The following is a 138,258-nucleotide window of genomic DNA, read 5'->3' as shown; positions in this document are numbered from 1 at the left end:
ATTGCTGGATGATATAGTAGTTTTATGTTTAGAATTTTGAGGGACCGTTAGACTGTTTTCCAGAGTGCTTGTGCCATTTACTTTCCCACTGATAACGTACAAGAGTTTTGATTCTCCACATCTTCACAACACCGTCCAGGTAGGTGTGAGGTAGTATCTGGTTGTGGTTTTGTGTAAATAAAGTTTTAAACTTAAAACAATTGCTGAAAATTTTGACTACAATGAATGTAAACCATTTAAGTTGTTTTTCCATAACGTTAAGGTTAGATCCTTTCTATCCTTCAACTTCCCTCAGTTTTGTACACATTAAATCATTTTTAAGTATTTACTACTGCTCCCCAAGGTACCCTCAGATCACGTGTGTTCTAGTCTTGCCCTTTCTTAGAAAGAGCCAGGTCATCTAGGAGGAGACTGAGGAACAGAGAATAAACTACAGATGGAGGAATTCTGTGCACTAGGGAAATGAGTATGGTGTATAAAACAGGGTGAGAAAGGAATGTACATAAGGAGGTATATACTTTATAAAGCCTATAAAGTATATAAAATTAGGGAGGAGAAAGAAAACATGGGTGTGCTCATGGGAAGTTGATGAAGCAAATGATAAGAGCCAAGCAGTTGTACTGTGGTGTAAGCCATGGACGAGCCATGGTTCCAAGTTGTCATGTCTATGACCTGAGGCTTTACTGTAGAGAAAGGATGGATTTGGATTCTTTAAGAACATTTGAGGAAGGATGATTGTGCCTCCCTTTTTCTTCCTAGGACATGGAGGTAGCTTCTGAAATCCTGTTAAAGATGGGGAACCCGTTTCCTCAAGCCACCTTCAACCACCACAGATGATCAGACATAGTACACAGTGCATTGGCCCAATGGATGTGCTGTAGGCACTAAGGCTAGTCTATGAGATCTCGGGGAGCGAAAGCTTCCCTCAAACGAATGCAAAAACCTTGTGTTATTTTTTTCTTAGGAAGATTCTCTTTATCAAAATATGAGAGCTCATATTTGGTTGAGTGTCCCTGATCAATGGCCCATGTGAGCCCTTATGGAAGAGCACCCCTCGCTGTCGTTATGATCCAGGTCTGCCTTTCAGAGAAAACTACACACCAAAGGCTTGAAAATATATATGCCCTTTCATCTTTTGTATATTTATACCCAGAAAAAATCGAGGTGGTGTGCACGTATTTGTGAACATCTTGTATAAGATGATCACCACAAAGTTGCCCATCAACAAAAATATTGACAACTCAAATGTCTGACCGTAAGGGATTTGTTAAATAAATTATGGCTTACCCACTTACTAGAATACTGTTTTGTCGTTAAAGGTTATACCTTGTAGAAATGTATTAATTGACATGCAAGAATATTCGTAAATTACTGACAAATGAAACAAGCAAATCATAAAAGAATCAAGTCTCAATTTGTTGTATCTATCTATCTATCTATCTATCATCTGTTTATCTATCTATTATCTATATCTATCTTTATCTCTCTCTCTCTCAATCTCTATGCCCAGGTTTATATATCTGGATGATTACGTACCAAAATCTTAATAGTGGTCTTTGGATAGTAGGATTATAGGTAAGTTTTATTTATTCATTAGGTTATTTGTATTTTATAATTTTTGTGCAATGGCCCTGTATTCCAACCTCACATCCTCCACCTACACATCCTGGAAAATGCCACATGGGGGCAACTTCACAATTCTGCTCATGAAGGGGGCTGCTTCTCCTGCACATCTAGAGCATCATACCTCCAGGTCTCCACATATTCTCTTTGAAAGGGTAGTCTTTGACAAAAACAAAAAAAGAGTTCTAAATTCTTCCTAGGGAGGACCAGCAAGATACTTAATTTCACGAGGCAGCAAGTGCTGATGGGGAGAGTAGAAGTAAAGATGGTTCGGCAATGACGAATCTTCCTGGTTTGGTCACAGAAAAAGAGAGTGTTGCCAGTTCCCCCGTCGGGATGCCTTTGTGTTCTGCATCTTTTTTTTAGCTCAGGGATTATCAGGGCAAGGTTTCCATGCGAGGGCATTCAATGTGGCATGCCCACCCAAATTCAGAGTTCAGTGTGATTACTACCAGCTTTTAAAAACTTTGCTGGATGAGAATTTCGCTCTTGCCAACAGAATCTGTTCTTATGAATGACTGATTTGTTCAGGAAGTAAACAAACAATGCTGTGGTGACTTTAACGCACTACAGAGGGATTTGCTCTGAGTTAATTTCAGCAGAGTGTAAGCTTTCAGTTGCTTTGTTAATAAAATGTCCAAATCGTCGTTTTCCACACTGACACTTTCCATACTTGGCTTTCATGGTCTACGGGCGTTGTGGGGACTCGCGGGGCCAGGTGATCTAATTACCATTTATGCTGTCCGTAACGAGCAGTGGGAAGGACTGAGCTCAGTCTTCCTCAGTTCATCTCTGTATTCATTTCTCAGAGCTCAATAAAATATTAAAACTGAATTTTCAAAGTGGTACACCACGGAGTGAAATGTGGAAATTTTTGAAGTTACTTCTGAAATGTCCCTTGAGAGAGGTTGGGTTGAGCAGGTGTGTGAGCTCTAAGTCTGATTTTCCAGAGGATTCCACTAACAAGGTCCTGAACAGAATTATAACAGATCTAAAACCACCACAGATAGAGAAAGATGGTTAAAAATGGAAATTATGCACAGACTAGAGTTAGGTCCTTTACTGAATCAGGTTAAGAGTGTTCATGAAGAGGAGATTATCGTTATCCCGGTAAACTGGAAAATCATTGAAGAACTTATTCAGATAGAGTGATTTGGGGAGTTCCTTAGTGAGATCTTTTAAATGGGCTCTTAAAGTTTTCAATACCTTAGTTATCATCCAAACTTGAGACAATTTTCTCTTTTTCTCCTAGAAATATTTCTTCTGAAAGACAATATTTCTACTCAATACATTCAACAAACTTTTATTGAATGTAAACTCTGCATCTGGTACCTTAAAATCTGATACCTTAAAATATTCTTCGAAAATCATTGTTGTCTCTGTACAGTCTCAAAAAATTGTCACCAGTTTGCACAGGAAAGAAAGAGGTGCAGAGGCCTGCTTTAGTCGGTCAGAAGACCAGTTTTCCCTGCTCCTGTCTTGACTAACTCTAATCATCCTCTTTCTTGCTGGTCATGGTATTTGAGGTGGATCGTTCCATATATGAAGTTTAGGAAATGGAAGATTTTGGAAGTTAATGAAAACAACCGGTGTGTTGTCTGTGTAAGCCTTGCTCCTCTTGTACCAGAACACTGGCAGGCATTTTCAGTATGTTTCCACAAATCTGCTGTATTTTCCTCCTCCAAGAAAAACAAAATTTCACTCAGAATAAAAACAAAAGGAATCTACCTTATTGATAAATGAATTGTCTGTGTCAATGAACAAATATTTATTGAGTACCCACTGTTTGTCTGGCTGTTGGAATATGGCAGTGAAATGAGGAGGAACGTCCCTGACTTCATGGGAATCCCAGACATTTAATCAGTAATTAGAAATGGAATGGGTGCTGGGACGAAGGGCAATATGAAAGCATCGATTACTTTCTCTCTTTCTCTCCTTTTAATAACTGCTCTTCAAGATTAATGTTGTTACTTATGCTCCTGTGGTTCAGGATCTACGCTGACTGTGTGTCGCAAATGAATTCCTAAAGAATATATAGTGACTATGTAGACAGTACAAAGTGTGCTCAGAGAACACAGCAGCAAGAGCCCGAGGCAGGAAGAATATGCTGCATTTCAAGAACTGTGCTCTTGGGGAGCTCTCTTTCCCTTTGATGTATCCGTCTTTCAGTCCTGGCAGCCCTCTCTATTTTTCTGTTGGCAAATTATCACTCTATGGATTTAGGACAAATTGACGGCATTTCTAGTGTGACATCACCGTCTTGACCAAATCTATTTATGTGCACTCTTCTTGCTTCAACACGGCTAGTGGCCGGTGGTCTTCCTTTATGCATGATTCCTCCTTGGCCGTTGGCTCTATTCCTGTGTATGTTTTTCTGACTCCACTATCTAGTTCAGCCTGCCAAGTGAACACAGAATTACGCAACCTCCCCAGGTTCATAAACTTAAGTCTCTTCCATTTCTGACCATGTTAGCAGGTACATTTTGTGAAAACTGTGCCTGCCAATTTTATCTTCCTACTAGATTATAATATCCTTGAAGGTGGAGAATGTCTCATAAAAAGTTTATCAACTTGATAGCAGAAAACTCAGGGGCAACACCCTCAAATCCTATGAGGTCACTTAGTAACATATTTGTGGTGCTAGGATAATTCTAATTTGTTCTGAGAAGAAGCATTAAAGGCATTGTCTCAGCTTCCAGAACGACCTGACAGAAGTAATTTTATTTCATTTTTTTCACCAGGAAAGTATCCATAATTCTCATGCACTTCCTGCACCATAGAAAGAATATAACAATGCTCATAGAATACTTCAATATCTGAGGTCATTTACGAGCACGTTGTACTTCTAAAGGCTAATCACTTACATGTTTTTAGGCTCATTTCTTTTATTTTAAAGATTTCATTTTTCCTTCTTCTCCCCAAACCCCCCCCAGTACATAGTTGTATGTTTTCAGTTGTGGGTCCTTCTAGTTGTGGCATGTGGGATGCCGCCTCAGCATGGCCTGATGAGCGGTGCCATGTCCACGCCCAGGATCCGAACCAGCAAAAACCTGGGCCGCCGAAGTGGAGCTCTCGAACTAACCACTTGCCCACAGGGCCAACCCCTAGGCTCATTCTTTTATTCACATTTAGGAATAAAATATATTCTCTTTTTTGATATATTGCATACTCAACTTCTATTATTTTGTTGTTTAGATTCAAAACACTTTTTCCCTTGAAATTTGTTTAGAATACTATGACAATGTAAGAAAAATTAAATACAATGTAGCATGGAGAAAGAGTACTGTGTTTATATGCTTCGTCTATATATGTATATGTATATGTTTTTTAAGGTAATTGTATCTGGAAAGAAAGCTCATTTGGTAGTTAAGGGTTCAGGCTCTGTCTCCACAAACCTGGATCCCAAGCCTGGCTTTGCTGCTCTCCAGCTATGTGGTTTCTGACAAGCTCCTAAAGCCCTTTGGGCCTCAGTTTTCTCATCCATAAAATGAGGGTAAAATTGTACATAATTCATAGGGTTGCTGTGATGACCAAAGGAGATATGATTCCTAGAGACACTGACCACGTGGTACCTGATTGCATTAGGGATTTATTTAGCAAACACTGCCTAATGTGCAGCCGCACTTCTAAGTCTTTCAAATATTAACTCATTTATTTATTTACTGCTTCAGTCCTAACAACAATCTTACGAGGTAGGCATTCTTATTCTCTCTATTTTACAGACGAGAAAACCGAGGGGCTGAGAGGTTAAGATAACTACTCTGGTTAAGAGACCCTATCAGAGGCAGGACTGCCACCTGGACAACTGGACTTGGGAATCTTAAATGAAGCTGCCTGGTTTTATCTATGTATTAATTCAACCAATTTACTTAAGTCCTACTATGTGTTAGGGATTGTCCTACGCACTTGGGTTACAAAGATGAAGTCTCTGCCCTTGAGAAGTTCAGAGCTTAGTGGTGAAGAAAGATTTATGAGCAAATAATTATAATACAGTGTGGTACATCTGGAGAAGACATATGTGCAGTGGCCGTGGAAACATAGTGGACAGAAAGCTCAGCCAGAGGCCCACTCTTGACATCTGAGGGGCTGAGGAAGTGGTAGAAATGGAGACCCATATTCCATACATCCGAGGATTTAAACGTTATAAGTCACGTTTCTCAAAGCTGGTTTTATAATGACGAAATCAAAAGTATGTGTAAATCTATGAATCTTTTATTACTAAAAGTTGCCACAGGGCCAGCCCCAGTGGCCTAGTGGTCAAGTTTGTTGTGCTCCAGAGGCCTGGGTTCAATTCCCGGGCACAGACCTACACTGCTCGTCTGTCAAAGCTGGCAAAATACTAAAAACAACTGAATTTAAATATTAGTGTGTCTGTGTATTCTGTTGAAGGGCTGGCAATGTTTGGGTGACTAATAAAAGAAAAATAAACATAGAAAGTTCATTTATCCCACAAATATATTTTTCTGACCTTAATTTTATCCAAATAAATAATTATGCTTTTATAATCAAGAGTTTTTGCACAATTTGTATGCTATTAGCAGTAATAACCTGTGTCTAAATATATACTTGTGTTCAAAGTATATAGAATTTGAATACCTTTTCATCAAATTGTAAATTAAAAAAAGTGTAAAAGATTTAAAATTTAAATTTTTAAAATATATTTCAAAAATTTATTTTTCATATAAAGTAGTCAGTTATCTGTTAAAAATAAAATACAAAATAAGGCTTTAATTAAAAATTTTTTAAATAGCTACAACTGCAATTTCTAATTCAATTTTTTGAAAATTTAATTAAACTGTATTAAGTATTTTTATAAAAATAAAATAATTCCCAATTTTAGCAACTAATGTCCGTGTAGTTGCTAACGAGATTGATGAGTCACGCATGTCACATCTATTTATAAACAAATTTAAGAGTAATGTGAATTGTTTAAAGTTGCAAAATGTCCCTCGGCTGCCATGTGCAACTGTTATGAATACTGGTAACAACAGTTTCAAGAGCAGCTCTGGAACCACAACTGTGAGCACACAGACAAACAAGAAATGGGTCCTTGGCTGTACCTGGAATAAGACTTTGTCTTGCAAGAATCGATTGCACATATGCTGTCTGAAAAGAACGATCCCCAGGGCCTTTCTTTTGCCTCAGCACTATTACTGTCTAAATTCCCCCTGCTCTGCAGCAGTGTCTGCCTCCAGCATCAGCAGGAGGCGCAAAGCCACAACCTTTGTGACAGTCACAGTTGCCTTTTGTTCCAAGAACAGGGGGCTGGAGATAAGGAGAGGCATTTCCTTGGGGTCTGAATCATGTTAGTTATGAGAGCAGATGTTTAGGGTCATGGGTCTTGCTGAACCAGGGCTGAGCACCAGATCCTGAGAGACAGAGGTGCCCAAATGCTCTTTCATAAATGTGTTTTTGTTTGTTTATGATGAATGAGGCCATTCAAATTGCAGGGCCCAGCCCAGGGTCCTTCTTGCCTTGGTCTAAGAGTGATACTATGTAACTACTATCTATGGCACCAAGGAAGTTTGTAGATGTGGCAGATATTTGCTTGAGGCTTGAAGGAGCTAGAGCACCACGGGTATGTTGCTGACAGCATATGCAAAGGCCCTGAGGTATTTAGTAGCGTAGCCTGTTCAGGGAACTGCAGACATGTCTGAACGGCTAGAGCACAGGAGGCTTGGGGGTGTGGAGGGAAGTGAAGCAGGAGAAGTAAGTTGGGACACATCACAGAGGTCTTAACAACCATTTGGAGTTTATCCTGAAACAAAGAGGAAACTTAAAGGGTTTTTTACAGGGAGGAATTTGTTTAGATTGAACCCTGATGTGGGGCATAGTTGGAGAAGGGCAAGAACAAGGCAGAGGCACCAATTACGGTGGCACTTATCCTAGGGAGAAATAAGGATGACCTTAACAAAAGTGTGGTAGTGGACATGGAAATGATGAGAGGTGAGAGGGATCTGGGATGTGGTGAGAGGCTGGATGCACAGGTGGGCCTGGCAGATTGTAGTTGTTTGATCAATGTTTGTTGAGGGGAACTGAGCTCCTGTTTCTAGTGCCTCCGGCACTTTAGCTGCACTGTCCAATGCCTTTGTTTAACTGTGAATTAATTTAAATAAATTGTTTTAATGGTTTGAATTGCAAAGTGGATGCATTCCTAGCAAGGAAAGATTGAGTCTGAGGAGACTCAGTCAAGAAGTTGTCAGCGAAACTGGTCTGATACTGTTACACAGCTCAATATGAGCAGTTTCTTGACTGCTGTCTCCTTGAGTCACAGTAGTTCATGTCACAGGTCCACCAGGTCACAGGTAATTGGCTTACAACGTATACTGCTCATCAACAAGTTTTCCGCACTTAAGACGCTGCCCTCCAGTTACCTTTGGTAAGAGGCGCTGTCAGCTCTGCTCAGTGGGAAACATTTGGAATCCTTCTTGAGTTTTCTGAATAGACTGTAGCTTTACAGAATGCTTTCTTTGTTCTTTGAAGTGCTGAATCATTTATTTCCAAAGCAAGTTTCACCTAAAATGACTTTTCTGTTTGCTGTTATGCTTTGACTTCATGTAACCTTTCAAAACTGATTGGGGCCAGATTGATAACAAATGTAGCTTGAACTTGGCTTAGAAATTTGACAGTCTCGGGCATAATGGGGATGATGCTGTCTTTATATCCCTCTCTAAAACTTCCTTCTTATTCACGCTTGTTATAGCTATTTTCTCATCATCAGCTGGGTCAACCAGACCACTTGATGCAAATTCAGTTCTGCTGGTCTCTAAAAGTTATCGTGACCTTAAATAGAGGGATATGAGAAGCGCAGCCTTAACGTGGGACTCCACACCTGCCAGCCCTGCTACCTCTCTTGACCATGTGCTCCCGTTCCAGCGACTGCTGCTTCTGCCCAGTCTCTGTCTGAGCCCAGACAATGATAACCCAACCTCCCCAAGATATGGACAATAACTTGCCTTTATCCCTTATTCATTTTACCCAGGAACTGGAGCCTAGCTCCTCAACCTCAGCTTTGGGACTGGGGCTATTGATTTTGTACCCATATTCCAGATTATCCAGCTCATCCTGAATTTCCCCAGGGTGCACCACCAGCCTATGTTTGATCTCTCAGTGCAGGTCTGCTACGTTTTGTCCATTGCCTTACCTTTTATGTATTTACTTTACATGCCAAGAAGGCCTTTCTTCAATTCACTGAGTTGGGTCCATTCTCCTAATATATTCCTCATCCCAGGAGACAAGGCTGACAGTTCCATACCCTTCTATTGTGTTCCAACTTGTTGAAGCAGGCCAGTTGTGTCCTGAAAGATGGCAAATTTGTAGTCATATATGGTAGAAAGATCTTGCTGGATAAATAGCAATAGGAAGTTAAATGTCAATCATTCTTCCTCTGCTTTCCCATAGCACTTAGTTGTATGCATATTGTACTGTATGTTTAATTCTAATTTGACTGACTTATTTACATGGATGTCTCCCCCAATAGACTGCAAATAGACCCGTGTGACAGGGTCTATTTTTATTTATATCTGTATACCCTGCAGCATTAGTGACGTGCTCTCCAAGTTGGAAACACACAGTAAATGGTTGAAAAAATAAAGAAATGTAAAATTAGAGTTTGTAAGACACTTATTAATAGGATCAGTGTCTCATTCATTTTTTTATTTCCTATAATATTAGTGTAATGCTTTCCACATAGTAAAAGTACTTCTTAAATGTTTGACAGAATAAAGAAGAATAAAATTAGAGTATTAACTTTCAAATGTCTGAGTTAATAATTTACTGTTTGAGATTTTTCCCGCATAGAAATCAGAAACTGCTGTCAGATTAGTGTTCGTGCTTAATTTTTCGTAGACAATGTATTATTCTCTTGTTGTTTTTTACAGTCAGAATAACCTCATCTCTGTTCAAGTCAAATACATGCAGTACTCAATGCGTGCTTCTTGAGTTCTCCAGTAGATACAAAGATGAGTGATGAGATGAATCACTGACTCCTTGCTTTTTCTCTCTCACCTGCCCTTTTTGCATTGTTTATAGTCTACAAGAAGAGATAAATGAAGGATACAAGATTTATGAAATGAGATAAAAAGAGACGAGCTCTGGGAGATGCTCACATAATGTTCTGTGGGAAATTCTATGCTAGGGAAGATGTGTATCCAGTTGTGGGAACTCAGGAGGCTTTCCAGAAGGGTGACGTCTGAAATCAACCTGGAAGTATGGGTAGGATTTTAATAGTAGAAGAAGTAATAAATCACCAGAAAAGGGAAGAGTGTAAGCAGAGGCAGGGAAGCAAGATGTATTAGAGAATGTCAAACGGGCTTATCAGGCTGGAGCATTATGTGCAAACAGGAAACAAGTAGGAGGTAGGCCTTGCCAATTAAAGGTGGACCGGGTACATATGATGAACTTTAGGGAACTTGAACTTACTTTGGAAGACAATGGGGAGATATATCTATTCCCAACCATGGCAGGTCATCATAATCTCTTGGGAGATCCTTGAGAAAGATATTGAATCACCCCAGATCTGTAGAATGAAAACATCCGAGTGACTTGGAAAACCATACTTAAAAAACAAAACGAACTCTCCAGATGATTAATATTCTCCAGGTTTGGGACTCACCTGTGGATTCTGGATTACTTGCCAGGAAATTCTATTCAGTCATTTATCAAAATCTGTTGAGTGCTTAGTATTTATCAGACATTGTGCGAATTACTGGAAATATAGAAAGAAAGCCAACAGATGTTGTCACAGATCTCACAGTTTACAGTCTGGAAGGTTAACCAACACTAAATGAATAATTATACAAATTATAACTCTGCTAAGTACTGTCAGGAAGGACAGGGTGCCATGAGAGTATATAATGGGAGGGCTGACAACCCTGGCTAGCAAAGACAACCTTGAGCAGGTGAAATTTTAGCCAAGACTTCAGGATTCAGAGTGGGGAGGGAAGGTTTGAAAGTCACTTTAGTAATTTAGGGTAACATAATAAAGACCTGGAATAGGGACTAGAGTGAGGGAGGAGATGAATGTGCTTCTGTTTCTGTTTGGTTGGCCCGGTGAAATCAAGGGGAAAAAGACAAGAAAAGCGTCAAGAGGGAAAGTAAAAAACGTGTGCATGAGCAAGAAGAAAAGCGAGCCATCCTATTGGTAGAACCATGGCTTTGCCAGGTTTTTAATGAGAATTGTTGCCATAGTCCAAGTACTTAAGGGTTGGCTGAGGACTGCGGTCTCTGGAATTGAGTCCTTGTTAATCTCTCCTTTAGTGTGACGGAAAACTATGCTCCTGCTGGAATAAGGAATTTAAAGTTTGCAGACTGTTCTTGTATATTGAAGACTACAGAAATTTAAAAAAAAAAAACAATATATTACTGCTATAGACTGAATGTTTGTGTTCCCCCGAAACTCACCTGTTTAAATTCTAACCCCCACTGTGATGGTCTTTGGAGGGGGAGCCTTTGGGAGGTGACTAGGTCATGAAGATGGAGCCCTCAGGAATGGGATTAATGTCCTTAGAAAAGAGACCCCAGAGAGATCCCTTGCCACCTTCCACGACACGAGGACAGGATGAGAAGATGATTTTCTATGAACCAGGAGCAGGTCCTCACCAGATACCATCTCTGCCTGCACCATGATCTTGGACTTACCAGCCACCAGACTGTGAGAAATAAATTTCTGTTGTTCATGCCCACCCAGTGTACAGTATTCTGTTATACCAGACCAAATGGACTAGGACAGTTATTGTTTCCAATTTTAGCAACTAAGAAGTTGCCTGAGAGATCTCTAGGTTCTGAAACATCTCTCCAGATGTCTATTCTTCCTTCAGATTTCATTGAGTCTCAGCCATCTAAGAAAGCAATAAATGTCACCAGAGTTCGATTCCTTTTCCTTTACTTATTATGAAAGCTTATTATAAAGAACTTTCTGGGCTCCTAATTTCTATGGAACTAATAAATGCCCCTGTTTAATCTATGTTCCACCTGAGAGCGTAGATTTCCCTTTGTTTTCTGAAGAACAGAGCATAGCAACTTATTTTTCCTGGACCTTGCTTAATGCTTAGCTCTAGTATTTACAGAATAAAAATCATTTCCTGATGTGCTATTCAATTCATATGGTAAGTGAAAGGAAATGCCTACTTTTGATACCCAATTGACATGCTGGGGTTCTGCCATTACAAATTTTAGGGAAAATTCAGGTTTCAGAATTGGAGATGTCTTTCTCAAACGAGGCCAGTTCTAAACTTTACCTCGATTCCCCTGACTTTACTCCTCATCCAAACTTTCCTTTGCTCCTTTCGCCTTCAAGGAAGGGGCAACCCATTTTGTGGTTTCCATTTAGCTCGTAATGATGCCTGAACTGCCACTGCTTCCAGAACCTGTAGCCTGTGTTTCTGGAAGCCAGTGAATTCAACGCATTTCCCACCCAGTGCCAGGCTTCAATGATAGCACCAGGGCTGGGCCCCATCCAAGCTGGGTTAATAGGAGTCTTTTTCCTAGGAATCTGGAATTGAGACTAGGAAAGGGCCTGTTTCTTTATGTGGTGGGTATCACCATTTCTGCAAAAGGAAAATGTAGGAAGTAGGTTATTGCACAGGAAGGTTAGTCTGAGAGGACTTTGCTTTTAATAACAAAGAGGGTGACAGTGATAAGGGAAAGGTCACGTTTGAAAAGCTAGAAGCAAAGCATCGCTTCAAGCTCAGTGGTGGCATCAGTTAGTCAGGGCTGTGTTTGATCAGTTTCCACCCTGCCCGGTGGCCTCTGGGCTACAAGTGGCCCCTCCTGCCTCATGATCTCTGTGCACGCTCGGGTTGGTGCGACTCAGGTTTGGGGGGGCATCAACATTTGTGTTTTTAAAGCAATTGAGATGTTTTTGTGACATGTAAGTGGAGATATCAAACAGGCAACTAGATGAGAGCATTTGAAGATGGATTTTGGATGAAAATATGAATTTGGGGGTCATAACATGAATCAATACAGTTTACATAGCTTTTGGAGTCCCATTTGCTTATTTTTTCTTTTGTTTCCCGTGCCTGGTGGGATATGATATTCAAAAAGATGCTGCTAAGATTCATGTCAAAGAGTGTACTATCTACATTTTCTTCTACAAGTTTTATGGTTTCAGGTCTTACATTCAAGTCCTTGATCTATTTTGAGTTAATTTTTGTGTATGATGTTAGATAATGGTGTACTTTCATTCTTTTGCATGTGGCTGTCCAGTTTCCCCAACATTTATTGAAAAGACTTTCCTTTCTCCATTGTATGTTCTTGGCTTCTTTGTCGAAAATTAGCTGACTGTAGATGTGTTGTTTTATTTCTGGGCTCTCGATTCTGTTCCCTTGAACTGTGTGTCTGTTTTTGTGCCAGTACCACACTGTTTTGATTACTATTGATTTGTAGTATATTTTGAAATCAGGGAACGTGATCACTCTAGCTTTCTTCTTTTTTCTCAGAATTCCTTTGGCTATTCGGGGTCTTTTGTTGTTCCATATAAATTTTAGGATTCTTTGTTCTATTTCTGTGAAAAATGTCACTGGAACTTTGGTAGGAATTGCATTGAATCTGTAGGATGCTTAGGAAGTCTGGACATTTTAACTATGTTAATTCTTCAATCCGTGAGCACGGAATTCCATTTCTTTATGGAACACAACTTTTGATTACTAACAAACCGACTGTACTACCTGATGCTCTTCTCAGCAATGTATGACAGTTCTTATTTCTTTGTATCACTGACAGCACTGTGCATTATTTTTTACATCCTTACTAATTTTATATTTAAAGAATCAGAGAACATTGTTTTGATCTCTACTGTTTTGGTTGTTGAGATGGAGCATTTTTCATATATTTATTGATCATATATGATCAATATCCTCTTTACCTAATTGCCAATTCATTTCTTCTTGCTATTTTCTCTCGGGATTCAATTTTTATGTTAATAATTTGTGAAAGCTTTTTCTATAGCAAGGACATTGTTCCTATGTATTTCATTTATACTGAAAAAGTTTCACCAATTGTCATTTTCCTTTTCATTAAAAATATTCATTATGGTTTCTTAACCTACATGTTTAAGTTTTTCATAGTTCAATTAATTATTCTGTTATTTCTTGGTTTGTGCTATTGGTATTTTGAGAGAAAGTTCTTCTCCAACCAGATATTATCTAAATATTTACCCATTTTTCATTACCTATTTTACCAATGATTTCACTGAAAAACTTAACCCATCTTGGATTTATTTTGGTGTATGGGTGAGATAGGGTCTAATTTTTTTCTAAGTAGCTAAACATTCCAACATTGTGTGGTGCTGTTATACATGTTTGCTTTTCCTGGCAATTTAGGTCATCTAATAATGTGATAGGAAGTGACATATCCAAATGGCTTAAATTATTTGCCTCTAAAGGGTATTAAGATATTTACTGATGATTTAGAAAAGGCATATTCTCTGGTCTTTGAGGGGAAAATATAAGGCCACTTAAACTCTATTCCTCTCTGACATCATTTCTATTTCTACCTTCTCACAGTGAGGGATCAGCCTCCTAGATGCCATTGTGAAAACCTCTGGTACGTGCACTTGTGCTCTGAGCATTCTAACGCCTCAGACAAGACCCTGTGCCCATCAGTTCACTTTTAGTACAAAGCTACTTGTAAAGATACAAGATGAGAACATGCACATATCTTTAAGACTCTAAGTTACTCCTATGAGTTATTTCTCTATTGAAAGCAAGACTTATAAGCAAGAATACTTGAGGCCATTTCTCTTAATTTGTTTCAAGCATGTCATATTTCTATTAAAATCTTTTTTATTTTATGCATTTTCCCTTAGCTTTATAAATGTGTCCATATAAGCCTAGGAACATAAAATTAACTATCTTCTTGCAATAGCTTAAATATCCATATCCATGGTTCCATTTTGTCAAAGTAGAGTAGTCCTGGAATAAATGCAATTATTTACTCATTTATATCCGTGCCTGTCTGTCTGCCTGTCTGTCTGTCTCTTTGTCTATCTGGTGAGATTGGAAATAACCAAATCTAATAAAAATAATACGGAAATCCTAGCAGAATGTCTCTAGGAACATTGGGTAAATAAGCATTTGATATTTATGGATAATCATTAGTTGTAATGATAGTGCTCATAAAAATAAGTATTTCCTTATGCTTTCATGATCTTAGATACAAAGAATGTTGACAACTTCCAAAGTGATTTTGGCCTATTTTTAATCTGATGATATCTTCCTCAACCAAATTTTTTCTTGTGTACCTTTTTGACTCTCCTTTGTGAGCCTGTTTTAGTTTACTCACTGATGGATGAGACAATTCACTAAGGGTTAGATTCTCTTCCTTCGTTTTACCTTCTTCTACAATGTGACGTTATAACAACTCAACAATATCTGGAAAGGAAAGAAGCAACAAAAAGGTAATTCATGAACTATCCTAGAAATATACTGTCAGTCCATCTCTAGGGTTCTGCTGTAAAGAATGAGGTAGAAAATAAAAAATAAATGTTAAATTAGGAAGCAAGATCAAGAGAGACCCGGAGTCTGCTGCAGCCCAAATTTTTACAGTTTAGAGCCAGGATCGTCTCCTGGGGTCCAGCACTGACTTTGTGATGGAGAAGGAAGGAAAGAGTGAGTTCCTACGCACTCTAAAACTCAATGCAAAATTTTGGTTATATCTAATTATTTACCTTTTCGGGGAGGTAGAGCGAAGTTTCATAGCTTTAGTCACATATTCATAGGAATTTATGACCACAAAATGGTGAAGAACTACCCATATAAACAGAGTTATAATAAATAGAAATTTTCTCTTTTGAGCCATGTAAGGAAATTGAATTAAAAGAAGCTATTTCTCTTCCTTCCTTCTCTTTGCCTTAATTCTCTCTTTGGTGAATTTAATGCTTTTAGAGTTATTTTGCTAAAACTTGCAGAAATGAAGAGTTCAGAAAATATCTTGAGCTACCTGGACTCACAAATCAACGAAAGGGTGCATAAGTGTTCAGCATGGTATTTCTGCTGGACAAGGAGGGGTAGACAAGACAGAACAGCAGGGGGTAGAAGCACACTTCTACTCTTGAGCCTGTGCTGGGCGCCATCAGCTGGCATTGTCATTCTGGATGATTAGAAGCCCACTGGGTTTGACATAAGGAAGTTCAGCTGCCAAACATCAGGGAAAAACCAAAGAATCTTTGCAGGATGTTCAAACCCTCTACCAAGCTGGTGAAGGGAGCAGGAGAGTGAGTCAAAGAAACATATGAGTTGCATTCTCGATGATCCCATGCCTTGTCCACATATCTTCTCTCAACAGCTGCTTTTATCGGCTACTTCAGAGAAATGTGGAAAGCTCCCATAATGCACCTCGTGAGTTCTGCCAAATATGTGAAATTCTGGCAGAAGCGGTGAGGGGAAACTTGCTTCCCAGCTGGCACTCAGCACAGGGATAAAGTTTGATGACCATCATATATCTTCTGTCACTTCTTTGCCCTTTCCATAATAAGATTGCAGACTTATATTTAAATCCTGGAATCCATTTTAACTTTCTTAAAAATGTATGGGTCATGAAGTCAAATTTTTTCAGGTCCCTGCTGTGAAATTTGTTTCAATTGCTCAATTTCTTTTCAGAAAATATTTTCAAACATTGTAGGTCCTGAGCATCTTTTGCAGATACATTTCTCGGATTAAACTCATACCCCTCTCTCTTTGGCTCTCTTCATGACCTCTGATAACTTTAGAATTAAAATCCTATCAATGCGACTCATGTGAAATAAGAGGATCACAGGACAGGTGTAACTCTTTCAGGCTTTCTCAATATCTGGCAAATATATAGTAATATACACAGTCAGATTCCTTTGGCAAAGAAAGTACTTATATTTATAGAATGCTTATGGGGGCAGAGCTAAAGTGTTATTTGGGTCCATTACATTTTAATAAAGAGGATTCACTTAAATTCTGGGCCCCAAATCAAAAATTTTGAATGAAGTCTCTAGGGTGGTTTTTATGTACAATATGAACGCAACCTTTGCACAAAGGTTCTCTTAGAGCAATGAAGAGTTTTCTTTGTCTGTCTTTTTAACTATGATTATAGTTATTTAGAGGTTTTGACTAATTGTGTGATAATTAGACAAGACTAGAACATTGCAGTGGGCATGGGCTTTGCTCTCTAATATGATTTCTCAGCGAGGAGAAAGTAAGTACATCATCAGGCTAAATACCAGACACGAGATTTGTAGAATTCTCAACATAGATACGGCTTCAGAAAGAACTGGTTTCAGAGTAAATGCGTATCTGACTAAAAGATTATTTCTTGTTTCTACGTGATTCTAAATCCAAATGACTCTTTCATCATTTTTATAAACCATTCACTGGTGACTTTTCTTCCAATTTTGAAAAACAGATTCTCTGTGCAAGCTAACTAGTTATAATAATGGGGGGAAAACCCATTGGCTTTGCTAATGGGGGGAGGAAAAATGGAAGCAATCACCAGAAGCATCATCTTCTGATATAAAGGATGTCATTTTTATCACAGAGAACACAAATGGCAGGAATGTTGGGCCAGTATAATAATATGAAATCCAATTGTTCTCTTTGCTCTGTATTTGTCTTCGAGTCAGCAAATGAATTTCATAATATTTCATCTCAAGCTGCTCTTAGTAATAAGCTACATTTGAGGCAAAATAATATTGTAAATAAGGCATTTAAGATATTGGAATGTAAAAGGGTAGAAACTTAATGTTTTTAGAAATAGAGTACAGAATAAACAACAAGAAAGGGATAAAATTATTTTATTGGTTCAACTAAAATGAATAAAATGGCAAGAGACACAAATCTCTAAGAAATTATTCAGCACACCTTAATTGCAATTATAAAGAACTCCACAAAATAAATTTGAAGTAAGCACAAGTTTTGCAAGCTTATAGATTGCTATTTGAGTTAAGCATTAAGAAAAAAATTAAAGTATTTTAGTTCTACAGATTAATTTGCAGGAATGCTGTCTTGCTAGTATTGAAATAGATTTGTTTATGGATTGTGTGGGAAGCAAGGCTGTGTTCTTCGAGGGAGGATGAGCTCCCTCCCGGGCCCCTCAGAAGAAAGCTCTCACAGTTCTGCCCTTCAGAGGCTGGGGCGGTCGGTTATTGTGCTGGATGGGGACAGCTTTACCCCCCTCAACATTCGACAGAAGACTGCGGAACTGCGCCAGCTGGGAGGAAGGATGAAATATTGAAAGAATCAAAAGTTATCAAAGTTACACAAAGCACTTTATTCCCAGTATAATTAATGCACTGGTCTTTGGAAAACTAAGTCGAGGGTTGCAATGCTTTCACCAATGGGAAGAGAGAAAGCCAAAATTCCTTCACATTTATTTCAACTAGGCATTTGGCTTAAATTATCAATGATCGACTGGACTAGAATACCAACTTTCTCACTTGCCAACTGGGAGAGCTTGCGTGAGTGACTTATCTGCTATGTGCCTGTTTCCATATAGCACCTACTTCATTATGTTGTTGTGAAGACTAGATAGGTTAATTCCTGCAAAGTTTTTAGAATAGTGCTTGGCATATAGCATGCACTAAGAGGTGTCAGTTAATCAGTAGGCTGCATGGCATGTCCTATAGCTTCGTTATGAGAACTGGCTGACAAATCATTTGCTAGCCTCCTAATAAAAGTAGTTGCTCAATGGTATTTGTTATTATCATTAATATAAACAATAATAAATGATATATTTTGTTGGCTATTTAAGAGCTTAAGCTTCAAAAAGGGAGCGAAAAACCTTTGTTGACTATGAAAGTACGCCAGTTGAGAACCACAATTTCTCAACGTCTTAGTAGACCTTTCAATGAAGGATTTTTCTTTGTTTCTGAAACTTTTAGGAAGACGTTGAACAAGGCTGAATTCTTCCTTATTTAGGTGAAAAGAATAGAGAGAGTTCTGAATCTCAGATATTTTTTTCTACAAAAAGTCAAAAAATGGTATTATAATACACTTTTCTTTTTGATTTTTCAATAGACCTATGCCAGAAATGAATCTCTTTTAGTTGGAAGGGAAAATGAACTCCTCAAATTCTAATTGAAATAATAATCCCCTCATTAATATTATGAATTGAAACGGCATTCCTGCTTTGCACTCCCAATTCCCACTCATTCATCTTTGATACTCTACCTGTTCTGAGCTGATACTGATGTTTTCCTTACAGACTATCCAGGTTACACTCTCATAAAGAGGAGGATGAGTCAAAGAGCCGGAGTAGGTCCAGTAATCCGGGGATGAAGGAAGGAGACTAGAAGGGTCAAAATTTTTGAATGGGGCTTTTTTGCCCTGAAAGAAAATGCAAAGTAATATATTATTATACCATGATATCAAATACTTATATCATATACATGTATGACATATATGCTACATAATCTTGGTGTGTGTGAATTTATATAATTTTTTTGGTATATATTAAGATTTTAGCTGAGAATTTAATCAATTTTCCTACTATATAGCATTTCATGACTGGTGTGTATGTGGATATAAACGATACAAGTAATACAACACTGAAAATGTGCTACACTGAAATTTTGACCAAGGAATCTTCCTTCTTCTTTGCTTGAAGATAAACAAAGTTTCAAAAATTTTTTTACAATCTATATTCTTTAAAAGATGTTTAATTTCCAGTATAAAGCATTTATTATTTCTCTAGAAATGATGCCAGATACTGTTCCAGTGGCAAAGATATTTATTGACAAGTGTATTGGTTATGTTTTAACCGTATTCTATTTATTTCTATTTTATTTTCTGATTTGTCATTACTGGTGTATAAGAAATAAACTGGTGTTTATGTGTTAATATTTTATATAGTCAAATTTACTAGACTTGAATACTGATTCTGTTTTTTCAGCTGATTTTTTTACTTTCCAGGTGGATGTCAATGATTACATCATCTGCATTTGATGACAGATTTTTGTCTTTGTTTTTCTAATATTTATCCTGATATGTGCTCTTATTTCTTTCTTTATTTTATTGCATTGAATAGGACATTCATTGCAATGTTCAATTATAGTGGTCACAGTTGTATGCTGTCTTGTTCTTGATCAAAATGGAAATGCTTCAAATATTTCACTGCTAAGTTTGAGGTTTGATCCAAGTTTCAAGGTGATATTCTTTATAAAGTTCAATAAGTTTTCAGATAATTTTCTTTCTTTCTTTCTTTCTTTTTTATTAATAGTTCTATCAAGATCTTTTTTTTTTTTTTTTTTTTTTTGCTGGGAAAGATTTGCCGGAGCTAACATCGGTTACCAATCTTCCTATCATTTTTTTTTCCTCCCCAAATCCCCAGTGCAAAGTTGTAGGTCCTTCTAGTTCTCCTGTGTGAGCCACCATCACAGCATGGCAACTGACAGACGAGTGGTGAGGTTCCATGCTCAGGAACCAAACCTAGGTTGCCAAAGTGGAGCACACTGAACTTTAACCACTAGGCCATCATGGCTGGCTCTCTTTCTTTTTTTTTTTTTATCCTCAGGAATTTGTGTTTAATTTTATCAAATGCTTTTTAAACATCTAACAAGTTGATGACATGGTTTTTAATCTTTAATTTGTTAATGAAATGAATTATATTAGGAGGTAGTCTAATATCAAACCATCCTTGCATTCCTGGGGTAAACTCTACTAATTCAGAAGCATTATTCTTTAAAAAGAAGCATTATGAGAAGCATTACTCATAAAAATATGATGTATGATTTAACTATTTACTATTAAAACAGTAATGCTAAGTTTAGATATATCAGAAAATACATCTTTTTTTAGCTGACAGGTGGGAATTCTGGTTATCAAGCATTGCGTGTTAATGCTATCTCAAAAGAATATACTTAACTCCAGCATTTTGGAATTCTAAAGAAGTAAAGATATGTTTCTTCATGAAAAGAAAAAAAATTTACATTTTAGTTGGATATAGTTTTTTAAAGAAAGTTTGAATGGCTGTGTAACCTGTTTTTCTATAGGCTTCGTCCTGGTGAAATAAACAATAACGATGAAAAACAAAACAAAACAAAGCAAACCCCTGAGTCAGAGACCTTCCCAGAAGCAAGCACTAAGTAGCACCTCAATTTTCCAATTGGTAGCTTTTGCTCCAGCCCTCCTACTCCCCGCTTCAAATATTAATGATAATAATTAAATGATTTCCATAGTTCTGTGGATTCGTGTTCTCTGGTTTTGACTCACTTATTTAGTCTACTTACCTTAGTTTTAACTTCGTTCAGGGCATCAAGTACTTTCTGCAGTTTTGGGTTGGCCTCACCAACCTGGAAATTGAAAAGAAATAAAGTGTGAGATAAAAATTGTTATCAAACCAAACTCTAGCTAAAAAATTCTTTTCAATTAAAAACAGCAACTGAAGACAGGTAAAGTATTTTATCTCTGCTTTAGGAGAGCAAATTTGGCTAGGTGTATGTCTTCGTGGGGCTCTGTACTCTACAAATGGTTTTTGATGCGTAACCACAGATAAAGTGGCCAAATGTTCAAAGACGTACAATTCAAAATCCAGGAACTGAGTAAAACTGTGAAACAAAAACAAACTCTTCCTTTTGGTCTGCTCTATTAGTTACAATCAGTACAGCGTATGGCAGATTATAAGTGCTAAATAAGGATGCACCACAACTACTATAATTCTGAACGTTAGTCACACAAGTATACCCAATTTAATAATAATTTCCCTATGGAACTTTTCAGGGACTTTCCAATAGAAGATTGGAGCAACATCTACCATGTTAAAGATCCTCTGAACTTTCTTTATGGGACAAACTCCTTCTAATAATTCTTTCCTGATGAAACATTAAATTGATAAATTCCTGAACCTATTAGGTAGGAAGTTTAGAAGAAAGGGGACTTGGAAGCCCTTGGAAAATAGAAATCCCTCCCCACCTCCAATGCCTTCCCATTCAATTCCTCCCTGAAACTGAATTCTCTCTTCAAGAAGGAAAAGCGGAAATAAAACAAAGCCACAAATTATGGACAAGCTGTTTGTCTACCTGTAGGCATTAGGAGAAAGGGAACTTTTCAAAAAGAAAGACTCAAATATCTCTTTGCCTCCTTTCATCCTATTCTGAGGTCTGATTGGGAAGAGAGAGTGTTAGCCGAGCTCTGCAACTCACCTTCATCAAAACACCGAGAATGGCCAAGCCATCGGCCTGTGAGCTGGCTTCATCAAAGCTGGAGTACTTTGAAGAATTCCAGTGAACTAGGTGAAGCTAAAAGTGATAATGTGGCTAGTTAGTTCTGTATACCAGTGTGGGGACAAAAAGTAAGTTATGAGTTATCTTGTTGATATAGGAAGTTGTAGCTTGGCTTAGCTAGATGCAACTTATCCAGTGGATAGGAAGGGCTGTGTTCTCACTCATAAGAAGGATTGCAGATCCTGGAACCAGTAAGTAAAGTTTCTTTTCCCACAATATTGTCACATTACAATACTATTGTAATTGCATTACAATAAAATTGAATACAATATTATTCCTCTTTTAAAAAATCTCTCTTTGGTGTGAAAAGATCAAGAATTCTGACTAACTAGTTTTAGGACAAAAATTAAAAAAAATTTTCTCTCACATCAGGTGCGTCTTAGTAACTTTATGAGAAGGGGATCCTGGAGTATCTGGGAGTCTTAGCTAAGGGTTGATTCTCTTGAGCACATCCAGGCACCTCTCAGACCAACATCTCCAGCCTAACTCTCTGTGGAACTCAGATATATCAAGGCACGTACTCATGTTTTCTTGATTCCTTTGGATGGCACTACGTGGATGTCTAAGGGGTATCTCAAACTTAACATGGCCAAAATAGAACTCTTGATTTCCTCCTTGCCAAACCGGTTTCATTTTCCCTTCTTAGAAAAAGGTACCACCATCCACCTAATTGCTCAATCAAAAAGTACAACAGTTATCATTAATTCTTACTTCTCCCCACTTATCAACATCGTCTTTCAGCACGTCGCCTAGATTATACCTCTTCGCTTGGTTCACAACTTTGAATCTTTTCATTATCTGCGGATTTTCTCTGGAGTATCCTTCCTTTCAGAGGCAAACTTTTGTCTTGAATTAGAGCTGAACTGAAATGCTGCTCTTCCAAGAATCCTTTTCTGACCACTCAGTGTCGGGTGATCATCTTGTCACTCCTAGCACTTCTCTCTATTCCTCTTACCTGATGTGTGTGTGTGTGTGTCTGTCCCACCCCTCCCTTCCACCCTCCTACCCCTCACCCATGTTCAACTTTATGGCTAAGCATTTCTCATCTCTAGCATGGATTATTTTTATTTTTCTTAAATTAGATAAGAAGATCACTCATTTAGATTTTTTAGATACCACCAAATATCCCTCCCAAAAGAGAATATGAATTTAGTTTCCCAACTCATTGATTTTAGTCAACTTCAATTTTATGAGGGAGAAATGGAAAAAACACTTAATAGTTTCTGCAGCATTGAAAGTTATTAGCCAAGCTTTATAATGTAATGTAATGCAAGTTATATTTGTATATATTTCCCAATCCTCTATCAAAATTAAAAATTTATGTGCCCTGCAACCCAGCAATCCCTCTTGCAAAAATCTGCCCTACATAATTGTTTTCACTAGTGCATAAGATGTAAGTACAGACATATTTGTTGCATCACTTTTTGGTAAAATAAAAAAAACACCAAATGGAACAAAAAGCAGAAGGCGTTGTCATTGTCCATCAGGGGGGGCCAGTTAAATAAATTCTGATATATTCATATGATTGAAATGCTATACAGCCATTAAAAGAATGAAGTGGAATTAAATCTACTGACTTGGAAAAACGACCATGATAAATTGATAAGTGGGGAAAAAAAAAGCAAGTGGCAAAACTAAATGTATTACAAATTCATTTTATAAAAGTAAGATAAATAAATCAACTTGTATATATGGGTACATATGTATTATATATTCAAACATATAAAGAGCAAAAATCTCTCCCTTTGAATTTCCCTGTCCGTTTGTTGACAGTTTGATGAAAATATTCCCAACTTTTCTATGGATTTACAGACAAAATGTCTTGAAGTGGATCACAAACCTCCATATGAGGGCAAGTCAAAAGGCCGGAGGTTGGTGCCTGCAGCCAGGGAACCTCAGACCTCATCTAGGTTTACACTACTCTCGGTGACCGTTCCTGCGGTGAAACTTGCACTCTTAGTAGAGTCTTATTGAAATGTTCCAGCCTGGCCACACCTACACTACTGGTGTGTCCAAACTTGGACATTTAAATAAGAAGAGAGGGCTGGTGTGTTCCATGTGGGGTCAGAGGTTTAAAGGAGAGCAGCACCTCTCCTTGAGGCCAGCCTGACGTCAAGGTAACAGTTTTGAGGCGTTCTGAAGGGGAAGATGATTCTTGGGCTCAGGAGCTCAGCTCCAAGTTCAGCTGCCCCTGTCACTTGAAAAATCTCCCTCTGTTGCCAAACATGGTGCCTCTGTGTCTGTGTCTGATTTTAATGGAGCCTGGGAGCTCCTTATGGAAACCAGAATGTTCATTCCTTGGAGCCATTGTAATGGTGTCTTCTGTGGTAAGGGAGCTGCTTCTGGGAGCGCTCTCAGGGTAATTCTCTCCCACTTACTAGCTTACGTTACCTCTGCAGAATATTTGACTCCATCCACGGTGTGCTCAGAACCATAGTCATCTGTGCTGCCCCAGTGAAAATGGAACTGGGAGAGCCTGTAGCTTCCAGGGAGAGGACCGTCTTTCAGCACTAGAAGAAAAAGGGAGCTGCTGTTAGCCTTAAGATCAGAAGCTCCAGTTTATCTTTGCATTTAGTATAAACCAACACTACATTGAGTTATTGTTGTTAGTGCCATCGAGTCGATTCTGAAACCTAGTGGTGCATGTCTGGCAGAGCAGAACCCTGCCTGGTCCTTTTGTGCCATCCTCTCACCCTCCAGGGCTCTATCAGACAATGCCCTGCTGCTATTCTTAGGGTTTGCATGGCCAATTTTTTTCGGAAGTGTGTGGCCAGATCCTTCTTCCTAGCCTGTCTTAGTTTGGAATCTCTGCTGAAACCTATCCAACGTGGGTGACCCTGCTGGTGTTTGAAATAGGGGTGGCATAGCTTTCAGAATCACAGCAACACACAGCCACCACAGTATGACAATCGACAGACAGGTAGTATGGTTAGACCCCTGACTGGGAAACAAAATAGGACCTCAGTGGTGAGAGCACAGAATCTTAACCACTAGAGCAAATTGGGTTGGGTAGAAATGAAAACAAACACTATTGCCAATGTTTTCATCTTGTTGGATTTTTTTCCACATCCACGATGATGATATTGATGGCATTCATGTGTATGGTGCACCTCCGACTGTGGCATTGAGTTATATACCATTCTCAGCATATGATCTGTAATTTTACCTTTTTCTGCTGCCAACAAAGCACATTGGAAGTTGAGTGAATTATATGATTACAGGGTTTTCCTTGAATCTGCTTTAGTTTGCAAGTTTGTTCATTCATTCTTTCAACAAAGACTATAGGCAGTAGGGATCAAGATCTTTAGTAATTTATTCTGAGTAACAAATTGCTCATCACATACTTTGTAACTGATTAAGACACAGCAGTGTATCTTGACAACTTGGTTGAGAATCCCTGGCCAGGGACCAAGAGAAAGTACCACTGGGACAGTGGAATCACTTTTTAAATTTTAACATTGAATGACCATGTCGTTTCAGAGAGTCTACCCAATCATATGATTAATTAAACATACATAATACCAGACCTAATCTAATATTATCCATGGATGGAGCCCCAAGGTGCCTAAAATTTCGGCTCAGAACCTTGTAGGAGAGTGCTAAAACAAGTTTGGCCCGTTAAATCAGTAGAGCTGTCTTAAGGAATTGTCATTTAGCAAATTATTTGATAAACATTTATGAAAATCTTACTATGTAGCACGACGTGTGCTAGACTCTAGGGTACCAAGACAAGCCAGTCACTATGATCTAGTAGCGGAGAGGAAGATAGACACGTATATTTATGCACAGAATTTTTCCATGCAAGACTCACTTCCTTACTGGTACCCAAGCACTTCAAAATTATAAACCCATTTTTCTGGTCACAAAAAATAAACATATTCTTTCACCCGTTTCTCTTCCCCGTTGCGCTCCTACCCCTCATCCCAATTAGAAAAGTTTTGCCTTTTCAGTTTTTATATTCATTACAATGGTTCAGTAGACCTTTTTGGAAAAATACTGTTTATTCAGAGTGTGAAGTGAGCGTGAAGATACTGGAAACCATGAGACATGGGATGGTGTCACTGAGAAAAAGGACAGAAAAAAAGACAAAGCTGGGAGTTCCAAAAATCATCTTTACCACTTGGGAGTTTTCTAAAAGTCCAAGATTACAGATTACAGCAATGTGACACATGTGCACAAAGGACTGAGGATAAGTGTTTGTGCTTCTTTTGTGTGTGTATGTGTGTGTGAGGAAGACTGGCCCTGAGCTAACATCTGCTGCCCATCTTCCTCTTTTTTTTCCTCCTCAAAGCCCCAGTACATAGTTATAAGTCCTTCTGCTTCTTCTGTGTGGGATGCCACCATAGCATGTCTTGAGTGGTGTGTTGGTCCGTGCCCAGGATCCGAACCAGTGAACCTGGGCCACAGAAGTGGAGCAGGCGAACCCAACCCCTATGCCACCAGGCAACCCCAAGTGTTTGTGTTTCTTAAAGCCCCATTGTTTTAATTTCCCCAGTGGAGTCAAAGAAAAAACTCAGAAGGGTCTTTTGGCTTACCTGATCGGTTATCGCTGTCCTCGAATTTTACCTGGAAGGAGTGTCCCACGTTGACAATTTCTTTAGCTGTGGCTGGATCGTAGGAGACACTGAAAGGTTTTAGGGAAGTGTCATGTTTGGTTTCACTGGTTTTAATATCAATAGGAGACTGGTTATTTCCATTCGCGATGGGGTACAGCTTGACCCATTCTTCAGGACCTACCAGGACAAACATATGCACACAATCAAAACTTTATCAAATGCTTGATTCCAAGTTTTAGGAGCATAACTAACTGTTTGCTTATTAGATTAGGGTTTATTCAGGTATCTTGAGCGATATTCTGTTTACCTTAATGAAAATTCGATGTTTGAGAATGTCCCTTTTCCATGAGTCAAATACTCATAGTCTATGGGATCACACTATAAACATTTTATGATTAGCACTAGGTTTCTAATATATGTATATTAGATAGAGAAAGAGATCGAGAGGGAGAGAGAGAGGATACATTTTATAGACAACCATGCCCCCAAGAGCAAGTGCGAGAATTCATGCAAAGCTATTATAATTATTCCAGGCAGGCAACTCAAACCATTAACTATGACTGACGGTTACTTGCCATGCTCAATGCTTCTTTCATTGGAAAAGGAAAGAGGCTATCATTTTGATCTCCTTGAACAGAAGAACTCTTACCATTTGGGCTGTCGTATCCCCAGTCGTGACTTGCCATGATCTTCTACTTGGTTTCCTTTTTCTGAAAACAAAGATAAAGCCTGGAATAACTGCCTGCAAGTGAGCACGCAGTAGACAGCAGAAAGCACGACTTGGGGATTTTTATGGAAACTTCCCTGCCTTAAAAGGCCAATGTTTCATCATCTCTATCAGGAAGTATATATACATATGTATAAAAAAAGGTGCGGAAAAAAAAGCACACAAAGGTCAGGTCAATTCCAATTGTTTTATTTTCTTATATAGCAGAAGAGAAATATCATAATCTTAGGTCTTATAAAACCAAGCCCTGTTTCTCTCATGTTGATAGCGGATAGGGCAGAATATTACCAGATATGGTTCTGTGGATTTCCTGAATTAAAAATGACTGTGCACTTGAGATTTCCAGTCTGACCCGTGCTGGAGACTTAAGCAACAGTAGAAATGGTAATTTAGTAAGGAGAATAATTTGCGTGTTTTCAGGCTGATTGGAATTAGTTTCATGATACTAATTTAAAATTTGATAAAAGTACTAATCATTCGTAATTTAGGTTATTCATAATGGTACATTTCATAGACACCAAAGATGGGAATAAATTCCTTCATTTTAGAGCAATATTGGAATTTATAAATAGAGGTTTTATTAATATTAAAGTTAAATATGGTTCAATATTTATTTTACACATCAAATACAGGTCCATTGGAATAGAGGACTTTCTTTTGGACAGTTCTATACAATTTGTAAAATACTTTCACGTTGTTTTATTTCACCACCACCACACATAAAATCCTATAAAGTAAGAATTATCGTTTTGTGGTCGAGAGACGTTGAGACTTCACCGAAACTAGCAAGAAGCCGAGAAGCTGAGACCTCAGGCTCCAAGTCCAGTCGCGGCCTTCCCTGTACCTCCGCCGAATGCCACGCTGTGAAGTGAGTGATATCTTAATTCTCCTTCGATGCCCACAATTCTCTTAAGCCCAATTTAAGCCTGGATCAACGTACGAATAGCCACCGGGTGAGTGATGAGAAGATCCTCAGGACTTTTCAAGGAGGCAAAGAAAACTGATCAGGATATGTCAGACCCTGGCTAGGTCCACCTTTTCAAGGCTCTAAATGCGCTCAAAAGAAGTACAACCAGAAAAATAAGCTTCCTTGGTAATGCTTTTTCACGTAGTCATACCTCCTTTCACACTCTAGAATCATCTGAGCTGCCTGGGCTCCCAGAAGGAAGCGGGGATCAGGCACAATTCTTAGCATTGCTGACTGGAGACACATCGTTTGTCCCTTTTTGGTTAAAAATGGCCAACTGCCTCAGAGGCAGAGGGAACTACGGCCCCTGAGCAGAGTGGGAGGAGGCCCAAGCTTCCATTCCACGCTCTACAAGGCAGAGGGGACTATTACTCAAAAGGGAAGTTTTTTTTTTAAGGTACTATTATTGAGGGCCCAGTACATCTCAAACACTATGCTAAAGACTTTACAAGCATTAATTCATTTAATTCTCACAATAACCAAATTAGGCGTTAAAATCTATATTCTGCTTGAGAAGAAATTGAGGCTTTGCAGAGGTGAAGGCTCCTCCTCAGGGTTCTGAAGCTTGTACGCGGCTGCTTGCCTCCCACAGCCCAGGGTTTAAACCTAGACCTGTCTAACTCCAAGGCTGGTACTCTTTCTTAACCTCCGCTGTCCACAAATGCCCACTGCCCTCCTCTCAGATTCTGCTTTCTGGAGGATGGGATTAATTGATCCACTCTGGTCTGGCTCAAGATGACCGACATCCAGACTTGATGCTTGGGTTCCCTGCATTCCAGACTTACGGGCTCAGGTTGGCCAGAAGCTCCTGAAGGGAGAGGAGCAGGCTACTCTTTGCCGGATAATTTGCCTCCTAATACTTGATGCTTTGTTAAAAGTAACTTTAAATTGAACTTCTATGTTAATCAACATATTAAAAAAAAAAGACAACTCCCCTTTTCATCACGTGATTACGGCATGATTCATCACAGGACTGTGGTAACATCCATATAGCTGGTAATTCATTTCAAGTTTTAGGCATATAATTACCTTGAACTCTAAGCATTCTGACTCTCCATTCTGTTAAGTACCTAGGATGTGTCTGAGTACTACCACAAGCAGAAAGCTATATAGAGAAAAGATGTTGAATTTAATGAGCATCTAGAGTTGGGGTCCTAACTCCCCTCCCATTTACGTTTATCCCTCTTTTTCTGCTTACAAACATTGCCTCTTTCAGCTTCTGATCCACATAAAATCCAAGATGTCTCATTTTGCACTCACTTCTCTTTTACCCATAGTCTCCTCGCAGGACACTTCTCCAGGGCTGTCATCTTTGGACTGCTTTCACTTACCCAGGAGTTCAACCTACACAGCCTCTGCTCTTCTAAACTAACAGTTTATTCCCTAAGGCCATCAAATATGTAAGCACATGCTGAAGAAGCCTTTTTGTTTTTCCTGGAATATTCCATATAAATCCATATGTACTTGAAACTCAATCAGGGACAACCAGATCGATGGAAAAAAATCTATATTTTTTAAAAAGTAGTGCAAAAATACGTAAATTTTGATAGAGAATTGTTAATTGGTAACATTTGGAAATATCAAGTTATATGTCAATTACATCTCAATAAAACTGGGGGAAATAAAAAAATTTTAGCACTTTAAATAGAGATTTTTAAGTGTTGAAAAAAGTGATGTGCAGATTTAATTTTACTAATTACAGTGGCTTAATTTGCAAATTTAATGAAAATGGGCTGAGGGGAAAAAAGAAAGATTTCATTTACCTTATGAAATGGAATTTCAGAAGCCAAATATCCCTGAAAAAATTTTAAAGATAAAATGTTGATATTATCCTAAGGGGATCTACCCTTAAACCATATGCCACAATTTTATCTCTTGATCTTCCTTCACAATAAATAAATTTTCGTGGAACAAACAACAACAAAAAGAAGTATGAAGAGTCCTGGAAGATTTACTATTATTATTAAGGAGAACTACCTCAAAGTACACTCATGCTAAGAGCGTTGGGGTAGGCTCGAAAAGACTGTTTATTGAGTTCCATCTGTTGGGTCCTTTAAGATAATGACCTAATTCAATTTTCACACGAGTCCTAGGGGTTAGGTTATTCTCACTCTACTTTTAAAGAAGAATAACTAAGGCTCAGAGATTTCAAGAAGAACCAGGGTTTGAATCCATTTCTGGATACCTCCAAGCCCGTGAGTGCATTCTCTTCTCTGCTGCATCCCACCGCCATCTCTGACAGGTTGTCTATAAAACACTTGCTTTCAAGTTAGTTAACAGTGTGTTATACTTATTTATTCAGTAACATCAATTAACTTTGTTGAAGATGTTTTTAATGCCCTAAAATGGTTTTTCCAGAAAGCAGCGACATTTCCTCAATGTTTTACAAAATTTGAAAGGCGTGTCTACCCAGTTTTAAATTATATTTAAAAGGCTTAGCATTTCTTATTTGTACTTTTTCCTTCTAGTTTCTTAAATGGACATTTTCCTCTGATTCTTACCTTAACATTTTAAAATTAAAAACATGAACTTTTATGGAGGCAAATAAATTACGGTGAGGTTCAAATTTAAATTTGTAATTAAAAAATAGTTCTTTGGTATAGAAGGAACTAAAAGTGTGAAAGAGTGCTGTGCCCAGTTATTGTAGAGATCTGCTAAATGCCAATGGAAAGAAATTCCAAACTGCAAAAGCTGTTTTGCAATGCTTACACTTCTGCAAAGACAACTGGTTTTCCTGGGATCTGTATTTTCCCTAAGATAAGGAAATACACATGGTGAAAATCAAGTATCATTTTTAACTATTAAAATTGGCATGACTCGCCTTGCTCCCTAACTTCCCCTCCTCTGCAGAAGTGATATTCTTTACGGTGGCAAGATCAACCTTATTTCTAGCAGAGAAATGAGTCATGGAAAACGATGACATTAGCCTGGACATTCGTGCAGTCAGACAACTGGAAATTCTAATGAATCAATTTAAATGGCAGGATGGTTTATCTGGATTTCACACCTATCATTTCCTGCAAATTGATTTTTCTCGTCACCTGTAGCAAGACGGCTTCCCAGCTTCATTCTTTCCAGTGGCTGTCTTTGTCTCCGTCCATACCAAGCTTGTTCCCATTTTGGGACCTTTGCACTTGCTGTGCCCTCTGTCTGGATTGCTCTGTACCCAGATCTTTGCACAGGCTCAAATATCACCTCCTCACAGATGACTTTCCTGATTCCTAAATCTAATATACATCCCCTCTTCCTGGTCATTCTATTTTATCATTCTGTCTTGTTTCTTTCCTAGTATTTGTTGCAACCTGAAATTATTTTGTTGGCATTCTGAAACTAATTTGCTTTCTTGCTTAAGGTCTATAACCGTCTCTATAACGACACTACCATAATGATAGGACCATTTTATTTTTTTAAACCACTATGTTCCACATGCCTGGAAAACAGTAGTGCTCAATAAATGCCTTAGAGAGAACAATTAAATGGTTATTTTTAGCCTTAACTATTGCATTTTTATGAAGACGCAGAAGGGCAGAACGCTCAGTATGGACTGCGCCTACCCAAATGCGCTGATCTGAGCCCAGGGGTGTGTGACACATTGATGTTCGGTCGTGTGAATGAGCTTTGCTGGAGATGAACTCATGTTTGTATTTGGAACGAAGGAAAAAGAGCCTTTCCCCTCTCCGATCTATTATTGGGAGGAATGAAGTGACCCGTCTGTGTCTGTCAGTCATTGCTGGGAGAGTGAGAACACTGGTCTTTGTAAGTGTCAAATTTTTTGACACTTCATAAGTGTCAAAACTTAACTCTTGAAATGTAATTTGAACTTTTGACACACAAATTTTAAAAAATCCATAACTCTTATGGCTTTTATTACTATAATGAAAGACTTTCTACCTTTTACTTCCTGCCTTTGAACATTTTATTTTTATTTTTGAAGGCAATCTTAAAATCTACTAATGAATATTTTTTATTAACAACCCAGTCATCTCCGCCTAGGTGAGTATTTTAATCCACAGCACAGAGGCATTCACAGTTTCTTACAATTTCATGCTTTTGAAAACGTTAAATTTTAAACATATCCAGTTGATTTTCATGCTTATTGAAATTACTGGTTGGAAAGATGTACTGAAAACACAGAAGATAGGTTTGTGAGCTTTTAAGCTAACGGTTAGGAATCTCTTCTACCAGATGGATGGGTAATCCGAGCCGTTAATTGTACCATCCATATATTTATTTTTAAAGTAACAAAAATACTATTTGTCTCTTATCTCCTATAACTGGTTGGTGGAACTGATGAGCCCTCTACAACAGGTGACTTTGTGAAGCAGTATTTTTCATCTGAAAAGAAAAGAACATGCATAACGCTTTGTAAACCATAAAATACAGCACAAATGTAAATGATCAACTTCAGCTTTAAAAAAAAAGTTTGATTTTAACTCTTAGGTAAATACATGATTAAATAAAATAAAATAGTTGGAGTGATTGCATGTGGCCTGAAATTCAAACAATTGCGTAACAGAACCCTGCTCGCGACAGAAAGCGTCACTGTGAAGCAAGATCAGCTCTCAGGTGTAGATACGAAGGGAGGTGAAGGTCAGACAGATCAATCGCTTTGTCAGAACATCTTTCATGCAAGCTTTTTTGGGGTCTGTCTACCTCAAAGTTATCTTAAAATTAGAAAAAAAGTTTCTACTGACTCTCTTAACAATTTTGTTAGATCTCAAACTCTTTTATCAAAGACTAGATTTCTAAAACACATTTGCAGTTAAATACATCCTTTCTTAACCTGGTGTTTCTTCATGAATGGTCTGTAGCTCCCCTGCCTCACATTCACATGTGTGTGAACTGAAATGCACGTGTGCAAGCTTCATCCAGTCCCCTACTTTTGTGAAATGAACCAAGTCATCTGGGTGGCTGACAAACACCTGGCCCTTTCTGGGAGCATTGGTAACCTTTTTAGCTGTACCTGGGGGCCATACGAATCTACCTCCACAATCTGCAAACCAAGATTCGAAACCAAAAGACGTGTTTCAATGAAAGCAAGTCTTTGACCAAACTCCGCAACTGTACGTTCATTACTAGCAAACAGGCACCAAATAGTCATGTGACGTCTCTGTGGTGTCAGGAAGGCCAGCTGCCAGTGAGGCTTGCCCACCAGCACCTTACAGGAAGGACACACTCCAAACAGGCTTCCATGCCATCAGGACTGGTGATCTCTGTTGTTGGGGCAGCCAGCTGGGTCCAGTGGGGCCTAGACATAACATTCTACAGCAAAGGCATTGAAGTGCTGGACTTGTCCACTCGTAGATCTTGTTCTTGCATGACCTATGAGTCCAGCAAATTTTTCCTAGTCAGCTATTAGTCTTTTTTTTTTTTTTTTTTTTTGCAGGGGAAGAATCACCCTAAGCTAACATCTGTTGCTAATGTTTCTCTTTTTTCTCATACCCTTCTTCCCCCTGCCAAAGCCTCAGTACACAGTTGTATATAGTTGTATGTTCTTCTGGTTCATCTCTGTGAGCCACCACCACAGCATGGCTACTGACAGACGACTGGTGTGGCTCCGTAACCCAGGAACCAAACCCAGACTGCTGAAGCAGAGCATGCTAAACTTAACCACTAGGCCACTGGGGCTGGCTCGGTTACTACTCTTGATACCACTAATTTCATGAGTATAAAATTATTTCTAACATCCTTTATAGTGAATTACAAACTTTTCAGTGCTGATTTAGCTGCAAATATGCTAAGCAGTCACCTCTGAAGATGTTCGGTCCTGATTAGGATGCTATTGAGCATCCCTATTATGCAGTAGATTATGTGAACAAACACATTGTTTATACTGAAGAAGTGTATAAAATAACACCTGTTGGGAGGTTTGGGAACCTGTACTTTTAGCAAACATTTTCAGGTGATATTATAAAAATACATTTGGACACTTTTACAATCACTTCTTTAAGACCCTGAGAGTCACCTTCTTGACGTGCCTTCTCCTTAGGAAGAATTCTGAATTTTAGCTCCCACTGCAAGCAATACGTACTGTTTTACTGAATTAGTCTTTTTCCTGTAAAATTTCTTAAATCCTTTAATGAGTTTACTAGTACCTGGTTCCAGAGAAAAAATTCTTTTTCATTCACTTTTTGCGATGCCCTTTTCTCCATTGGGTCAACTTGCTACAGACAGAGGGGCGACTTGCTCTGCAGTGGGTTTTGAATTAAATGCTTAAGCCACATCCGTGATTAATTAAAGACAGCTACAATAACCAAATGCCTTTAGTAGTGGCAATATCCATTGCTACACACAGAAGGTTGTCATTTTAATTCACCCTTAACCGATCTTTGTCCTACTAGGTCTATCGAAGAAAAGCGTCAAGAGCACTATTTGAACCAGTAGTTTGCAGAATGACTTATTGTTCAAGGGCAGAAGAAGTACACTACACAGATCTTCTTTACTGATCATAAAAAAGTGAACACAGACCCCTAATGGGTATGAAGCAATATTCACAACGCTCCTTCAGTCTCTAAAGAGTTTCTTTTGCTTCACAGCTATTGTCAGGCGTCAGCATTAACTATAAAATTCTTTATCTGTCTACCCCCATTTCTCTGAGTACTGCTATTTCTTTATTGTGAACTGGGTTAACAGTAATACTCACCTTGAAGGTTTTTTTAATGAGGACTAGAGATAAAGGCACATAGCAGATACACAGTAAAAGATGACTATTATTTTTTACTGCGTATACTAATAATAACAGAAAACTGCATGGGCTGTGGTTAAAAGGGTGGGAGAGTTCAGTGCGGCCGGGAGTTGAGGAGGACACAGGGCTGTGTCAGAGCTTCCAAGACGTTGATTGATGAAGGATATTAACTAATCAGCCTTGAAACCATGGGGCGTAATCCTCCCTAGGGTTTTTTCCTAAGAAATGGGTAAGGAATAAATAGAATGATTACCGATGCTTTTCAAAAAAGAAATTCTTTCTTTTAGAGTAGCCCCACCGAATGGGGGTTCCTGCTCACTTTACTTTTACTCACATGATCTTATTTATGACTTTGAAGAAGTCTGTGAGCTGGTAGAACAAACACCAGGATCCCCATTTCAAAATAAAAAAAAGAGGCTTTCACGGATGAAGGAGTTAAGCCACTCATCCAAAGTCAGATGGAAGTGTTTGAATTAGAATGTCAAGTCCTCAAACTGTGTCAAGAGTTCTTTCCACTGCGACAAATTATAAAATCAATCTAACAATAGCTTGCCTTTCATCACTTTTACTTCGTTTTTACAAGAGTTCAGTGAGATAGTGAGCTATCTCCCAAAGCAGTCATTGAAGTTTCCATAAAGAAGACCCCATAATGTCGACACAGACAGGGCTTGGTTTCGTCCACGGGGGTCCGGGGTGTGACAGGAGCCATCATCTCCCGAATGAGTGGATGTTGTGGGCTTTTGCATCCCCACAGCCAGCCTGTCCAGGCTCAGGGAGCTGTCACATGCATCCTTCCTGAGGCTCTTTCAGTCCCCACCTTCCACCAGTTCTTCGGAGAAACTAAACCACACAAGATTTACACTCCCTGATCCCAGCGTAGCTGGTAAATGCATATTTCCACATTTCCATAAAAATCTACTTTATTTCTTCCAGTCCCAGGGGTGAAGGACCAGAGCACAGGACAGAACGAAACAGATCCTCCTCCTTTATATTTCTGGGGCTGGAAGAAAAAAGATAAATTTATATGAGACCCCCCCACCCCAACAAGATTTCAGAAAAGATTCCTGTCTCCCTTATGCAAAAGATTACTTGTGCAATTAATTTAGCTGGTAGAGGCCATATGTCTTATTTTGAGTTCCTTTTTAAATTTTTTTCGAGTTGCTTCAGGCAAGTGGGAGGTGCCTGAATACATAGCTTACACCAAGCTGATCTCTAAAGTGGGTTTAGCTATAAGTAAGTGAAGAATTGTAGAGACTCAAAGACCTCTGAGGGAGGGCAGCTCCTCCTTCAGCAATGACTCCCATAGAACAAGGGCACGGGGTCTGCTCCTGTGGTTTCTTAGGGCTCCTTTAGCTTCTGGAGTCGGAAAACTTTGCTTGGGCAGCAGTTCTCAATTGTGATGTGAAAGGCCGCGGGTTTCAGGACTCCAGGGTTGAGGGTAAAAAGGCGTTGACTGCGTTCCCTCCCACCTAGCTGATCTGGCCCTGTGGTGGAGTTCCTTAGGATGCAAGCCTTGGACAGTGCAACAACGGTCCTAAATCCTTTAAGACTGCCCCGGCCTCTGCCTTTAACTAGTTGGTGAAGTTCCACATAACCTCTGTGCAACTGCCTGAGGATTACAAAATGAGGGAATGACATGTTGGCCAGTGGCTTCGTTTTCCATCATCACCCGGGAGGCAGCCGGGACCAGTCTGGTGAGCAAGAACTCCAGGAAAAACACCTCCTCAGGTTCACGTGAATAATGCTGCTGGAATGGAAACCCACACCGTCCAAAGGAGTCCTGAAGGGCCTTCACGACTAAGAACCAAGCTCCAGTTAGAATGAAGCTTGGAGGATGGACTTTCTGGAACAAATAGGGCTGACTTTATGCAGTCCTTTGTTCTGGGGAAGATGAGTTCCTGGCAATGTGATCAGTTCCTCCTGTTGGTAATTCCTGCGGGGGCTACTAGCCAGGTTTACGTGTGACATTCTTACACTGTGGTCTTTTGTCACTCCTGTCCCAGGCTCTAAGAGTTCTCGTAGACCCCCCTGCAGGCTTGGACAGGGCTCTGCTGTGCTTGCTTGCAGCTGGCACCAGCTGTTGCTATACTTTCCTATCTTTATTTTGTTTTTTGGTTAAGATTGTGTTTCCCTCTGCTTCTGATACTACACACATAGTGCCAAGTTCTTTGCTGGCGAACACGATATTATTAGGAAAGGCCAGTGGCTTTTTCCATAGGAGCATTGACTTCAATATCAAGTTCCTTCTAGGCGTGGGGCTGACTGTGCCATTTATTTTGGTTAATATAATGTTTTTGAAAGAATCATTGTAACTTTAACTTTAAAATAAGTTTGAAATAAAACTTTGCTTAAGGGTTCGAGTTCTTACAACACCAAGTTGGAATGGTGAGGAGGGAAGGAATCATGTTTCAGCAGCAGCTAGACATAATACAATTTGAAGAAAAGAAAGAGCGTCTTTTATTAGAGCATATATTCGCAGCAATGTTCTGGCATAATGAAGATGCCTTCTGTATGAGATGGGTATGACATCCACTCAAAAAGCAGCCCAGTGGGGAGAGAAATGCCAACGATAATAGATGTGACCTTTCAGTGCCTCGGCCATTGGCATCGCGAGGAGGTAATCCTAGATCACCCATTTTTCCATCTGAATGCAGCTGAGACTGACGGGGCAGGTGTCCTGCCCCAAGCAACTGATTTATGATCTGCTTTCGGTCTCTTTCCTACTCGCCTCTTCCAAAATGAGCCTGAGAACTCAGCCCTTTTCACTACCTCTGCGGAGAACCTCGCAGTGAGGGCCTCATGGATGATTTGTTACTTGTAAGGCTGCTGTTGAACCAATGCAAAGATTGAAGATGGCGGGACGCACCTTAGAGATGTTTAGTACTGCTGTTAAACTCAGTATGGAAATGCAGCTACGGCTGAGGGCTTGTACTGCGGTATCTCGATGAGGCTAAATTGAGCACAACTTAATCCCTTCATCATAATACGAACAAGGGACAAAACAAATGGTACCGTGGCAGTCGGCCGCTGCCTCAGGCGCCACAACTTCTGGTTGTTGGAATTAGCTATGGATTGATTTTGTAACTCGGAGTTACTCACACACTGCCATTGATGTCACTAGCCTGCCTCATTAAACATCAGGGCTGGGCTGGCCCCCAAATCATTCACCCCAACTCCAGGGATGGACGGGGAAAGTTTATTGGGATCTCAGTGACCCATGGCTTCTTAGGGGATAAAATTTGGGCTGATCAGCCCTGAAGGCGGGAGGGGAGAGAATCACATTTGGCTCCGCTACATGTTACTAGGAGCCCCTGAAGAATCCTGCCTCTTTCTCTTATTTGTTCTCAGCAGAAGGAGTGCTTACAACCAGGCCAGGGGGAATGTCATGATTCCATTCTGGAGTGGACCTGGGTGGTCCTGTCTTTTCTGGTGCCCAGCATGAATGGCAAACTTATACCCACGTACCTGCTTTCAGTCCTGTCCGGTGCCATCCGGAGCAGCTTTACTCTCTGGGCATCAGCCCTGGTCCTCCCACTGGACTCTGACCTTGCATTTGACTTGGGTTGGCCTTCCATCGCAGACACTGACTGCGGGCTGCCTCAGGGCTCGTGGTCCTGCTCAGCCCATCCCCTGCCTGCCAGCACAGCTCAGCTTCTAATCCAAGATCCCCTTCTCTTACACTGTTTGGTGACCTGATATTGACCATTAATTGAGTTCAGGCTCAGATGACTGCTTGGAGCACTGGCTTAGAGTTTGGGCTGGGGAATAAGACGCCCAGGGACCCATGCAACAGAGGGCAAGTGCAGGCTGGCACAAGCCGGGAACAGGGGCCAGTGTGTGCTCTCCACTAGTCAAAAATTTGAGGGAAAACATCTGGCCTAATGGGAAAAAAGTGAAAGCAAGGAAAACAAGAGCTATTAATTATGTGCCACACTGACGACTAACATGAGGCCATGCGCTTGTAACTCAGCTGACTTGGGGAGCATTTGCATTTTGAGTTTCTTCACACTGTGAAAAGTCACTTATGAATATTTTTATTTATGACTTTAATTTTTTGAATGGGTATGTGTTTGTGTGGTTCTTTTTTTTCTTCTGAAGTTTTTGGTTTTTTTTTTTAGGAAGATTAGCCCTGAGCTAACTGCTGCCAATCCTCCTCTTTTTGCTGAGGAAGACTGGCCCTGAGCTAACATCCGTGCCCATCTTCCTCTGCTTTATACGTGGGACACCTACCACAGCATGGTGTGCCAAGCAGTGCCATGTCTGCTCCCGGGATCTGAACTGATGAACCCCGGGCTGTCGAAGCAGAACTTGCACACTTAACCGCTGTGCCACCAGGCTGGCCCCGTGTGGTTCTAAATTCAAAGCTATGAAAGGGTACAAAATAAGAAAATCTCCTCCCATCCTCTATCCCAGAGAGAATCCATGACTTTTATACTCTCCAGGAGATATTTGATGTACGTACATGGGAATAAATGTGTGTATTTTCTCTTTTTAAAAAAAATACAAATAGTATTACACTAGATACACTTTTAGCTTTTACTTTTTCCCCTTAACATGTTAGAATTTGGCCATATCACTATATAAAGAATGCTTTTTGGGTGCTTTACAATATTCTGTTGCATGGATTGCCATTGTTTATCTAGCCATTCCCCAATTGATGGACATTTAGATTACTTCTCGTCATTACAAACAGTATTGGAATTAATGGCATATTTCATTGGATACTGAGAGAAGCACTACTGGATAAAGGAAAAGGAGACTGATAATATAAATACCTTATAAATATATAGACTTTTGCTCTTTTCAATGTCCTCTCACTTATGTTTTGCTAAGAGTCTAATAACAAAACTTACATGGAGGTAAAGGTGATGTATTCAATTTTTTTACATGAGGAAAACCACATGGAAGAAAGGTGAAGGTGGCAGCTTTCTGTAATGAAAAGGATGCTCAGACAAAAATCTGGCTGAGACAATTTTCTGTTTTTAGGGCTCTTTTAAAAATATCTGCTTCCTCACACATATGCAAAGTAAAAGAAAGAAATAGCTTATAGCATGAGGAGTACTTTTAAGTTATCAAGCGCAGATTGGAGCCAGAGTGGAAGTCACTGAGACAATAGAGAGGAGATTCTCTTTTAAGGTTGTGTGATATTGTGATTTATAATTAGAAATACATATTTGGTCTTCATCCCCTTTTCTGGCACAGAGCTCCTAAAACTCTTGGAATTTCCTAAGTGATGAGGAAGTGATGACAAGGAGTCTTCAGTTCTGTTAATAAGGTGACTTCTGGACTGCATCTAAGGCTGGGAGCTGGTTGCCAGAAGAACCAACCATGGCATTAGAGGGGTGGAACCTGCTGACCCTCTAGCTAAATACAGCTGCATGAGGGAGCCCAGGCAAAAGCAGGAGAACAACCCCCCAGCATTTCCACCCCTACTCCACAGGGGCAGAATGGGAAGCTGGAGAAACAGAAGGCCAGTTTTGTCAGGCATTATCTCCTGTTTCTCTTCATTTGTGCAAGAGCCCAGTGGAAGCTGCTTGCTGTGGCACTTCACATCTTGTTGACAACTCAGTAGGAGTTATAACAAAGCTCATTCCACCAGTGCCCACGACGATGTGGGCACATATATTATCTCTGAGCACTGGCCTCCTCTAGACACCCTGGAACATCCAGATCCTCTGAAAACTGAGTCCTGAGGTGAACACAGCTAGCTCAAAGCCCATTTACTGGTATCATACATGGGATCCCAACAAGAAGACGAGTTCCTTGAAGGAACATGGAGAGTGTGTGCTGGTATTCTATACAGATTATGTTTCCTGGTTGTAGCACTTGGTTAAAAAGAAGAAATCAAAACACAAGAGATAAACAGACAGAAAGAACTTTTTAAGCTCCATTAAATCCTTGTCAACCAGTCTTTGGGGACAAATTCTATAGCCCTTTGTGCATAAATCCTTCCAGAAAGATAAAAAATGAGATTTTGCAGTCTTTTATCTCCTTTACCCCCTATTTTCTTGAAATATTCACTAACTCTTCATATCTTAAATAGAAAAGTCAAGCCAACCAGATTTTATTTATAGAACAAATCAGCAGTGTTCCCTGAAAATAGGCACCTGTGTGTTCCAAAGACACTACTGACATTTTCTTGGCAATCTACAGGTAAAAATTCAATATCAAAATTGGCCTGGGAACTCAAGATTACAGCTTTTTTTTTTTTTTTTTTTTTAAATAAAAGCAGAAGCTAGCAAAGTTAACATGTCCAAAACGTAACTCTTGTCTCCTATCCCCCACAGCTGCTCTTGCCAGTTTTCCCTCCATAAATGGCACGACCACCTTCCCTATTTCTTGAGGAAGAATTCTAGGCATACTTTTTGAGTTTTCCTTTCACGAAAACTACATATCAATCACCAACAACTTTAATAGTTTTTTTCGCCTAAATATATTTTAAATCCATCTACTTTCCCTCAACTTCATAGCACCACTCTCTTCCACCACCATTTCTCTTTCCCAGAGCTGGCAGGCCCTGGAGAGATTACACTCCTGGAGAAGATGTTGGTTATGCAGGAGGTTATTGATCTCTCCAGGAATGCACCCTCATCCTCCTAAACCAAAACAAACCCCCAAAGCTGAGAGCTGGGCCTTAAGGGCATTTGTGGTATCACCCTGAGAGTAGGTGCCAATGACAATCCTGAGGCTTGGGGCACTGGAACCTGAACCTCCGACTTTCCTGCTGAGCCAAGATGCTCAAGGGAACTGAACTGGTTCATCGTTGGCAACAGCCACTCACCTCTCTGAAAGAAAGACTACCCAGTTTAGAACTGAGGACTCCCACAGAAAATGAGCTCACAATCAAAGATCTCTGGATAATCAAGAAAAGAGCACCGCATATCTCAGATATTTAAAAAGATAATAAAAGAAAAAATGAAAGAGATATTGTATGTATAGCATTTAGCACAATGTCTGAAATGCAGTGGAAGCTCCATTTGGATCCAAGTTCCTCCTTGTTTCTCTGGACCAGTGCCCTTAGCATCAATTCTCCATTAAAATGCCATCCTGAGATATGCATTGATCATGGCAATTTACCTCTCTCTAGGAAGGTAGTCCACAGCTTCATGGTCCAGGGTTTACGGTAAATGACACATAGAGGTAATAGTTTCTTACCACTGCTGTATCAAATTACAAAACTTAGTGGCTTAAAGCCCTGCAAGTTTATTCTCTCGACACTTCTGGTGGTCAGAAGTCTGAAACGAGTCTTAGAAGGTAAAGTCAAGGTGCTGGCAGGGGTGTGCTCCTTCTGGAGGCTCTGGGGAGTGCATGGCTCCTTGCCTTTTCTAGCTTCTGGATGCTGCCTACATTTCTTGGCTCATGGCCTCTTCTCCATCTTCAGAGCCAGCATCTTAGCATCTTTTCTCTCTCTGCTCTTCTGCCTCCCTCTTATAAGGACCCTTGTGATTATATCAAGCCCACCTGGCTAATCTAGAATAATCTTCCAGTCTCAGGATCCTTAATTTAATCACTTCTGAAAAGTCCCTTCTGCCCCGTAAGAAGACAAATTCACAGGTTCTAAGGATGAGGATGTGGGCAACTTCGAGGGCCATTTTTCAGCCCACTGGTGAGAGCACAGATCAGCTTCCCAAGGACTCATGAAATGGTGGTGGAGATAGATGGTGGTGGCAGATGGGGTATCGAGAAGGAGAAGGCCAAATGGGAAAAAGATGAATTTCAGCCCTGGGCATGATTGGATTGGCACATTGAGGGGAGGAGGTTTGGGGAAATTACTTTCATCTTGGGCTGAGAAAGATCCAGGGATCTTGCTTTCTAAAATGCAGTCATCATTGTGTGTGTGGGCTGTGTGTGTGGTGTAGGGGAGCAAGGGAATGGGGGCGGTTGAAATGATATGATGAGCTAATAGTTCCATTACTAACCTAAAGAGTATTGTTCTTTGGATATTTTTCAACTGACTGTGGTTGATATAGCAGAAAGGAGTGGATTTTTCTACACTGTTATCTCATCTGGTGATCTTACTGAATTTTCTAAGTTCTAACTGGTCATCCATTGATTCTATCAGCTTTTCTAAGCAGACAATATATTATATATTATTTTGAAGAAAATATCAGTGCTGATGTCAATAATGCATACATGAGATGAAGTGTTTAAAAATAACTAAAATTGTGTGTTTGGGCAAAATGATTACCAAAAAAGTCATTTATGTGCACTGTCCACCTTTAATTTTCCACAATAGCATGAAGGTGAGTCAGAGAGATGTGGATGTCAGTTTTATTTTTGAAGGGCTGTTAGGTCTACACAGATTTGCTTAGTCATCGTGATTGGTGTTTTGCGGCTTGTCAATCCACTCACAATTGAAGGAAAAAGTGAAGGGAACATTTTTCCTTCTCAACACTTTGCTTCTGGTATCCCTTTGTTGCTGTTACTACTAACGACAGAAACTCTAGTTTCTTGATAGTTACTTTTAAAACTACCCTTTGCCTGCATGGTTCCATGGCCCTGGTGGAGTGCCACGCATGGGAGCCCAGCACAACAGATATTTCTGTTCACGCCAGTGATGAGTGCAGTTGAGTGTTCTGTCTGCTAATCATTTAAGAAGTGTCGATTTACATATTTTCAAGGCATGTCTGTGAAGATGTAACTCCTTTAACTAAAAACCCATCTCAATCTTTCTTCTAAAGGGCCAGCGCTAACGGAGTGACTTGCCCACACTCTGAGCTCCTCCTGCCTCCAAATGAACCCAGGATTGTTCTCCTCCTGCCTCCAATATGTCGGTTAATATTGCCACCATCATCGAGGGCAGGGTCTAAGCCCACGGACTCAGAGTCACTCCTTTCTCCCTCCCTTTCCTTAGGCTCCCTCACACAAAGCCATCAATTCTACCTCCACAACGTCTCTGTATTCTTTCCTTTTCCTTGCCATTGCCTCTCACCTGTTGGTATAAGATCACATCCTCCCTGGCGTCGCTGCCTGAGGCTCTGTCCCCTCCAATCCATCAAGTCCTACTGCGGGAATGACAGCCCTGAAGCCCACTCTCAATCAGCTCCCTCCTGGTCCATTAACTTTCGACAGCTTCCCGCTGCTTTGCGGAAAATGCAAATACCCCTGCCTGGGATTCACAGCCTCAAATCTGCTTTTCCAGTCCTGAGTATGTTTCTTGTTCCCTTTATATTGTTTTATGTTTCAGTGAAACAGGTCTATACGTGATCCCCAAATTTACTCTGAGTCTCTCTCTCTCCCACTTCAGGCTTTGCCGTGTGTGTTGCTCTTTCCTGTGAAACGCCCTGCTTCCCATCCCACATGCTCATATCCATTTGTGAAAAGCAAACTTATTATTCAAAGTGCATCTCAGATGATAAGTATTTCCTTAATGAGGTCATTCTTGAAATTCATCCTCTCCCAAGTTGGAGAGATCTCTACGTTGCCGTGAAATTTGTTTTGTATGTTTCTTAGAACACTCCTCATATTCAAACCTTGGTTATATTTATGTGTATACTTGTCTCTCCACTAATTGATAAGATCCTTGGAATCTTTCTTTATCCTTAGCAGATACTCAATAACTATCTATTAAACGTTGGGATGGATAAACAAGTGAATTGAGTTTGTTAATTTATTTCTGTGGGCATTTGTGACGCTATGAACAAGGAATGTGAGCCCACCAGAAAAAGATCCACCTGGAACTAGGATAACAGAATTTTCAGTCAAGTAAGACTGTTGTAATACACGCTAAGCCATGAAACATCGCATCTCTGGAAAGCATGCCAGAGTATTAGGACACCATTTTCAGGAAAGAGATGCTGTCTTTTTACCTAAGACTTGGGCTAATCTTAGTACCAGAAACCTGAAACCTCCTAACTGGAGGATAAATAAGTTTCAAGTTTTAATAGATCATAAACTGTGACCGAGCTGAGAGTATCGAATTAGCTCTAGCATTAGCCACTCTGCAGTGCCAGCCCAGGGGCATGCGGAGCCAGAGCGGCTGGAGAAGGCTGGGGTGGGGGTGGTGCTCAACTTCTGGCCACAGTACTTGTAGCAACAGCTGCCTCTTGGCTCTGAAGGCAGCCCTCTGGCCTCCCGCTGAGGCCAGGAGACGGAGGAGAAAAGCTCCCACAGCTAAGCCATCCAAGATGAGGTGGGGAGGGGCATGGACAGACGGGGTAGGGGCTTAAGAAGAGGACTCTGGCCTCGGAGGGCAGCTGAGCTGTGTGAAGCAGGAGGGTTAGCTAGATCGCCATCAGCCTATAAAGGGTGAGGATGCCCAAATTGAGTCAGAATGACTGCTGGAGAGACTATGTTACATGAGTTATGAGAAAGAATAGCTTCTATGTTCCAGAAACACAGGATTATCTGGGGAGTAAACTTACAGGCGCCTCATTTCGAGCGACATGAAAAAATCAGAGGCACATAAATCTAGAAGGAGACAGCTTCAGCTCCTCCATAATGGATGATGAAAGGGGAGATGAAATGATTCTGAAACTTTGCCTGACCGGATAAACCCCTATGACTTAAGAAAGTGAACGCTGCTTGGCTGCCCGCAGCCTCCCTAATATTATTAAGGTAGAAGGAATTTCTCACATTACAGGCCGGGGAAACCAAATATGGTCTTCGTGCCATGGTGTTCTGCACCCGTCTGAGCACAGGGTCTTTACTGTAAGGTCAGCAAGCAGAAGACTTGATAAATCACTTAGTAGACTTTGCTTGTGTTTTACTCTAAATAAATTTATAAAGAGTTGATCCACTTTTAATATTTTAAAAATATTCTCCTTTTTGCCTTCAGTATAGACTGGACTTGTTAATTTTCTTTTAAGGTCATGGAGAACAACTGTGGCCGTAATGTCTGAGTACACAGATGAAGAGAACACAAGAAATTGGGAAAGATGACAATCTGCTTGCACACCCGTGACCCCTCTGCTGGCCAATGCCCTGCTGGCAAGATTCAACCAGTGGAAAAACCAAGGCCTGGGGACCTCCAAAATACGAAGTCTTAAGAACACACGGGTGTGGGCATCAGTGTTTACAGAACCAGGCAGAAGGCAGTGGCTCCTAGGCAGTGGCTTGATGTTCTAGTCTGGGGTGAGGAACTCAGAACCCTTGGTTCCATGAGTGGGTACAACCACATAAGCCCAGAAGATCCCCCTTGGTCTTTGGAGAAAATTCGCCTGTGCTAGTTTCCAGTGTGCAGCCTGCTTCTTGCCCGTCAACTATAGCAGCTGTGGGGAGCAGCTGCAGTTTTGAGCAGAACTTGTTAACCCACACAGTTGAGGAGGGGAGCGGCCCATCGTGCCCTTTCTCATCTGGAACATAAAGAGGTCACCTTTTCAGACTCTTTGCTCACCAATGGCCAACAGTGCGTGAAAAGATGCTCTATATGACCATTGTGTAGGAAAATGAGAATGAAAACAATAAGAAACCATAGCGATGGGGCCAAAATTCAGTATTGATAATACTCCTTATGGGAACCTAAAGTCCTACAATGATTAGGTTTATAGTACTTATTTGAATGACGAATAGACATAGAGTTGGACCGCAAAGTATCATTTTTAAACCTCCACACTACTGAACAATTAGTGAGAGCAATTTGAAATATATGTGTAGGGACGCTCATTGATTAAGAGTTTGTACGAGCCTGCATTTCAAAATAACTTAAAGGGGGTGGGCGAAATAATGATACTAGGTAACTGTGTTTGTGGTATTTTAAGTGTAAAAAGTGAATTTCAGAGCAACAGAAGAATACGATCCTGATTTTGTACATAAAATCTTTTTCTGTTTATTCACGCTTATGCATTCAGCAAAGAGTGAGTGGAAAGAGAAACACTAACTGGGCAGCGTTTGTCGCCTTGAAGGGACTGTGATTAGAAGGGTGGAGAGATGAGAGACTTAACTTTTACTTGATTTACATCTGTGTTGTTTGAAGGTTACAATGAACATACATTATTTTTGTGATAAAATTATTTAATTAATTATTTAGGTATTACGTAGTTTAAGGAAAAGCAAGACTACCAGTAAGCTGTCTGTTACACTACATATGCTGTGATACTATTTTGTATGTTACATAAAACAAACATATTGAACAAATCAAAAGGATGTAAGCATAATAGAAATTATTTATATGTTATCGAGACATTTGTTTTCTCTTCATTGCTTATAAGAGAATATTAACTGTACTGTTTTCCACCTAGTTACTCACATTAAAAAAAAACACACAGAGTGTTAGAAGAAAAGAGAGGGCAGAATATTTGTGAACTTTGTTTGTAATTAAAAAAAAAAATCCCATCTGTCTTCAGTTGCAGTACATAATTGCTTTAAGTATATAGAAGTATTTTTTTTCCCATTTTCTTTGTATAGAACAAACACAAAGACCTTTTTGATGATTGTGTTTCATTGTAATTGAGGCAGTTGAAATGAACAGTTTGCTCTTTTGGGTTTCCCTATAATTTTTTCAAGACTGACCTTTCATCTTTCTTAAAATTGAACTGTTTTGGAAAAAGAGAAACATGTTAAAAATAAACTCCAGATAAATACAACTTTCTAATATTTTGAGGAGCAGAACCCCATTCCTAAGGTGGTCCAAGAATGAGGCATTGAAGGCAAGAGGCTCCAGGCTTGTCTCCATCGTGTCAATCTTACCACATTCCCAACGAGGTCCTCCCCCCCAGAAACTAACTCAGACTTTCTCCTTGGACCAGTACCAAGCCTCTGGATAGAGCTTCAAGGGGAGGGTTTTTGGGTCATGGATTTTCTCCAGGGAGGCTCTGAAAATGCTTCCCTTGCAGTTTGAGTTTGAAGGCTGCAGCTCAGTGGCAGATGAGGACACCGAAGAACATGTTCCAGCAAGGAGCCACTGCTCTTCTCCTCTCAGAGCCTTGTATTCTGATCTCTGGGCTCCTCCCTCCAAGGTTCTCTCTCATTCCAATTAAATTGTACATCATAGTTGCCTGGCCATCTCAGACAGTGCTTTAAAAAAACATGTTAGCTTTGTAAAAGCTCTCACTCACTTTGGGGAAACCAGAGGTCAAGGCTGCAGTTGGTCGACAGATCTGTGGAATGACTTTGCCCTCCTGCCTCCTTGTTTATGGCCATTTCATCCTGGTATTCTCTCTTTTCCGAGTTCACGGGCCCCTGCTGTTTCCTCTTGGCTACCCCACCTCGGAGACCACCTGGGGTTGCTCTTAGGATACATCTCTCCAGCTTCCAGTCCCGAATCCAGATATTCCTAACCTCGGCTAGTGAACCATCTTGAAACAAATTTACATCAGTGTGTTAACGGCAGAAACGGTTTACTACGTTAACCTCTTCCAGGCATGTCTGTTTTTCATATGGTGGTTTTAAACTCAAAAGGCATAGGTAAAGGAATACATTCCAACAATGGAATGTCATGGGCTACAGCAGGCCAGCAAAGGAGAGACTTTTGCCCAGAGTAGCTTCCCAGGGTCCTCAAATCGTAGGTACTCCAACTTGAGATGCTGCAAGAGTTCTAGTTAATTGAAAACAAGTGAACAATGTTCTTTTTAAAAAGGATGCTCTGTCTCTAGCAGAAGGGCACCCCGGCCCTGTGACAGACTGATCCCAATGTCCTCCGTTCATCTCCCACCCCTGTTGCTCTTGTGAGTATATTTTTTGTTGACTGGAAGTTATCTTTCCTTACTGTCAAGAAATTGATATAGTCTTAAACCTGTCCATAGAGAGCGAGGTTACAGTTCAAGAAGTAGCCTACTTTGTGTGAACAACCAAGTTAAGGTCTCTGCGTTTTGGTTGCATGGAGGTCCAGGTGTCCATTTCCTTGGAAATAAAATGTCACTGACTCTTTGGAATGAGTCTGGGAACTGAAAGGGAAGGGAGCTGAGCCCAGTGCCTGTGGAGCTGAATCACCTCCTTAAGGGCTATATGGTATGGAAAAGGGGTAAAGACTATTCTAGAGAACCAGGGGTGGTTGTATGTAAACTCTGCAATTTACAAGCCCATCAGGCTTTATGCTTCTTGTGTTTCCTGTTTATTTATATTGTTTTTCCTTCTGTTTGAAAGGCCCCGCCTAGCTCAGCTCTGCAAGGGGACTCAACGGAAGTGGGCTTTGTTCAAACTCCGTTCAGATTTCTCAGGATGAGAATCACAGTGACGGTGGGTAGAACAGAAGAGTGGGAATCAGAGGAAACCCACTCAAAGGACTTTGGACTTAGAAATTTTCTTTTTAGAACCAAAACCTTAGAAGTGCTTAAAAAATTTTTTTTCTATTTTATTTTAATTTTTTAAATAAGGGAAATGAGATCCTTATGGTCACCTTGGATGATTTTGACGTAGTTGGGGAGTGAAACATCCTACCTCATTTCTGTAAGCATGGAACTCAGTAAACATTTGTCCACCTGACTTGGCTTGCTTATGAAAGTAAGATGCTTTTTATTTATACACACTAAATGGAAAGTAACTTCAAATTTCTAAAAATGATAAGCACTGTCTCTACAATATACGTATGTACAGATACACAATTTTTTATTTATGTCTTGAGTTTTCTTCCTTTTCTTGGTCAATATTTATTTATTGTCTTTTTTCAGGAATTATTTTATCCCTCCTGTATAAAGATGCACAATATCAAATTTCATTTTGTTAGATCAAGACAGAAAAATAGGTTAAGGGATAAATGACATATACAAATAAAAGACTTTGTTGTGCTTAAATGGATCTTAGAGGTGTTAAATTTATGTTTTCACACTATTGTGAATACTTTGGGAATTTTTAAATTGTTCACATAATTCTGTCATCTTTGGTTGTCTGCCTATAATATGTAAGATCTCAACCGAGTGTGACCCCCTAATGACTCTCTGAATAGCCTCCAGCTATGATGCCTTTACCACCATCTTTAGGATTGGTCCACGGGCTCTGGATCACCCCTGTGTGCAGGGAGAGGGACTTTAAATAAGGGAGATTAAATAATCCTGCCAGTTCCAATGACATTTAGAGCTGATTCTGTGGCTTAGTCCTGATAACTGGGGTTCTATCTTACCTAAGACCTGAACCTATATCACAATTTATGTAAAGATCACTATTTTTTCCCCCTAAACTTAACCCTCTGACTTGATAATTAGTCTGGTGCCCCAGGCCTTCTAGGTCGGTCACTCTTAATTCTCTTTTGATCATGCTCTCCTTTGAGGTTCTCACAAAAGATATCTGTTTTCCTTGAAAGTGCATATATTCTCAGACCCACACACACAAAACAATTTCAGATACAGTTACAGGGTTTTTACGAACCCCAAGGCCCACCTAGGAATGGGATCCTGGCACGTTTCAGGCTTTAACATCACATGCAGTATGCCTAAGCAGAAATCAGCCAGCTGAGGCAGCGCCCCAAAACACGCGCCATGGATCCCGCCTTGCCGTATGGGGCACTGGAATCTTGTCAGCAAGAGCCAGGCAGAGTCCACCCAGTACAAATATTTGTCTAAAGCGATACCCAGAGAGTTTCCTTGATTTAGAACTTTATGAGAAGAGTAAAATCATTTGCTGAGCAGGAGTGAGCCTTCGAGAAAAAGAACAATAAAGATTTTTATTATATTGATAAGAAGTTGATTGCACACTGTGAATTCCAGAGCTGCAAGGTTCTGACAGGGACTTTTGGTTCTTCTGCACTACGCAATGTTTAAACTCCTGTGTTTACAGTGGCTCAAAGAAATGTGGCCTGTGTTCTTCAGATTATTTTAAGCTCAACTGGCAAACGTTTATTAAACACCACCTGTGTATCAAACCCCAAGACAGGTTTTGTAGATAAAACTATGAGTGAGGAGCTCAAAATATAGTACAGGAGAAAGATGTGCAACTAAATAGTAATAAAAGGTACCGCTACTTTCTACACGTAGACACCAGGTCAAGGGTTTCACATGTGATTTCACCAAATCTTCAAAACCATGCTAGATGCAGGCTTATTATCCTCACTTCACAAATGAGGAAACAGAAAGCACAGAGAAATTGAGTAAATTGGCCTTGTACCATGGTGGAGCTGAAAGCCTGGGGGAGACTCAAGTTTTGGGGGCCCTCTTTGAAAAAAATATACTTCAAACCCATTAAACGACTATTAGAAAAAATAAAGCAAAACAAAAACAGAATATAACAAGTGTTGGGAAGGATGTGGAGAAATTGGAACCCTTGCTCGTTGCTTGTGGGAATGTAAGATGGTGTGGCCTATGTGGAACATGGTACGGTGGTTCCTCAAAAAATTAAACGTAGAACTACCATATGGTCCAGCAATTCCACATCTGAGAATATACCTAAAAGAATTGAAAGCAAGGACGTGAATAGATGTTTGTATACCTGTGTTTGTAGAAGCATTCTTCACAATAGCCAAAGGGAAGAAACGACCCAAGTGTCCATTGACAGATGAATGGATAAACAAAATGTGGTATATACACACAACAGAAGACTATACATCTTAAAAAGAAATGAGACCTGCTCTAACATGGATGACCCTTGAAGACTATGTTAAGTGAAATAAGCCAGACATGAAAGGACACAAGGATAAAACAAATATGATTCCATTTATATGAGGCACCCAGAATAGTCAAATTCATACAGACAGAAAGCACAATAGCGGTTACCAGGGCCTGAGGGAGGGGGCGTTGGGGAGTTAGTGTTTAATGGGTACGGAGTTTCAGTTTGGGAAGGTGAGAAATGTCTGGGGATGGACACAGTGGTGGTGGTTACACAACAATGTGAATGTACTTAACGCCTCAGAACTGTTCACCCAAAATGGTTAAAATGGTAAATTTAATTTTACCATGAAAAAGAATACAAAATTAATGATAAAAATTAGTCGTGAAGGTAAATATCTATTTAGGACAAACAAAGAAATCATAACAAATTAAACCTTTAAAAAGGTTGACAATTATCAAAAACATCACAAAATCTGGAAAAAGATACAATATTTTATTTTAATGAACTGCCTGATACAATTCTATAACTTTTCCCTAAATTTTAGTTTCATAATCTTTGATTTCCTTTTTCTGTGACGCAAAGTTTATATCATATTCTATGGAGAGAAGACAAAGATAATTCAGTCTTATGGTGTGGTTGATTAAAATTTGTGTTTTTGTTATATTGGGATGCATAAAACCTCACACACATTTAAAGTACTGCTTCAGGTTTTTGCCTTAAAAGCACAGGATTCTGATAAATTTAATTTTGTAATATTTCCATCAGAAACATTAAAATTACGATATGGTTTTCGTTGCATATAAGGCATTATTAAATATATTCCTGAGAGGAGAGAATTTGCATCTTGACTAGGATGAGAACCAAATTCTCTGCCTATAATTTTATATATTTGATGATTAAAATTTTTTCAACAAATTTTCCCTGTCTCTGCACATTTGACCGTTTCTCTCCAACAGCCTACAAATTCCTGAAGCTCAGTGTCATTAGGACTCTTTCGCATTTTGGTAAGATTTTGCTCCCAGGGTATTTGCTTTGGCGTAGCGAGGGCTACCTAGAATGTCTGGCAATAAATTATCAATATACAGAAATAAGTGTGAACCACATAAATATATCCCATTAAACCCAAACTAAAATTCAGCTTCCTCTTATCTGGGTCTCAGAACGCCTGCAGCCTCTCTAACACCATCTGACGCAGGAACCGTGATGGCGGGAAGTCTGAGTAAAATGACAATGGGCTTGATGAATTGTGGTTAAATACTTTTTGCAGACTTTATATAAACATATGACTACCTGGACGCATTTCTAAGGCCCTCTGGGACCTTGGAAGTGGGTGGGACAAGTAGAGGGTCCTGAAGCTTGAGCATCATCATTTTCACATTAATGCCACCTCTGCCTAAGTCTGTCTGACTGACATTTTTGCTTCTCAACACTATATTGTTGCAACTCAGACAATTATAAAGCACTGACGTAAAGACAACGAGAGAAACCCAAGTAGATTTTAAAGACACTCCAACGAAGGACAACTCAAATAACCTGGGCGAAGGAAGGCTTCAGAGTGAAGAATTCCCCCGGCTCATGCTGGCCTGTACTAGGAAAGCATCGTCTTGTTTCAAGCCTTTTACTTCCACTTTCAGAAAATTAACAGTGCCAGCTCTTCCCCACTGAGCATATCTAATTCCACATCCTGCCCAATGATGCCGTAAAAGAAGATGTCTTCTTTTTTTTTTTTTTTTGAAAAAGAATAACGAGTAGAACACATTTACAACAAATGGAAAGATTAAAACAAATGTTGGCACAACAGAACCAAAGAATAAAACAGGTAAAAACATTCCAGAAGAAGAGCTGCATGCTCTAAATGAATTTATGTCTCTTCAAGAGGACTAAGACCCGCGATATTGAGGGAACGTTCAGATAAGATGGATGACCTGCAGCCAGGAACGCTGAGGTCCAGTGGAGACATGCAGGATGATTGTATCCTGGCACATGCTAGCCCAAATTTCAAAAATAGAACGGTGGATGTAGGTCAGCTATAGATCGTGAGCTTGATGCAAATCTGGGTATGTTCTAAAATAAGTATCAAATAGTTGGGGTTATTAACCATGTAGGGAATCGTCAATAAAGTGACCATAGGATTGTCAATAATGAACCAGATATGTCAACTATAAAGAGCATGCTGACCGCAATTATGCAATGAAGAGACGAGCTAAATTTAGTCAAGCGATGAAGAATGTTAGCCTGTAGTGGGAATATCAACTACCAAATCAGACAATTAAAAGTTGTAAAAGAGATCCACTTTGAAATTGGGCGAAGATACACACAATGTACCAGGTTGCATGAAATGGTGTGAGCTGAAAAAGTTCTGTTGCCTCAAGGAGACACCCCACATGTTGACCTTTGGCTCACGTGGAGTCACCCCCTCCATGTGTAGGACCGAACTAGGTCCCTGCTCCTCTCTCAAATTCTTGAATTGACTCTTCAGCTTTGATCCTGATCCTCTGATACAGTATCCTCAGCCCAGGGAGATCTTAAGTCTCTTCTCTTTATTTTAGTAAGTGACTTTGCAATACTAGGAGAAGAGAGAAGTAACTATAGGACTGTTGAAGTTAATCAAACCCACAGTATTAACACATTTGTATTGAATTTAGGAGTTAATTACTTAATCATTAGAATAATCTATAAAATATTATTTTTAAGATGCTTGAAACACAATAGAACCTGACATTTTATAAAATTAGATATATGAACCATTTAATTTTAAAGGTATGAGAGAATTTTCTTAAGTTTGCACTCAGCTTCTGAATGTTTAAGAGAATGTAATTTATTAATGCATACATTTGATTGATTACTTTTACCTGCGTTGCTTTAATTATTAGAAAAGCTCCTGTGGTCTTTTTTTAAAGGAACTTTTTTTTTTTAAAGATTGGCACCTGAGCTAACATCTGTTGCCAATCTTTTTTTTTTCCTTCTCCCCAAAGACCCCCAGTACATAGTTGCATATTCTAGTTGTAGGTCCTTCTGGTTGTGCCGTGTGGGACAATGCCTCAGCATGGCCTGATGAGCAGGCTATGTCTGCGCCCAGGATCCAAACGGGGGGAACCTGGGCTGCAGAAGCGGAGCGTGTGAACTTAACCACTCGGCTACGGGGCCAGCCCCAACAGCCCCCTTCTTTTTAACTTGACAAGTGTGTAAAAGATTAACAGGTCAGGCATTTGAAACGTCTGAGAGATTCAGATAGACTAAATTTATAACTGATATAGTTTAAAATATTTAAAGGAACTTAACTAATCCAGACTATCGATTCCACTAATTGTTTAGGGGAATTAACATTGAATTGAATATTCGTAAAGTAATAAGTGTAAATAATAATTTCTATTTTTTACCTAAATTTTCAGATTTACAAAGATTTGTTTGTTAAATATAAAAAGCTTTGGGAAAACTAGTTTTTAAGCTTTGCAGCTTTAATACATTGAATAGTAATTAAGACCTAGGTAGAACTAGGTTTTATAAGATTCAAAGATCCCTTTCGTGGTGGAAAGGCAGAACTTTTTGCTACTTACCACTCCAAATGCGAGAAGGCTGCCACGCGGGGCCCGCAGGGGTTACACCTGAGCACAGGTAACAAGGAGCCGGAGCTGTGGGGGCAACCGAGGGACGGCAGGCAGGCTGGGCCTGGCTAGGTTTCCCCAGCTCCCCGTGGATTGGCTAATTTTAATAATTTTGGCGGGCCCTGGGGCATGGGGTTGCCCCTACTTGTCTGGTGCCTGGCCTGGTGGAGATTAGGATGGGTAAATAGCGGCCCCAGAGTGTGTGAGCCTGATTAAGAAAGTGGTTGAGGTGTGAACTTAATCAGCTCCTCAAGAAGGGGAACTGGCCAGCCTCTAGCCAGGGCCTCAAAACTAAGTCAAGACAGCATGGTAAATTTAAACAAATTTAAATTATATATATATATATAGTTTTTTTAGTCAAGACATTATATATATATATTTATAAAAATATAAATAGGGGCTGGCCCCGTGGCCGAGTGGTTAAGTTTGCGTGCTCCGCTGCGGCAGCCCAGGGTTTCACTGGTTCAGATCTTGGCGCGGACATGGCACCGCCCATCAGGCCACATTGAGGCAGAGTCCCACATACTACAACCAGAAGGACCTGCAACTAAGATATACAACTATGTACGAGGGGGGATTTGGGGAGATAAAGCAGAAAAAAAAAAGATTGGCCACAGTTGTTAGCTCAGGTGCCAATCTTAAAAATAAATAAATAAATAAATATAAATAAAGTGTATATATATAGTTTTATAGTCAAGACATTAAGGGGTCCACTGACATGTATACATATCTGTATCTGTATATGCATATCAGTGGACCCCTTAATGTCTCAACATCACTTTTGGGATATTTGAGTGGCTTGAATAGCAGAGGAGACCTCTAGAAAGTAGGCCATAAGTTGCCTTAAACAGCACGGAAAATATTTTGTTATGACCATAAAAAGGAAGAAACTAAGCAAAAGCATGAAAAAGCATAAAGAGTCCTGAAGGCTGGCTTGGAGCCAGGTTTCCCATTTGTTTGGTGTTAACCAAGAGAATAAATCAGTCATGACAGAGCCTCCAGTTATATTTTGGTTGAATTATAGAGTCTGCTAAAGGCGCAAGTTATGTTTTTGATGATGATGATTTGATGGTGCAGACTTTCGGTTAGAATGGCCACTTGGTTGGTGGTGTTAACCCGCTTACAACAGGAAGCACTGATAACATCACAAACACCTGTGGATAGTCAGTGCATGAGAGGCCGCTTCAGTCAGCAGGTGCATGTTGGATGTCTGTGCAGATACTCAAGGGGTTGGCGCAATGGATTTGCGTTTTACTTGCCTTGTAGTCTTTTGGAGTGCCTGAAGGGTAGGCACTCTTAGGACAGGAGAGACCGAGGGGGACGTGAGGATGCTGAAAAATGAGGAGGGGAAGAGGAGGAAAGGGGATGGATGGTGTGAGTATTGGAAGGCCAGCAGAATTCTCCTGTTATAGCTCAGAGAGTGCACAGTGTGGCTACTTCGGTAAAGTTACCCTTTAGGCAGGAGAGGTGGATAGTTTTAGCTGCAGCCCGAGTCTTGGAAGCATTGTGGAGACCTTAGACTTGGTCCCGTAGGGGCTTAACGTGGTATCAGATTGAATTACTATCACGGGGGAAGAACTTAGAGTTTTACGGGTATCACAAAGCAGAGTTGGGGCATGTGGCAAGCAAACTGCAATATCTGGAAAGTCACTCCAGTCTGATGGGTCCCACCTTTTAAAACAGGACTCAACAGTATAATTAGTCACAAGAGTCTGGGTCTTCTGTGGGTGGCAAGGCTTTCCCAGCTCTGGTGTGGTTGGGACTCCTGGCAGTTGGTTGGGAGGCAGAGGTGAAGTTGTCTCCAGTGGCAAGAGCTTGGACTGGGATGATGTGATAGTGGGGTCTCCTTCCCAGATGGACACCCGCTCAGGTTGATGTGGGTCATATCTTTGTGGCTCTGTAGCCTTGCAATGAGGCTGAGCACCTTGTAGAACTTGAAGTAGGGTTGGGTCCTGGAAGCTTGATTTGCAAATATCTTTTTTTAATGGTTATTCATGGTTAATTTCTTTTCTTTAATTTTTTATTGCGGTAGTGTTGGTTCATATCATTATATAAATTTCAGGTGTACATTGTTATATGTCAGTTTCTGTGTAGACTACATCATGTTCACCGTTCAGAGTCTAATTGCCACCCATCACTGTACACATGTGCCATTTTACCACTCTCCCCTCTGTAACCACCAATCCATCCTCTGTGTCTATATGTTTGTTAATTGTTGTTGTTATTGTTTTTATCTTCCACATAAGAGTGAAATCATATGGTATTTGGTTTTCTCTAACTTATTTTTCTTAGCTTAATGCCCTCAAGGTCTATCCATGTTGTTGCAAATGGCAGGATTTCCTTCTTTTTTCTGGCTGAATAACATTCCATTGTATATATGTACTGCATCTTCTTTATCCATTCACGACTTAGGTTGTTTCATGTTTTGGCTATTGTAAATATTGCTGCAATGAACAAGGGGGTGAAGATATCTCTTTGAGATAGTGATTTAATTTCTTTTGGATGTATACCCATAAGTGGGATTGCTGGATCATATGATATTTCTATTTTTATTTTTTAAGAACTACTATACTGTTTTCTATAATGGCTGCACCAATTTACATTCCCACCAACAGTGCACAAGGGTTCCCTTTTCTCCACATCCTCTCCAGGATTTGTTATCACTTGTCTTTTTGATAGTAGACATCCTAAAGGGTGTGCAGTGATATCTTATTGTAGTTTTGATTTGCATTTCCCTAATGTTAGTGAAGTTGAGCATCTTTTCATGCACCTGTTGGCCATTTGCATGTCTTCTTTGGAAAAATGTCTAAATGGTCTGTCCATTTTATAATCAGATTATTTAGGGTTTTTTTTGCATTGAGATGTATGAATTCCTTATTTATTTTGGATATTAACTCATAATAAGACATACGGTCTGCAAATATCTTCTCCCATTTGAAGGCTGCCTTTTCATTTTGTCTATTGTTTCTTTTGCTGTGCAGAAGTTTTTAGCTTGATGTTGTCCTACTTGTTTATTTTTTCTTTCATTGCTTGCACTTTGGTGTTATATCCAAAAGATCATTTCCAAGACCAATGGCAAGGAGTTTTTCCCTGTGTGTTCTTCTAGGAGTTTCATGGTTTCAGGTCTTTCATTTAAGTAATCCATTACAAGTTAATTTTTGTGAGTGTATGATAGGGGTCCATATTAACTCTTTTGTATGTGAGTATCTTGTTTTCCCTGCACTATTTGTTGAAGAGACTGTCCTTTCCTCATTGAGTATTCCCAGCTACCTCACCAAATACTAGTTGACTGTATTTGTGTGAATTATTTCTGGGCTCTTGGTTCTGTTCCATTGATCCATGTGTCTGTTTTTGATGCCAGTACCATATTGCTTTGATTACTGTAGTTTTCTAATAAGGTTTGCAATCAGAAAGTGTGATGCTTACAGCTTGTTCTTCTTTCTCAGGATTCTTAGGCTATTCAGTGTACTTTGTGATTCGGTATGAATTTTAGGGTTTTTTCTCCTATTACTATAAAATTGCCATTGGAATTTTGATAGGGATTCCATCAAATCTGTAGATGGTTTTGGGTATAATGGATGTTTTAACAATATGAATTCTTCCAACCAAGGGACACAGTATATCTTTCCATTTATTTGTGTGTTCTGCAATTTCTTTCATTAACGTCTTGTAATTTTCAGTGTACAGATATTTCATCTCTTTGTTTAATTCCTATTTTATTATTTTTGATGCTGTCATAAAGGGGATTGTTTTCTTTATTTCTTTTTCAGACGGTTTAGTTGTTAACGTATAAAAGGGCAACTGATTTTTGTATGTGTTGCTTTATATCCTGAAACTTTACTGAATTTGTTTATTAGTTTTAATAGATTTTTGGTGGAGTTGGGAATTTTCTATACGTATGAGATTATATCATCTGCAAAGAGAGACAATTTTACTTCTTCCTTTCTGATTTGTATGCCTTTTATTTCTTTTTCTTGCCTAATTGCTCTGGCGAGGACTTCCAGTACTATGTTGAATAGGAGTGGTGGGAAGGAACAAGCTTCTATTTTTCCTGATCTTAGTAGGAAAGCTTTTAACCTTTCACCACTAGTGTGTTGTTAGCTGTGGGTTTGTCATATATGGCCTTTCTTATATTTAGGTATGTTCCTTCTGTACTCATTTTTTTTGAGAGTTTTTATGATGAAAGGATGTTGAATCTCATCAAATGATTTTTCTGCATCTATTGAGAGTATCATAAGATTTTTACCTTTTCTTCTATTAATGTGGTGTATCACACATTGGTTTGCATACGTTGAATCACCTTTGCATCCAAAAGATAAATCCCACTTGATCATGGTGTATAATATTTTTAGTGTGCTATTGAATTAGTTTTGCTAGTATTTTGTTGAGAATTTCTGTATCTATATTCATCAAGGTTATTAGTCTGTAACTTCTTGTAGTATCTTTATCATGCTTTGGCATCAGGGTAATGCTGGCCTTGTGAAATGAGTTTGAGAGTCTTCCTTCCTCTTCAATTTGTTGGAAGGTTTTGAGAATGATTGTGTTAATTCTTCCTCAAAAGTTTGGTAGAATTTACCAGCGAAACCATCTGGTTCTGGATTTTTCTTTGATGGGAGATTTTTGATTACTGATTAAATCTTCTTACTAGTAATTGATCTGTTCAGATTTTCTGTTTCTTCATGATTCATTCTTGAATCATGTGTGTGTTTCTAGGGATTTATCCATTTCTTCTAGGTTGTCCAATTTTTTGGCATATAATTGTTCATATGATCCTTTGGATTTCTGTGGTATCATTTATAATGTCTTCGCATTCATTTCTGATTCTAGTTATTTAAATCCTCTCTCTTTTTTTCTTGGTTTGTCCCACTAAAAGTTTGTCTGTTTTATCTTTTCAAAAAACCAGATCTTAGTTTCATCGATCTTTTCTACTGTCATTTTAGTCTCCATTTCGTTTCCCTGACCTGAGGAATTTAATTCATTTGACCTTCTGTACTTGAGGAAAGTATATAACTAGAAGAATAAGCATAGTCCCTGTCCTGTGGAACTCACAGTCTAGTGGGCGGACATAGATGGAGACACGATTCTACCACATGATGAGTTCAGCGATGGACATAAGCATGGGCTGCTTAAAAGTGGTACCTTAAACTGCAGGCGGCTCGGATAGATGGCTCTTATCAGGAGAGATTTCTCAGGACAGGTACAAGTGAACCAGGTGAAATAATGAGAAAGAAAGCAAAGCTAATCCCAAACAGGGAGTACAGAGTGTCCAAAAGCACAGTGGAGACGAGGAGAATTATTTGGAAAACTGGAAGTATAACTCTGAGAGATTGATGCTACTATCACATTCATTCATTCAAGATTATTTTATTAAACATTTACTATGTACCCCAGCACTTACATGTGCAACTGAGGTTGAGATGGTTTGTATTTTACCTAAGACCAAAGGTAACATAAAAGTTGAATGGGCTAAAGGCAGGACTCAGGCCCAGGCTTGCTGATTCCACAAATACCATGCTCTTTCCCTCTCTTCCCTATTTCCATGAATGGTAGAGAAGGAATTCTTGAATTAGAGAGAGAGTTGGACCAGATGACATACAAACTTTAGGACTGATTTCCGTGAATGACATCATTAAAGTGCTTTGACTTTGCAACTAATGCTTTGATGGCTTCTGCCACTCTTAGATGGTCCACCCACGACACCTGTCCGCAGACACTTTAAAGATGGAGCCGTTGCTCTAAAAAGTTTCTGAAATAACTGAGCAATGAGTATTCGCTTCAAATATGCACAGGGAATGTTTTAATATCCTGTTCTTATGTAAATGCCAGGGCTAGGCTGGATGAAGGTCACTGGAGAGGACACATAGCTGAGCTGAGAGAATCTGACCTGGGCAAAATTTGAAAGCCATAGACAACTGCACTACTTAGGGGTTGTGGCAATGCATTAGCCTGAAATTGAGGCAGACACTCAAAGGAAGGGAAAAGGTCCAAGGCCCAGACACTAGGAGTCAGCAGTGGGGTGAAAATTCCAAATTTACTTTAACTGATCCACCAATTGAAATCTCCTTTGTGACAAACCAGATTACCGATCAATTTATCACCAAAAATAAAAAAGAGAACTCTGCATCATTCCAATGATTTTATCTGTATTTTTTCTGCAGTCATTTACATTTTTATTTCTTAAAGGGAAAGCGTGTGCCCACTGAATCCATCTTTACATGATTTTATTTAAATTTTAGAACTCAAATTTAGATATATACTCAAAGAAGAAATCTCTCAAAACTTCTTAATCAGAGGTTAACAGGGTACAGGGAACAAACATGAAAAATTTAATCCATAAATAACTGGAAGGCAATCACGTTAATTTCATGTTCTTTTCTTTTTAAAAATCATATCCAAAGTTCTTTCCCTATTTCCTCATTCTCTATGCAGCTTTTAATAACTGGCCAACAGGCATGTAAAAACAACAGGAGAAGAGATACAGAATCTAGATAATTTGTAAATTCTATATTCAGCTTTTACTTTAGTTTAGAACTGGTTATGAATACTTTAGAGGAAATTTATTCTACATTTTTGTTATTGTAATACTTCAAATATGCATTATTACGGAAAAATATGGAGCTCTTTGGTATGCTTTTCTGAGTCAGCCCTGAAGTTAGAGTGCCACTAAAGCTAAGCATGATTTCTCTAGAAGTAAGAAAACTCTCCAAAAATAAAAATATTCTCCATAAATCTCAGAGGAAAGGAAGAAGTGAAAGTTGATTATCCTAAATCATCATTGCAAAAGCTGCCAAGTGTACAAATGTACAACCAATCAATCCATCTCGCTCTGAGACTCAGTGCCGTGACTGTAGAATTCAGACGGAGCTCTTTCTGATCTCAAATGTTAATTGGCCATTTGGAACTATCACTCAAGTTCCTGGACTCTGAGACTAGAGACTTAAAATCCTTATCGGCAATGATGACATTTCTCTCAGCAGACAAGTGACTCCACCTGAAACTTAAGTCTGGCTTAAGGCTATATTTAATGTCCAGTATCATATCATCATCACTGGCTTTCTCTGACCACCTTGCCTTTTGGGAAATGTGGTTATATTTTTATATAACACTGAGTTTGCTTCTGACAAAAGAGAAAGGTGAAAAAACATCAGCCAAATCGATTAGAAGATAAATGACAAATTAAAACAATTTAAGATAAATATGGCGGTAAAAGTGTCCCTCTTTTGTATATATAATTTTATATTGTTAGTTACCTCATTCACATCATGCACAGAGACCCTGTTGGTAGGTATTAATTATTAGCATTCCTGCTGTGACTCACCTCCCAGAGGGACGAGCTCCACCATAAACTGGTCTTGATGGTGGGCCATTGACAAGGTTCGCAATGTCTCTTAGATTTAGTTTCCTTTTTTATAAACTAGTGGTTGCAAATACCAACTGCATAGGTTGCTGGTAAAGCTTAAATAAGATAATGTTTTAAAGTACTAACACAGTGCCTAGAAGCTAGCAAGTTATCAATAACCGTAGTTACTATTATTCAAAAGAATACAAAGACTTTGTATATTTGTGTGCACAATTTTTGTGCTCAACTAATTTTTCTATCTAAAATATTTGATTAAGAATGGCTTTTTTTCCATAAATAAGCACAGCTTTGAGGCCACAGTCTATTTAAAGAGTAAAGACCTCCTATATTTTGATTTTGTTCATTTGTAAATTTAGTGATTCTCACCAATTTTTTCCATAGTGTCATCAAATCTTCTGAAATCTAATATACTACATGTAAACAAGATACTGTATATTTCCAATTTAAGTAAATTTTAGGAATTGTAATTTTAACTATAATCCTAAAATGTGTACATTAGGCAATGTTTATGTTAAATTCTTTAATAGCTCTTTCTATAAGATTTCTTTTAAACTTTTAAGATGTTAGTGACAGAAAAAAAGATTTTGTGTCCCCCGGCCCCGCCCCAATCAAGCAACTGATAAACTTTCTTCTTTCTGAAAGTCAGAATTATGCAACGGTCATAATTTCCTTTCTGGCTCTGGCTTCTATATGCTCATTCCACTATTTCTTAATCCTGACTCCCTATCTTTATTTTCTTAAATTTATTTCTATATAGTTTAATGTAAACAATTTCCAAATTTTTTGAAAATAGGTAGTACATTATCAAAGAGTTTTATAGTTACTGTCAATTCAATGATATGGGCTTCCGGCACTTCCGGTAAATTTTCAAGGTTTAAGGACATTTCAGAGAAGCTCTGCTGACCTCCTCTTCTATCTTTTCCTTCTTCTTATAAAAACAGCTTCATTGAATATAATTTACATACCATACAGTTTAACTACTTAAATTGGACTAGTCAATGGCTTTGGTATATCCATAGATATGTGCAACCCTCATCACAATCAATTTTAGGACATTTTCATCACCTCAAAAAGAAATCCCATACCTTTAGCAATCACTCATCCCAACCCTCTAACCCTAAGAGACTGCTAATCTACCTTCCAGCTCTATAGTTTCCCTATTCTGGAGTTTTGTATGAATATAATCATTTAGTGTGTGGTTTTTTGTGACTGACTTCTTTCACTTAGCTTAATGTTTTCAAGGTTCATCTGTGTTGTCACATGTATCAGTATTTGATTCCTTTTTATTGCCAATAATATTCCATTGTATGGATATACCATATTTCATTTTTTCATTTGTCCATTGATGGACATTTGGGTTGCTTCCATCTTTTTGCAATTATGAATAATTCTGCTCCAAACATTTATGTGCAAGTTTCTGCTGGACATATATTTTGATTTCTCCTGGATGTATACCTAGGAGTGGAATTGCTGGGTCATATGGTAACTCCATATTTAATTGTGTGAGAAACTGCCAGACTGTTTTCCAAAGTGGCTGTACCATTTTACATTCCCACCAGTAGTGGATGAGGGTTCTGATCTTTCCACATCCTTGCCAATACTTGTAATTATCTAACTTTTTGATTCTAGACATCTTAGTGGGTGGGAAGTGGTATCTCACTATGGTTTTCATTTTTATGTCCCTGATGATTAATGATGTTGATCTTTTCATGTACTTGTTGGACATATGGATATATTCTTTGGAGAACTGTCTATTCTTATCCTTTGTCCATTTAAAAAATTGGCTTATTTGTCTTTATTATTGAATTGTAAGAGTTCTTGATATAATCTAGATATAAGTCCCTTGTCACATATATGATGTGCAAATATTTTCCCCCATTCTGTGGGTTGTCTTTTTACTTTCTAGATGGCTCTCTTTGAAGGACAAAAGTTTTTAATTCTGATGAAGTCCAATGTATTAAACTTTTTTTTGTTGCTCATCCTTTGGTGTTATGTTTGAGAATCTTTTGTCAAACCCTATGCCATGAAGACTTAACCCTGTGTTTTCTTCTAAGAGTTGTATCAGCTTTGCTCTTGCATTTAGGTCTTTGACCTATCTTGAGTTAATTTTTGTTATGGTGTGAGGTGATGGTATAACTTCATTCTTTTGCATAAGGCTATCCAGTTGTCCCAACACATTAGTGAAGACTATTCTTTCTCTATTTAATGGTCTCCACACCCTTGTTGAAAATAAGTTGACCATAGACGTATGGGTTTATTTCTGGACTGTCAATTCTATTCCTTTGCTATATATGTCTGTCCTTGTGCTAGTACCACACTGTCTTCATTACCACTGTTTGTAGTAAGAATTAAAATCATGAAGTGTACTGACTTCTTCTTGAAACAAATAGATCTTGAAAGTTCAATATTTTTATAGATTACTTTCCTTCGACTCTAAAATAATGGCATCATATACTCTTGACCAAAGTAAGGGATCTTCTGTTAAGAAAGGCTGTCTTCTGTAAGAAAATGTGTAGTAAGAAATTTTCAAAAGAATGTCCATGGGCTCAAACAGTAAAAGAATTCAGTAATGTGTCAGAATACAAAATTAATATACAGAAATAAATAACTTTTATATACACAAAAAATATCCAGCTAAATGATGCAATGATATGGAAAACTCCATTTATGTAGCAAAAGAAGACAAAACACTTAGAAATAAACTTAGGAAACCAGCAAAATCTCTGTGAGGAGAACACAGAAGTAGTCTTGAACACATGAAAAGATAGCCACTATTTTTGAGTAAGAAAACTCAATCATAAAATGTCAATTCTCTCTATGTTAATTGGTAAATTTAGTACAACCTCAGTAAAATACCAAAAAAAAAAAAAAAAAATTTATGGAGCTAGATAAATGTTTCCTAACGTGCCCATGAAGAAAACCAACAACAGCCAGAATAGCCAGCAGAATACTGAAAAAGAAAAGCTGTGAGAGGGGACTAACCTTCTTCCCCAGCTACTAAAATATACTAGAAACCTTTATAATTAGTACAGTGTGTTACTAGCATATGAATAGGTAGATAGTTAGGTGAAGTCGAATAGAAAGTCCAGAAATAGACCTAAATACATATGTAAATTTAGTGTATAATTAAAGTGATGTCTCCAATCACCAGAGAAAAGATGGACTTTTAAATAAAATGCTGGGGAAGGAGGAAAGCCATTTAAAAAAATATATAGTCAGATCAATACCTCACTCTTCACACAGAAAAAAACATCAGAGAGATCAGAGATTTAAGAGACAGAAAGAAAGAAAGAGAGACAGAAAGAAAGAAAACTAAATAAAGGAGGAAAGAAAATTTACAAGTACCAAAAAAATGAGTGAATTCTTCCAAAATCTTTGTGTGTAGGGAAAGACTTTATAACCATGATTTAAAATCCATATGCAATGAGAAAAACGATTAATAAATTTGACTACATAAAAAGATGTTCTCAAGGCAAAAACTCCATAAGTGAACTGGAAAAAAAAAATGAACGGTAAAATCGAAGTAATTGTTTACAACATATGTCACAGATAAAGGGTCGATATTCCTAATCTTTAAGTAACTCTTAAAAACTCAGAGGAAAAAGGTCAAAACCTAGTAGTAAAAAATAGGCAAAAGACACGAATAGAAGACACAAAATATGTTTTTGTATCTCATAAAAAATATAAATTATCCTTAAACGTATGAAAAGTTGTTTAACCTCACTCAGTAACAGGAATGCAAACGAAAGCTACACTGAGACCATTTTTCACCCATATAATTGACCAAAATTTAGAAGCTTGACAACACACTCTCATACGAATGTTCTCATACATTGCTAGTGAAGATGCAAAATAGTGTGACTCTTATAGAAGGGCATGTGACACTGTGTAACAGAACTACATGTGTGTTTGTCTTTTGACCCATCAGTCTCATTTCTGGGACTTTCCCTTGAAGATTCTTCCCACAATACAAATATTATGAACAAGATTATTCAAATATAGCATTATTTGTCATTGCAAAATATAGGACAAAACTAAAATTCCCATACATGGAGACTGGGTGTGTAAACTATGCTGTGTCAGACAATTTAGCCCTCTGCAGCTGTGAAAAAAAAAAAAAGAAGAAGACAGAGGACAATTACGTTATGCTGAGACGGCATGATTTCCAGAAACATTAAATGGGGGAAAAATAGCACAAACTTAAAATTCTATCTATGATATGTCACCTTTTGTGTGGCAAAGAATGGGAAATGAGAAAATAAATGTTATCCTCTCACTTTTTACAAAGAAACACAGGAGGGATGAGCCACAAAGCAGTGCGGTTGGTTACCTGCAGGCGGTGAGTGACGCTGGGCTCGAGGAAGAATGGGCTCGGGGAGGGATGTGCCTCCCGTATGCCTTCCGTATAGTGCTGACTTTTGAAACCATGCTAGCTTTTCACGTACCCCCAAAGAAAGAAATAAAACAGGAAAGACTGGAGTAAAACTTAAAATGCAATACAAACAGAAACAAATGAGCTTAACTTTCTTACCCCTTTTCAGAATATTTTTTTCCAACTTTTTATTTTTAAACTTCAAATTTACAGAAGAATATCTCTAGAATAGTACAATAAACATCCATGTATATCCTGTACTCACATTCACTGATTGTTAACATGTTGCCTTATTTGCTGTCTCTCTGAACAGTTTGAGGATTAGCAACAGACATTGCTTCATTTTTTCAGTTAAAGAAATATGTCAATACAGATCTTTGTAATAATAATCTTATTTTTAAATTCAAATTCTGAGACAGATAAAGCACAGAATTTTGCAATGAGTTTGTCACCTAAATGAAATAAGACATCACTTTTAATTTTTCTTACAGATGCTCTCTTTGCTTTGCCTTCACAGGACTCCCATAGGAGAGCAGCTTTTGCAATAATTAAAAATTAATAATGAGGATAGAACTGAAGAGGTCATTAGCAAAACTTATCACTTACCCCCACTTTATAACATATTCAAATTCAGAATATTGCAAGAACGGATAAATGTACTCTTTTGCTTACACCAGATGTTGGTCTTAAAAGAAATACAAGTAAGAAAAGGAAAGATTTGAAGCCCCACTGTGCTATCTTGTGCCTTGATATAACAGTGTTTGGATTATATCAATATTTTGAATTGCCCTTTTATACCTGGGTGCTGTGTAGTAAAATCGGGATGGATGGGAAATATGCTCTTCTTTTATAAAGCGAGAGAGGGTGAATTATGAAAGTGGAAATGTGAAAGGTTAATGGGGGATTCAGCCACAGGTACATTCTCAGGCAAATTAATACCAGGAAAAGGCGTGTCTGGAAGGCAAGCATCTGGAAACTGATTCTCTGAAAACTCTTTGTGTCCTTTCCTTACTCCTTGGATTGTTTTCAGTGACACCTAAGGGCTGGGCCCTCCAGATGGAAGACATGAAGCCATAATACAACTTGATTAACTTTTCCTGTAAATTAAAGAAAAACTTACAGTAGAAAAGAGCCTTGGATTGGAAATATTGCCTCCACCAGTCAGTAGCTCTGAGACCTTGGGCGAGTGACCCTACCTTCTCAGGCCATGATAACTCATCTCTAATAAAGTTGGCAGATGAGCCCCACCCGGCATAATGTCCCTATCTATATATGTTTGTATGGGCTAGTTGGGTTCATTAAAGAGGCCTGAACAGGGTAAGCTCTTTTAAACAGAGGCATCACCAGCCTATGAGGTGAAAAGATAAAACTGCAAGCCTCAATAGATGTATAAAGAATCATGACTGAGGATGGGTACATCAATGCAGAAATCATAGACGGGCCTGGTAAGCACAGAGCTGTAGATTAAGCACTACACGCAAGAGACTTCCAAATTTGCCCTGTAATCAAAAGCATTTGAGTGGAGGGGGTCAAAAAGTACAAACTTCCAGTTATAAAATAAATAAGTCTTGGGGCCAGCCAGGTGGCGTAGTGGTTAAGTCCACACCTTCTGCTTTGGCAGCCCTGGGTTCGCTGGTTTGGATCCTGGGCATGGACCTACCCATCGCTCATCCAGCCATGCTGTGGTGGTGTCCCGCACAGAAGAACTGGAAGGGCTAACAGCCAGCTTGGATACACAGCTATGTACTAAGGCTTTGGGAAGAAAAGAAAAAGAGGAAGATTGGCAACAGATGTTAGCTCAGGGCCAATCTTCCTCACCAAAAAAAAGCACATAAAAATAAATAAATAAGTAAATAAGTCATGGGATGTAATGTGTGGCATGGTGCCTACGGTCAATAATCCTACGTCACTTGTCTGAGAGTTGCTGGGAGAGTGGGCCTTGAAGGTGCTCATCACATAAAGGAAACAAACTTTTTGGATGTGACTATATGTGGTCACAGGTGTTTTTTAAAAAAACATTTGGGAATATGAAGGAAAGCAACATTTAGGCTCAGAGTTGCGACAATGGACATATGAGTATCAACGAAAACATAGCAAACTGGGGGGGAGGAGAATTCTTACTTTACCTGCTGTGCATACGACCTCCTCAGTAGTTTTTGCCCCCGTTTGGCCCATCTTGAGTTGATCACTGACACACGTTTGCGGCTTCCGTACTCAGCTGATTTCACAGGACCGTAGGATTTGCATTGGATCTTCATCCTCTCTCAAAGCTCGTCAGGCACCAGTAGGACATCGCTCCAACGGGAAGCTGAAGGGACCAGCCCGTCCTGCTCTTTCCTTCTTAGACATCAGCTCTTTTCCCTCTTCTTTATGAAAATCCATCATTCTTTCCCTTTTTCTAATACTGCCCTCTCATACAATCTTTACTTAGAAAAAAAAAGAGAAAGAGCTACATTTCCCCCTTTAATTCACTATAACTACAAAAGCGGAGCTGCAATAAGGTAACATATATCCTATTCTTGGATATGGGAATAATAAAACCTGGATTCTGTGATCAATTGACTAGAAGTTGAGTTGAGAAATGACTAGGTAAGTCCCAGGAACTGAAGGTGTGTGTATTTTCAAATGGTGAATTCCATTTTAAAATGATAGACGCAAATGACTTACATTGTGACTATAGTTTTCTATATGTGGCGCCATATCAATTCAACAAAATATAATATTGGAAGAATTTTGGAATATTGTTCATAAAACTACAAAATTTCTACTTGAAGTCCTGCCAAAACTAACAAAGCTTTTTCATTTCTCTAGTTTTCAGTCCTCTTGAGTCGCTCTGTGAATGACAAGTTCCCAGTCAGTCTTTCAAAGGTCAGTTTAAATACAGATTCCATGACTGGAAGAGGCTGAGAATGAAGCCCAGCTCACTCTGTCCAGACAACATAGTTCTATTTGCTTTTCAGGCATACTCAGGGGCAAACCAGGAAGCAGGGCAAAGTGCTGGCCCCACAGTAAATGTTTAATAAACTCTTGGTCCCATGAATGCTCTTAAGGGATGGGCCCTCTGGAACTCTCTCCTGGGTTGTGATTTTTTTAAAAGGCCATCAGTCCTCTTAACTTTCTAGCTTAGGCGTGCCAGTGCTTGGAGGTTTAAGCTCTGTTCTAAAGTAGCTTGCAGAACATGCTCACATGTATTGGCACAGGGACCAGCTTTGTACTCTAGGAAGCTGCCCGCACGGGGTGTCACAGAGGTTCGAGAAATCAGATTTGTAAAAGAGAAAAGGAAGCTGCCAGCCCTGGAGAGCTTTCAGAACCACCCACAGTTGCTGCCAGTGGCTCTATAGGGCATTGTGAGGGTAAGGAGGGACAGAGAAAGATCATCTAACTACACAGAGCCTGTCCGTAAATGGCCCACAGAACAGGCTCTTTCCTCTACTCTGGGATCGTAGAAGCTCACGGAAAAAAAAAAAAAAATCTCTTCAGATCCCTCTATTATTAGTTGTTAAAGGAGGCGTGAGAATGGATGCAATGTATAAGTATCATGATTATGGATTAATTGTAATGCACAGGACACTGTGAAAGGAAGTCATTTCTGCATTGTGACATAGTTTTTCTGAACTTGATATTTTGATTAATAAACATAGCTACTATGGGAATATGTCAATACGTTAACCTAAAGTGTATACTGGAAGAGGATACAAACAGAAATAAGATTTGACAGAAACACTTGCAAACTTTCTAATGTTATATATATTGAAATTATTGGGTAACGTGGCCCTGGAGGATGATGAGTTTTGACTACTGATGGTTGTGGTTAATGTAGGACAGAAAATATCTAGACATTTATAACTAAACATGAGCAATGTCAAAGAATTTAAAGCCATGCATTCATTTGTTCAACAACTATTTTTGAACTGCTATAGTATTCCAGGCACTGTGCTGGATACATAGACCTCAAGAAGTTTACTGCTAGAGGAGAAAGCATGCTAATAGATGCTAAGAGTGCACAATGAGCTCTGCTCTTAGCAAGACATCCGCTCTCTGCAACGGGAGCAGAGGAGGCAGCACCTGAAGGATAAGTAAGTGGACAAACGAGAACAAGGACTCTCAAAGTGGGGAAAACAATGGTAAAGGCATAAGATATGAGAGAGTATGTTGGGGATACTAGGTAGGCAGGATACTTTTTTGCCAGCAATAGAAACTGATGCTGGTTAACTTATGCAGAAAAGTGAGGTAGTGAAAGGATATTTGTATTCTCAGGAATTCTAAAGAACCAAGCTCAGAATGGAGGAAAAACCAATGGAGGCTGGTTGGCTACAGCTGGCACTGGTGGACCTCAGATGCCTCCATTGGCAGTCCTGCCATTACTGGCCCCATCACTGGTCACTGTTACTTCCTCCTCTGACACCACTGCCTCTTGACATTGGACTCTGCTGCTGCCAGAGCCAAAGTGAAATGAATTCTGTACTGGCTCATCTTCTTTGCATCTCTCATTCCAGGGATAAAGTCCTGGGAGGGACATTCCTTTGGATGACCATAGGTGCTCTAGCTGCAGGAGCTCAGAGAGGGAATTGCACTCTTCCCCCTGCGTCTTTGAGAGTGAGAAGCTGAGCTCCACCTCCCCTCAGTCTTGGCATTTCCTCAAGTAGAAAGGTTGTTGGATGCTGGTCATTAAGCTATTGTCCTTCGGTTCTCTGCTTAGCGGTGCTGTGGCTGGGACTCTGCAAACCACATTCCTCCTTTGCCAGCTGGACCCCTGATGGATTCTGCTAACAGGGGACACTAGAGGGAGACTGGAAGGCTAGGGCAGGGAGAAGGCGCTTGTTCCTTCCTCTTTTGCTCCCTGCTCCTGTTAGAGTCACCCCAGAAACGGTTACTCAACCTGATAGGGACAGTCAATTTTCCCACCTTCCAAGAGCCAATGTCATTGTTGACCACCTCCAGCCCTGAGATACCAGCTCCATAGAGCTGCTGTCCCTCTGAGCAGTCTGGGACTTAGCTCAGTGGGGACTCACTTCAGAGCTAATAAGCACAAAGAGGGCTGCACTCCTCCTGAGACGTCTGGGTCCCCCGTCGGCAGGGCCCCTTCACTAGGCTTCAGGTCTTACTAGCCCCAACCTCTGCCCTTTGTTCCCCAAGCACAGGGCTAGCAGGTGGCTCCTGCAGTTACAGCCTCCATGTGGCCTCAGCTCTCTCCTTTGCCTTTTCGCTCCCCCGGGACCTGTTCAATGATTCCTCACGTTAAATTCCTTCTATTAACAAAACTGGTGTGGTTCTTGTTTGTGTTTTTCTTTCTTGTTGCTGTGTTGTTTTTTGGATCCTGAATATTATAGCATCCAAAATGACAAATGTCCTCTAGGGCACATGAGTATAAGTAATTTATTATTTCTGGAATACAAGAGCAAGCAGGGCAAGAGATGAAGCTGGAGAGTCAGAGAAGAGCCAGACGATGGGGGATTTGTCTGACCTCTAAGCACTTTCTACTTTATTCTCTAGGTAGCAGAGAGCTAGCAAATATTTCTAAATGGAGAAGAGACGATCAGATTTCTTTGTTAGCATAACAATTTCAGTAGCACATTATGGGATGAACGGAGGAGGGTTGAGTTTAGAGAGAACAGTAGGCGAGTATTGCAAAGGTACAGAAACTATTGAAGCAGAAACATGGCTAGTTTGGGTGACTAGAAATTCACTCATTAAGAAAGGGAATATAGGAGCAGAATCGGACTTGAGGGTTAAGATGAAGAGGTCAGTTTTAGAAATGTCAAGTTTGGGGAGCTTGTGTGACACTCTGGTGGAGGCTTCTGAGAATCGGGGGTGGAAATTTGTGAGTCCTTAGCTTATAAGTGAGAGTTCAAGTAATCTGGTGAGATGATAGAGAGGTGAAATATCCTGCCACCCATCAGTGGGGCCAGGGTGTGCTAGACTAGAGTGTCGACCATGCAGGTCAATTCCAGAACACGGGCTAGCTCTAAGCAGCTTTCCTGAGGCCTTGAGGAGAAGAAAAAGCAAGAGAAGAGTTTGTACCAAAGACACATATGAGCTAGCAGACCCAAGTCAGTGGATGAGACCAAAGGGCAGGGGTGGGATAGAAATTGGGAAAGAAGTCAAAACCAGGCACTAGGAGCAAGTGGAATAGAGCCAGAACAAGGCTGAAAAGCACTCGCTGGATTTTGTAATTAGTGGATAACCGCTGACCTCAGAGAATAGTTTCAGAGGGTAGAAATCGATGGGTAGAGACAGAATGGTAAGGGAGAAAGTCGAGTTGAGAGGGTAGACCTCCTGTTTGTAGGAGAGAAGCCATGAAGCGGAGAGACAGTTAGGTGGGGTAAGTGGGGGCTTTTAGTTTTGCTTGTCTTCAGATGCAAGTGAATAAGCTTATTTACCTGCTGAGGAGAAATAGGGGAACAGGAAATTGTTGGAGACACAACAGGAAAACTGAGAAAAATATGTGGGTAGGATTGAAGTGCAGAGCTTAGAAAAGCGGATTATGTTTGGTTGGAAGAGAACGAGTTCTTTTCGTGTGTGTGTGATAAAGGGAAAGATGATAAGGATGGAAAAGGGGCAGGTAATTTTGCAGCTAAGAGGAGTCGAGTAGTTGAAGAGATCAAGCTTGATGGCCACATTTTCTCTGAAATCACAATCTTGGGTGGTAGATGGGTAGTGATAAAGGTATGGAGATTGCAAGACTGTTGTGAAGAATAAGAGAAAGATGGAAGAAAGGCAGTAGAAGAGGATTTTCATAGACTAATTAGAGCACAGCTAAGTCTTTTTTTTGGTGAGGAAGATTGGCCCTGAGCTAACATCTGTTGCCAATCTTCCTTTTTGCTTGAGGAAGATTGTCACTGAGCTAACAGCTTTGGCAAGCTTCCTCTGTTTTGCATGTGGGATGCCACCACAGTGTGGCTTGATGAGCGGTTCATAGGTCTGCACCCGGGATCCAAACCTGTGAACCCTGGGCCACCAAAGTGGAGCGCATGAACTGAAGCACTACGCCACCAGACTGGCCCATGAGTTATTTTGTATAATTGTCAATTCCATGCTTCAGAGAAGAAAATATTAAGATTTTGAGAGCAGAAAATGTCAAAGTCAACCAGCTAGAAAACAGTGTGGTAGTTTCTTACAAAACTAAACATACTCTTATCACATGATCCAACATTAGCTTGATATTTACCCAAATGAGTTGAAAACTTATGTCCATGCAAAAATTTGCACATGGATGTTTATAACAGCTTTATTTATAATTGCCAAAACTTGGAAGCAACCGAGATGTCCTTCAGCAGGTGAATGGATCAATAAACTGTGGAACTTCCAAGCAATAGTATATTACTCAGTCAAAAAAGAGAGGGGCTATCAAGCCATGAAAAGACAAGGTGGAAACTTAAATGCACATTTTAAGTAACAGAAGCCAATCTGAAAAAGCTACATACCGTATGATTCCAACTATATGACACTCTAGAAGAGGCAAAACTGTGGAGACGGTCAAGAGATCAGTGGTTTCCAGGAGTTAGGGAGAAGGGAAAGAGGATGAACAGGCGGAGAAAAGAGGATTTTTTAGTGCAGTGAAACTATTCTGTATGATGCTGTAATGTCGGATACATGTCATATATTTGTCAAACACCATAGAATACACCACAACACTAAGAGTGACTTCTAATGTAAACTATGGATTTTGGATAATAATAATGTGTCAGTGTAGGTTCATTGATTGTAACAAATGGACCACTCAGGCCGGGGATGCTGATAGTGGGAGAGACGGTGCACATGTGCGGCCGGCGGGTGTCTAGGAACTCTCTGTACTTTCCATTCAATTTTGCTGTGAATCTAAAACTGCTGTAAAAAATAACGCCTATTAAAAAAAAGTCAACTAATTAGGATCTTAAATTTTTGTGCCTATTTTTCTCTTTGAGACAAAGGCTAAGTCCCAGAGGAAATGTAATTTCGTTCTTCAATCTTATGTTGACCCAGCTTTCTTTTCCAGAGGAATGAGGAAGCCAGTCTCATGGCTGGCCCACAGCCTGCGAGGAGACATGCTGCGGAACGCTCTAGCCACGTGTGAATTGGAATTCAGAGACATGAAGAGAATCAGTACTCTGACAGAAGGAGGCAGAAGCTGATGGCTGCTCTGAGAGGCCGTGAGGGATGTGGGCCAAAGTCACGAGAAGTTTCACTTGGGTGTAAGCAGAGATCTCAGGGCAGAGAGGAAGAGAGGAAGCAGTGGCAGACAGCACTTTACAAATTTATCAGATCTTCTTTCCTAGTCAAAAAATATGCTTTTTGAGCAGGAATTATATATAGTAATCAAATATGTTTGCCAAGATATAATTGCTATACATTGACAATCCTTTTCTGCCTTGACATCCTCCTTCTTAAATGTCTTAGTTCCAGTAAGAAGACACCTTCTGGAATTTGACAAATCAGATCATTTGAGGGTCACCTATCCCACAAATCCTTATGATGACCTTAACCCATCTCTTTTATAGGCTTACTTATGACCTGTCTTTTGTTTCCTTAATGCTGGTGTGGTGTTAGCACACGATTGAAAATTAACTTAAATACTGTCCTGACTTGTATTGCATAATCCTTCCATATTTTTATTTTGAGCATAAAGATTCATTGATAAGAAACAAACTCTTAATAGAAAATTAACACAGTCATGAAACTAAAATGTGTGGACCTATCTTAGGCCCTGACTGCTCTAAAATGGGTGGCATCTCAAGGAGCTCACAGTTGTGGAGGAGACAAAAATATAAAATAAAATAAATGCAATATAATGTGACAATTGCTAGAATGTAAATAGGTGCCAAGTGCTAAGAAGCCTAGCGGAGAGGGTGAGTAACTCTGAGGTGGGAGAGAGAAGGAGGAATCAGGGAGATTTGACCCATCACACTGTTGCTGAGTGTGGCAGGGGCATCTGAGTTGCAACATCTTGAAAATTATGTAGGACTGTCCCTGGCTGACAAAGATAGGGGAGATGAATGTCTAGAAATGTGAATGACATATTAATGACTGTGGACTTAGATGAGACTTATTCTAAGCAGAGGAAATAGCATCTTTAAAATCAGTGAAAGAACATTTGTGTTCAGGAACTATAAGCAGCTTGTTATGTATATCAGTCATCTTCGGCCACAATAAAGCTGTGTAACAAATTGTCCCAAATCCAGTGGCTTTATCAACAACAATTGGGTTGTTCCCCTGGGCAGTTCCACTGATCTGGCTGCATTCTGCCCATCTAATTGGGTTCACTCAGGCATCTGTGATCAACCGGCCTCTAGCTGGAAGGTGGATAGTCTAAGATGGCTCAGCCAGGATGACTTGTCTCTGCTCTTTGTGAAATCACATCCTCTGCCAAATGGGCCTGGGCTTGTTTTCATGGCAGAAGAAGAGTTCTAGAAGGGAACAAAAGCACATCAGGTCTCTTGAGGCCTGCATATGGAGGCAGCATGCCACCCCATTCCTATGGAAAGCAAAGCAGCTCGCTAGGCCAGTGAAGATTCAAGGAGTAGGAAAATCAGTGGATGCTGCGTAGTCACACAGCAGACGGTGGAGGGCTATGGAACTGGGTCATTTTTGCCATCAATCTATGTCACTATGTAGGAATGGAAGGAACATGTACCAGTGTGGTGGGAGGTGAATCCGGAGCTTTATAGTACCCCAGGTCTTGTAAATGGAGGCAAGAAATGTGAACTGGTGGGTCAAGAGAGGCTTGGAAAGATTGGAGGCAGAGCAATGACAGGATCAGTTTCTCACTTTAGGAAAATAATTCTGGCAGCAATAAAGAGGATAGATTGGAGGGCTCAGAGCTTTTCCTTGTAAACAAATATCTGAGATGGAACTCTGCATAGTTATCTATTTATTTATATCCCACCTCTTGAAATAAAAGATAGGATGCCACAACTCTTCCATAGTCGCTATCAAAAATATATGTATTTATGCCCTGTCTACTTGTAAAAAGAATTTGAAACAGCTCTAGTTGAATTCTGCCCAAAGGCCATCTTGGAAGTATGTCATTGTCTGTCCTAACTGAGCTACCAGTAAACGAAGCTCCCATTGCTTCCAGCCAAAGAATATTCCTGGAGGTGAACTAAACAGAGGTGAATTTGGCTCCATAAAAACACACGTAAGCTCTTTATTTAGAATTCTGATTCCATGGTGGCAGAAAGGTATGGCAAGCAGGGTGAGTTCAAAAAGAATATTTGCCACTGCAGTCATTTTAGGGAACACTGCAATAATTTCTGCTTAGCAGACACAAAAATAGGCTGGTAAAAGTGACAGCCTGCCTGGAGAACAAAGCTGAAATAACCCAAAAGACCCTGCAGAGATTGAACGAGCAACAGGCAAAGTTAAAGTTGCCCTCAGCCTGTTCATTTTGGAACAAACCTGAAAAGGTCTATTTGCTTTCACTCTTCTATTTGCATATGAAAGTAAAGTCAAGTCAAAGGGAGGGTTAGAAACTCTCAGATTTTCACAGGAGGTTCTTCCTGAGACTCAGTTGGTTCCATTTTTAATAACCAAGAGGGAAAATTCATTTAAGTTCAATCTTGGTCAATGTTGTCAATCCTACAGCTTCAGGATTAAGAACCTTGATGCCACCATTTTCATCAACCTTACATACATTTATTGAAGACAGATTGTACAGCTCTCTGCTAAATACTGGGCTTTGGAGATGCATAAGATACGATCTTTGTTCTTGAGTTGCTCACAGATAGACACGGAAGACAAAGGGCCATAGATATTGTTAAGTGCTAGAGCCTAAATATGAACAAAATGCTGGGAGGCCCCTGGAAAGAGGGCAAAACCCTTGGTTTCTCAGAATGGCTGCCCTTTTGTCTCGGAGCCTATATTCTTGAGCCAAAGGGCAAACAAACAGAACATGTCCTGAGGTTCATTGAATCATGGACCTCCACTACCCAGACCCTAGGCGATGCTTCTAGCTGGTACTAACACGCAGTCTTCTTTCATCCGACATGATCTCGGACAGCTTGTGGCACCACGTGGTCCATATACACAGTTAGGTTGTTTGTCTTCTTCTCATTTACAAAGATGATACTAACAGCTAGGGTAATGTAAGTCCTCCACATCCTGCTGTAACCACAGTTTATGCCTGTTATCCCAGAGCATTTACTAATAACACCTCCCTCAAAAAACTACTAGCTTGAATGATAAATTATATGGTCACCATACTAATATTAATGACAGATCCTACTTTAAACCTGAGGGAACAAGCTGGTTTTTACCAGTAGTGACTGTGGATTCCAAGTTACCCACACTCTCTTACACACCCCTTTTTTGATCAGAGATGTGAACTTTGACAATGTCTGGCCTAGCTGAAGACTGTTACTTGTGGTTGTGCAACCAAGTTGTTCTCAGAGCAGAATTGACTACTATTTGTGGAGGTCATGACCATGGGATCCCATCACTCCCTCGCGCTAACCAAGAGGGAAGCTGGCCCCATAGCAGCTTGATAATTGCAACGTTGGCAAAGGTGACGAGGGACACTCCTTCAGTACACTTTGCACCTCAATGAAAATTCACACACCCACCTTGAATTTTCACCACTATGTTGTCTCAATACTTGCATATTTGTTAAATGCTTGTCATGCTTCCTAAAATACACTGAAAATAAAAGTTTTAAAAGAATTTCGTAAGATACTGGGGTAAAACCTTTTCTGGTTTGTATAGCAGGGTGAGGCAGGGACTTTGACCTCTGTTCTCTTTTTCTGTCACCAACCATGCATCGATTTTTCATGTCAGTCAGTGGTTCTTCAATTAACCATCCCTGAGTACTTTACGACGAGATGTGGCTCAAGCATTCTTTGCTTGGTTAGTAAACCTTCAATGTTGGAGTTTCTATAATTACTGCTCTTTGGGATGGGCTTAGTTTGAGTTCTTTATTACACGAACTCCTGGAAGGATAGACTATGGTTTTCAGGCCAGTTCTGTGTCCAAGCTTTGCCAGTCTGTAGCTGTGTGACCTAGAGCAGCGGACTCACCTTTTCAGACCTCACTTGCTCATTTGTCAGATGGGGAAATTAGAGGCGAGCTCTTCACGTTGTTGTGAGGACCTTCTGGGGCTTTATACCTAGGAGATGCTCAACAAATGCTCATTTCTTTCTCTTTGCATCCTACTAGCGAAAATATGGTTCCCAACCTTTGGAATGCTGCTACGCAACCACTTTAGGGATTTTTTCTTACCCCCGTGAAACTCCCTATAATAAAAAAATTCTTTGAACATAAACATCCTTAGAAATAGAAATATCCTTGGAGGAACGACACCAATGGTTCTTCCGGCTTCAGATTTTGAAGACTCTTTCGTTAATTCAAATGAAGGCGCCTGTCTTAAGGAAACAAAAAAATCCAGTAGGCTGCTTTCTATTTGCACATATAAAGTATTGTAAACATTTGCTAACTAACTTAAATAACATCTTCCAAAGTTGGCTGGAATTATTTTTTGTAAAACATTTAAAAATGTATAAAAAATGACAGGTTGCTCTAGTAACAGAGAATCATGACCCACATAAAAATAATAGAAACTTGGCACCTTGTTCTGGAAGAAATACATCACAGCACATGAGGAAGATGTAGAAGGGTGAACTTGAGAGTATGTGGAAAAGGGGACATTCCTCAGAGGACGTATATCTAGTATAAGACGTGCTTGATATAAGTCAAATTTTTTTTTAAACGCCATTTAGAAGAACAAATGTTGCTCCTGCTGGGAGAACAGCCCTCCCTCGTAAGCACAATGGAAAGATATCTGATGAGGCTGGAAAAGGGACAAGTATGCACAGAGGTGTTGGAGGTGGAAGAGCAGCCACACAAACAGGGGGACGTTCTACATGGGGCCGAAGAGCAGGTGCTGCGTGTCCCAGGGAGACTGAAGGGGGAAAAGTATGTGACGCCAATTTGAACAGGGGACTAGATCATGAGAATACCTTCTAGTTGTTTGTGCAAACCCCTCTCTTGCAGGGAAGAAAATGACCGCCCACCGTGGAGCCATGCTCCCCACCTCTTTATTAGCCTCTCACCATCTTCTTTTTTCTCCCAAGTACTAATAGTGTTTTAAAATGTTATACAATTCACTTATTGATTTTGTGAATTATTGACCGCCTCTAGCCAGAATGAACGTGCGGAGGTACATCTATCCACTTTTTACTTTTGTTCACTTTTATATCCCTAGCATATAGCAATGCAAGTTTCTTGAATGATGAACGCTCACATAAATCAGTTTTCTTAGGATGGAAAAGGTGGTATCTCCTAGGAGAAGGGAATAATGCATGTTAATGCTATTCTGAATTTATCTGAGTTATACACTCAAATGCCTAAATACTAGCAGAGTGTGAGGTAGATGGAAGACCTCCAAAAACTAAAAACTGTCATTCTAATATGTACGTAGAAGAGATCCTTTAGAGTGGATCTTTTGTTAAGTTGCTTTTGGGCATTTTGGCTGTTTTTGTTTATTTGTTTTTCTTTCCAGATGTAAATATTGCTGATGTGGCATATCTGCCTCCATTCGATACATACAAAAATGGCAGCGAGCAGGCTCCAGATGTGAAAGGATGGAAGGTCCGTGTGACTCTAACCTTCAGGACAGACTCCTAGAGGAAAGCACAAACATAGGGGACAGTGCCAGACGGAGGAGAGAGACACACAGACAGATGGAGTTGAAGGTGCCGTACATTCTGGAAAGACAGTTCTCATCTTTACCCTCACTTCCTTCCCCCTGCAAAAGGACAGAACCGTAAAAAGCACCTAGTATGAACATCAGTAAAAAACTTATAAATTTTATTATGCAATGACTATTAGGCAATCATAGTCCTGTTTAACAGGTTAATTCTGGCTAAAGATAAAAGCAAAGTGATTTAACTGAGGGCAAAACCAAAACGGGTAAAAATATGTAAAAGGAAGAATTATGTAGGAATACTAATGTTATGCTAACATTCAGAATGAGCTAAACTTTGTAGAAGACGTAAAGAACAATATGTTAGCTATTGTACTTGGTAAGTCAAATGCAATTTAAAAAGCCTTGTTTCTTTATGATTTTTACTAATCTTGATATTTTGCAAAGACTTTACTTCTTAGAGTAGATGCTAAAATTTTAAGAGGACAAAAGGAAAATGATCAGCTTCTCTTTTCTAGCCAGGGGAGTGATCTTTAAATTGTAAAGGGTAGAACAATAAAAGGATTATAAGAGAATATAATGAACGATTGCATGCCAACAAATGAAATAATCTGGATGAAATGGACAAATTCTTAGAAAGACATAAACTACCAAAATTAACTAAAAAGGAAATAGAAAATCTGGATACACCTAAGATAAGTAAAGAGATTAAATCAGAAATTGGTAAACTTTCAACTAAGAAAACTCCAAAACCAGATGGCTTCACTGGTGAATTCTACCAAACATTTAGAGAGTAATTAACACTAATCCTTTTCAAATTCTTCCAAAAAGTGAAATCTTTTTCAAACTCCTCCCAAAACTTCCAAACTCATTCTGTGAAGCCAGTATTACCATGATACCAATGCCAGAAAAACAACACAAAAAATGAAAACTTTAGACCAATATCCCTCAAAAATAGAGGTGAAAATCAAAACCACAATGACATACTTCTTTACACCCTCTAGGATGGCTATAATAATAATTAACAAAAATAAAATAGCATGGGTGTTAAACAAAATATCATATAGTCATATGATGGAACATTATTCTGTCATGAAAAGGAATGAAGTACTGACACATGCTACAACATGGATGAACCTGAAAACATCATGCTAAGTGAAAGCAGCCAGGTACAGAAGGCCACATATTGTACCATTTCACTTATATGAAATGTCCAGAATAGGCAAATCCAGAGAAACCAGATTAGTGATTGCCAGTGCTGGTAGGGATGGGGAATGAAGAGTGACTGCTTAATAGGTATGGGGTTTCTTTTGGGGTTGATGAGAATGTTCTCGAATTAGATAGTGGTGATTGTTCCACATGTTGTAAACGTACTAAAAGCCACGGGATGGAGCACTTTAAAATGATTAAAACTGTGAATTTTATGTTAGGTGAACTTTACCTCAATAAAAAAAGACCACAAGGCTCCCATGGAAGTAGGGGTAGGGAGGCAATAGTCATAAACCTCTCAGTGACACATAAAAAACAGGTAGAAACAGAATGTAAAAGACAGATAGGAATCTCACAAAATTGGCAGCACAGTTAAATGATTAAGGAATGAATAAAGACTATAATACATACGGTATTTTACCTTGAAAAATATCTGAAGTTTGCTTGTAGAAGTGGGTATCTGCACTCCCACCAGGCTTGCCTACCCCAGCTCCCACATCCCTCAACACGTGTACTAGAGGAAGAGAGCGAAAAATAAGAGAAAACGGAGAAAAAAATACGGAACAAGCTGAGAGGAAATGGGAAAATTAAAGAGAGTTTAGGTCAGGAGCCCTGTGGCGTTGGCTGTCAGAAGGCTTGTAGCTTGAGTTTTTGTGAAGTAGTAGCAGGAGGGTGATCTGAAATCAAAAGGAACCTTGTAACGCCAGATGCGGATGGGTGCAGCCCAATGTCCTCAGGAGGTGTGTGCCTGGTTGCATTTTATATGTTTCTACACAGCTTGATTCAGCTGGGTGCAGTTTTCTGCATCACCTAATGGTTCCAGATGGAACAAATTTAGATCTTCAAAACGTGGGTTAAAGTAGAACCAATTACATCTTAATAGCCTTTTCGTATAATTATGCCTATTTTTTATACTACCCTAAAACTCAAGAAGAAGTAAGTTCTTAAAGATTAGCTTCCATATAGAATCTAAAACTATATTAATAAGCTTTTCACACTCTGTTACATTAAAATACATGTCTTATCTTAGACTTTGAATAGATTGTTTACACATGCGTGATTTTGTAATATCATCCTTTGGCCATTTGGAAAATATTGGTTCATTAAGTTACTAGCAAGCTGAATCAAACAATATTTTTTAAAAAGTATTATATTCCCTGATGAAGCATGATTTGTCTTAGGATGCAAAGTTGTTTCAAAATTTGAAAATCAATCAAGGTAATGGACCACATTAATAGAATAAAAGACAAAAACCACATGATCATTTCAATAGATGCAGGAAAGCATTTGACAAAATCCAACACCCTTTCACGATAAAAAAAAAAAATTCAACAAACCAGGAATAGAAGGAAACTTCTCCAACTTGCTAGAGGTCATCTACAAAAACCCACAGCAAACGTCATACTTAGTGGTAAAAGACTGGAAGCTTTCAGCACAGGGCAAGGATGTCCACCCTCACCACCTCAGCATTCAACCTGCAATTCAACATGTACTGGAGATTTGGCCAGTGCAATTAGTCAAGAAAAGGAAATGAAAGATATCCAAATTGGAAAGGAAGAAGTAAAACTATCTCTATTTGCTGATGATATGATTTCATACAGAGAAAATCCCAGGAAAGATACAAAAACAAAAACACCTATTAGAGCTAATAAGTTCAACAGGTTTTCAGGACACAAGATAGTTATGCAAAAATCAGTTATATTTCTATATAACAGCAAGGAACAATCTCAAAGGAAATTTTTAAAAATTCCATTTACGAGAACATCAAAAAGAATAAAATGACTACAAATAAAATCAACAAAAGGAGTTCAAGACTTGTATGCTGAAAACTACAATTGAAAGAAATTAAAGAAGACCTAAATGAATGGGACGACATCCCATGTTCATGGATTGAAAGACTTGGTATTGTTAAGATGGCAATGCGCCCCAAGTGATCTACATTGTAAATGCAATTCCTATCAAAATCCCAGCTGCATTTTTTCCCAGAAATGGGAAAGCTGATCCTAAAATTCATATAGAAATGCAAAAGATCCAGATAGCCTAAACAAACTTGAAAAAGAATGAAGATGGGGGACTCACATTTACAATTACAAAACTTACTACAAAGCTACAGTATTCAAAACGATGTGGTCTTGGCATAAGGATAGACGTATACTGCACTGGAAGAAAAATGAAAGTAGAGAAATAAACCTCACACTTACAGTCAATTGACTTTCAACAAGAGTTCCAAGAATATTCAATGCAGAAAGGATAGCCTTTTTAACAAAGGGTGCTGGGACAACTGGATATCCACACACAAAAGAATGAAGTTGGACCACTATTGCACACCACATACAAAAATTAACTCCAAATGGATCAAAGATCTAAATTTATGAGCAAAGACTATAAAACTCTTAGAAGAAAACATAGACATAAGCCTTTGTGACCTTGGATTAGGCAATGGTTTCCTATGTATAACACCAAAAGCACAAAAATAAACAAGTAAATAAAAGGACTTTATCAAACTTCAAAACTTTTGTCCTTCAAAAGACACTATCAAGAAAGTTAAAAGACAACCCACAGAATGGGAGAAAACATTTGCAAATTGTATATCTGATAAAGGACTAGTATCCAGAATATAAAAGACCTCTTCCAGCTCAACAATAAAAAAACAAATAATGCAATTGAAAAATGGGCAAATAATTTGGATAAACATTTTTTCAAAGAAGATACACAAATGGCCAATAAGCACACAAACAGATGCTCAATAGCGTTAGATATTATGGAAAAGCAAATCAAAATCACAATCAAAATACACACCCACCAAGATGGCTATAATAAAAAAGTGGAACAATAACGAGAGTTGGTGAGGATGTGGAGAGCTTGGAACCTTCTTATACTGTTGATGGGAATGTAAAATGGTGCAACTGCTTTTGAAAACAATTTCTCAAAAGGTTAAACATAGAGAAACCATGTGACCAACCAATTCCACTCAAAAAATTGTATGCAAATACTCATTGCAGCATTATTCATAACAGCCAAAAAGTGGAAACAACTCAAATGGCTATCAACTGAATGGATAGAATGGATAAATAACATATGGTACATTCACACGATATTACTTGGCCTTAAAAAGGAATGACATACTGACGCATGCTACAACCTGGATGAACATTGTAAAGATTATGCTTAGTAAAGCAAGACAATCACAGAAGACAACCTATTAAATGATTCTATTTATAATAAAATGACCAGAATAGGCAAATCTGTGGAAACAAGAAGTAGATTAGTGGTTTTCTAGGGTTGAAGGTTTGAGAGGAAACAAGGAGTGACTGCTAATGGGTACAGGATTTCTTTTTCGGATGATGAAAATGTTCTGAAATAGATTCTGGTGAGGTTTGCACAACTCTGTAAATATACTAAAAGCCGCTAGATCGCACAATGTAAAAGGATGAATTTTATAATATGTGAATCATATCTCAGTGAAAAATGGAGCGATATAGTGATTGTTAGGAGATATTAATGGATCACTTAAGAATAAATAATACTTTACTAATCTCATTTATGACCACTTCTTCATAAGTGGACTAGAAAAATAGCTCAGAGAAACGGTCTATTTAAATAAGTAATCTGACTCATTGTTCATTTATTTATTCATTTTTTGTTGCAAATTTACCCAGAATGTGCCTGAATTGTGCTGACTATTGGAGATATACAGATCAATATGACGTAATTCTCCATGGAACTAGCCTACTAATTAAGAACTGTTTTGTAAATTTGGAAAGAGTAGTTCAGAGAGGTTAAATAACTGACCCAACGTCACACATAGGTAGTAAGTGACAAAGAAAAGATTTGAACCCAGTTATATTTGGCTCAAAAGCCCATGATGACCCATTACATCAGACTTCCAACAGCAACGTGCTGTGGGTAAGCATAGGAACTAGGTAACCATGTAATTGGTAGATTCAGACAGCATTGAATAACCATATGCAGAGAATGTTAATTCACGGACCGCTCTCAACCTGGAGGGACATCCCCAGAGTGATCCCAGGGTTCTGCCCATGGCTGGATCCTATTTGGTAGTCTTATCAACAACATAAATGAAGACAGAAGGCAGGCTGACCACATTTGTTGTTGACATAAAGCTGGAAGTGATAGTTAATAATGCTCAAAGAAAGAATCAGGATTCAAAAAGATTTCATCAGACTGGAACCATGGGCTGATGTGAATACAGGATGCAGGGAGAGCTGGCTTAACAGGAATTCACATGAAAAAGGCTTGGATATTTTAATTGAAATCAAGCTCAATATGATCCAAAGGTGTGAGCCAAAAAAGCTAAGGCATTCTTAGCCTGCATTAAAAGAAATGTGTCCAGGAAAAGGAATGTAATTGTACTTCTGGTCACTGCTCTCAAATTCTGAAGTATTTCAGTCTTGTTCAGCTATGGTTAAGAAGAGTATTGACAAAAAGCGGAGTATGTTTAGAAGAGAGAGATCAGGAGAATGAAACTACACCATGTGAAGAACTGGAGATGTTTCGTTTAATATGAAGACTTGGACAGTGCAATAGGAGGTGGAGAAGGGAAATAAAATAGTGATTTTCAAAGATTTGAAGGGATATCTTAGGGCTAATAGCTTAATCCAATTCTGCTTACTCTAATGGACAGAACTAGGACCCACATAAGACAGGAAGACAAATTTGTGCTCATGGACTATTTTCAAATAATTGGAGTTGTGGAAACTGGAATAATATACTTTGTAATTTAATGAGCCGTCGCTCATGGGACTCATTCGAGAAGAGTCTGGATAACCATGTGTAAAAAATTAAGAGGAGATGCCTGGAACTTCATTGAAGTTTAGACTCAAGGACCCCCAAGGTTCACTTGAACTCAAAGAGCCACTACTAATTATAATAATAATCCTTATTATCATATCAGCTAACGCGTATTGAGAAAGCTACTGTAGTAATTATTCTGCATGTATTAGCATATTTAGCCCTGACAATAACTTAATGAAGTATTATATTATTCCCACTTTATAGACGAGGGAACCGGGGCCTTAGGTAGAGTAACTTTCCCCAGGATACATGGCTCATAAATGCTAGAGCTAGCACTTAAACTCAGGGTACTGAGACTTCAGAGCCTTAGATCTTAAATGCTCTCCTAAACCCTTTCAATCTCTACGTTATGTAATATGTTATAATAGGTTGACTGTGGTTGTGAGATAATATGGCTCAAATTCTGTCTGTTCAGAGTGAATACATATTGGAGGGCATTGTATTGTTAGACATCTGAATAATTCAAGGTCAACGGGAACTCTTATCTTTGTGGAGAGTAAATGCCCGTCCAGTGGAATTTCAGGATTGACACGTTCAGTGTTTAAAAAAGCAAACAGCTTAGCTCATATTTTCATTCTTGGATTATTTTAAATGAGACATTGCCAGAGTACACAAAAGCAGATAGCTTGGTTTCAGGTTTTCATTCCTGAATTGGGATTTCAATATGCATGCCACGCTAGCAGATGCCTACCGATCGGAAGGAGAAAGGGATGGAAATTACCGTATTTACTCACTGGGTAGGCAGATGACTTTTCTGCAACTTGCATGGTGATTTTAATTTCCTATAAATAGTGAGCCAGCGACTAACAGGTGTTCTCCGATATGCTGTTTGGAAAAATATGTGTTTAACTTCCACTTGTAGGTCCCACCACAGAGTTTAAGTCTTTGGAAGAATGGTAGCATTTTGCTTCAATACATTCTTGTCTACTTCAGAGTAACTTTGGCACAGTCAAATGAAAAATAAATTCAATCATTCATTCATTTTAGGATACAAACAGATAAAGGAAATAACTATAGATTTTGATGAGTAGAAGAAAGAATATACATACGATGCTCTCATAAAAGTTAAGGCGAAAGTACATAGATGGGGTGGTCAAGAAAGGTCACTCCGAGTTGGTGACCTTTGAGTTGAAGCCTGAATGATGGGAAAGAGGCTATGGGAAGAGCACTCTAGACAGAAATACAGCAAGCAGAAAGGCCCTGTGGCTAAAAGAAGTTTAGTATGTTCTAGGGACACACAGAAGAGATGGCAATAGTCCAGATGAGGGATGTCTATGACCATGCCATAGCATGATAGTAGTGGAAATGAAGGCAAGTGGATAAACTGGAAGCGTATTTTGGAAGCTGAAATAAGACACTGGAATGGCCTCTCTGCATATAGGCAATGTCCCAGGTGCCTCACACATGCGCACACTTCGCTCTGGAATTCCTGCTCTAGTTCTACACACTCAAGAAATCTTCAACACGTTTCAGTCGTATCAAACAGTCTTGAACAAAAGCCATTCCTTTTCCTTAATGGGAGCGAAAGGAATCCTCCTTCAGACAATTTACTTTCTTTTAATTACAGACTCCCTCTCTTTTTCTTTCCCTCCCTCCCTCCCTTCTCTCTGTGTTCCTTCCTTCTTGCCTGTTGGCCTGCCTTCAAAGGTATTAACTACATGGCTACTTGAGGTCAAGCACTGGGCTAGGTAGTGGGCGTATGGTTGTGAGCAAAACATTCCTGGTTTCTGCCGTCACAAAGTTTTCATTTAATTGGGAGCTGATTAACTCAAGACAAAATTTTATCTCTTTTTCTATATTTTTTAAGCTGGTAATTGCTGAACGCTTATTAATGGCAGGCAGTATTCTAAGCACTCCACGTGTTGTATCTTAATCATTAAAACAAACACATCCTTGTTCTACTAGTTCTGCTGATGAGGAAGCTGGAGCTCAGGGAAGCCACTGGCTCAAGGTAAGTGGCAGAGCTGGGGTTGGCACCCAGGTCTCTGGAACTCTGAGCCCTGGCTCTTAATTGCAATGCTTTGTGACCCAATTCTATTTTTAAGGTAACTAACCAAATATATAAATGAAAGCAAGCCAATGAACAAATAAAAGCTTGCTCTAGCATCAGCTGCTCCTTGCTACAGCAGAATCCATGCTCCTCCTTTAGCCGGGAGCGAACTGGAGAGATTCATACTTCCCCTTCAGGGAGCTCTGCTCTATACACATTTTAGAAACATTTTAAGAGAAAGAAGGTCATCTGGGGCCATATCAATGACCTATTAGTTAACCTGAATCTCTAACTGATCACTACTCCCTATCTCTAATGTGGGGGAAAACAAAGCATTTTTCTATCTTTCCATTCTCTCAGTTTAACGGTAACCATGTTGAAATGCAGAATTGAGTCTTGTTTCTTGTTTTCTTCCTCCAAGTGCAGCCGGACAAATTTCACTCACGGTACTAGGAACTCTATTTGAGATCTGTAGCTTCACCACATGAAGGAAATGCTTTACTAGAATCATAATCATGCAAATTATTGTTTCCCACTTGCTTTCCACCTTCACTTCTGCTCCATTCCCCACGTAGTAGGCCGAGCGATCTGCAAAGCAGGTCAGGCCACCGTGTTCCTCGTCAATATGACACTCTCCAACAACTTGCAGTTGCACCAAAGGAAAAGACCTACTCTTTACCATGACCTGCATGGCCCTACCTGGCCTGGCCTCTGCCATCCTTTGTAACCTCACCTTGCACCACCCTTTCCGGGGATTACTACCCTGCAGTGATCTCAGAGTTCCCTCCACTCAAAACGCTCTTTCTTAAATTCCTCCAACGGTTAATCCCTTTCCTTCCTTTAGTGCTTCTATTTCACACCCCCAGAAACTCTTCCATAATTATCATATCTAAAGATTCCTCTTTTCCAGTCTTTCCAGCAGATTATTCCCTATAAATCACAATGGTAATAAGTTGTCTGTTTCGTTGCTTTTTGTCAGTGCCACTCAACTGGAATGTAAACTCAATGAGGAGCACTCTCTCTTGCTCCGTAATATAACAGAGCGTGGCACACAGAAGGCATTAAATAACTGTGTCGAATGCATGAATAAGTGACGTTTTTTATTACGTTCTTTAGATCTATGGTAAAAACCCATGGGATTTTGTTAAACATAATTTCATTTGGAATTCATTGAATTTGGAGTGTCAAATGCAGTTCACAGGAACTTCAGAAGTAATAGTTATTATGACTAGTCGTCCATATCACAGGCAGGAGAACAGTGTCAGACCAGTCATTGAACAGAATAAACACACTTCTGCAGTGTAATGACTCAAAATTATGAAATGGAATGTAGTGACCTCAGAAGTTTCTGTCTGTGGCTGGCAAAGAAACCATTTCCGAGAGAGAGGATTTGTGACACGTCATTTATCTATATCTGTAGTAAAATCTAAATTGAAGATATATGCTCAAGTCAAAGTATGCTAAATCAATGAAATAAATTATTACTTATTTTCCATGCAATTCAACACTTACCTTTCTGGATTTTTGTTGTTGTTGTTACTCTATCCTTCTTAAAAGAACAATAAAATTCTTTACAGGGCGAGTAATAACGAACAACTTTTTTTAGTTTACCACTGCCCAAGAAAGATCCTTCTTTATTTCCTTAAATAGTATGCCTTAAAAATAATCAACAGAAATGTTAATAACAACATTTCAGCAATGTGACAGTGTTAAGAAATTGTGGTTCCTGAATCAGAACTGATGGATTCATTTTTTAAATTCAGTTTTGGGCTCATGGCACTTTTTAGTTATGGCAAAGAGGAAGTTTGTGCAATATCAGACATGCCAGGCTGCCCTTTGTTTCTCTCACCACCCCGTCTCGGATCAGGCAGTGCTGCTGGTTGCAATCTGAGTACTAAGCCCCGGACAGCAATGCCTATCATTCATCCTCTCAATCAAACATCAATGTGGGAAGTTTGTGACTTAGGCCAAAGATGAAAAGATCCGACCAGCTGTTCCTCTCAGGCTCAGTTCTGATCCCTGTGTGAAAAAAGAATACCTTAGAAAAGTAATTGTGAGTGAGAATACGACGATTGCCAAACCAAGAATCTAGCCCTGCTTGTTTTGGAAGAGCCATGTGCCTTAACCTGGCTGTGAGCAAGGTATTCACGTGTGTGCTTCTGCCCGAGAGGGACCACAAGGTTCATCCATCTCATTGGAATGGAGATTTCTCTGCGTTACAGTAGATTACTACTGTGCATGAAACTGAAAACCAAAAACCTGCTCTGAAGAGCCACCCTTGAGGATTCAAGCTCTGACAGTACAGAGGGATAAACTGTCCTAAGGGTTAACGGCAGCAGCACATAAGAGTTTAATGAGGGATTAGCTGGCGAGGCAGCAGGATAGATCTTCCCCAAGCTGGAGCAGGACGCTCGTGGTCTCCGATTGTATTACTCCCCATCCCACCCAACATGTTCCCACTGGCTCTTGTCTGTCCTTCTTATGTATCAAGTCTAGTTTGAAACTTTCTTGGCCCTGAAGTGTGTATATGATTTCCACTTTTCCCATGTTGTTGGTCTTCATAAATACTAACTAACAATGATTAGGTTCTCTGGTCTCAAGAATGAGATGTGAAATGCTTTCGTTGCCCTGAGAAAGCAGCTCTGAGTCCTCCATGCATTGAAATTCACTTTGACACGTCACACAAATACTTTTCATTCAGCTATATTCCATTTTAGGCAAGATTTATGAAAAATCAAAATTATGAAGACTAGTTTTGCCTTCTATTAAATAATGCTTTGTTTCAGGGCTAAAATATACTGAATCTTACAAAGGAGTTTATTTTAGTGTTGAATATAAATTCCTTAGTCTTTTGAATACACCTGATACTTCTGATGTATGAAGAATAATACATTTTACTAAAGCTCATTCTGATATGGAACTATAATTCCAAAAGTTTCAATTCTAGTTACACACTGAATTGGCTCCAGGAAAATATTTATTCTAGCATGTAACGAAACGTACCTGTTTTAGACATCGATATTTACATTGATCTCATTCAACACTTTTAGTTTTACAGCGTTTCATAGGATTAGCTATTCATATTGCATTGTGCTTTTCAAGGCCACAGAGAGAAAATATTATACCTTTTTCTAGGGGAGATGTTGAGTTAGCATTTCAGTGGGAATGTATTAAAAATTTTAAAAATTTTACCGTAAACATTCCTCTGCTGAAACAAGGTAGATAGCTTATGTACCAGGGCACATAAAAGCAACAGCTCAGTGCATTTATTCATTCTCCAAGCAGAATTTCCCCTTCCTAATTTTATGTTTCATAGAAATGAGTATGTATTATAATCCCCTTGAGGACTATGTAGCTTATCATATCGTGTTCCATAGTTGCATTTGTCTTTACAATGATAATTGTTATCTAAGGAAATTTCTGGTTTGAGAAAATTTACCTCAAAACGTCATACTTGTTTTAAGTTATTTAAGTACCAAAGACCAAGCTAATCACCAGAGATTTCAGTTGACTGTGCTTTATAAGAGATATTAATATTATGTCACCATAAATAAGTATTTTTTTCCAAAAATGTTACAAATCAAGAAAATGTATTAAGTTGAGTAAAACAAAGTAGCAAACAATATTACAGAGCCGTATCTGAACAAAAATTACATTTTTTTTACAATGACAAGATAGTCTTATCATTTAGAGGCAAAATCAAAAGTGTCTAAATAACTTTTTGTGAAGACAGATAAAAATTAATCAATCTTAGTTTTAGGGTATTAGGCAAGGTGAGACACTTGACGAGAATTTTAACAAGTAATGTGTGATGGTTTAATTGACAGCATTATTTTTCTCAGTGGATCTTCGTTCTAAGATCAATAGCATCTACATTTGAGGAAATGGAGATATTAAGTAGCATTTTCTAGAGAAGGAAATTTGACTTTTAAAATACTGAAAATTGGGAATAGGAAGAGGTTGGGAAAGGACACAAACTTTCAGCTGTAAGATGACTAAGGTCTGAGGGTCTAATGTGTAAGACAGTGAATATAATTGATGACACTGTATTGTATAATTGAAATTTGCTGAGAGTAGAACTTAAATGTTCTCACATACGCAAAAGATAAACAGGTGAAGTGATGGATGCGTCAATCAACTAGATGGGAGGTGTCCTTTCACGCTGTGTACGTATATCAAATCATCACGATGCACACTGTCAATAGCTTACAATTTTATTACTCAATTATACTTTAATAAAGCTCAAAAATACTGAAAATTGTACAATTATATTAACATAAAACATTTTAAGAACAGAGCATTTAAATTTCATGATGTATTTCGAATAAATATGATAAAATAGCTGTGTGGGGTACTGCAGTAAATCAAAGATTCCTATTAGTCTTGATTACTTAACTTGGGAAAAATAAAGAAATACTTAATGACATTAAAAGACTATAAAAACTCAAACAATTAATGCAGATATTTTTCTGCTTCGTTGCTCAGAAATTTGATGAAATGTAATCTCTAACGTCTCTTTAAGGCACCACGATTTTAGATTTACCAGGTTTGTGCTTTGCAAAATAGCCTTTACAATTTTAAAAATGACTCTCTGAATGTCTTCCTGCACAAAAACTCCCCAGCTCTTCAATATCTATTCAACTACGTTTGTAAAGCGAGAATAATGATAAACGTGAAATGTTGGTTTTCAAGTGCTTGAACTTGTGTTACTTCGTTTGGTGCTAATAAGTGAATAAAGTATCCAGGGAAGTTATTATTATTCTGAGACGTTACCTGACCAGTCTAGGAAGAAGTGGAATTGAGATTTTTCTAGCTCCTATAGACATGAGCTTGGTGCTTGATTTTTCCCAGGGAAGCAAAATAATTTACATTATACTGGAAACAGTGCCCCTTCCCCCACCCCCAGAACAAACAATAATAACACAAAAAATGAGTCACTGCAACTCTAACAGTGGCTTGGCCTTGAATTAGAATGGCAGCAGGGAGGAAAAGAAAGCAGACTGAACAGAGAACTGACCTTAAGTGAATACATGCCTTTTCAGTGTGAAATCTTACATCAACACTCACTCCACAGTCTACGCAATCATTGATATAAACAGTTTGGCTTTATCAGGGATAGAGGGTGGAAAGGACAACGGGAGCCAAAGGGAACGGAGTGTGAAAAGGCACGGGGAGGGGGGGGAAGAATAAAGTGGGAATGAAGGGCGCTCTGAGGCGGAGGCAGGGGGTGGGCAAATCTGGAAGGAAAGGCTGGGATAGGCTGAAAGGCAGGGAGGGTGGACTTCTGAAGACCCCTGAAGGCCATTTTGAAGAGTTTGAATCTCACTTTTAAAAACTCCTTTATGAAATAATACACTAAAGAAGTGTTCAGCCTTGTAGGAACTGTATTATTTTTAGTTCTTATCACAGTACCTAGAGTTTCAGTTAATTTTGCTATATTAGATTAATGCCTTTTGTCACAGATGGTTAAAAAGGTTTGCTTGGACTCCCACTGTGGGAAGGGTCCGCTGATGATTGCACTGAGCAGCTCAAAACAGTCAAAGGAAAGGGTGCATGCTATGGGTATCAATTTTCTCTAACACAAGCCGACTGTGTCCTTCATCTAAGCGGTGTCTGCGGGTTAGCACCTGTGCTCTGTGACATGCAGAGAAGGCATTGTTTATGACCAAAAAGGAACGAGGATTATTTAGGGTGGGTGACTATCCAGAGAGGAGTTGGATAAAATGAACAAAGCCGGAGAAGAGGACTAACTTTGCTGAGTGCCGAATACACTAGCCTACGCTGTGGTCAGTGCTTTACCATGTCATCTCACTTGAGCCTCATGAGAACCCTGTGAGGCAGCCATTATTCTCTTCATTTCACAGGTGAGGCGTCTGAGGTCAAAGAAAAGTTTAGGCAAACGGCCACCTAAAGGCTATGAAATGTCAAAACAAAACACAACTCCACTTGTTAATTTTATAAGCACATACTATCATAAAGTTATGGAAAATTAGACTTGGTCATCTAAATTCGATCCTAAGAAAAGGTATCATAAAGTTTGATTAATGAGTTTTCCTCCAGTGAAGATAGTATTATTATATTTTGAAAGAAGAATTTGCATTTGGAAGAAAAGAGTTTGAATTTAGGAACCCTGATGATGAGATCCTACCGCATAGATCTGGGGAGTCCTCACCATTGGATTCACGCTCCCACTTTCAGATGAAGTGACTATCTCAGATCGATACATCTTAGTGAGGACACCAGTTGGGACAAGGCCTCAGGCTGCTCTCCTACAACTCTGCCATGAACATGAGCCAGAATTTAAGATCCAACCCAAATGGCTCAGCTGTCACTAGTGACAAACTCAGTCACCGGGCTGATCATGTTCCTACGTAATATAGTGAGCCAAGCTTCCTGACAACACTTTTGGGAAAAGAAAAAAAAAAAATGTCAGGAAGGAAGGTAAAAGTTATATATGAGAGTGAAATAAATTAGTTTAAAATTTTTTATTTTTATTAGCCATTTTTACATTTCTATCCCAGAACTTGATCTATGAAAATAAAAATGTAGCAGAAAACACGTGCCTCTGTGACATAGAAAATGTCGAAGCAGAATTTCAAATCCTGATTTTTGTTTTGATCTCAGAGGTGAAAAACAGGCAATTTCTCATTCTTTTTTGTTTATTTTTCCCCGATGCACTAGAAACACTAGATGGTAACAGCTTGTAGAAGATTTGACTTAGTTATATTACCTGGTATGTTGCAAAACAAAATGCCAAAACAGGAGCAAAAATATGCTTAAGTTTTATCACCTTAGATGTTCTAAGTTTATAATTTTAACATAGAACCTAGTTGAAACTTCCACATTCACTCCCTCCCTCCCACTATAACTTTTGTTTACCCAAAGTACCCTCCTTGGTTACTCTATTCTCTCTTTCTCTCTCTCTTTTGTGTGCTTGTTTCTCTGTATGAGCAGACTAATTTTGGGGAAAAAATCCTACAAATTGTCTGATACATCAACTTTCCAATAACGGCAGTGGGAGAAAAGCTGTCAGCACACCAGGAGATAATTTATCGTTAATCATTCCAGCTCTTTCCTTGGCATCTTTGTCTCAGTATATACTTAACAGTTTTCCTTTTTAAGCCAACTCCAGAAATCTCAGTCTTAAGCATGACTTAGAATTATCTCCCTGCTCTGTTGACAGGAGAATTTTGGAATTTATAGACAAACATGCTGCATGCAATCAATTAAGATGCAGGTGATTAATCTACGATTTCTGAAAAATATCATCTGAAATGACATGATTTGATAGAAATCGTCTTGAAATTCCATTTTTTTAAGCTTTCTTGTAAGAAAGTACAATAAAAACTCCAATCATTTTTCAAGACCACACACCTAAAACTATTAAAAATTTCACTTTGCAAATTCTACCTTGTTTTTTTTTTTTTTTTAAGGATTGGCCCTGAGCTAACATCTGTCGCCAATCTTCTTTCTTTCTTTTTTTCCTTCTTCTCCCCCAAGGCCCCCAGAACTCGGTTGTATATTCTAGTTGTAGGTCCTTCTGGTTGTGCTATGTGGGACGCTGCCTCACCATGGCCTGACGAGCAGTGCCATGTTTGCACCCAGGATCCCAACCAGGGAAACCCTCGGCTGCTGAAGTGGAGCACGCAAACTTAACCACTTGGCTGTGGGGCCGGCCCCTCCACCTAGTTTTATTTGAAATTATGTGTCATTGTGCACAGTCTTTATTATTTACTCACTGTGCACAGCCTTTTATTTATTTTAATTAAGGATAAATAATCCACTTTTAAAATTCTTTCTATGCAAAAACATTAACAATATGATGAATTCCTAGATTGTTGGCCTTGCTTGGTAAAAAGACTTTATTAAACACTTCATCTGTATTCCTACTATGCCAAATAACACAAAATTTAGTTACCAATCTTCTAACCACACACACCAGAAAAAGAGAGATAGATTGTAGCAATTTAATGAATTAGAACAAGATGATAGTTTACTAATACACATAATCATGCACTGAATAAGAAATGCAAAACACCTCCGTTAACGACCAACTACAGGACCACACTATGTCTGTGGAGCAGGAAACCGGCCCAGACAACCCAACTCAGTTGGCTTTCCGATCCAACGCCGACAAATCTGAGCTCAGAGTCTGAGGGCGTTTGCTTTGCTGGGTTTGCTTGGATTTTCCGAACTATCTCCGTTCTTGATTCCACACTGCTATTGTGCGGAGCAAATAATCCCTGGTCACAAAAATACCCTGGGGAGTGACTCTCCTGGCGTCCAGGTTATGAGTGTGGTCACTCATTCCACATGCCTTGGGGATGAGCTATCTTTACCATGATGAGAGATTTCCTTTGCAAGTTTTGTGACCCCCAAACACAAACTACTAGCATCCATAAAAGACAAAGTAATTAAGGAAATGCATATTGCAGCCTTGTTCAAGATAGCACTGAAATTAGATTTATCTTTCTTTGCTTTTTTTAAATAAAATTATTAATGACTCCAGAATGAAGAAGAAATTTTCCAATATACTCTTAGAATTATAAACACCTATTACATGGGCTCCTTCAACGTGAGCCGTAACCAGACATTAAAAATATATCTCTGACATGCACAGACTGCACATGCCAGTTCCGTTCTCCTTTTGCATGGTTCATTATATTATATGAAACAACTTGGGATAGGGAGAAACATAAAAAGCAATTCTGGAAACCCTTTCCTCTTACTTTCCTCCCTGTCTTTCATTATGTCTTGGAAAGTGAGGTCATACGTTTTAAACAGTATGGCTCATTTTATGTTCGTGGCCTGCCAACACTCCAAAATATTCTCAACTTTTCGTGAGCAGAGATACAGCTCACGGAGTAGGGGTGAATCTGGCCGACCTCCCGCTCTGCGTGAACCTGGGATCCAGACCCCTCCCGATGGATTCCCGGAGCTCTCTGAGCTCCAGCCCCGGGCGTCCTGCAGACCAAAGGGACCCGCTGGGTTGGGAAATGCCGCCGGGTGCGGTTCCAAGGACAGGGCATTGTCGATTTCCTTATGGATAACCCAGTTAGAGAACATGCCCTCCCGGCCTCGTTCTTCCCATCCTTCGCTCCTGGGAGTTTAAAAGTCGCCTGCAAGGGAGTCACACAGGGGTCAGGCAAACAGACGTGTTCTTTCCAGCCCCCGTAACCGGATCGCTGGAGCGAAATCAACTCGCAGAAGCGTCCAGAGACCGCAGCCAGACCGCCAGCCTGGCTAAAAGCAACTTCTAAGCGAGGCTGCAAGCGCTGCCGGGGTGCAGAGTTTAGTTGGTGGCTGAGCACGCCTGCAACACCCCATCCCCCGCGGGGGGGAAAAAAAATGCACGGAGGAGGGCGGGAGGACGAGGCGAAAGTCGCCAGCATTTCTGCCCGTCGGCGCCACTCGTGAGAAAGCCCTGCGGCTTGGAAGACGGGAGGGCGAGGTGGAAGGCCAGGAGCCCGGTGCCAGGGAACGCGCGGGGAGGGGGGAAGACGGGGCCCTCGGCCCACCTCCCCCCCACCCGACAGCTGTCCAGCTCTTGGAATTCATTGGTTTTCCCCACCCCGCCTCCAAAATACCACCCCAATCCAGTTGAGCCCCCCGCCCCACCCTCGCTGACCTAATAAGGCCAAGCAGCTTGGGGGGGACCTATATAAAAGGCGCGGGCTAGCGGGGACGCTGCACGACTCCCGGGACGAGGAGCCGCCGCCGTCCAGTGCGCACCAAGAAGACCATGGCCAAGGAGTGGGGCTACGCCGACCACAACGGTGAGCGCAGGCGGGGGCGCCCTGGCCTTGCTCAGAAGCGGGCAGCTCCAGGGAGGGCCTGGGGAAACGCGGGCGCGGAGTGCGTGGAACTAACCTTTCCAGAGCGCTTCCCAAGTGCCAGACGCTGCTGACCCTTTATCTCTATCTCATTCCGTTCTCCCTGGGTCGGAGCTGTCATTACTTGCATTGGAGGAAACTGAAGCACAGAGAGGCTCATTAACTTGTCCCAGATCACACTGCCTCTGACTGAGACGTCAGACCGCCTGAGGTCCGGTTCGGATGGTTGCTTGCTCCCTCATGCTGGGCAGGCGCTTAACCTCTCTGAGCCTGGTGTTACAGGTCTAAGCAGCCCGGGTCTGCCTGCGCTTCTGCCTAACCCGTGGGAAAGGAATACGGGTGTGCTGTGGAAGCCACACGGGGCCAGTGTTATTTTATTCCAGCTGTACGATAGAACATGGCATTGGTAAAACGTGTGATGAAGTCCATTTCAGAAGTAAGCCTTTGAGCCTGTCTTGTAGAGCAAGAAAGGGAAGACACTGAGTTAAATACAGTCCCCGGGTACACCGTTCACAAAACTAGGAACGGGTCTTAAACACTGAGCCTTGTATTGCCCAACCTGAAATCCAAGACCTCTTCATAACCGCTCTCTAGCTTCTGTATATTTTGCTAGTTTTGTCAATTAGAAAGAGGGCTTGGATGGTGCCACCAAATAAATGAAGACCCCCAACTTGATTTCCTAGGTCCTGACCACTGGCATGAATTTTACCCGATTGCCAAGGGAGACAACCAGTCGCCAATCGAACTGCATACTAAAGACATCAATCATGACCCTTCTCTGAAGGCATGGACAGCGTCTTATGACCCGGGCTCTGCCAAGACCATCCTGAACAACGGGAGGACCTGCAGGGTTGTGTTTGATGATACTTATGATAGGTCAAGTAAGTATGCCGCTCAGGTCGAGGCACGTGGACATTTTCAGCATCTAAATTGGCAAAGTGTGATTTAGGACACAGCAGCAGAATTAGTGGGAAGACAGGATACTTCATCTCTGAAAACGGAGATGACAGTTGACTTTGCTCTAGGCGTGCAGAATTATATTTTGTATTGAAGAAGAACATCTCGCTCTCTAACCTTGGTCACTTTGCTGCTGCTGAACGGCCCCATGCTCAAGCTAAACATTGGCAATGTATTCCTGAGAGGGAGCTTGGTAGGGAAGTGCTGGCCTACACCTGAGGGTTCTTGTGCTTCTTGACCGCAGTCTGGAGAGCAAGGCTCCCATTCCCAAGTGGGGCAGAGATTCCATTCTACAAAGCAAGGAACATAGCAGAGAAACAAAGTCGGCACTTCCTCCCCTGTTGTGTGTGGGGGCCAATCGAGGGGTGAGAATAGGGCCAATTATATGAGTGAAAAAGACTTGCCTTCAGTGCTTCCAGGGGTCATCCGGTTAATCCTGCTGGTGAGGGTTTCTTCTTGAGGAGGGATTTGTTCTTGTGTGAAAATGAAAAATCATGTTTAAAAAAACCTCTTTATTTCATCTATACCATTAAATAAATCAGGGAAACAAAAGAAGGCTAATTAGAAATGCTTTATTTCACTGTTAAGTGAGGTAAGAAAGAATCTGCCTTTAATATTTTTGTCCTTGAGGTACAATAATACATTTTTCTTATAGCCACATTTGTTAAAAAGTTAAAATTCTCCTTATTGATGTACATAAATGAATATTTTCAATGATGTTGTAGTAAAGAGTAACAGAGGCCTAATTCTTAGCTACTAGGAGGTTCCAAGTAGGGAATATCATAGAAATTTGTATTTTCTTAAACAATAATCTCATATTGTTATCTGTTAACTTTTTTCTCCCTCCTGCATTTAAATCAAGTTCCATTTTGAAGGTTAAACAGTACCTATTAGGCTGGATCACATGAAAATGCCATTTTTTGCAAGCAACAGTGGTTGCAGATTGCCAGTTTCGTATGGTTTATCCTAATAAATTAGACTCATGTGTCCAGATAATAACAGTTCCTGGTGGTTGGGCAGGAAGAATGCAGTGAACTAGACCACGCATTCCTCATGACCGAGCTCGTACCAGCCCAGCTCTACTGTTTTAAACCTGTGGCCCTCACTGTGCCATTTCAGCACCTATAGTTGATCAGTCCTTTCTCCAATAGCTCCCCTTTGATCCAGCTTATACTGCTACGTCTTGATTTTAGGGTTTCTGCATAGTTTCCAAGACCCTTTAGAAAATAGTTGAACCCCCACATCACTTCTCCCAGGCGGAATGAACTGAAACCACATTAAGTGATGGGTTGAGGTGTTTGGACAAGAAGCTTAAATTAATGCTATCAAGAATGATCTAGTCTAGCTGTCCACACTGATTGACTCCCGGGGAAAATTCTGAGTTTTCCATTTCATCTCATTTGAATAGACACAATTTCAATTAGATGTGGATGAAGGCTCTTGCTGTTAGTCTTGGAGAAAAGTGTAGTTGGAGGCAAGACATGGAGCAAGAATTCACATTTGCTCTGTGATTGCTGTGCTGGGTACTGTGATAAACACTCCAAATCCTTAATCTCATTTAATCCTCACAGCAGCTCTGAAAGGTTGGTATTATTATCACCTTCATAGGGATGCAAAAACTGGTTCAGAGAAGTTTAGCAACTTGCCTGAGGTCACACAACTAGGGAGGGGTGGGGCCAGGATTGGAACCTAGTTCTGTCTGGCTGTCAACTGTCACGTTCTTCCCCTTGCACCACATGACTGACCCATTCTTTGGTTGTCTACATCCTTACGGCCCACCTGTTGTTTTAATTTTATTTTCATAAATGGTAAGTTGACGTTTTAAAAATAATGAAATGAGCAGGCAAAATAAGAAAGACGGAAAAGAGAAGTCATCTATTTTGATATATCCTGAGACTGTATTTTGTGAGGAGGAGACTGACATGCTTGAGAATGGCACCATTTGCCCGGCAGACTGCACCTTTGCCCATCAACCTTGGGTGTAAGGGCACCTGTTGAAAGTAGGGCTCTGTAAAGAGGTGTGAGTTTGCTGTTGACCTGGCATCTCTGCATCACAGTGCTGAGAGGGGGTCCCCTCACTGCACCCTACCGGCTTCGCCAGTTCCATCTCCACTGGGGCTCCTCGGACGATCACGGCTCTGAGCACACGGTGGATGGAGTCAAGTACGCAGCGGAGGTAGGAGGAACCGCCCTAATCCATTCTGAGTCTTACACAGGGAAAACAGAAAACTGAAAAATAACGACAAGACAGCATCAGCTGCTTTTGCTTCCAGCCTGTAGTTGTGCAAAGAGCTGTAGTGGTTTTAGCATAAGCTGAAGCTGCCAAACATCCCAGGCTAGAAAGTTAAGAGAGTGTAGGGGAGTTAGTGTCATGCATGAAGACTGTTAAGGTTGTAGTAAGAAACTAGATAGCAGCTCAATACAAGGAAAAGGCCAGGGTCCTAAATGGAACAGAAAAGATGAGGATGGCTAACACGTATTAAGTGCTCACAAGAATGAACTTATTTCCTCCTCTCAGCAACGCTATGAGATAGGTTACAGATGAGTAGATTGTGGCACAGCAAAGTTACATAACAAAGTCACACAGCTCTATCTTATGCAGACTGGCCTCAGAGTTCATCCTCTTGTCCAGCGCCCTAAGCTGCCTCTTTTATGAGAACGTGGAGCTTTAAAAATAGCATTTAGTAATTCTGGATAATGCTCATGTGCTTGTCTCTTAATGAGGAGTGTCCATACATATACGTGTGTCTGTGTGATTATAAATACGTATGTATTTATACACACACACCTAGATAGAGAGATACTAGATAGATGTAGATATGGATACACACACAATTTAATATAAGCAAATACTATTCTCTGTCTCAGTTAACTCCATCAAGAAAAGAATGATTTGTAGCTCAGGTCAAAGCATCAAATTATAAGGAAATAAGACAAACCTCCTGCCTGTTCTCTTTATAAAGCCGAGCCTATGGGAGTGACAGATGACCTGGAGGCTAGGATCGTTCCATTTTTACTGCCCCCTCTTTTCCAAGGGCAGGCTCTGGTCAACGCAGGAGCCGCCACAGGACCCTTGAAGGCACTTGTGGACAGAATCATGGGGCAGCTTAAACATTGGTTAAACCAAACTCCAGGAGACCCAAAGCACTTCACTGTGATCATTCCGTTTCTCCACAGCCCATATAGAAAGCCAGGGACAGGCTAAATTAATTATGGAGAACGCCCTCTAGACGTCTTCCCCTGCAGATGGGGAAAGTTTAGCATATTTCTTACAAACGTGGGCAAGGCTGGCAGTGTGCCCTTTACACATGGGATTAGCTCACACTTTTGATCTTGAATAAAATATTTTTTTAACTGCTGTGAACTGTTGTATTCTCCACGTAACTCAGTATGGGAAATTTGACTGATTTAACTTGCGTCTTGTTCTAAAGTAAGATAAGGTTACCTCCGGCTTCTGGAGCACTGGCTGCTGAAAGGGAGGTAGATATGAAAACACCCAAGAATTTTTCCCCTTCTTTTTTCTCTCCTATCTCCCAATTAACTGTGACTTCAGGATGTCAGCAGATTCCTGTTTACAGGTCTGTGTTTCACTGTTTGATTTAGTCAGCAGAAGAGGTAATGTTATACAAAACTACAAGCAATATTTTGAATTGGTTGAACAAAAGTTCAATTTTCAATGACTGCTTATTACAAAGTGCTAAATCTAGTAACATAATTTTATACTTTTTTTTATTTAAACTGTTAAAAAACGTCACCAAGATGTTGCATGTCAATATTTAGAATTCTGTCAACTTCACGAGAGTGGTCATTGACCATAGACTGTGCAATTAATGGGTTTATGGTGAATAATTCTATACTTATTTCCTTATTCTGGGACTTGAACTCATGACCTGTATTCTGTGGTTTCAGCTTCACCTGGTTCACTGGAACCCAAAGTACAACACTTACGGAGGAGCCCTGAAGCAGCCTGACGGGATAGCTGTGGTTGGCGTTTTTCTGAAGGTAAGGTAAAGAAATGACCATATTTTCTCTTTCAAAATTTAATTCCTTATCCCTGCTTAGATAGCATGAGTTTCACTCCCTCCTTTTATTTAAAAGGGAGAGAGGAACGAATTTCAGTGTTCATTCAACTACTCAAGATATTTCTGCCAAGCTCAGCTCCAATGTTTTACTCTTCCTTAAAAATGCACTACCCCTAGCACTTCTAAATTTTCTCAAGGTGTAAGATGTACATATGAGTGAGTGTGAGTGTGTGTGTGCAGGGCAGTGGAAAAGGAGCTTATGGAAACCAGAAAAGCCAATGCTGGGAACCACTGTGATGCCAAGTCGCTGGCTGGACGTCCCTCGGCTTAGGGTGGCCACCACTCACATGATCCCAGGCTGAGATAGCACATGGAATGTGTTTGTAGTTGAGCCAGCCTTGGTTTAAAGAGGACTTAGTGTCATTAACACATGAATTTAGTGGTAACATAATCTAGATTTTAAACCAGAGGTGAAAATCTAGCTTCTTTCTTTTTGAATGACGTAATCTGTTTTATGTTCTGAATTCACTGGGTCATTTTCAGTGCTTGAACACAACAGAAAGTGGAGTGGGTCTGAGCGTAAAGACAGCGAGTTTAGTTTTAGATACATTGAATCCATCTTAGCTAATTCTATTTTTGAAAAAGGTAAATGGCCTTGCAGGCGAGGTCAAGAACACAGAAGTAAATCAACATGTAATTTTTTGGTTTTGTACTTCAGAGGCCTGGAGTCCAAGTTTAGTTCAGAAAATACATACTTTAAAATCTTGGAGGGGGAAATAAACTTAGGTTTTTGCTTCCTACAAGATATTCTGGTAGATTTATAAACGCTAGTTTCAGATGGATGGATCAAAATCAGTTTTTGAGACAATCCTAAATTATGGAGAAGGGGAAAATAGAATTATTGGTTTTCTGTTTTCTTACAGATAGGACGTGAGAAAGGCGAGTTCCAGCTTTTCCTTGATGCTCTGGACAAAATTAAGACAAAGGTAAACAAAAAAGTATTTTCCCTCCTAGAGCATAAAGCAGGGTATGTCAGTTTTTTCTTTTTACATTTTCCAGTGTATTTCTTTCACCTAAAACCTGTTACTAAGCGCGATGACTATGCTAAGCATACATAGAAAAACAAATGCTATCACATTTATATGTATATGTGTATGGTTTTTAGTCTTTAGAGCAATTTCACACACGTCAGTTTGTATAATCCTCACAGTCAGCTTGTCAGATAATTATCTGACTTTCTTAATAAAGTGGATGAGAGAGAAGTGGTCACCCCTCCAACACACACAGACGCGCACACACTTGCAGACGTACTAAATGTTTGGATCCTGGTGTTGCCCCTTCGCTCCTGGTTGGCATCTATTTATTTTAAATCTTAACGGTAGACTCTTCTAGTTAATAGACTCATTTTAATTGTCTTTGGGACTGTTCTAAGTAAATGCTATTAAGTTGTACCACCAGAGAAAGTTAAGTATTCAGTATAATATTCAATAAAAATGCGAGCCTGTTTTTTATCGTCAAGGACCAGAGCATTAACTTACATGAAATATTTCTCTTACAGTGTAGATATGAGTTTCTCCTTTTCTTGAGAAGTGATAGAATTGTAGTTCTACCGACAGTTAATAAGGAATAAAATATTACAGTGACTGTGCCAAAGTCGTAACATGCAAACCAGCTTCCCCCGCCCCCCCGCCCTTTATTTCTGAAAGGCATGCCCCTCGCTCTAAAGTTCTGTTTTCTCTGGCATTGGAAGTCCTCTCTCACAGAGGTGGGACCCCGGGTGGGCGGCGTGCATGTGACCGCTCCCCACCTGGCCCCCTCTCTCCAGGGCAAGGAGGCACCCTTCACGAACTTCGACCCGTCCTGCCTCTTCCCCACCTGCCGTGACTACTGGACCTACCGCGGCTCCTTCACCACGCCGCCGTGCGAGGAGTGCATCGTGTGGCTGCTGCTCAAGGAGCCCATCACTGTGAGCTCTGACCAGGTACGTGCAGCCACCCAGCCCTGCAACGAGGCAGGCTCACATCGCTGGCTGGCTGCAGAAGATACAGATGCTACACTGAAAATCTATGGCTGTTGCGTGGATGCTGACCCTACAGCAATGCGACCAGAGAGTTCATAGTTTGCCCTGGTTAATTACAGCCAGCCTGTTCCCCTTTCTAAAACTTGACTTCCAAAGGGTACCGAGATAAATGTGAATCATTTTAAGGTGGTTGTGATGCTATCAATGACTGAGTTTGTGCTCTAGAAACACTTAAAGGTTTAGATTACTATGAGTTAGTCTTTGTTCATTTGGAGGACCTCCAAACACCCAGCACTGGTTAGGAGACGGGGTGGAAAACATGGGCCTGGGGAGAAGCGTTCTAATCAAGGGATTTGACATCCTTGTGAGGTGTGTCCTGTTTCTCCAGTTTTATAGATAAGTAAGTTGAGGCTCAGAAAGGGTAAGTAATTTGCACATGATCACACAGCCAAGTGCAGGATCTGAGATTCCAGCTCCGGTCTGCCTGCTTCTAATACTTCTTGACCTCACAGCTCAGGCCTCCTTGGGGTTCGTCTAAAGAATGTCCTTGCAACATTTGTTAAAGAGACTTTCAAGGGAAGGCTGGGCGAAAATATGTGGGTAGGGACATGGAGAAAGACAAATGAAAGCAAGCGGACAACACAAGTGACTCACCCCCTAGATGGTGAATATCTGCTCTGATGATGAAATCAGTTCACCAGTTCGTCTCTGTTACTTAAGACGGCAGCTTTCAAATCTCCGCCAGTGCTGGACTCAAGTATATATGCTCATTTTTACCAAAAGACCAGATTTAACAGTCAGGTTCACTAGCATAAATATTTTGAAAGAGGAATGGACTTTTCTTAAGGAGAAAAGCTAAAAAACATTTTAACTTAGAAATATAGCGTTACTGATGAGAATTCCCTAAATTCTGTCTTAAGAAAAAAGTCAGTTCTTAAAATTTAAAATGTAGCATGCCTCTAATTTCTTTCTGCTCTTTAAAAAAAACAAATGACTCCATGAACTTATACAATGAAGGCTAATTCAGTTTATTATTTGTGCCGATATTGTCATCCCCTCCTACATAAAGTGTATAAGTCATACTGACCCCTCAAATTAAAATAATTGTGTCAGAATTCTGGAGGCAAAGATTTTGACCAGAGGGTACGGTAATCCTGTATAAAAGGAAGAAAGGCATTTTTACTAATAAAGAGAAGGTTTCTGTTGTTTAGGAACTGAGTAACTGAGTAACTCTGGAATGAACACTGGAGACAGGTTTTGTGGTTTGCTTGGCCTATTTAAAAAGCCAGCGATCTCTAACGCTTTGTCTCACCCATAATGTGTCCACTTGGTCTGAACGTCATTGTCTTCTGTTGTCCCTTGCAGGTGGCCAAGCTGCGTAGCCTCTTCTCCAGCGCCGAGAACGAGCCCCCGGTGCCCCTGGTGAGGAACTGGCGCCCTCCACAGCCCCTCAAGGGCAGGGTGGTGAGGGCCTCCTTCAAATGAGCCCTGGGGCCCGCCCTCTTCAGGAAAGGAACCTGCCGTTGGAGAGCTTGGCTCTTGTCCCCGGCCAGTGTTCCTTCCTCCAGGCGTATCTCAGTTCTCCACACTCAGCAACGAATGTGAGATGCCGTCACCAAGAAGCCACAGTTACGTTGGACAAGATCTCATATGAAAGCATTTGGCCTTTGTAATAATCATCTTTCCTATAAAAGTAGCATTTCTAGTAAGGTTTCTAAGAAGAAGAAACAGAGATGGAAGAGTAAAGATACAGAAAAATGACTCCTGGGCACCATTTGTCTGCCATCTTAAATTTCACAGAACTTTGGCTTTACTCTTTTCATATGATGAGTTGTCCATCTTAAAGAAATAACGAGTAATTCTATACATAGGAGTAGCGATGTAGGAAGATCACGTAGCTATTAAACGTAAGCCAGACATTCAGATGACTGTGGACACCAAGCTTTGAGATGGTTTCACCCTTAAATAAAACCAACAAGAGGTCCATCATTTATTAAAATTTTAGCTACTGTCAAGATTACCTGGTTTGGATTATCAATGAAAGAAAAACACACTTGACTAGGAGTTTAAAAAAAATTGACCCAGTATTTGAATTTCTTCTTCATAAAGATGATTGACTTTATCCTAATATTTTTCTTTACCTGAAGGAGGGCCATTTATTTTTAATTTTACTACTTTTATCTTTGCATGCTTATTACAATAAAAACTGCCTCTGATATCTTTCCAATTTGAGGGTGGAATTAATGATTCCTAGAACACACAGGAGTGAATGACTGTCCTTGAAATAAAACCAGCTGTACTGATCATCAAAACTAATAAAGACATGAATGCAAAAAGTTGAGTGTTGGGTTTTATTTTTTTGTTTTTTTCTGTGTGTGAGGAAGATTGGCCTTGAGCGGACATCTTTGGCCAATCCTCCTCTTTCTGCTTGAGGAAGATTGTCGCTGAGCTAACATCTGCGCCTATCTTCCTGCATTTTATGTGGGACTCCTGCCACAGCATGGCTTGATGAGTGGTGCATAGGTCCGCACCCGGGATCCGAAGTGGTGAACCCTGGGCCACCAAAGCAGAGTGCACGAACTTAACCACTACACCACCAGGCCGGCGGGAGTGTTGGGTTTTTTAATGAAAAAAACAAAAAGGGGGTTATAAATGACAAAAATGGAGTAAAACTAACAATGGCAAACTTTGCAAGTTTGTTTTTATGACTGAAGGGTGGCAATAATGGACTCAGGCTCTGAGTTTGATGGGGTGCCACGTTCCTCACCAGAGGCTAAGGCAACTAGCAAGGGCCTTCTGAGGAACCTGCACGCAAGACAAGGACTGTGTGGCCCTATATTTGAGAGCGGGGACTAGTTTTCAGAGGCCTTAAAGTTGATTCAGGATTCTGGGATCCATATCGGTACCATGATTGCTACTTAGGGTCACGGAATCAAGTTAGACTGCAGCTTTTAAGTTCTTATTTTTTTAAACGTGCATCAGGATGACACTGGCCTAACACTGCAAAACTCCATATGTTAAGGCTTCAAAACATTCGCTATCTTTAGACATAAAGTCCATTTTGCAGTTATCGGCTGTGATGTGTCTTTCTTCACTGGCGAATAAGTTAACTTCCTTTAGAGAGAACGGCAGCAGCAATGTCACTCCTCAAAGGAATGGAAACGGCGTCAGGTCAGGAGAGTCCTGCCACACCGGAAGTGGCCACGTGATGGGGTCCTAGCAGGCTGTGGTTATTTAATAGATTACCACTTGGGTGAAGTAAAACCAGGTTGGTCAGTGCAAACTGGATGTGCTAATTAAATCCCTTGTTATTAGAGGCCTGGAGCGTTCGTCAATTAGTGGTAATACACCAGCTGAGGCTCAGGGTGCTCACTCCGGAATGCTCAGAGCACGGAAAATGTACCCAACATACACTCTCTGTGGGGGAGGAACACATAACCTCACGCCAGCTGCAATGGCGCTCATTCCAGGACACTGGCTGAACAAGGCCGGGACTGTTTTAAGGGAAGATGTCCAATCAAGGGAGGCTGTCTCTCCCTAGAGTGCGATGTCTGTAAGGGCCCGGGTATGAGTCTTGTCCACTGACATTCCCCTTATTGCCTAGGACTGGTGCCTGGCACTTAGTAAGTGCTCAATAAATACTTGGTGAATGAGTGATGTCATGAACATAGGTGAACCCAGGACATTCTCATCTTTTTCAACAATGCATTACTCTATGTGATTAAGACTAATACTGGTTTTAGCTCCTCTTATTTAGTTCAGATCTCCTTGGAAAATGATCTCCTTAGCTTCAGGTGGTAGTTTTCCAGGAGAAGATATTTTCCCCCAATCCAAGCCATTGCCAATGCTCACAGTTATCACCCAATTTAAAACTTCCTCCCAACTTCTTCCTGCACATAAAGTTATTATAAATGTCCATTAGCATATTGAAACCACACTTGTGCCCTTATTCAGTGAGGGGATCATTTTCCTGACCATGCGTTTCGGGCATACACAGCCTACAGAGAGGATGTGGCCAGGAGCTGTGGGGTGAAAATGTTTCAGCATCTGCCCACTTTTGTTCTTCAGGTTATATCATTGAAGATATTTTAAAATTTAAACACAGGGCAGAAGCTAATTTGAATTAAGTGTGTCATAATATTCAGATGATTATATCTTTAAAGTCTACGAATGGGGCATCACCAACATGAATTTACTGAACACAGGGCACTGTTAGGTTTTGAGAGAGCAAATATATTACAAGCTCGACCCTTTTAATGGGGAGATGCAACATATTTATGAAAAGGTAAAAATTCAGGACCACCGAATTGAAATTCTTTATGTGCAATCAGTGAATATTTATGTAGATGAATGGGAAGTATTCTACATAGAACACGTAAAGCTGCAGATTTCAGTGTCTAACTGTAATCAATTATATAATTAAATAAAAATGGGTGAAATTGATCAACTATAAACAAGCTCTAACATGAAAAACTAGTATGTCGATTATTCAAATAAGAATTGGCACAAGTAAAATTGTTCTGAAAGAAATGCATATGATAGAAAACCACATCAGAGACCACCCTTAAAAAAATTAATTAGATTTTAGTTTCTCTTCTAATGCCTTCTTGTTTGATATTAAAGAGTAATTCTGGATGGGAGCAAAATATATTATTTTAGCAGAGGAAGAATGAGAAGAGGTGAATAAAAGAAGAATGATAACTGTAAATGTCATATTTGTAAGATTTTCAGATAATATATGAAAACTGAATGACTTTTCTTTTTAAACTACTCCCAAGGTAACGCTTAAGAGACTTTGAGCACAAATAAGAAGGCAAAATCGTGTTTGCATGTTATTTTCATTTGGGTCACTAGATGGCAGCAAAATATTTTAAAATTTTCATTTGGTTCACTAGACGGCAGCAAAGTAATTACAAAAACGACTATGAAATGAAAAGCCGCCCTGTGTTTTATTCCTGGTAGCTGCAGAACAATGAGTTTTGTCTGACTTTTTAAATCCTCAACACCCTATTTGCTTTTCTCAAATGTTTAATATTAACCATTAATATCTATCTACAAAAGAAAAGATGGTGAGGGATTCTTCCATACTTTTGAGAATTTTAATAGCTGAAAGTGAGGCTTAAGGGATTAAAGGTCAGTAGCTGTTGCACTAAAACTTCAATAAGTGAGAAAAGAAAACATCCCACAGCCTTGTTCAGGTTCTGGAGGCCAGGCTGCATGCCAGACAACACTCGACAAGATGTGGCCTGGGGCAAGTTCATTTCTCTGTGCCTCAGCCTCCTCATCTGTGAATATGATGATAATAGTACCTGCCCAGAAGGCTGTCTCAAGAATTAAATGAGTTAATACATACAGACCTCTTAGAATAGTTATTCTAGCCTGTAATAAAACTCTCAACAGGGGTTAACTGTTATCTTCTGTAAATTAATTTTACTTCAACCAAGAAAAATTCTAGTGGCTTCTTCCATACCCAAAAGCATGCTTCTTTCCTTATGTATCTGTCAGTAACATCGTGAGTCCACTTTTTATCAGCTCAGATGACTCTAGAGGAGTGAGGAGAATGGGCTCCCTAACCGGTGCCCCTCTGTGCTGGGCACTGGGGCAAATGATATTTAAAAACAACGATGGTGACTTTTGTCCCTTACTACATAGCAGGGAAAACAAGACATGGTCCCGTTGAAAGCAGTACAGTGCCAGAAGGGGTGATTCGGGCGAGGACCAAAGAATTTCTCCGGACGAAGCTTGTGTTCTGGAGCTCTGCACCTTAACCCAAGGAAGTGTACAATTAGCAAAACATCCTGAAAATAAGTCAAAAGGAGAGGTGGGGGAACTATGGTGCTCATTCTGTTTTCCTAACTTCCAAATGGTGGCAGGATAAAGCGTGAGGTGTGAAATATCTGGCGTGAGGTGGAAAATCGATCCTGACTGCACGTACGGAAAGTCTCCTGCCAGGGAATTAATCCGGGGCTCGCCTGGGCTTGTCACACAGTCAGAGTCCTGAGAGGCACAGGTTAACCCCAGAGAGGTGTTCATCCATTTGGGGTGACTCAACTCCGATTGTACAAAAGGAAATAGAAGAGTTTAGGCATAAAATCTAGGATGGAGGGAGTGACTTAGAGAGCTGACGAACTCCCTGAGATTTGAAGGTGTTCCATGGCAGTGTGACCTGGCGGATAGTCGGTTAATCAGCAGGTATAAGAGCGAGTCTAGCGGTGCGGTCACAAGGGACCAGCGCACAGCAGCAGCGTAAAACCCAGTGACTTAAGAGCTAATTTCAGCCCGGTGAGAGTCGACTCAGAGCAGTAAACAGGGAGTCAGAGTCTCCCTCGTATTTAAGTCATTCCCGGGTAGAAGCCTGGAAGCTCAGGAGAAACATTTTAGCCACATCCTCCGTCGGAACATATCTGTAAATTTGTATCATACTCACTCCACTCATGTGAAATTTGGATGGTTCCAAACACCTTTGTTCCAGGGAGCGCAGTCCCCCAAGGGCGCTGCACTCCCACGAAAGGACATCACAATGAAGTGATTGAAAATACTGCACAACTCAGGCTCACGGAATTCACCCTTCTGCTCCTACCCATGATGGGTGAAATGGGGGACATAAGGCAGTCACTAGGGCACATGGATGGATCAGGACCCCAAAGAAAAGGGCTGACATGAGTGGGAAGGTTGTACAGCCGAACAGAGCAGCATAAGGCAGGGCCTGGTCCTGGGAAGAACTGAGAACTAAGCGGGAAAAGGCGCAGTTAGAAAGTTAGCGAGAAGGAGGCTGCCGTTCAGGGAAGATACAGGGCTCGGGTTCCTGCACAGAGAACCAATTTTAGGAGTAACAAGAATCCCTTCCAGTTGTATCTGTAATATAAGTTGTGTGTGCCTGTGATGAGTAATGGGGGCAGGCAGGTTGTAGGAGGGTAAGAACTTTATCCGTCTTGTTATACTACTGAGGCCCCCCAGGACCTAACACAGTATCTGGAACCTAGTCGATGCTCAAAAAGTATTTGTTGAATGGAGGGAGGGATGGGCTGATGGATGGACAGATGGATGCACAGACAGACAAACAAATGGATGGATGGAAGGACGGATGGGATAATGAGAATCCTAAAATACTGAACACTAGCCTAAAACCACGAGCAGGTGGGAGCGATGTCCTCATCCTGGGAACATTAGCAACTATTGTCTCAAAGACTTGTTGGAGGAACGCACAGATGTCCATCGCTGCGACCCAGGCTTCTCAGTAAAGAGAGTATGGATGGCAGAAGAGAAGCAGCTTTTCGTTCATCCAAACCTTATCATTTGCAAATTTAAATTCCAAAATGAATTTAACTTAGCCTAAAGGAGACGTGTTTTAAGAGATATAAAAGGAGATCCTCTACCAGGATATTTATCTCTTTTAGCACCATGCTTCTAATATGCAAATTGAAGAGGTAGGTTGGCAACAAGCCTGGGACATTGGACTCTGGTGATACAAATTGGCATGATTCATCCTAGCACTTGAAGTGCCTTCACAAGCTTGTCTGACTTTTCTCATTAGTGGCTTCAGTTGTCCACTTTAGTCAGCCCTGTGTGAGGATGCTCATAATAATTGCACATACCTAATAAAGATAACTCTTCCTAACTCAAATGTTTGTGTCACGGCCAGAAATGAGCGTACTTTTGAAAATTCAATCAACATTTTCAACTGACACATTCTGCCCCACCTCAACCAAATGGATGGTCAATTCAGGTAAATTCCTGCCCTCCTCAAACAACACAGGCTATACGCCACATACGTACTTACGCACTTGTGATTACTACCTTGAGCATACTTTATAATATAGTTGAGGATTCCTTGAAGAAAACTTTTACTCAGGCAGTGAATTTTCTAGAAATCAAACTAGCATTTATTTTGGTGGGGATGGTATTTTGTGGCTCAACTCATAACTTGATATGGAAATCTCTGGTTGCCTATTATAAATTTTTCTATTTAAAGGAGGATTTTAACCATATTTCATCAGAGAAGGTCTAATTTCTTCCTTTTCATTGTTTTCTCTAACAAAGGGCCTGTTTTCAAGATTGTGAGGCATTCTAAGCCTCTTGTTCTTAGCAGCTTAATTGATATGAAACATTGACTAGGCCCCCGGGGGGGGGAGAGAGTTTCAGAGGAATTATGAAATAACCACAAGGCGCTAAGAAGAACGTTTGCAGCCTGCTAAGAGGGTGGCGCTTCTAGCTTGGCAAAAGCAGTCAATATTTGATATATCATTTTAGAAGTATACACAAGTGATTAAAAAAACCTTTTCGAAAGGATTTCATGCTCTTCAAAACTGTTTGTGTGTCCACTATGAAAGAAATAAAAGTAAGTCAAAGAACGACATAGAAGCATCAAGGAGAGGAAAAAAATAGAAAGAAAGGCAACCTCCAAACATCACTGAAGACAAATTGTAGGCAACATGGCCATGGTGCCCAAAGGAAGGGCTTATCAGGCATGCCATGGTGCCCAACACACTGGGCACAAAAGTCATGTTAAACAGTGATATCGGTGTCATTTCAAAGAAAGGACAGATAGCAGAGTAGAGGGTACAGGCGGCCTGCAAAACCCGGCTGCAGATCTCTGAGCCCCAGGCAGCAATGGACTCTGGGCTCTTTTTAGATGATACTGGTCACTTGGGCACAGGTCCAATATAGGATTTCTGAAAACAAATTATACACACAAAGTCTTATACTTCTGTATATATTATAAAATATAAACAAAGTAGAAATTTTTAAAGGGTGAAAAAAATAACTAGAAATCCAAATACTCATATTTTCTTCCTGCCACGGAGTGGCCCATCACAGTGCACTGCGCTGTGCAGGCAGCTGGTCTGGGGCCTTCCACCAACAAGACCAGGGTGGACAGTCTCCTGCCAGCCAGTCAACTTTGCTCTGCTCTGTGGTTCCTCCCCACACCGAGCCACTGCTTCCTTTGCCATCTCTCCAATTGGGGATTAGTGAGAGTGGATGTGGAAGAGGATAACTGTATCACATAGGCTAGAAAACAGTGCACGTGGGCCCTGCTGTGAACTGTGATAAGTCTGGCACACAGTTTTGACTGATCGGTTTTGACCTTGGGTTGGGTGGTTTTTGAATTGGTTATGAACTCGTTTAGCTCGGTCAAAAACAGCAAAAGGAAAAACAAGAAAAAGAAGAAAGAAAAAGGCAACCGATGATATAAAAGATAAATCAAGGGATATTTATTGTACTATTCCTTCTGTCCATTAAAATATTAAAATATGGACATAGATGTGACATTAATTTATTCATTCAAGTGTGTATTGTGTACAAGTCGTGATGCTCAAGTGAGAGAGAGCGAGAAAGAGAAAGAGACAGAGAGAGACACTGAGAAGCACAGAGGTAATTTGTATGGAATAATTTTGACAATTCTGCATGAAGTGGTAAAACGAATACACAAATAATATGAAGGAAAGAAGTGTAAAGAAAATGCAGTGGAGGGTCAAAGTCGGGAGCAATTTTCTTAGGTTATGTGTTACTTCTGTCTCCCCAAATCTTAATTTTGAGCAGTCAAAACCTTTCAAAAAATCTTTCCTTGCATCAAATGGACTAATTTCTCCTTGAGAATTTACCTGGATAATTACAAAATGAGCAAAATATAGAATTATACAATGGAACCATCTCTGTTTCCTTTAGCCCATGCACATATATTTTAGGATTATAGAAGTCCTAGTTTCCATTGGTATATTCTTCATACAGTTTCCAGAAAACCAAATTTACCTGGATCTAAGCCTTGGATGGGCTGTCCTGGGGTGAGGGAGGCCCTAGAAAAGCATGAAGTCCTTTACTCCTGTCCTTAAACTGTGGTTAAAGGTGAGGTTCTCAGTGGGGAAAAGACATCACCCCACGGAGACACTTGAGGGCATCCTCACCAACAACCAAACGTAAAAAATTTTTAAAAGCATATATATTCAAATTTAAACTTTGGGGAGAGAAAGTATGTTTTGCCTCTAGTTTATGACACTGTGAATCCTGACTCTCGCCCTTGATCAAGAGGAAAAAGTGACTTGTAATGCTGATGATTCCCCTTTCGGGGAAAATGTTACATTGTTCTTGTTACTAAAAGGAAGTCAAAAATTCCCCATACAAGGTGGTGATTTATAAGCAAAAGAGAAGTTCAAGCATATGGTGGAGCTGCTATTAACATAATCAAGTGACCACAATTTGGGGAGAAAAGCCATTTCTGGTGGTGTGCTGAAGCAAAGTGAATCAACAATCATCTGAAAGTGCGGAGGGGGTATTTTATTCTTTTCTGTCCAGTCCAGCCAACAAAAGGTGAGGGTGGGCATACCATGGGCAAGCACTGTTCTGGAGCTCACATGTTGCTGGATACATACGTAACTCTTTTCAGACCTTTTACAAAGCATTAATTACTTTGTAGATACTTTCAAGGCAGGGTTTCATGATCTTGGTGCTATTAACATTTTGAGTGAATAACTCTGTCATGGGGGTTGTTCTGCGCATTACAGGATGTTTAGCAGCATCACCCCCACCCCCCCTCAGTTGTGATAACCAAAATGTCTCCAGACGTTGTCAAAATTGCCCCCAGTTAAGAACCAATGCTCGAAGAAGAGGTGGACCTTTTCTTATTAAATTGAGCATTTCATGGTGCCCCAAGTGGCAACTGTCATGGCACATAAAACATTTAAAATATATAATTTGCATTTTTTTTAGTATAATTATCCCACTTAACATCTCCATTCCAGTTCTAGTTGATTGAAATTTGATAACAATGTTTGAATTCACCAACTACTCTTAAAAACTAAATAGATTTAATCGCTTATGGAAAAGTTTAAACATTACTAGTTATCATGGAAAAAAAGACATATTTAGGAACTACTTTTTAGAAGTCTGAAAAGCAGCATACCAAGGGAAGTTGAACTCATGTGTTGATTAAATGTAGAGTGAGTACTATCTCCTGCCACTTTAGTGGTTAGAGGGTGTTTGGTAAGAAACCCTAAAAATGGCCAGTATGCTGATATAACTGTCTGTTTTACAGAATGGGGTTGCACACATGGTCCTAATGCACCGTTACTACAACACCTCCGGCCCGCAGCAGGTGGCTCAGAGCCTCAGCCCTGGGGTAGGACTAGCTGGTTTCACGCTGGCTTCGCTACTTCCTGCTGGAACCTGAGGGAAAATGACATGTCTATGCCCCAGTGCCGCCTAGTGCAGGACTAAGTAAAACATTCAGAATCGTGCTCAGACCATAATCAGCTTTCAGTGAGTGTTATTTTCATCAGAGTAGGAATTCTAAAAATGTTCATTAAGTAAATGTGAATTTTTTCATCCAAGTTAGAGGAACAGAAAATCCAGTTTATTATTTTACAATAAGTACTATAAGGATAATTATAGCCTTTATTCAATGAAGATTATGAGCCAGAACCGTATCGCCCTATCTTCCAGACATTCATTCTCAGCATCATGCTCCGGAATGAGAATTTTCCCCTAATTTATAAATAAAGTCAGCAAGGTTCAGAGGAATTGCTTAGGTTGCTCAAGGTGATGGGGCACGTAAGTGTTGGAGCCAGAATCGGAACTCAAGCCAGTCTTCTTACAAAGTTGCTTCCCCTTGCACAACTGGCTGCCTCTTTACAATGACAAGAATCCCAGTGGTGCAGCTGACACACCAGGCACCACGCTACTTTATAACCAAATCCACTTAACACTCGCAACAACCCTGGGTGATCTTATTACTTGTCAGATGTGGAAACGGAGGCTTGGGGAGGTTCTGTGGAGGGTAAGTCCTAGAAGCTGAATGCAAACTCACAGAACCCCAGCTCCTGGCCACTGCCGGCTGCTGAACCCATGCTGTGGTAGAGAAATGGCAAGAGTCTCAGAGGCCCAGAGGAAAGCCAGAGCCCGGATTAAATGCCTTATAGGTCAGAGAGAGGAGTTTAGATCTTCTTGTGAAGGGTCATTTTCAGGTGGCCGAAGGCAAGGAAATGGGGGAGCAGCAAGAAGCATTCTGGGAACTTCCACTAACTTCTTCCTCTGTAAAATAAGGAATCAGACCAGATAATCTCTAACCTCCTCTTGTTCTGAAATACTATATCGATCCAGTTTACATCACTCCCTTCTCTACAATGTCGCAGTGGCGTCTCTGTGCAGTCAGTACAAAATCCTTCCCTAGCATCATGGTTTGCCTGCCTCTGACCTCACCAGTCACAAGCTTTTCTGTTCGAGAAATGTCCTCCATCGGGACCTTTACACTTACTATTTCCTCTGCCTGAATTCTCCTTCCCCAATCTTTCCTTAATGGTTCCTGAAATGTCACTTCCTGCAAGAGGTCTTCCAGGACCACTGCATCTAAAGTAACGTGCCCTCCCTCCTCGTTTTCTCTCTCATTCCCATTTTATTTTCCCCATGCCAATTACCACTGTTGGAAATTCACTTTTTTGTTGCTTATTCATTTATTGTACACAACCCCCATCCATCCCCATGTAAGCTCCCTGAGGGGAGGGATCCGGTTGTTCTGGTTTGCAGTAGTAGCCCCGTGAACTTAATAGTACTTGACAGATTTGCTGAATGAATGAATGGACAGAAGACTACAGCTTTGATAATGATAACGAACATTTATCAAGCTCTAATTATTGTGCTGGGCTACGTCCTGTACACCAATTATATCCTGCACACATTGTATCCTGACCACAACTCCACGAGGTCGGTATTATCATTATCCTAACTTGGCAGACAAGGAAACGGAATCTTTGCAAGACCAAACAATTTGCCCCAAGTCAGAGAACCAGTAAATTAGCCCAGATTCAAAACAAGAAAGTCTAATTTGAGCACAATGCTATTGTTAACTGACTGGCTTCTGTAAAGAGAAACTGCTGCTAACCCCGTTTGGATCAGTGGCCCCATAATTTCAAAGAGCATTACTCAGATAGTTACTGCTACGTCCTGGGCTCAGGCTAGATAATGCTGATAGGTCCCCAGGATACAGGGGTGAATAATGTGATACAGTTCCTGACCCCAGGGGCTCAGCTTAATAAGAAAAACAAATACGCAAGTGTGCTAGAATGGATGTCTGCACGACCCAAACCTTGTGCTGCTGGAGGCTCCTTCTTCTTAATTGTCCCCGTGAACCTTGCCCAGGTATTTAATTTTGCATTCATTACATTATATTCTAACCGCTTAGCACTGTCTAGGAGGAACTGACCAGCCGTCATTTACTGAGTGCCTTCCTGTAGCAGGTGATTTCCACAGGTCAATAACCAAGTCCTTACAGCAACCTGCGGAGGGCCGTAATTATTCCTACCTCACCAATGGGCAGCCGACATCTGATGGGGTGCTGAATCATGACGTGATGGTTACAGGGCAGCTTCTGATAAGAATGCACTATTACAAATATTAGGACAGAGCAATGTGTGTACAAAGACCCATGGGGGCCCTAAGAAGGAAGTGGCTGCCAGACACTTCCTTTAATACTACGATTGTAACAAACGGGAGACTATCTGGCTTTTTAGTATCTTATTAGTTTTGTAGTTTCAACGTTTAATAGACCACATATATCTCACTTTGTAAAATATATTAACAGGGGCTGGCCCCATGATTGAGTGGTTAAATTCACACGCTCTGCTTTGGCAGCCAGGGTTTGCAGGTTTGGATCCTGGGCACAGACCTACACGCCACTCATCAAGCCGTGCTGTGGCAGCAGCCCACACAGAAGAACTAGAAGGACTTATAATGGGATGTACAACTATGTATTGGGGCTTTGGGGAGGAAAAAAAAAAAGAAGATTGGCGACAGACATTAGCTCAGGGCTAATCTCCAAAAAAAATATATTAACAGTATCTTTACTTTTGGGGGAAAAGCAAATACTTTTCCATTTTACTTTATACTTTTACCAAGATTAATATGTTAGAAGCTTTTTAATTATAATCATTAGAACACAGATTTCAAGATTTTTATATTATATTTTCCTGATATACAGCCTGTCATTTTTCCCTTCTGGGGCAGAAAAAAGTACCTTTCTTCAGGCACTGTACAGTTTCTTTCTTTAGAATTATTCTTAAATGAACCAGTCCTTCCCTCTAGTAGAAACACAGGTGCATGATAAAAAAATTACTATTTTTATTTTTAAAAACCCAGTATTAGGTAGTCTCTTGCATGTGACTCAGTCACAACCACTTGCTAAGAAATAAAGTTCGATTCTGAGTGACCGACATGAAGGCACAAAGCCATCGCCATCAGAAAAAACAAAACAAACTGAAAATTGGACAGATAATAAGACAATCACCGTAATACAAACAATGTTTAAAAAAACCATTAGGATCTCCGCTGAGCATCCGAAAGTGAGCTGCTCTCGGCCCTGCTGTGAGCATGTGACATTCCCCAACAGCAGCTCTGTGGGGAGAGTCTGCTCCACAGAGAATTAGCTCATTTTCTAGAAGGGAGAGAAGGGGGAAACTTGAATAATAAGAATCTATTTGGTGAACTGCAGTTTGAAGTTTTAGAGATAGTTAATCATCAAACTCTCCTATGACCTGCATGTTAGTAAAGCCACAATCCAGCTTCCCAGAGAATGAGAGACAAAGATCGCAGCCCATCGACCAGCCTGGCTACTCTCCTGGGGTCTTCAGAACCCACCTTACATCCATGGACTTGGTACTGAACTCTCAGCACTTACCAACAACAGCAAGGTCCTCTCCCTCGGAATTAAGTAAATATTTGAAAATTATGCAAAGAATTCAGATTCTTTCACTGGGCCCCACAAGAGACTCTGCAGCTACAGAAACACAAATCAAAGGTTCTTCTTCACATGAACTACATCTTGTGATGGTCCTAGAAACCGAAAATAGCTCATTGCTACTCTTCTGCCTAAGAATTCAGTGACATTAACCAAAAGAGCCCCCCTGACGCACACACATAGATACATGCTTTTCTAGAGTCTTAGGACAAGAACAAGTAAATCTAAATATGAATCATATTTATTTGTGTGGAATTGACTGAAATAAATAGAAAACGATGATTTTGAGATCAACATTGCAAAAATTTACACTAATGTTATAATTTATCCTTTTGTTTCTCTACGTAAGTAATATGATGTCAAGTCTGACACCATTGCATGAAACTGCATCTTGCTTCTCCAATTTTAACTCTACTGCTCTGCTCTCAAAGATCACAGAGAGCCACAGGACAGAAAATCCTCCTCCCCTTTTTGTGGCAAAGTCCCTTGAAGGAAATGAATTCTGTCCCCATCTCAAAACAGCCCTGACTTATCTGTCAGCTACCATGAGGACAATGCCTCAGGCCCACAGCACTTTCAGATGTCCACGAAAGTATTTTCTTTTAAAATCAGAAGAAAAAAATGGACATTTAGGTCAAAGAAAATGTTTAAATATATCTTATTAGGATAGTAATCTTTACATCAATACAGACATAAATAGGTGTGTGTGTTATGAAAACGGGGGCTCATAAAGGCAGAATGCATGGGGCACAGGTTGGTCATAACGCTTCCTTGCGTCAAAATTCTTTTGAATTTCTTCCTAGGTATGCCAGATGCCAAGTTTCCTTTATCAGCCAAGGAAGCTTCTCACCACTTTGCAAGGAATTTTCTTTTACCCGATTCCTCTGACAAAAGTGACTTTTTTAGAAGTTTTGATAGTGTTAAATCAACATGTGCTCAACTGGGAAGTCTATCCCCCCAAAGTTAATTTTTTAAAGAAAAGAAGGAAGGTAGGAGGAGATGAGCACTTTGTATGAGACCTCACGGCTTGCAGGGAAATGCAACCCGCACGCTGGCCTCCACCGGGGCCGCCTCGCCTCTCCCGCTCTGTCCGCGGCCGGCCAGCAGGGGGCGCGCGGCCCACAGCCTCTCCAGCGCCGCAAGGACCGTATCCCTATTTGCCCCAAGGTCACAGCTCCTGACCGAGCCTGCCAGCCTCGGGCCGCGGACACCGGGAGGAAGCCCTCCGCGCTGGAGCCCCCGGCGCGAGCGGGCCGATGGGGCGCGGCGGGAGGGCTCCGAGGCCGGGGATGCGATCACAATGGGGCCAGAGGATGAAAGGCACCGGGGGCACGGGGCCCGAGCAGTCCGCGCCGCCGCCAGACTCCGCGCCCCGGAGGGGGATGGGGTGCGCGTAGACGCTCCGCAACCCCACTTGGACCCAGCAGCCCGGGAGCCGCCGCCGCGCGCAGGGAGCTCGGGGCCGGTGCCCGCGCGGGGCCCCGGAGCCCGGGCCGCGGCCGAGGGGGGCGCACGGCGGGAGAGGAGCTCCCGAGCCGGCCCAGCGCCCGCCGAGAGGGCGCCCTCCCCGCCCCCGCGCCTCGCCCGGCACCTCCCCTCGCCGCTCGGGTCCACCCGGGCCCCCTCCCTCGGGCCGCCCCCGAGCACCAAGTTGGCGGGAGCCTATAAAAGCCGGTGACGGCGCGACCCGCGGACACACGGTGCAGGCGCCCGACAGCCGCCGCTACACCGGCGCCAACTCCTGTCGTGCCCGGACCAGCGCGCAACCATGTCCCATCACTGGGGATACGGCCAGCACAACGGTGAGTGCGGGCGGCCGGCGGCGGCGGCGTCCCGCATCCCGCATCCCGCATCCCGGGCCCGGCCCCGAGCGCCCGCACCTGCCGTTTACCGCGGAAGCCCGCGTCTCCCCGTGCGGCGCCCCATCGCCCAGCCCGGGGCCGCTGTCGAGGAACGCCCGCGTCCCCGCGGCGCGCAGGGCCCGAGGGAGGACCAGACAGTCCCTCCCGGTCACGCACGAGCCGGACACCAGCCAGCTGGACCTAGGAGGAAGCGAGGAAGGGTTGCAACCCCAAATTTTAGTTGTTGATGGCAGAGAAATTAGGGGATCCCTTACCCCCACACGCTGCATTTTCCGCACCACCTGTGGCTGAGCTCTCGGCACAAACTGCCCCGGGGGCATTTTCTTGGGCTGGTTTGAATCCATTGCGCTCATTTCTGAGTTTTCCATTCATCTCTCCACTTCTAATGCTGGGGGTCACCAGGAACCTGACTTTCTCATGGCCGCATATCTGGGCTCTCCGGAGCCAACAGATGCCAGAGGAAGACGTGTGTGGCGCATCTTTGGGGGTTTGGGGCTTCCCACGTGGCGGGGATCCTGTCCATCAAAAGAGGGGTGCCAGCCTGAGCAGAGACTGCCCTGACATCTAGGAGGAAGACGAGAGGGCGGAATCCCAGGCTGCGGGATTATTGGACATGAGCCTGCATGTTGTAAATCCCAACCACAAGCCCAATTTCAGTTGCTCCATTTCGGTAAAACCAGCGTAACATACAGAACACAGGTCTTGATGTGGCGCTTACTATTTGTCCTAAAAGCTCTCTGTATATTGATTCTAATTCTCACAACAACCTCTATCAGGTAGATGTTATTATTACCCCCATACTACAAATGGGGAAACTGAGGCACAGGGTGAGTGTTTTTCCAAAGGTTATTCGGCGGAGTGGGGCCACCAAAATTCAAACCGAGCAGACTGGCTCCAGGCTCCTTGCCCTTTTCTAGGGGTCTGGATGTGCCCTTCCCCACACTGGGGGATTCACACGTCTCTTTCCAACCCCAGGACCCAAGCACTGGCATAAGGACTTCCCCATTGCCAAGGGACAGCGCCAGTCCCCTGTTGACATCGACACCAAAGCGGCTGTTCATGACGCTGCCCTGAAGCCTCTGGCTGTTCACTACGAGCAAGCGACCTCTCGGAGAATTGTCAACAATGGCCACTCTTTCAACGTGGAGTTTGATGACTCCCAGGACAAAGCAGGTCAGTGTTGAGAAAGGAACTCGTGCCTTTTAGCTGGTGACTCTGCTTTTCCAGCTAAAGGGAGGAATCAGGAGCAGTAGCAGGAAACCCCTTGAATGCTGGTTAATCCCAGTGCTCTGAGATGCCACTCTGATCCTCTTCATCAGGTTCCAGACTCTGAGAACTAGGCTAATTGCTCTGAGGTGGCCTGGGGCTGTTTCTCCCTTGTAAAATTCCAGGTTTCTAAGGAGGGCATTGAATAACAGTGATATGCCTGTGAAAAGTCGCAGGAGGCAAGATCCCCTGGCAATGAAGGATGAGGTTTGCAAAAAAATCAACTTTTAAGATTCTTTCTAAAATATTTGTTTTCCAGAATTGATGCCTGTCCAATAAAAAGTACATGTTGGTATGATCTTCCAGGCAGTGGTGAGAAGAGTGCGGAAAATCTGACAATTTAAAATCCTGAGATTCTCGGAAGTGTCGTATTTGTGAATATTTTCTCGGCGTTAGGCTAGTGTGATAAAGGTGGCAGTATAACTTGGTATCTACCCAGAAATTCATGCCACAGATGAAGATGTCTTAGAGTTGGTGGACATACCTGGCCCATTACTGACAAAACCAATTGCCATAATTTGTTTGTGGTAGAGCTGTTTACAGGACGCCTACTGAATGGGGCTTTTTTCTTGTTTAGAAAGAGGAGAACAATTCCAGTCAGTCCTAGTAACAGCCTTCTTTGCCCACTGGTCCATTTAATTGCCAAGTGTCCTATTTTCCTGAGGGCCTTCCCCTGAAGGTCATTGAGTGAATGGAGCTACAAACACATTGTGTGTGGTGCTATGGGAGTGAGGGGAGCATTGGGGCAACATGAGAAAAGACAGAGAAAGCATTCAATCATGCTGTCAGAATTTTGGAGTAATGACCTATAGTACTAATATATTATATAAATGCAGTTATAACCATCATAGTCAAGTTGACTGTTCTTTTCCAGTAGCTATCCAATGTATTCAGTAGTTTTGAAAAAATTGTTCTTTCTGCCACCCTCCCCACCCCCCCATCCCCCCCACCCCCCTGCTTCTAAAAACATTTGGACGCTTGGCTTTCTGAAGTAGTGATTCTGGAAGACAATTTGAAGCAGGATAATGGGCAGGTCATCTGAGCACTGTTTTCAACCTATCTGTGTCCTGTGTGTACCTCACCCCAGTACGCACGCATATACACATGCACACATACAACATTCTGGCAGAGTATCATGATTTATTAGATTTAGATTATTAGACTTAGAAGAATATTTTCATGCAAGTCACTCCTTCAGTGATTCTGCTGCATTGCCTTCCCAAGCACGCCTCCCACTCCAAAGAAACCATGGTCAAATGATTAAATATAAGGGAAACAATTTCTTTCCATCACGTAAAGAATACTATGTGTTTAGATTATATTATGTCAAGGCCAAAGTCTTGGCCATATTGTGCATATGGAAAGGATGCTATAAAATTTCATGTTTAGCTATTTAAAAAACAAAAGAAGTAAGCTACTTTAGTCTTTAGCTGTCAACGTTTTTTTTTAAGAGACACAATGAATGTATGTTTCAGTGCTGCCAGTGAAATCATTGTTTTCAATGGATGTAATGTCCGCTAATTATATACTTCATTGGATGCTACAGAGAAATTGGGTGCTTAAAGTCTTTTTTTGGAACAATGAGGAAACAAATATCTGATAAATGGAACCAAATGAGGCAACTCCTTGTATTCCTTACAAATTTGATCCTGAAATAAATTGTTCCAGTAATATATATTACCGGAAAGTGGATTTTAGCATTTAGTCTGATGGCTGGGAGCATAGACGGGGTCAGACGGACCTGGGTTCAAGTGCCAGCTCTGCTACTAACTAGCTTGGTGGTCCTGGGAATGGTAGGAACTTAATCTCTGTAAGTTTTAGTTTTCTTGACTGTAAAATTGGAGTAGCAGTAGTGTCTGCCATGAGGAAGGATTAAATGGGACAGAATAGATGCACCTAGGTCAGTGCCTGGCACATAACATTTCCTCAATAAATGACCACTGCTGTTTGTCCGGTCCACAGCCATTTGTCTGCCTTTATTAGGCAATTGCTGTAGCTATTGCACTTCTGATAAGACTTTTTTTTTAAAGATTTGCCCTGATCTAACATCTATTGCCAGCCTTCCTCTCTTTTTTTCCCCCCTCCTCAAAGCCACAGTACATAGTTGTATATTCTGGTTGTAAGCCTTTCTGGTTCTTCCATGTGAGCCGCTGCCACAGCATGGCTACTGACAGACAGGTGGTGTGGTTCTGCGCCCGGGAACTGAACCCGGGCTGCTGAAGTGGAGCATGACGAACTTTAACCACTAGGCCATCAGGGCTGGCTATCTGATGAGATTTTTGAAGAAAGTTTTCAATTCGTTTAAAGATCACTTCCCATCACTTGATGGTATTTTAAGATTTTATTTTACTATGTTCCCAATCATCCCTTTTATCACATTAAAGTATGTCCTGATTTTATATATGACGTTATTATATATTTATACACTTTACCATGAATATATCAAGTTCTGGTGGATTTCTACATGAGCAGTAACTCATCAGAGCTAGCCATATTTTCTAACTACTTCTTCTGGTGAATAACATACATTATTAAAGCAACTGGCTGTGTTTAGATTGTGAAACAGATGAAAACCAAGGCATTTCAATAGGGGCTCAAACCCACGTCTTAGGGACACATGTGTTATTCACCTAGTTCTTATACCAAAAAATGCTTACTGACACCGATTAAATGAAAGATAAGCTGGGCATCATGAGGGTAGGATGGAGTCTTGGTCGCTCTGCTCTATCCCCAGAGCCCTTTGCTGGGGATACCTACAGTAAAAAGACCTACACAGGACAGACACTGACAGTGACTTTGACAAGTGCAACAGGAAGGCCTCCACGGAACTGTGGAAGCTTGCAGAAGGCTCAGGAGTTGGCCTGAGTAAGTCAGGAAAGACTCTCTAGGGTAAATAAGGCTTACGTTGAGGCTTGAAGGGTTTCAGTGTCTTGGAGGAGACGCAGGCCGAGGGAAGTGGGAGGGTCCAGGGGCCTGGAGAGAGCTCCTTGTGTTCTCCAGACGGGCCAGGAGGCTCCGTGAAAACAAGGGGAGCAGTGAACGTTAGACAGACTCCTCTCCATGGCGTATGAAAGACTCCTTTGTAATTGTGCCCGTACCGCTTCAACATTTCACCTGTTTTGGTTAAACAAGGAAGCATTTTTTTTTTCTAGAATGAAGAATATGTTAAATGTTGATATTAAGCGAAAACACATCTACAGAATAAAAAAACAAAACGATCATACCCTGCAGAGAAACCCCTTTGAGACTTTTTTTTAAGATCCTCGAGTTAGAACAAGTGGTGCAGATACTCCGGTCAAACCCGCTTAAAATAAACACGAAGAAACAGAATGCTGAAGAGGTTAAGGAGCTTGCTGGTGGGCTCCTTCCTAGTTTGTTGGAGTGTGGCTAAAGGACCATCACTTAGAAAGAGAAGTTGAATACGAATCTTTGAATGATAGCCATAGTTAACATTTAGTGTGTGCGTGCCATGTTTTAAAAAACTGACAGACTTTTATGTACGCTTCAGCCTAAAAATAATTTATTCATTGGTCACTCAATTGTTTTAGATCAACAGTTTAACATCTCTTTTTGTTAGGAGTTATTTTTATGTTGTTAACATTTTTGGATATTCTTTACCATTTCTTTTCTACATTTAAATGCTTCAGTTCACTTACTTTTTTTTTTCCTTAGTGAGATTTCAGTCTTCTGGAACTTCTTACAGATCCAGATTTTCAAAAGTCTCAAATGTTATCTTATTCCCAAACTTAAATACTGGAGTGTGAGGAGCTGAGCTGGTAGAATTTATTACTATGTTTAAGCTTGAGAGAATTCTTTGTAAATGTGAAGTTAATGGGCTTTAACTAGATGATTGAGTTAAAGCTCTCATCAATCTTCGAAATTCCTTTAAAAATAAACCACCTTAAATTAATGAAAAGTTGTTAATCCTGTTAGTTTTTTTTTTAATTATTAAAAAATACCTCTCTGTTTGAGATCTTTTATTACTAGATTTATTTGGGAGAAAAGAATAGTAGTCAAATTATTAACTCCTACCAACTTATTCACTTTTATTAATGAGTTTGAAATTCTCCTGCTTTACTGCAAAGTTAGAGGCAAATAGCATTGAAAGAACGATGCCCGCATTACTGGGCCAACCCATATACAACTCTCATGTCATTTCTGTGTTTTAGAATTGGAATATTTTTATCTGTTGATATTAGTCCAAGAACAGAGCAGGAAGCAAGCGGAGTTCACCTGTGCTCATTTCGAGCAGACCGTTGTCGGGATGATGGAGTGGATGTTCCTACTTGAGGTCTGCTGGATTTGTAGGACACGCTATTGATGCTTGACAATTTTCCCCCCACAAACAGTCATAAGTTAAAAGGAAGCATAACAACAAGAAACGAAAGGACTTGTCATGCATACTGTGAATGTTGTGAGCACAACCCTCAACCCCAAAACCCCCAGAACCCTAAACCCTAAGCCCAAAACCCCAAACATTCTAAACATTGTATTTAATTACATTCATGTCAAGAGTTTCTTTTTTTACTCTTGGAGAATTGCCATATACCTGCAACTAACAGGAAACTTCTGTTCTCTTGAATTTTAGTTGTATTTACTGTAGTGAAAATAACAGCTAACCAGTTCACTCCTTTAAAAGAAATGGAATGTGGGCGTCTTTTTCTCAGATTTGTCTACATTGACATTCATTTCCTTAACTTTAGAGGGTAGCTTTAGGATTATTGGCTACTGCCAAAAAAAGCAAAACAGTAATGCCTGATTCAATAATTTTCAAATTATTCATAGAGAAGATTGTTCACCTGCTAGAAATGCTGTGTTTTCAGTAGACTTAATTCATTTACTTCATTAGTGGGAACTCCCTTACATTTTAGTTTTAGACTAAGGATTATTGGGATAATTTATTTGTATTTTGGATTTAAGAGGGATTATTGACATTCATCAAGGTCTTTAGTTTGTTATTTGGATGCGTCTTATATTAAGTAGGAAGAAAGTGATTAGGAAGAAAAACTTCAAAAATGTTAAATTTTCTAGTTTTTTAATTTGTAGAAGTAGTCTGATTTATTTCAATATTACTAGAGTGAATCTCTGAATTTTCACAAATAACATATAATCTACATAATATTTCCAAGTAATATGTATAGGAAGACAGATTATAATGTTATATTTCGTGTTTATTTTGTGTTTCTTTTGTCTTTTTGTTCTTTTGGTGAGGAAGATTGGCCCTGAGCCAACATCTGTTGCCAATCTTCCTATTTTTGCTTGAGAAAGATTGTCCCTGAGCTAACATCTGTACCAATCTTCCTCTATTTTATATGTGGGACACCTGCCACAGTGTGTCTTGACGAGCAGTGCTAGGTCGGTGCTCGGGATTTGAACCTGCAAACCCTGGGCTGCCAAAGTGGAGCATGTGAACTTAACCACTATGCCACTGGGCGGGCCCCTTAATTTTGTGTTTTATATATATAATATGCATAACTGATGGCAGATCATGAAAATTAGAATCAGCTGGAGCAAGAGCTCCACCTCTTAATTTTGGATTTAAATTTGGATTTAAATTAAGTTTGGGGAGTCCTGAAAAAGACATCCAAGTGGAAAACCTCCTGTATGTACCTCCATCCCTTGTGGAACACATTTCTATGGTGCAATACCTCACTGACTCTTCAGAGCCCCACTAACATGGCTCAGTTTTACAGAGAAAAGAATATGCAGTCAGCAATTTCTGCTATTTTTTAAAATTATTTTTGCGTTAGAAAAACAGATTTCATTCTAAACTGGGGTAGTTTAGAAAATGGCATATAGCCATCAAAATAAATGAATAAATAAGTAGGTATGCAATATAGTGTAAGCTCCTTATCTTTCAACCAAATGTCATCTTTTCTATTTATCAAAAAAGACGTATGCTACCTTTATTCAAGTTGGCAATTTATTATTATAACAATGTTTTTGAAGGACTTCATTGACTAAACTCCATGCTAAGAATTTGCTGAGAAATAACCAACTACCTGAAGAAGACTAGAAATTTCTGTTTTTTGTAGCAATTAAGCTTTAAGAATTTAATAACCTTTCCTAATTACAATGGGCTTCTAATCTGCATAGCCACCCAGCTTTATTTTAACAGCAGCTAAAACAGGTATCTGATAACAATAGATTAGCACTGAATGTGTTTAACCACTGAACCCCAAGCGTTTCTTTATTTAGTATTAGCAAGCTTTGTTTAATAAAGGCTCATGTACACTCTCGCTTAATTCTAAATGTTCTCTGAAGTAAGTAAGTTAGGTTGGAATCTTAAGATCTGCAAAGAAGTGAATAAGAAGTAGAAATAGCAATAAGCTTTATTATCTTTAAAATTTAAGATTCTGATATGATTTTTCACAGGGGAAAGGAGATACATTCAGAAAGATCACTTATCTCAAATGATTAATATAGTTTTTTTTAAACTAATTTTAACGCTTGGTAGAATTAATGATGTTACAAATGGTTTTATAATCAGTCAGCTAGCTAGTAGCTTTAAAAAGTTATAATAAAGCAATTAATTTCAGTATCAGTTTATTTCATAAATATATATTTTGTTTTAAGGGTATATCATTATGAAAAATGGCAATTCTTTCATGTTTTAAAAAAGCCTATTTTCTGGGGATTAGGCTAATTCTTTCCTTACAGAATCATCAGATTAAAAAAAAAACTTTTACAATAAGTTGTTTTTAAGTTTCAAGAGATCTGATTTTATCAGGATACATCCAAATTCATGTTTCTTAACAGATCTGTAATATGACACTATTTATAATTCGCTCTTTTTCTTTTTCATTCTTCTTTTTGTCTCCTGGCCTATTGTCAGGCAAAGCTGGCAGCCAGAGGCTCTATCAGGAGCCCTCGAAAGGCCCCACCTCCTGAATGTCCCCAGCCAGCTTCATCTTTTCTCTGAATAGACAAAGGGGTGTTGCTACCATCTCAGCACGTTTAGGTGAAGTTGAGCGAACAAACTTTGTTGTAACAAGGACTTTGTCTCTCCGTTTTGAAAGCCGAAGTTAGTTTGGGCTCATTCTTTATGGAATTGTAAACCAAAGCTAATAAAATACACTCACAGCCACAGATGGTTTCATCCCAGTTCTGGAGAAATAAAGTTGAAGTGTAGAACTAAACTAATTTTAAAAGCTTTTAAATATATTGGTTAAATCCCATTAATACATATAAGTTAGATAAAAAATTTTTTGGAGGGAATGGGGGAATCAGTGATTTCATACTATTTTAATCCCTCCCCCTTTTTTTTTTGAGGAAGATTAGCCCTGAGCTAACGTCTGCTGCCAATCCTCCTCTTTTTGCTGAGGAAGACTGGCCCTGAGCTAACATCCATGCCCATCTTTCTCTACTTTAACGTGGGACGCCTGCCACAGCATGGCTTTTGCCAAGCGGTGCCAAGTCCTCACCAGGGATCTGAATCAACGAACCCTGGGCCATCCAAGTGGAACGTGCAAACTTAACCGCTGTGCCACCGGGCCAGCCCCTTAATCCCCTCTTAAGACACAAGTCATTAATTATCTACAGATAGACTGTAGTCTAAGGATGTGTTTCCTAGTGTTGATTTTACTGTAACAAAGTTACATTAATACCAGAATGGGCAAGCAGCTGCACAGCGCTTCTTCAGGGATTCGCAGAGGACTTAATGGTTCCTAGAATTTCCTCTCTGAACCTGAACCTGTGACTCCAGAACAGACCCAGAGAGAAGCACCATTGTCCTCAGAAGACAGACGGGACAAGCATCCATCCTTCACCCTACACAAGTGAGGGAAAACGAAATGATCGTGCTCAGCACCATAGACTCAAGCTGAGTGTGGATTTAATTTTCACAGAGTGAAAATATTGCTTCAGGCATAAATTTAGTATTGTAAAAAGAGATTAAAGATTGTAATATTTAGTAGTGTGGGTTTCATGTGCAGATGCATGTAGAAGTGTGTGTGTGTGCATATATGTAAATGTGTATATATATATGTATGCACACACACATATATACATGTATTTTTAAAATTTCAGTGCTGCAAGGAGGACCCCTCACTGGCACTTACAGGCTGATCCAGTTTCACTTTCACTGGGGCTCGTCTGATGGGCAAGGTTCTGAGCATACTGTGGACAAAAAGAAGTATGCTGCGGAGGTAAGATATACTCTTTTTCTCCCAAAGCTTAATTTTGTAGATTCAACTCAAACCAAGCGAACCACTGCTTTTACAAAGGACCTTCGTGTTTGCATCTTACAACCTTTATTTGTGATTTTACAATTGATGCCACAAAACCTCCTCTGTGACCTCCACAGACACCATGGGCACAAAGTGAACAAATTCAAATGGGAAGATCCTGTTTTAATGTAAATCTACAAATAAGATTTGTGTCTTCCTTCAAAACTGTGCAACCTTTTGTCTTGGAGTTGTTGATGAAATCACTTGCTATTATGCCAAGTAGTGGATAATTAGAATTAAAACGAAAGGAAAGTTTATATTTAAAATTATCAACATTTTCACTTTTTTAGTAACCTCTAGCTATGAAGAAAAGATCACTGGATAAAATCTGGAGGCTCCTATTCTGTAAATCCTTCACGGTTTGTGGTTTTGTCTCCTCTTGCGTTAGCTTCACTTGGTTCATTGGAACACCAAATACGGGGATTTTGGAAAAGCTGTGCAGCAACCTGATGGACTGGCTGTTGTGGGTGTTTTTTTGAAGGTTAGTTGATGGCCTAATTCTTTTTTCCCCCTGTTTTCAAGAAAGATTAACCAAACAGAACATTCATAACAAACAGGACATTCTACAAAGAGCCCAGGAAATGCCTTTGGCTCCCAAATATTTTCAGAGATAATTTCCCCTTCATATCTGCTGGTTGTGGTGGAGATGGAAGACAAGGAGAATATTTGAGAGGTATTTACTAGGTACATGTGGAATGTGATATGAGAATGTTCTATGACATACTTCAGATGACTACTAGTCTTTTTTCTTCAACCTTAAGCTAGGTAGTACTATTTCACAAAAGACGATGTTAAATTTAGATCAAGTTTTGGAGGTGAAGGACAGTGACTCCATATAGGTTGAGCTGCCCCCTACACCGTTGTAAAGCGAGTGAAGAAAGGTCTGGGCTGAAGATTCATGGGCCCCAAAATCATATGTCGAGATAGAAGCTACAAGTGTATATGAAATCATCCAAGGAAAGCACGAAGAGGAGATGATGAAGCTGCTGAGTGAGCAACCCTGAGAGACAGCAAACCCTAAGGCATTTAAGTCAGTGGGAAAGATGCTAATTAAATGACTAAACAGGAATACAAGAGTCAAGGGAGGTTCAGGAGGCTGAGGGGCAGAAGGAAAGCCAAGAGAGGAGAGAATTTTGAAAAGCAGGGAAGATAGTGTAACATCATGCAAGGAGATTAAGGTAAGTACTTGAACAGTGTTGGCTGTGGCAGTTGGAGGTCATTGGTGACATTTGAGAGGGTAGTTTCAGGGGAACCATAGGGGCAGAAGCAGAGGGAGTTTGTCAGAGAAAGTAGGGAAGTCCATGGCACCGATGTAATCAAACCAAGACGGATGGATGTCACGTCATGAGTGGTGGATTTAGTTCACCGTTTGGAGAAATTTATGCTAGAGTTGCCCGGTTGAAAACTGGTGTGGTACCAACTGGAATACAGTGTCTTGTCCCTCGTGTCTTTCTATAGGTTGGTGGTGCTAAACCAGGCCTACAGAAAGTCCTTGATGTGCTGGATTCCATTAAAACAAAGGTACAGTTGAATTTTCTGCCACCTCAATAGGGTACTTATTTTCCATACCCCACAGGTTTTGGAAAGTTCTTTTGATCCAATTGAGTAGTCTCCATTTGACAGATGGTATTTGGATGAGTGGTTAATAAAGGTAAAATGTTGCCTATATATATATTTAACTTTTCTTTATCCGAAAGTTGATCCTAACACTAGTATGATTTTAAGACGTACTTATTTAATTTGCTTCCCATCATTTGAACATTCATATACAAGAATCAGAGAATCTCATGATTGCAAAAAGACTGAAAGATCATCTGGTCAAATTGTTCACTCATTCATGCAGTAGATATTTATTGAGTGCTTAGTACCTGCCAGTCACTTTGTTTACCCGGGAAGTACAATGGTGAGCATGTCGAATAAGGCCCTGCTTCGTGAAGATTTATATTCTATAACTCCTTTGAATTCCTCCATCTCAGGTTTAAGTCCTCTGAGGTCACTGAGCATCTGCTTAAATACTGTAGTCACCGGGGCAGCCCTGGCTTTCTAGAGCTCATCCTCGAATTGAAGCAGCATCTGTCTTCTGAAATGCTCACCTGTTACTCCCAGCTTGACCCCTTTGAATCATATAGAATGAACCTGATCTGAAAACACTGATTAGAAAAGATATATGCACCCTCATGTTCCTTGCAGCATTATTTACCATTGCGAAGACATGAAAGAACCTAAGTGTCCACCAACAGGTGAATGGATAAAGAAAATGTGATGTGTGTGTGTGTGTGTGTGTGTATATATATATATATATATGTATATATATAGTGGAATGTTATTTGGCCATAAAAAAGAATGAAATCTTGCCATTTGTGACAACATGGATAGGCCTTGAGGACGTCAGGCTAAGTGAAATAAGTCAGACAGAGAAAGACAAATACCACATGAACTCACTTGTATGTGGAATCTAAACAAACAAACAAAAACAAGCTCATAGATACAGAGAACAGATTGGTAGTTGCCAGAGGTGGAGGATGGGAAGGTGAAATGGGTGAAAGAGGTCAAAGGGACAGATTTCCAGTTATAAAATAAGTAAGTCTTGGGGATGTAATGTACAGCCTGGTGACTGTAGTTATAATACTGTATTGCATATTAAGAGAGTAGATCTTAAAAGTTCTTACCAAAAGAAAAAACTCTGTAACTATGTATGGTGATGAATGTTAACTAGATTTATTGTGCTCATTTCACAATATATACAAATATTGAATCATTACATTATATACCTGAGACTATTATAGTGTTATATGTCAATTATACCTCAATAAAAAAAACTAATCTGACTCCTCTCCCATATGACCCTGTTCTCTCTCTCACAGCCTTTCACCTACACCTGGGCTAATTATGTTTAGTTCCCTTTTGACTCAAATGACAGCTTTCTCTCTTTGCAACCATCTTGTGGCCCTTCTGGTAACCACTCCTGTTTGCATCTGTTGCTTTAAAAGTGTGGTGTCCAGAACGGAAGACAGGTCTGTAGTTTTGATCCAGCCATCAGCTAGGATAGCATGACAGTTACCTCCCCATCAAGGATACTGTATTTTTGTAACTGCAGCCTAAAGTTGCATCGTTTCAGTGGCAGTGGTTTTACTTTCAACACTGCCTGTGATGAGTTAATGACTTAATGGAAAATATAGGGGATTATTTTAGAGGACAAGATGAGAAATAGACAGGTGAAAATAAGAGTCAGGTTCTCTTGCTCATATCTGCCAATCAGTGTTTCCAAGTCAAATACCTTCTGTTAATGTCTTTTTATTTTGTTTTCTGGTGAACGTGGCGTACCTCTCTTTACAAAGAAGCTTTGCTGGCTATCAGAGGGGAATATTCACGTGTCCTACTCTCCGGCCTGCCTCCTGCTCTGGGCGTGTGACATTTGTAACCTGTGTATTTGCCTTGTTCCAGGGCAAGAGCGCAGACTTCACTAACTTTGATCCTCGTGGCCTCCTCCCTGAAAGCTTGGACTACTGGACCTACCCAGGCTCCCTCACCACCCCTCCTCTTCTGGAATGCGTGACCTGGATTGTGCTCAGGGAGCCCATCAGCGTTAGCAGCGAGCAGGTCAGTTTGCTGGAGAGGTGGAACCTTTAGTCCAGGCAGAGGAGCTGGCCTTTGGAGTTGGGCAGACCTGGGGTTTACCTCTCTTCCTGCTGGAGCTCGCTGTGGAGCTAGTGCCTGCAAGAGTGCTTAGCAAATAAACAGCTTTCAATAAATATTTGTTATTAGCTGTAACCTTAGGGAGTTAGTTTTACTGTGCAAAATTGGATAAAATTGAAGAGCAAATGAGAAAGGTGTCTGTCACCTAATCCTTTTTTGTAAGCCATGAGGAAACCGAGGCCCAGAACGATGAGGTTTCCTATTCAAGGTCACACAGGTGTGGGTGATCACGTCCGGCCTACTGCTCGCTCACAGAGAGCTTACTGCAGTTTTATTTACGTCAGAATACATTTCTGAATTCTGACAAAGGAGAGCGTTATCCCTTGGAGAAAAGATACCTATTAGAACTCACTTCAAGTGGCTTTAGCAGTGTAGACCAGACACCCTCACATTTCCCATACAATGGAGTTTGTGATGTTCAAGTGATCAGTGCCTTGTGGTAACTATGGTTGTGTGTATTACAATAGTTGACTTGGATCCAAGTTGCCCTCGTGGAGGGTGACTGGGAACCATTATTGGACCAGGTTAAAAGCCATTGATTTTTGGGCTGCTACATTGTTGCCCAAACCACCCTTCTGCGTTTAGGTCAAGTCTTGCTTAGGGAAAGGGAAGTACCACTTGGCAAAAGCAACCTCAAAGAATCAGGAGACTGGTTGGGGGCTGCCTGTGTCATGTCACTGGACCAGGGAACTGAAACGAGTTTCAAGCTGATAAAGATCAACCAACGACAAGGATTTGAGACCCCAACTTGGGCAGGTTCATTTCCGTGGTTCTATATGTTTAAGGAAAGATGCCAGCTGGTTCCTGGGCCCGGGGGCTTGCAGGTCCTGGACCACTTTATCTAATTGTACAAATGGGGCCTTTATCTTCCTTGGGGCGGGAAATGAAACTTTAATTTAGATCTAGAATTGTTATTAGTATTTTACGTCTCAGAAGTATTTTATAGGCTTTTTGATGCTTGATTAGAAAATTAAAAGAGAAAAACACAAGCTCACTGAAAATTTCTTTCCAAATGACAGCAATGATTTTTGGTGTATTTTATAGAAACTGATTTGTATGTAAAAGCATACATATATAATCTATATGTGGTTATATATCTATTGGGAATCAAATTAAATTTTGAACATTAATACATGGTGCTGTGAATATTGGGGAATGTATTTTAAGATATAACACAAGCATGTAAGAGAATACTATTGTGTCTTTTAGCTGTTGAAATTCCGTAGTCTTAATTTCAACGCGGAGGGCAAACCTGAGGACCCAATGGTGGACAACTGGCGCCCGGCTCAGCCGCTGAACAACAGACAGATCAGAGCATCCTTCAAGTAGGATGGTCCCACAGCAGGGGCCAGTTGATGAATCTCTGGGTTTTCCTTTAGCTGAACACAAATCTCCCTTGGTGACTTTGGGCCTGCCTGCTTTGCATCTGGTGTTCTGGACCCTTCATCTCTCACCTGATGTGCTTACTGATAAAATGTGAAGCGCTAGACCAATTGCTGTGCTTGACAGAATTGCCACGACCAGCGCTCTGCTCCCCGTAGTAGCCTTTTTGTAGCAGAGAATATGCTGTAAGGAACAGTGTCCGCAGCGTGTGGGGGGTGAGACCCACGCTCCGTCACTGAAAGGCTATTTTTAAAATATAGGAAAGTAGAATGCTTGAGTGCAAATCTAGGTCGTGAGAGAAATTGAGCCATGTAATGTAAATCAGGTCAAATAGTCATGATTCTGTGTAATGTAAATCAGATAAAATAGACGTTCATGATTCCAAGATGTTATATTAGAGAAAAATTTTAAAAGTCTTATATATTTGTAGCCATATTATCTTAAATATGAATTAGGTTGTAATTTAGTGACTTTTGAATTACAGAGATGTAAATGAAGTATTATCTGTAAAAATTGTTATAATTATAGTTGTGATACAGAGTATATTTCCATTCAGATAATATATCGTAACTTAATAAATTGTATTTTAGATATATTCTCTAATAAAATCCAGAATTCTAATTTGGGTTATTTTATTTTATGCTGGGCAGTGGGTAAAATGGAGGAGCAAACATCTACTTTTGTAATTCATATTAATTCGTTATTAATAATGAGCCTTGTAATTGCTTTACCCATAATGGAAGGAGTCGCCAGAAGAGGGAAAACCCAAAGGTCGCTTGCTCTTTGCCGAGCACTGTTGTAGGCGCTTTCTGAGCACTCCCTCTCGTGGTCTTTGCATGGACTAGTCCTGCCAGGGAGAGAAGAACTGACTGCGTGAGAAGCAGCAAGGGGACAAAAGGGCACCTACGGAATCAGTATATATTCTCCTTGGGAAGGAAATAAAGGAAAACTCATTTTATTCAAAAAGAAAATTCAAGTGGTACCCAGAAGTGAAAGAGTAATTCGAATCCTAGCAAGGCAAATTATACCTATTAGAATTAGAAAGAAGGGTGAGCAAAGGAAATAAAAATCCCCCACGATTATGACTGTTTGGGATTTAGCTCCATGCCTGGACCCTGGGATGTTTGGCTGATGAGTTATTCTGGACAGCGTGTTTAACACATAACTCAGGTTCTGCACTTGGGGGAATAAAAAGTCTTTGTTACTTGGGATAGAAAAGTCTCTAAGCTGATTTACACCCTGGCCTGCATTCCAAAAAAATTTTGCTGAGTTTTATGCAGGAGAAAGTTCACAAGCTTTGGAGTTTGATGATTTGTTTTGAATTCCAGCTCTTCTCAATCTCTCTGATCCTGGGTGTAAAAAGAGGAGAACACCCGGGATTGTGATAATTATATGAGGTAATGTCTGGTGTATAGGAGGTGGTCAAAAATAACACTATTTTTTGGTGAGGAAGATTGGCCCTGAGCTAACATCTGCCAGTCTTCCTCTATTTTGTATGTGGGATGCTGCCACAGCATGGCTTGATGAGCAGTGTGCAGGTCTGTGCCCAGGATCCGAACCCACAAACCCCAGCCTGCAGAAGCAGAGCGTGCAAACTTAATCACTATGCCACTGATCCAGCCCCCCAAATAACACTTTTTTAATATATATTTTTTTCTTTTGTGATTCTGTCAACTGTAACATCAACTTTTCTTAGTTTCCTGGAATGAGGCTTCTCCCCAAAGTGATTGTTGATTGATTTGGGTCTAGGACCCATAAAGCCTACCTTAGACACAATTGTGTGTGAACTAAAGGTAAGCCTGCTCCAGCTGGTTGCTGGGGGCCTCCTCTAAATAGAAAATGAAGAGTTTAACTCATGCATATTTTTATATATTGGTTTTCAGTTATATACTGAACCAGAAACTGAGATCTATATATGGAATGAATTATGTGCTTGGTATTTAACAGATGAGCTCCAGATACTGCAATGAATATATTTGATGTCTCTCTCAGCTGGAATTAAATTTAATCAGGAGATACAATTTTCTTGATTTTTTTTTTGAGAAACAAAGTTTTGCCCTATTTGTAATGTGCACAAATTATTCTAATTTATACCAGTGCTTTCCAAATGTTCCATCGAAATATTCCTTGGAGAACTATCTCCTGAG

The 138,258-nt window shown here is 40.2% G+C and overlaps 3 protein-coding genes across 4 annotated transcripts; 2 read left to right on the top strand and 1 right to left on the bottom strand.

The window, feature by feature from the left end:
* Nucleotides 1–17,365: 17,365 nt before the first annotated feature.
* CA1 (carbonic anhydrase 1) lies at nucleotides 17,366–121,977 on the bottom strand. 2 transcript variants are annotated; one of them, NM_001434663.1, is given in 8 exon segments: nucleotides 17,366–17,799; nucleotides 18,759–18,914; nucleotides 20,816–20,878; nucleotides 21,728–21,823; nucleotides 24,200–24,318; nucleotides 26,344–26,541; nucleotides 27,014–27,074; nucleotides 54,717–54,865. In NM_001434663.1, coding segments are annotated over 7 exon segments (786 nt in total). In that variant the 5' UTR covers nucleotides 27,051–27,074; nucleotides 54,717–54,865; the 3' UTR covers nucleotides 17,366–17,682.
* CA3 (carbonic anhydrase 3) lies at nucleotides 97,865–106,439 on the top strand. The gene is given in 7 exon segments (NM_001163954.1): nucleotides 97,865–97,898; nucleotides 98,639–98,836; nucleotides 100,970–101,088; nucleotides 102,822–102,914; nucleotides 103,858–103,920; nucleotides 104,760–104,915; nucleotides 106,320–106,439. Coding segments are annotated over 7 exon segments (783 nt in total).
* Nucleotides 121,174–136,732, top strand: CA2 (carbonic anhydrase 2). The gene is made up of 7 exons (XM_001488490.5): nucleotides 121,174–121,478; nucleotides 122,514–122,711; nucleotides 130,833–130,951; nucleotides 131,421–131,513; nucleotides 132,491–132,553; nucleotides 134,477–134,632; nucleotides 135,938–136,732. The coding sequence occupies exons 1-7, from the start codon at nucleotides 121,445–121,447 to the stop codon at nucleotides 136,055–136,057; spliced, it is 783 nt and encodes a 260-aa protein (XP_001488540.2). The 5' UTR covers nucleotides 121,174–121,444; the 3' UTR covers nucleotides 136,058–136,732.
* Nucleotides 136,733–138,258: the final 1,526 nt, after the last annotated feature.

Source organism: Equus caballus, chromosome 9 (genome assembly GCF_041296265.1).
Source record: "Equus caballus isolate H_3958 breed thoroughbred chromosome 9, TB-T2T, whole genome shotgun sequence".
Lineage (NCBI taxonomy): Eukaryota > Metazoa > Chordata > Mammalia > Perissodactyla > Equidae > Equus > Equus caballus.
Note: the sequence above shows the minus strand (reverse complement) of the source record. Positions and strands in the feature narration are given on the sequence as shown.

Excerpts from the sequence above, each read along its gene's own strand:
- CA1 (XM_070221207.1), bottom strand. The coding sequence starts at position 27,050 with ATGGCAAGTCACGACTGGGGATACGACAGCCCAAATG. Across the intron at positions 20,879-21,727 it reads TTCTCGGTGTTTTGATGAAG|GTTGGTGAGGCCAACCCAAA; the intron begins GTGAGTTGCAGA and ends TTCAATTTCCAG. Across the intron at positions 18,915-20,815 it reads TGAACGAAGTTAAAACTAAG|GGCAAAAAAGCCCCATTCAA; the intron begins GTAAGTAGACTA and ends ATTTTCTTTCAG.
- CA2 (XM_001488490.5), top strand. The coding sequence starts at position 121,445 with ATGTCCCATCACTGGGGATACGGCCAGCACAACG. Across the intron at positions 122,712-130,832 it reads TGACTCCCAGGACAAAGCAG|TGCTGCAAGGAGGACCCCTC; the intron begins GTCAGTGTTGAG and ends TTAAAATTTCAG. Across the intron at positions 131,514-132,490 it reads TTGTGGGTGTTTTTTTGAAG|GTTGGTGGTGCTAAACCAGG; the intron begins GTTAGTTGATGG and ends GTCTTTCTATAG.